The 144,179-nt window shown below is 34.2% G+C and overlaps 1 protein-coding gene and 1 pseudogene across 3 annotated transcripts; both read right to left on the reverse strand.

Annotated features, from left to right (window-relative positions):
• Positions 1–45,229: 45,229 nt before the first annotated feature.
• Positions 45,230–56,881, reverse strand: LOC139850655 (DExH-box ATP-dependent RNA helicase DExH15 chloroplastic). Of its 3 annotated transcripts, none has more exons than XM_071840206.1 (18): positions 56,320–56,881; positions 55,918–56,093; positions 55,736–55,849; positions 55,547–55,655; positions 55,379–55,465; positions 55,158–55,276; positions 54,864–55,011; positions 53,421–54,020; positions 50,122–50,400; positions 49,532–49,738; positions 49,072–49,437; positions 47,952–48,188; positions 47,185–47,405; positions 46,996–47,095; positions 46,452–46,598; positions 45,919–46,022; positions 45,611–45,671; positions 45,230–45,460 (listed from the first exon to the last, which is right to left on the reverse strand). In XM_071840206.1, the coding sequence occupies exons 1-16, from the start codon at positions 56,797–56,799 to the stop codon at positions 45,924–45,926; spliced, it is 3,489 nt and encodes a 1,162-aa protein (XP_071696307.1). In that variant the 5' UTR covers positions 56,800–56,881; the 3' UTR covers positions 45,230–45,460; positions 45,611–45,671; positions 45,919–45,923. The 3 variants fall into 3 exon arrangements, with proteins under 3 accessions (XP_071696307.1, XP_071696306.1, XP_071696305.1); XM_071840205.1 differs by having other exon boundaries at positions 45,611–45,742; XM_071840204.1 differs by having other exon boundaries at positions 45,611–45,758.
• Positions 56,882–80,513: 23,632 nt separating this feature from the next.
• Positions 80,514–93,338, reverse strand: LOC139850590 (paired amphipathic helix protein Sin3-like 4; annotated as a pseudogene).
• Between the last annotated feature and the right edge of the window lie 50,841 nt (positions 93,339–144,179).

A 144,179-nucleotide genomic window follows, 5' to 3' on the forward strand; every position in this document is an offset into this window, starting at 1 on the left:
TAGCTCGTTGCTTAGTGATCATACGGTATGCTTAGACTAGCTTGCCTTTATGCTTGGATGGTCCGGTATGTGGTATTTGATTATTGTTGTGGCGTGGCCATCTTATGCATATATATGTATGTAGTATATTTTCACTCACTAAGCGTTAGCTTACCCTCTCGTTGTTTACATTTTTATAGGTTCGCATGCTTGGCGGCTCGGGTGAGCTTGGGGGATTAGAGATCTTGGCTAGGTTGCTTTAGAAGATCTTGCTTTTGGACTCGATTAGGATTTGGGTAGCGTAGTCCCAAATCACCATGCTCGGTTTTGTGTAAACGTAACTAGTCGGGTCATAATGATTATAACCGGTTTACGATTTAATTAATGAACCATTGCATTAGGGAGTTTAAACTATTAATGTATGTTTTAAGTTCTTTGAACTTACTTTGGTAACAAATATGTTTTGTAAATTATGTAATGGGACCTAAAGTATTATTTAACGCGTATTAAAAGGAAAAAAATTTATGGGCCGGTTTTAATACGGGTTGGGTTGTTTCCAGTGGTATCAGAGCATGGTCTAAGGGATTTAGGCGACTTGAGATAGGTGCCTAGACTTAGACTTTTGTGTGTGCTTATTTGTTGCGGGACTTGTAGGTGAACGGGTCGGAACGGGTTATAGTTAGTGCCTTGTTTGTAGGTGGACTAACTAGGATTTTTGGCTTGTGTTGTGATGCTATTCCCTTACGTGTGTTTATATCGCGTGGAATTGTCGTTGTGTTGGTTATATCATCGAGCGAGGCGGTCGTTGTACTAACGAGTTGAGATGACGTGTGTGCGTAATAAGGACTTGCAAACCTTATTACGGGTGCAAATCGTGTCTAACAAGTGATGTACGACGAGTGTTGAGCAAGATGGGGCGGTGTTATGCGTGTTGTTTTATACGTTCGTGGACTAATCATTTTGCATTCTTTAGAATGACGACGCGAAAAGAGATCAAGACGAATGACGAGGAGTTTAATCTGGAGTTGCGGCCGCCGTTGCGGAGTAAATGAGTGCGTTTCGAGAAGAAATGGATAGGAAGTATTCCGAATTTCAAAGTAGGGGTGAAATGGAGCGTTGTCTTAAGAGCTTCATGAGGAATAGACCCCCGATGTATGACGGGAAACCGGATCCTTTGGTAAGCACAACGTGGATCTCGAATGTCGAAGGGTGTTTTCGTACTATTGAATGCCCTCCCGAGAAAAAGACGAGACTTGCTACTAGTTTATTGCGGGGTAGGGCGAAGGATTGGTTGGATGGTAAGATTGATCTTGTCGGTGGTGAAACGTTTATGGCATTATCGTGGGACGAATTTAAGGAGGAATTCTTCAAGGAGTTCCGGACTTCAGCCGATTTGTGGGAGTTGCGTAATGAGTTACGAAATTTGCGATAAGGATCTATGGATTTGAATACTCTCAAGACGACCTTTATCGCGAAGGCTCGTTTTTGCTCGGAGTATTTGGGGAATGATCGTTTATTGATGGGGGATTTCTATCGGACCTTGAATGATGACTTGAAGAGTAAAATTAGCCGGGGTCAAGCAAAATCGTTTGCGGAATTATTCGACTTGGCTAGAGGTTTCGAGTAGTACTCGCCATTCAAGAAGAGTGAACCTTCGTGTGAGAGAAGGGTCGTTTCGTATGGTGCTCCGAGTAAGAGGACTAAGGGTCCAAGTGTGAGCACGGGTGGTACACGGACGGGTATACCAGATTCTAGTGCGTCTAGATGTTACAATTGTGGCATGATGGGTCACAAGTCTTGGGAATGTTCGGTACCAAAGGGTGATGGCATGGTGTGCTTCAATTGCCAAGAAGAAGGACATCGTAAGTCGGAATGTCCCAAGTTAGCGGGGACGGGTGAGGCAAGGAGACGTTAAGGTACGCTTCATTTTAATAAATATGTCCTTGATTATTTATTATGTGCCATTGAGTTTGATTTGGTTAAATGCATTGTGTTGTGCGTGTTATTGATATGGGTGACGTTCCTAATGGAAGTACCCTAAGGTGACATTTTGATTGATGGGCGAAGGGCGTAAGACTTGGTGCAACCAAGCATTCCTTAGTATTGGGAAATGTTTCTACTAAGCCATGTGTGTGGGCTTTGGTGTTCGGATGTTAGAGCGTGTTCGCTCTCATGTTAAAGTTGATGAACCATGAGGTTCGTCGGGTGGATTGAAACCCTTAAAATCGAGTGTTTTGGATCTCGATGTATGTTGGTGAAGTAGTCTATGTGACGCGACATTAGGTGCCTCTTTTATACCTACTAGCGTGATGTTCGACTCCGATTGTGTTGCGGTTACATTGTACTTGGGGTACCGAAGTGAAACCCCTAGGTACATGAGTGAACGGGTGGAATTTGACAAACTATAGCAATTGGATGATTACGAGAGTAAAGTTTGCGTAGTGGTGATGAACTCTTCGTTCGAAGTGTTTAGGGATTGGTTGAAATCCTTTGTGTGCTCAAGGTTGGAGCAAGATGTGGTGATGGGTCGTGTGAGCCCAATTGTTGGTAAAGTCTGCCTTTGGTAGCGTTGTACGGTTGTACGAGTTGTGGATATGGAGCGTAGTTCCAAGTGGGGGAGTTACACTCCAGCACGAGGAGACCTTAGGGTGAGAATTCGGATAACGCTTATGGTAGATCCGAAGCTTGTGTTGGGACCTAGTTTTGGTCGATTTGTGGTAAAGTACAATTTCGGTTAAATTGTACTTATGGTTTTGGATGTAAATTGTCACCGAGGTGATAATGTGGTAATCTCGTTGAGAGATAATGGACGTGGTTGACGAGCAAGGTGAAATCCCTCGGTTCAGGGATGTGCGTGGTAGATTCTCTTTTAGAGAATTATTGTTTTGTGCCTATGTTTGATATAGGTGGTTCTTGCTCGATTGTGTGGATGGTTAGTGGTATCCGTTAAGGTTCACTATAGTGTAGCAGAGCGCGATGTTGCACTACTCGTTGTTTGAGGCCAAAAGTGCGTATGTGATTGGTGAAGCATGACCTTCGGGGTCCGCTGACTTCATCATGGGATTATTGATTGGTGAAGAATGACATTCGGGGTCCGCTGACTTCATCATGGGAGTGGTGTAATATCGGTGAAGCATGACCTTCGGGGTCCGCTTTCATCCGGTGTTGAGATTGGGAAGTGGATCGCGTGTGTTTGCGGATTCACGATGACGCGTGTGGTTTCGGTCATCTTATTGCGGAAGTGAGTCGCGTGTAGTTCGGATTCACAAATGACTCGTGTGGTTTCGGTCATTGTATTAAGGAGTGAGTCTCGTGTAGTTCGGATTCACAAGTGACGCGTGTGGTTACGGTCATTCTTTTGGGATAGTGACTCTCGTGTAGTTCGGATTCACTAAGGCGTGTGTAGTTCGGCCAATCCCGATTGTTGTTGCGAGGAAGGTAGTGAGTCGCGTGTAGTTCGGATTCACTAAGGCGCGTGTGGTTTTCGGCCAGCCTTCGTGTTGTGTGATCTATCGGTTGTTTTATACACCAATGGTGGGGTCGTAAGGACCGTGTGGTGTGATCTATCGGTTGTTTTATACACCGATGGTGGGGTCGTGAGGATCATGTTGTATGATTAGTGATGCGATAGCCGTGTTTCGCTCACATGTTGTTACGGGTGTGACGATAGTCGATTTTGTTCACCTTTGGATTAGCGTTGCCATAGTCATTTTGGGCACTATCGGTTCTAGCCGTTTGTTTATGATGGTGCGGTAGTTGCGTATTGGTCGTATTGCGCACTACAAGGGATGTTAAGTGGTAAGTGTTATCCGTAAGGATTCGCTTTTATTCGGTCTTCTTCGGTTTGATGGTTGACTTTATTTTGGCTTGTGGTTGTTACTAGTGATGTACTTGGCATAGTACGCTAGAAGTTGATATCTCGGTACGAGATTGGTTGAGTTTTTCCCAATGTGAGGGATTGAGTTAGTGTTAGTGCTCGGAATTGTGGACTTGATAAATCGCGGGTGACGATTTAGTCGTTAAGGGTAACTCTTTGAGAAGGATTACCTAGAGGAGTTAGAAGTATACATGGTGATTCCTTGTATTCTAAGTGATTGTTGTAAACTTCGGTTGTTGCGTGTATTGCACGGCTCAGAATGCGTGCAAGTGTGTGTCTTAGTTAATGGATTAGTCCTTGGGTTAATGAGTAATGTGATGAAAGTCAGATTAAAACGTTTTTTGAGAACCGTAGTGTGTCGGTTTGGATTGATTAAGTGATTAGGATCACGAGGACGTGATCGAATCTAAGTGGGGGAGAGTTGTAACACCCCGTTTTTCTAAACATGACTCTCGGGGCGTCATTTGAAGTCCAAGAGTGATTATTTAATAGTTTGGATGTAATGCATTGACCACGATTGACTTTGGGATGTTTTAAAAGTGAAATTGGAGTACATCAGGTAAACTGTCGAGTTTGAGTGCAGTTTGTCGCGTTTTGGTGCGTCGCGTTCCGTGACAAACATGCTTGAAACGAGACAACTTCTGATGGTGATTTCTGTCCACTTTGTCGCGTTTGAGTGTTGTGTGTCGCGTATTGGTGTCGCGAAACGCGATAAATGTCGCTGTAATAACATTATTAACCCATTTTAATGGAATCTTTTGAGGGTGTTTTGGTAAATTCACTTATGGCCGGTTCTAGAGCCTTAAGACTGATCTAAGGCTCAATTTATCTTCATTTCCACTCAAAAACACTTTCACCTTCAAACCCTAGAGAGAGAGGAGAGTTTTAGAGAGAGAGAACTCCATTTGGAGAAGAAGGAGGTTGTTTCGGGTTAAACCTCAAGTGTTAAAGTTGTTCCACTCGTCAACGGCATCACTTTGGTGGTATTGGTAAGTTCTAACTCCGAATTTCATCTTGGTGATTTGATATTCAAGTTTAAGGTTTTGAGCTAGTTTGTTGTAAAACCCATTTAGGAGGTGAAATGGGTAATTGTAACTAGTTATTGTTGATGTTGGTGGTTTTGGGTTGGTTAATGATTTAACCATGTTTAAGGCTTGAAAGTAGTGTGTAATCACTAGTGTTAGTGATTATAGAAGTGTTGGAACTACTTTGGGTGTATTTTGATTAACTAATTTTGAAATGGGTCAAAATTAGGGTTAAGGTGTCATATTGGGCAAGATTGGTGTTTAACGCTTATGCTTGGGTTTAATTGGCATATTAGGACCATTTTCATTTGTGTTAGTGATTGTTGGTTAGTTTTGGCATGCTTTGAGCTTGGAAGTGCAATTTGGGTCGAATTTGCACTAGTTGACAATTTGGGTCGATTTGTAAATCCACCCTAATTGTGTTGTTGTATTTGTGTTAATGGAATAGGTACTTTCCATTGACGAGTTGCAGATTACTTGGAAGCATTCATCAAGGCGACAAGGTGAGTGTTAATATCCTATGTGCATATGTATGTATAGGATGGGTGCGGGTCGGGTGAAGTGATTCTCGGTTATAGAGCTCACTTTACATATAGATGGTTTTGATGGACTTGTGTATAGGTCCAATTGGCACGGTTGTGCGTTTTGGTTGATCACCTTTGGCGAAGTACACATTTGGTGTGTACGTTATCACACGTGGTTGTGATGTGGATGATATAACCCCAATGGCGAAGGGTTTTGATGTTGAGAAGTGAGTCGCGTGTAGTTCGGATTCACGATGACGCGTGTAGTTCGGTCATCTTATTGAGGTAGTGATCTCGTGTGGTTTCGGATTACTAAGGCTCGTGTAGTTCGGCCAACCTCGATGTTGTGTTGTTGAAGATAGTAGTCTCGTGTGTAGGCGGATCTACTAAGGCTCGTGTAGTTCGGCCAATCTTCATTGTGGAAATTGGGTTTCGGTATTGGGTTAAGGGGTTAACCTTGGACGTTTATATATTGTTATATATATATATATATATATATATATATATATATATATATATATATATATATATATATATATATATATATATATATATATATATATATATATATATATATATATATATATATATATATATATATTGTTGTATTGTCGTGATATAGCTAACCCTCCGGGTGTAGCTCATTGGCGTTGTTCACATCGTCATTGGTGAACTTATATTTTGTTGATGTATCTTTGGCTCGTTGCTTAGTGATCGTACGGTATGCTTAGACTAGCTTGCCTTTATGCTTGGATGCTCCGGTATGTGGTATTTGATTATTGTTGTGGCGTGGCCATCTTATGCATATATATGTATGTAGTATATTTTCACTCACTAAGCGTTAGCTTACCCTCTCGTTGTTTACATTTTTATAGGTTCGCATGCTTGGCGGCTCGGGTGAGCTTGGGGGATTAGAGATCTTGGCTAGGTTGCTTTAGAAGATCTTGCTTTTGGACTCGATTAGGATTTGGGTAGCGTAGTCCCAAATCACCATGCTCGGTTTTGTGTAAACGTAACTAGTCGGGTCATAATGATTATAACCGGTTTACGATTTAATTAATGAACCATTGCATTAGGGAGTTTAAACTATTAATGTATGTTTTAAGTTCGTTGAACTTACTTTGGTAACAAATATGTTTTGGAAATTGTGTAATGGGACCTAAAGTATTATTTAACGCATATTAAAAGGAAAAAAATTTATGGGCCGGTTTTAATACGGGTTGGGTTGTTTCACTTTGCGGAGTATTTCACTAATGTAATTAATACATCATTATTTTTCTTATTGATATTCCTTGATGAAGGATGTTGATGCTCATGAAATACTTGTGAATTCCGCAAAGTACGAATGATGTTTTCTGGAAAGTTTCGAGTATATCGAAAATGGGAGTGTAAAATCAAACCTGTAGTTGAATAATACACTTGGTTTATTATGAAATGAAATTCATTGGTTTGAAACAGAGATTGTAGTTAACGAAGGATGTACATCATAGCATATTAGTAATATGAATTAACCGAGTAGTATCTACCCTTTTTCAATTCATACTTAATAGCTTAGTACGAAAAAATATATTATGGTTTCCAAAATTCATATATATAATGTATAAATTCTTTGGAAATAATGAGTTAATACTTCATAACTCGTTATTCCAATATACTCCTCGGTGATTGTGGTGTCGATATCGTCGGTGGTTATGGAGTTGGTGGAGCTTATGGTGCTACAGGTGTTACTGGTGTTGGTGATACTAATGGTGATGCTGGTGGTACTTCTGGTGGCGCTTGTATAACCAGTCTAGCTTGTAGATCACACACCATTCTTGTCAGGGTTTCCTCTATCATCTCTATCCATCTACTCTTCTGGTTTATGGTTAGAACTAGAATAAGTAATCTCTAAAAAAATTTAGAAATTACATATTCTCTGCAGAATATTGCTTCAATAAAGTGATGAATCGATACTTCATCGTTTGTTGTTGTTGGTACTCCTTGGTACCTATGGTGCGTATGATGTTGATGCTTGAAGTACAGATTTTAGATGTGATATTGAGGTGTGGGATGCGGATGTGGTTGTTGGTGGTGGTAATGATACTGTTGATGTCGATGATGGTACTGTTGATGTCGGTGATGCTACTAGTGTTTGTGGTATTGAGGCTTCTGATGTGGATGTTGTTAGCGGTACTGGTGTTGTTGATGGTGCTTGTAATCCTTGCACCATATTCTCCAAATCCGTTACGCAAGCGCGAAGCTCGTTGACTTATTTTATTACACCGGGATAATTATCGGTTCGGACGAGCGGATGAATAAGATTCAGAATTTGGGATAGTATATAATCGTGACTAGATACTCTGGAAATGAGAGAGAAAATGGTGTTTCGAACAGGTTCGCCGGTAAGTGCTTCAGGTTCTTCGCCAAGAGGTGAATGTGGTGGATGGAAGGGATCGCCTTCTTCTTGTCTCCAATGGTTAAGTAGATTACGAACCCATCCCCAATTCATCCAGAATAGATGATGGCTAATAGGTTGAATCATTCCAGTTACGCTGCTTTCGGAGCTCAGGTCGAATTCGATATCGGAATAGCTGTCGGAATTCGAGGAATTTGAACTAGATGTGGGATCCATCTTGTATAATCAGGGAAAGAATTTTTGGTATGAAATAGATTATAGGACTTAGATTTGGTATTCTTCAATAAATAATTTACATATGTATATATAATATCAAAATCCCATAAATTACGGAGGAATCTTTGGAAGATGTCAGGCAAAGTTTACAATAACAGATATGCTAAGATAGGAATTCGTCTATACACTATTTATGCAATAAATGCAGGAAAACGCTTCTAGACTTAAGAACGATAAGCAGGTAATTTCCGACAAGAAATGATAAGCAAAATTTATAATATGCAGATACGGTCGAAGTACAGACTCACTAATGCATCCTAACAACTACTGGTTAGACACACTAATGCAAATTCTGGTTCGCTAAGACCAACGCTCTGATGCCAACTGTGATGGCCCGCCAAAATCCTTATTGACGTAGCACATCATTCATCGGTCCCATTGCGAGGTTTGCCCTCTATATGATACGTTTTACAAACATTGCATTCATTTCAAAAGACGCGCTTTCTATATAAGAAAGTTTTAAAATCTGTATACATTTTTAAAGTATGTATATAAATGTTTTCAACTTGTGGTGATTTCTACATATAGACAATCCCAATAAATGATAGTTCGTAATAATACATCAGTTGACTAAATAGTCAAAATATAATACATATTAATGTTTGAATGCAAAGTTTCCTTGAAAAATATACCATGTAAGACTCCATGCACATAGCAGTTAAACAGCGGAAGCTTCTATATACCTGAGAATAAACATGCTTAAAAGTGTCAACCAAAAAGGTTGGTGAGTTCATAGTTTATCATAATCAATCATTTCCGTAATAGTAATAGACCACAAGATTTCAGTTTCCATAAATATCCATACACTCGCAAGTGTATAAAAGTATTCTATAAGTTGTTGAGCGCTTCGGTAATCATACTTAACAATTAATGTGGCATATTCCCTTTATTATGAAATCTCCCTACACTGTACCAAGTGTAATAAAAATGAAGTACTATGCAACCGTTTACGATACTAGAGCGACTAGCCCGGTTGGGGTTGTCAAACCCGATAGATCTATCAATAGGATTCGCGCTTACATGCTCTTACAACATGTAAATATTAGTTACCAAGCTATTAGGGAAAAATATGCAAAGTGGTACAACTTAACGTAGAATATGTTTTTAGTACTTGTGTCCATTTCGTAAAACAGTTATAAAATAAGCATGTATTCTCAGCCCAAAAATATATATTGCAAAAGCATTTAAAAAGGGAGCAAATGAAACTCACGTATCAATATTGTGGTTCAATATTGTAGGAAAAATATGTAGACGCAACGGAAATGATAAATGCAAGGTTGGTCTTTGATTCACGAACAATACCCCCGATCAATACCCATAACCTCCTTATTTAATACCCATGAATTCCTTAGTTTTAAACCATTTAAAAACCCCATTTTGAAATCACTTGAACATAATCTCGTCGTAGTATTTTATGTATATTTTGTAACCATAATACTAATACTACTAATTAATAATAAGATTAAGAATAATAATATTAAGAATAATAATTATAATAATAATAACAATAATATAGTTAATTACGGAGTAACATATGATCTATATGTGATATGTGTGATTTCAACTAGAACATGAACGTAGTATATATAAGTAAATATAATAATATTGAAATAGAATATAACAATATAATATTATAATAAAGTAATAATATAATAATATAATAATATAATAATATGAAAATAAAAACGTGTGAATTACAATTCAATAATATCTGCCTACAGTTTTCACGGACCGGCATTTCGTACTCTGTAGCTAATAATTGACGGGTAAAAATATGAATTAAAATTCCACTTATATATATATATATATATATATATATATATATATATATATATATATATATATATATATATATATATATATATATATATATATATATATATATATATATATATATATATATCTGTTTTGGTCTTAAGCTTTATAAATTTAGTTGTAAAAAGGTTCTTTTATAAAGTTTATAAGCGTAATATGTGTTTTCCTAGTTTTTGACTGGACAAAGATATATAATATAATATAATATTAATTTAAATATAATAATATAATAAATATAATAATATAATAATATTGAAATAAAATATAATAATATAATAATAAATTTAGAATCTAATATGTATCATAAATTTTTAGAAAGTCGTATTTTTATAATACTCCAAAGGTATTTTATGTAACTTATAATTAATAATTTCAATTTCATGTGAATTGTAAATGAATTAATTTCGTTTCATTTACTATTCAATGAATAGTAAATGAATTAATTTAAATTCAACTATTTAAGCTACACGTTGTTGTACGTTGTGCTTTACAAATTGTACATTTTTAATTTAACTTCGTTTCTTAAAAAAATTTACAAAAATTATATCATAAAAATAAAATGACTAAATACGTAAAATTTTTAATTTGAAATAGCATCGTTTCATAGTAAATTTTTATCATTTCATATATAAATATTATAAAATTCAGTTTTCTAGAACTAATTATATTCAAAATCATTTTATTAAGAGGTTATAATAATAGAAATTATTATATCATAAAACGTTTTCATTTAAGAAAGTAAAATCATATATAAATCATGACGGGTTCGAGTTTTAAATTATAGGTTGTTCGTGAATCGTAGGGTAAAGTCCAATGGTTAATTAAATGTATGAAAAAATATTTTAATGCAACACATCAATTTGCTTATTGTAACGACCCGACTTCATAAACTCAAAAACGCGTACCAAAAAAGAAATTTCTATGGCAGTGCATCTGGACGGCGTCCAGAATCCTGGACGGCGTCCAGCTCAGAAATGTGGGACGGCGTCCAAAGTTTGGGACGGCGTCCAGCTCAACACAACTGGAACGGCGTCCAATCAATTGGGACGGCGTCCCAATGGCCTTCCAGCTACTGATCACGGGTCCAACTCACACGAGCGGAAAACCCGCTTTCCGACATTTTCAAACGAAAACCTTTTTTACCACAAGTCAATATAAGTGGAACTAAGAGATTTTCATCATCAAATCAAGTTTTACATCAACGGGCCCACATCGCCCATTTTACGAGTTTCGTTCAAAAATAAAAGTTTCGACCAAATATAAGTTTAAGTTCCAAACGACACTAGAGCATGGTGTTTGGGTTTAAACTACCCAATCTCGGTCGAACTCCAAAAGCTAACACCCAAAAGCATCCCCTAACAAGACAAGAGGGAGATCACTAATCCAATTGAACGCTCTTACCCTTGTCAACGCCCGAGCCTATAAAAAAGGTAAACAACGAGAGGGTAAGCAAAGCTTAGTGAATGCAATAATTATACGAATACACATATAATTATACCTACTTGCATACACTTACACAACCGCAAACATGCTAGCATACATCATTAGCTTATCGTCGCCATAACAAGCTATAATTCACCAATACCCCCAAGCTAGCATAACAACCGCATATAAATATAACTCGAATAATATAATATGCTTACAACACAAATAACCATGGTTAACCAATAGTACAAGGGAACGGCGCTCGCGAAAACGCCATCGGTGTTCATAACATCCGTTAGGGCACTTAACACCTCGCACCACTAACCCCTAGGGTGGCACCTTAACACCTCGGCACATCACCCCGAGTGGCATCTTAACACCTCGATGCAACACTCATTATTTTACGGAGTGGTGTCTTAACACCTCGACACTACACTCCTAGGTGGCATCTTAACACCTCGATGCTACACCCGAGTGACATCTTAACACCTCGATGCTACACTCTTCACGTGAAACATGGTGTCTTAGCACCTCGACACTACACATTTCACGCTACAACAAATAGATACATTATATACCTACACATATAATTATTCCACTCACCTCAAAGTCTTCGTGTAAGATAACCGAACTTGCAACGTCAATGTAACGTACCTATTACATTTTAGCACATAATCAATTCACAACTCAAGTCGGTCAAGCAACTCACTCAACAATCTAGAGTCTTTTGACCCTAAGTGCAATCCCGACCCATTTTGCACCTTTAACCCTAATAATGGGTTAACTTCACCAAAAACCCTAATTCTAGCCATTTAAGGTCTTAACACGCATTTAAACATCAAGTTGACTCATTTTCACGCATGCAAGACAACCTAGGTCATCAAAGACCCATTTGACCCATTTCAAGGTCAACATACCCATTTGGGTCACCCACAACCCAAATGACTCCCACTAACACTAACTATAGGTGTACTAGTGATCTATTAGGCCTTTAAGACCCATTTACACATTTCAACATTTCAAAACCCTAAGTTAGTCACCATTTGGGTCTTCATGACCCAAACTTACCCAAAACTCCCAAATCACTCATACATGGGTTTTATGTACAACATTAACCCAAACCCTAACCCTTAAACATATTAACTAGAGAAATCAAGTTTAGGGCTTACCACCACAATCAAAACGAAGCTAACGAGGAGATGAACAACTTCAATGCTCGAGCTAGAACCCGAAACAAGCTTCTTCCTCTCCTATTTGAGCTTTCTCACACTTAAGAGCACTCTCTCTCTAGAATTAAAGTAGATGATGTTTGGTGGTTGTGAATGGAGTAATGAGACTCCCAAAACTGATCTAGGGCTTTAAAATTCGTCCAAGAAGTAAAATTACGAAAATACCCATCTAAAATAATTAATAGCAAAAAGACATGCCTGCCAGCCATTCTGGACGGCGTCCAAAATGTTGGACGGCGTCCAGGTCTTCAAACTGGGACGGCGTCCCAAATGTTTGGACGGCGTCCAAACCCAAAAAGAAAACAGGATCTTACACTTATCTTGTCGGAGTTATCAGAGTTTAAATTTGACCGAAATTTTCGGGTCATGACATAAACTACCGGGTCCATATTTGTTTTATAAACCCAAAAATTAGGGTAAACCTTGGTTAAAACATAAAGACGAATATGCCCCTAGTGTGCCAATCACATGAATGAGGTAACAATGGAGAAACTAACGATGTTAACTGCTGGGATCAAACATGATTAAATTGGAAAAACTTGGGACCAAACGTGATGAAATGAAAGTTTAGGTCCTATCATGATTTATGGTACAAAGTTTGGGGACCAACGGTGATATTTTTTTCTAAATTATTTGATTCGATATTTTGTATTGTGTATTTGTATTTATATTTATGTAATTTAATATTTTAATATGTTATTTTTAAGTTTAAGTTAATTTTATTTTTAATTTTAATTTCCTTTTTAATTTTAATTTTAATTTTGATTTTAATATTATTTTCATATATCTGAACAATTTGCTTTGTTGTTCTAAGATATACTTTTGGCCTTAACTTTAATTATAATTTATAAATCTATAATTTATAGCCAATGAGGTCTTGCTTCATTGGTATCCATGTTTCATGGATTCGAGAGTGACCCAGGTTCGAGTCTAACAACTAACCTTGCCTTTCAAAAAAAAAAAAAAATCTATAATTTATAATTTTATAATTAATATTTATAAGTAATGATATTGTAGTTAAGTTAACGAGGGTCCCATATGGTCAATTTTGGAGCACTAGTGGCTTTAACTATAATTATAATATAATTATAATTATAAGTAATGATATTATTATTAAATAAATCTAATCAAATATGAAGGGGGTCCATGATATGGTCAAATATGAATTAATGGGTTCGTCTTTAGAGTTTGTTATTTTTTTTTATTATTTTTTTTACCATTTTTATTCGTAACATAGATTTTCATTAATCATATCGTTTTCAATCTTTTCTCACCATCATAAAATATTCGTCCTAAACACATTTCGAACATGAGACCTTTTAAAAAACACTAAAAGCCTCAATCAGTGGCGGAAGCAGACCTGGGGCGAAATTTTTTTAAAAAACGTAACATTTTTTTTTTTTTTTTTTGCAAAATATGGAGTTTGGGCAAAACTTGAAGGTTTTTGGGGAAAATCTGAAAAGTTTTGAGACAAGATCTAGAGGCTTTGGAGGCAAAATATGAAGATTTTTTTGGCAAAAAAAATCCACTCTGAATAAAATGAAAAAATTCAAATTCTTTTGCACTAAAAAATAAAAATTCACTGGACGAGCACCCCACCTTGCCCCTACATATTTCCGCCTCTGACCTCAATCAATAAGTTATCTTGTAATGATTAAAATATTTCAATCAAAGTCATAATCTTCTTTCTACCTCTCTCACCAAACAACTTCTTCATCATTAAGCCAAACATTCTTCCAACATTTTTAACCCGGTGTTTCTAAAATACAATTTAGAAAAGAGTAGCAAAAGAGTACCTATGCACACAAACGCTCATCTTGAAATATGCTATAAAATCACGAAATGGATGGCGTCATTAATGGCGAGCGAGAGATTGCCATCGGTTTTCATAGATGGTGAGTGGCGTGACGTTGGAAATGCTCTTATAATACCTGTATCAAACTCAGATACAACGAAATACCTGACGAGGCTCGAACCTAGAGAATGAAACAAGACATCACAAACTAACAAAGTAAAACAAACACTCTAAAGTCATCTAACCACGAGCCTCGTCAATAAAAAATAAAAAAAAAAATGACCTTGTGCGAACAACACACTACACCAAACAAAGCCGGGCACCAACATACTACACTAAAACAAACGAACCAATAATAATAAATAAATAAAAAAAAAAAAAATGAAAAGACAGCCAATCAACTCATCCCAAGTTCTCCATGGTTTTACAAAGTTGGCGTGCCATTTTTATACTTTGATTTATTGCCATTTGGGACTCCACGGAGTTAGAAAAATGTCTTTTTTCCACCCTATCATGGTTTAATAATATTATTATTTTCTGGTGCTCTTATTTCAGGTCCGTAATATAATTTTCGATTGTTCCAGTTTGATATCTATTTTATATTTTAACCAATCAAAAGAGGCAATATGAAGAGGAGAGATATTTTAAAATTGGTGAAAAATAAAGTTAGTTTTATGCAATTTTGTAGTACACTTATATTGAAACGGAGTATTATTTTGCGCACAGATTTACCCAAATGCACTCTAGCTCATTTGGTTAATTGAAGATTGTTAACCATTTGTGCAAGGTCAGCGTGACATTTCATCCTTAATTTATGGTAATTCACCACATCTTTTTATTGGTATTGTTCAATAGGGTTACCGGTTAATATGCTCAATTCGGTCGTGTTAAAAAAAAAAAAAAAGTTAAGCGTTTGATTTTTAGCCTTACGGATTAGGATATCAGCACCAGCTAGGGGGAGAGTTCCACAAAGTACTTAACTGTTTGTTAGAACCAGTCATGGTCAAGTACTCGAGTACAATCCTCTTTGCATGGTCCAGCTATACACAATAATCTCTATTAACTATTGCCAGATGAAGCCCCGTACAAATAAAAGTTGAAGCCCTATAGTGTAGATAAATCGTAAAAGCTGGTCTTTTTGAAGGCCGATAAAGTAAATCACTTGTTCCCGTCTAGTAATAACTGACCCTTATATTGTATCGATTGATAAATAGAATGGCATGCAAAGAGTAAATTATAACTCAACAGCATTTCATCCACAAATTTGATGTGTAGTTACCTCTATGGAAACCTGGTCAGATACAAATAATAAACCTTACATCCGACTCATCAAGTTTTGTGTTTCTCGTTTGATAATATATTGGTAGGGAGTAGGGACCCATGATCATATACATAGAATTGTATATGTATATTTTATTGGATAAAGGTCAAAAGCAGAAGTTACGCGAACTACAATAAAAAGGTGTGGAATATCCGCTGAAAATAAGTATAGCGGTTATGTTTCCGCCTTAATAAAAGACCGCGGTTTAATCCGCTAAGTTTCCGCGGATAGTTAAGCAATCCGCAGACCGCGGATATTTCGAATACTATAAATAGAGAGCATGGCCTCTCATTTATAGGTTGTTGATTCTCTGCCATTTGCTCTAGCCTTTGTGATTTTCACTTGTGATTTGGCCCAAGGGATTTCTACATTGCGTTAAGGTGAATCATGCTAATTGACAATCAAGACCGGGTCGGGGTTGTTGATCACTTGATTGTTAAAGTGAAAGACGATCACCGGGGCCCAGAGTATTCATCAAACATCCCATCCTCCATCTTATTATTGCACTCGATCCTAAATTAAGTGATAACTTGATTTAGGATTGATCAATTGGCGCCATCCGTGGTTTACGAATTAAACTTGAAATTTTTTGTTTTGTGCTGTCAAACAATCAATTGCTTGGTTTAATTTAAATCGTGTATTGTTACGATGATTTACAGGAAGTCGCTGAAGCGTATTAGCTGATTTAATCGTTGAATATGGCAGCTAACACGAAACAAACAGGAAGTTCCATCAATGCTGATGCGTTAGTTAATGATTCGCAAAATGCCTTGTCAAGTAGTACGCAGGCAAACGTTAATATTATCGCGGGTAGTTCAGGGAAAGAATCGCTAGCTAAAGCCCCTAGTGGCAATCCTGTTAACGCTGATTCGCAACTAAAGGTTGCTGCTGAAAAATGGTCGCGCGCAGGAATTTGCAGCAACATCGTGAAGAAACCGTCGCTGATGGCAAGTTATTAAGGATTTTGGCTGGAAAAGTAGACAAAGTACTTGGCACGGCTATTGAACAAGCTAGAAAAGATTGTCGCGAATCTCGCGTACCGCGAACTTACTTATGGCCGTTGAATGATTCTGGATCACAGGCTGATCGCTTAGTGATTGATCATCGCGATAGTGATAGCGATGGTGCGGATGAACGTGTTATTCTAAATTATGTTTATAATTCGAAGACTGCGAAAGCGCCAAGAGAAGAAAGTGAGTTTTCTGATGATTCGGACAATGCATAGGAATTTGTAAAAATTCCACATGTTAAACGAAGGCGACCACCAACACCTTTCCCTCGTCATGAGGATGAGGGTGAAGCAACTGATGCTGTTCGCAGAGAAAGTGTTCAACATTTTTTAGCGGATGCTTTTAGAAGCATTGCGCCTAAGTCAATGCAACATAAGTTTGAACAACCGAATTTTTTGCAAGATATAATCGCCAAGTTTTGCCCGGACAATACTGATACTCGCACAAAAAAGGTGACTGAAATTACCATTGCTGCAGACAAGTTTGTCCAGCATATTTCTGATTATCCAATTGTTACACCGCCTATTGTGCTAGCGACGTTGGGAGTTTATTCAGGGTTAACTGACCCCTTGGACTTTTTCCAGCGATTTGAAGGTGTGGTAAGCACCTATAATTGGGATGAACCGGTTGCGTGTAGGGTATTTCCTATGGTCTTGCAAGGATCCGCTAGGGAGTGGTTCCATAGCCTGCAAGCTCGCAGTATCATTGGCTTCATTGATCTTCGCGATAAATTTTTGTTGCATTTTCAGAATCTTTTACCGCAGAAGAAGACACATATAGAATGTCATGATATTAAGCAGGGTAATAAGGAAACTTTGAACGCATTACTTACGAGATACATTTACGAGTGCCAGAAGATACCAAGTCTGAATGAAGATCAAAAAATTTTTGGATTCTTGCATGCTATTAATCCACAATGACATCCAACGCTTGTGCGAAGACTGCGAAGAGATGTCCCGCCAACTTTTGCTAAAGTCCAACAAGAGACATATGATTATCTTCGAGGTGGAGAAGATAGTACTATAACCCCTGCATGTGGATGGGGTAAGGACAAAAGTTGGCGGGATGACAATGATTCTTATCGCGATGGCAACGGCGATAATTACCGCGGTTCTGGTTATCCGCGGCGAAATGGCGGCGGTGGTTACCCGCGCAATGATAGATTTCAAGGCCAAAATGATAACCATAGTTATAACCGTCGAGATCGTTATTCTTCGCGAAAATGGAATAATGAGTCTTTCAATATCATTCAAATGCTAACAAAAACGCCTAAGGAAATTTTGCTACAGGAAAGAGTTGCTAAGTCTTTTCCTGATCCGCAACCTATAGGGGAGAATAGCAGGCGAGATAGGTCTAAATTTTGTGTTTTCCATGATGATTATGGTCATGACACCAATCGTTGCAGAGATTTGGCGGAACTGATCGCGGAGGCGTATGAGCAAGGCAAGTTGGATCATTTGATTGCGCAGGGTGTTGCAAGTACTGCGAACTCGATTATATTGCCTGCAGAAACCAATGCTCCGCAAGTGCCAAATGTAGCTGAGCGAAAAGCTCCCGCGGTAAAAAATCTTGGAGTGAAAATGGTAAGTAAGAAAGAAAATCAGCGCGGAATTCAGGTCATTAATGTGACAACCCGGAAATTTCCAACCAAATTTAAACTTAATCTTTATATGATGTCGACACGATAAGCGAAGTCTACAATGTTGAGTCTCAAAAATTTTGAACTATTTATATGAAACCATTTGACCTTTGACTATTCCCAACGATTCACGAACAATTATTTGTAAATAATATATATATATATATATATATATATATATATATATATATATATATATATATATATATATATATATATATATATATATATATATATATATATATATATGTTATTATAAGTCTATATAAGATTTCTATTAGATAAATAAATAAAATATATAAATATTGATTAATGAGTAAATGGCATCACATGATATAATATTACATAAATAATAAATGGTATTATATTAAATTACAAGTTTGAATATAATTGTCATTACTTTCATTATTATTATTGTTGTTAATATTAATGTTAATATTTGTAATATATTTACTTCTTATATAATATACATATATATATATATATATATATATATATATATATATATATATATATATATATAAAATTTGATATGTTTAAGTTATATTATTATTATTATTATTATTATTATTATTGTAGAGATTATTATTACCATTATCATTAAAAAATCATTATTTTATAGTTATCATTATTATTATTATGATTATTATTATAAATCTTGTTAAAATTATCATTTTTATGATTATTGGTATTCATATTATTTATTATTATTAATATACTTATTATTATTAGAAATATTAATAATATTATCATTATTATTAATTCTATTATTATTACTATTAGTATTTGTATTATTATTAATAAAATTATCAATATTAATAATATAATTATTAATACAATTTATATATAAAAGAATCAAGATCAGATCCATTACATAATCAACTATTTTCGGTTTTTGTAACTATCTCCAATTTTGTTAGAATTCTATATCAGATTTCAATACAATACAAAAACCAGTACAAATCATTATTTTTTTTTATTTTCTTTTCATGTACGAACGATTCTCTTGTCAATGGATTTTACTTTAAAGTTCGATTAATTTCAGTGTTAATTAATACAAAAGCAATCTTACACTATCAATTATAGATTCCTAATATCTTTTACAATATTAAACCGTATGAATTTTAACCAGAAAAAAATGAAGAACACAGTCAGGTACCTCCGTTCTTCAACTTTTTGACCAAAACTCAATTTCGAATCAATTTCTAAAATGTAAAAATGTAGTTATGATTGGAATCGCCTACTCAAACTTTCTTCAAAATCTCAAGTTCCAATTCTTTCAAACGAGTTCTAATTTCGAAGTCAAACAATTTGAAATAAAAAGTCAACCGATTATGTTTTGATCAAATTCGAGTTACTTGTTATAATTCAAGTTAAATTAATGATTTGGAATGTTTTCAAGGATGTTTTCAAACCTATTTCGTGTTATAATTGTTATCTAAATCGTTACCACTTGCAAAATCAATTTTTTTTTCTTTTTTTAAGTAAACAGCGACGAGCAGGTTTGTGTTTTTTTTTTTTTGTTTTTTCAATACAATTAATCTCATTTAATCATTTACATGTTGGAGATTAAATCCTAAAGTTAAGTTGTAATTATTATTAAGATTAAAATGTGTGACGACCCGGAAATTTTCGACCAAATTTAAACCTAATCTTATTATGATTTCGACAGGATAAACAAAGTCTATTAGATTGAGTCTTGAAATTTGTGAACTGTTTAAATGGATTCATTTGACCTTTGACTATTCTCGACGATTCACGGACAATTAATTGTAAATGGTTATGTGTATGTATGTATGTATGTATGTATGTATGTATGTATGTATGTATGTATGTATATATATATATATATATATATAAATAATAGTTGGAAGAATATAATTTTAAGTATTATATGTTGTTTATTTTAATTATGTAAAATAAAATAAAAATAAGATATTATAATAATTATTATTTAAAATATATCTAAATAATGTATATTAAAAAAATAAAAAATATTAAATGATTGTAATACTCATTTGATGTTCTGATTGATATTAAGCAAGTTAAATTCGAACTTATGTAATTTTAAAATAAACGGTGATACGAAAATGTATTATATAAGTCATAGGCCTATTAAAAGTATATTTAGGATATAATTATTTAATTTTAACACTTTTTATATTTTACCCATAAAGGAGAGGGACAGTTGATGTAATTTTTATTTAATAGTTAATGACTGAAATTTATACCATAATGACCAAAATAAATAAAGCTATTTAATTTAAAAATTCGGGATTTTTCTGAGAACTTTTATCCGCCACTAATTTTAAATAGTACACAACACACAGTCCATGAAAACTGTCGGTAGAATAGTTGAGGGCAGCTTCAATATCTGCACGTTATAGTTCATGAGAATGTAAAGTATTATTATTATATTATAATTATTATTATTATTTCAATTAACTGTTTTTGATTGATTACTTTTGAAACTTTAATCATCTTATTTTCTAGTTATAATATACACATATGTGTACTGAGATAATGCAATCAAAATTCAAACATTCATTATCTATCTTCTGTCTCAAATTAAACCAAACACCATCATCACATATTTTGCTCTCTGTTTCTCTTCTTGATCGTCCACAAGCCATTAATCACTACCAAATTATTATTTCATCTTAAGTATATTTCTGTGAACTACCTCTCCTATTTTGTGATAAACGACACCATCATCGAAGACCCATAACAAAACCATCACCCACCATTGACCAAACATATGAACACCTTAACACTCATCAATCACCACCATTTCATCTCTAATAAACCATCAAACTAGTTACTCGATCAAACCACAAGCATATACAATTACATACATACGATCATAGAAACAACTACCAGCTACGTTTCCTTATGTTTTATTTTTTTTCTTTTTTGTTTCTTTCATACATGTAACCAAACCCATTTGGGTTGTAATGTTCGATCACCTCCCACCATTTGTTAATCGCCACCCTACAACCAACACCCATGATCATCTTCATCCTTAAAAGAGTTAACAAACCCCATCACTACCCAACTGTTACAGCTGCAATCTCCTTTGTCTTCTGTTTTGCTGTCCGAGTAAGATTAATCTACAATAAACCACCTTTTGAAACCCACAAATACCACGAACCATAAACCATCTATTTTATAGTTTTTCTGTTCCAATTTACTGCGCAAAAAAGCAGCTTTTGCTGATGTAATACTTTTCAATTGGTGGCCGACAAAATAAAATACTTTAAAGAGATGTGGTGATTGAAATTTGATACGTGACACAAGGAGGTAGTTACTGCATTTTTTTTATTAATCCATCGGGCTTCATGCGAACAACCAAACAGCCCATTTATTATTTTTTTGGCTTGTTAACTTATTGATATGTTGGGCCACTACTTGCAAGCCCAGTATGCTATAATCTGGTTCGATGACAAAACTAGTTTCGAAACTATGTTGATGATAAAAACTAAGTGATGAAAATCATGATGATGTTATGATAGGATTAAGATTATGATGAACGATTTTTAAGATGATGTAGGTTCGATGATGAAGTTAATAGTTAATGCTGATCGTGAAATTTTTATAATAATAAGATCAGATGTCTAGATGATGAATGATTACAATATGGACCATAAACATGATAAATGAAAATGATAAGATATATGGTGTCGCGATGATGAACATATAAAGATGATGATTTTATATGAATCATTAGATGATGATGATAAAGATGGTGTTGATAAAATGAAAACGAGACGATTATGTGATGGTAACCGAGATTAAGAAGATGAGATCGTGATACTTGATGATAAGTAGTTAGTTGATGATTTTGGATGATGAGGAAGAATCAATTACACAGTTCTGTACATGTTACATATTTTAAACGCGAGTAATAACCAGAAAAGTAATCAGCAGCTTAGTGGTTAAGGGTGTTGGGTTTAATCGAGAGGTCGCGGGTTCAATCCCGGACTTGGGCATTTTTTTTTAGGAATACTTCTTTGAGGTAGTTATCTAATTTATTTACTTATCATTATTATCATTATTATCATTATAGTTATTAAAATAAATGTTAGTATTATTATTATTAGTAAAATCATTATTTTTATATAGTTATTATTATTAGTAGTATTATTATCATTATCATTATCATTATCATTAATATTATTATTACTTTTATTATTATTATTATTATTATTATTATTATTATTATTATTATTATTATTATTATTATTATTATTATTATTACTTTTATATTTATTATTATTTTTATTATTATTATTATCATTATTATGATTACTACTTTTATATTAACAATATTATTATAACAAATAAATATTTTCTATAAAAGAGTATATATATTACAACTACCATAATATTATATAATTACATATATTAAGATCATTTATATAAAAATTTACATATAACGAATTATTGATTTTTAAATATAATAGTAAACTATATAAATATTACCTACTTTAAATATATACAAATTAAATATATAAGATATATAAGTTATGATATAATATATGAATTTATTTGATTACAATTATATGTGTTAATATATATATATATATATATATATATATATATATATATATATATATATATATATATATAGTGAATCCGAGGCCAACCTTGCATTGTTCAGTTCCGTCGTATGAATATTTTTACTACAAAATATTGGATTGTGAGTTTCATTTGCTCCCTTTTTAAATGCTTTTGCAATATATATTTTTGGGACTGAGAATACATGCGCTATTTTTATAACTGTTTTACGAAATAGACACAAGTAATTGAAACTACATTATATGGTTGAATGATCGAAGCCGAATATGCCCCATTTAGCTTGGTAGCCTAAGTATTAGGGAACAGACCCCCTAATTGACGCGAATCCTAAAGATAGATCTATCGGGCCCAACAAGCCCCATTCTGGAATTTAGAATGCTTTAGTACTTCGAAATTATCATGTCCGATGGGTGTCCCGGAATGATGGGGATATTCTATATGCATCTTGTTAAGGTCGGTTACCAGGTGTTCAATCCATATGAATTATTTTTGTCTCTATGCATGGGACATATATTTATGAGAAATGGAAATGAAAATCTTGTGGTCTATTAAAATGATGAAAATGATCAATTATGATAAACTAATGAACTCACTAACCTTTTGGTTGACACTTGAAAGCATGTTTATTCTCAGGTTTGAAAGAAATCTTCCGCTGTGCATTTGCTCACTTTAGAGATATTACTTGGAGTCATTCACGACATATTTCAAAAGAGGTTGCATTCGAGTCGTTGAGTTCATCAAGATTATTATTAAATCAATTATAGTTGGATATACTATGAAATGGTATGCATGCCGTCAACTTTCGATGTAATGAAAGATTGTCTTTTCAAAAATGAATGCAATGTTTGTAAAATGTACCATATAGAGGTCAAGTATCTCGCGATGTAACCAAATGTAATGTATTCGTCCTTATGGATTAGGACGGGTCATTAAAAAGGAATTGGATTCGGTGTTGATTTTGATTTGAAGAAGATGAAGAAGATAAAACAAAGAATCGATTTAAGTAAATTGGAATGGGGTGTAATTAATAAAAACGAGGGACAGAGTAGTGGTTCAGTGTGCTGGTGAGGGAACGGGAGGTCACGGGTTCGAGTCCTGCAAATCTTTTTAGAAAAACATTTTTTAGAAGGGTATACACTTTTACTTTCATCATCATCATCATCATCATCATCATCATCATCATCATCATCATCATTATTATTATTATTATTATTATTATTATTATTATTATTATTATTTTTATTGTTATTGTTATTAATAAGTATTAGTATTATTAGTATTGTCATTTCTAAGTATTATGAATATTATGATTACTATTATTATTATCATTATTATATTTATTATTATTACTGTTATTAGTATTATAATTATTAAGATTAGTATTATTACAAATATATGTATTATGATGGAAATCCATTTATAGATACAAATATGAATATCATCGTTATTAATGTATTTATTAATATCATTTAAAATATAACTTTAACATTTTTCTACTAGTATAATTATTATTATTATTATTAATATGATTAGAATTAATATTATTATCAACAAAAGTATTATGGATATTATCATTTCTACAAAAATTATTATTTTGTTATCATTAAAACTATTATTATTATTATTATTATTATTATTATTATTATTATTATTATTATTATTATTATTATTATTATTATTATTATCATTATTATCATTATTATCAAGTATTATCTATATCATTAGTATTAAGACAATATTGTTTATGAAAATAAAAGTTTTAAACGACGTTGTTAAGATTATAAGTATCAAAATAAAGATTATAGATATAAAAATATAGTTATATTATATAACTTAACTAAATTAATAATTCTATATATAAAATGAAAATATATAAATAATTAATAAAACTTATAAATTATTAAATATAACAAGTACATCACTAATAATAATATATAAATTTACTTGATTACAATTATGTGTGTTAATATATATACAAATGATATAGGTTCGTGAATCCGAGGCCAACCCTGCATTGTTCAATATAGTCATATGTATTTTTACTACAAAATACATTTGGTGAGTTTCATTTGCTCCCTTTTTAAATGCTTTTGCAATATATATTTTTGGGACTGAGAATACATGCGCTATTTTTATAACTGTTTTACTAAATAGACACAAGTAATTGAAACTACATTATATGGTTGAATGGATCGAAGCCGAATATGCCCTTTTTAGCTTGGTAGCCTAAGAATTTGGGAACAGACCCCCAAATTGACGCGAATCCTAAAGATAAATCTACCGGGCCCAACAAGCCCCATTCTGGAATTTAGAATGCTTTAGTACTTCGATTTTATCATGTCCGATGGGTGTCCCGGAATGATGGGGATATTCTATATGCATCTTGTTAATGTCGGTTACCAGGTGTTCACCATATGAATGATTTTTATCTCTATGCAGTTTGCGAAATGCCTGATATGAGATGTATATTTATGGAAAAATGAAATCTTGTGGTGTATTAAAATGATGAAAATGATTGTTTATGATAAACTAATGAACTCACCAACCTTTTGGTTGGCACTTTAAAGCATGTTTATTCTCAGGTATTAAGGAATTCTTCCGCTGTGCATTTGCTCATTTTAGAGATATTATTTGGAGTCATTCATGACATATTTCAAAAGACGTTGCATTCGAGTCGTCGAGTTCATCAAGATTATTATTAAGTCAATTATAGTTGGATATATTATGAAATGGTATGCATGTTGTCAACTTTCGATGAAATGAAAGTTTGTCTTTTAAAAACGACTGTAATGTTTGTAAAATGTATCATATAGAGGTCAAGTACCTCGCGATGTAACCAAATGTAATGTATTCGTCCAGATGGATTAGGACGGGTCATGAAAATTAATGTGGTGGAAGTGCAAGGCGAAATGTCGGTACTTCAAATATCTGAACAAATTGTAAGCTGGAAATGTCCTTCTATTACTTTTCCTCCTGCAAGTCTGACTGCGGATGTTGACAAACCAGTAGTAGTTTCATGCCGCATTGCGAATACCGACATTGTAATTATGAAAGTACATGTTGACACTGGTAGCAGTGTAGATGTTATGTATGAACAGTGTTTTAGCAAATTGCCTGCAAATATTCAAGCTTTGATGAAACCTACTACGGTTTCACTTGCTGGATTTTCAGGAGAGTCAACTTGGCCTATAGGTCAGTTGGAATTGCAAATTGAGCTGGTTGATGATTGTGATGAGTCGCTAAGGCGCCAAGCTTCATTGAATCTTTACATAATGCAAAATCAGTCGCGATCCAATATGATTCTTGGGCGCACTGCTTTACGCATGTTTGGCGCAATTCCTTCTACTATACATGGCATGGTTAAATTTTCTGCTAATAAGGGAGTTGGCACACTAATTTCTGCGGAAGAAGAGTTATTCTGTGCTATGATTATGGCAAGCGTAAGTATGGGTGTTGAGGGGCATTTAGTACATTCTGAATAGTGCAAATCTTTGTAATAGAAAGTTTGAATGCTTAGTCAAGTTTGATCAATGATTGATCTGCTATTTTTGTTTTCTGAAATTTGTATTGTGAAAAACTGCTGAATAAAACAATATTAGTTTCAGTGTTAGTGGTTGTTTCTATACAAAGAGAAAACACTGCGTGTGGCCACGCGTAGTGATTATTTTGCAGAGGGTTAAGGCTACTCAAGGTCCATATACTTTTCATTTTGTCCCGATGTAGTCCATATACCCAAAAAAATACTATTATAGTCCATAAACTTTTAAAAAGTGTATCGATGTAGTCCATAGATAACCTGTTACCGGTTAAACAGGTCACATTTTGTTTACATCGATACACTTTTAAAAGTTTATGGCCTACATCGATACACTTTTTGAAAGTATGTGGACTACATCGAGACACTTTTTGAAAGTATATGGACTACATCGGGACAAAAAAATGTATACTTTTTTGAAGATCAACGGTTTAAAATCGATCAACCTATTTATCAGGTCAATGGACTACATCGATACACTTTTTAAAAGTTTATGGACTATAATAGTATTTTTTTGGGTATATGGACTACATCGGGACAAAATGAAAAGTATATGGACCTTGAGTAGCCTTAACCCTTTTGCAGAATACAATTGCTTAATTTTCATGACACTAAATTAATGTTTGTGTAAATACAATTAAAGATCCGCAGATATTTTTAATAAAATGGCATGATCTTCGCTAAAACATGGCCTGCACAATGTTATAATAATACGAATTTTCATTGCGAAATTGTATGTTTAAAACCAAGTGATGAAATTGCCCACTTGTGTTAAGTAGCAAATGTTGCGAAAGGATAAAATTTTCTAAGTGTTTGATCTTGCCAACATTTAGATGCTTCGCAATGCTAAAAATTGCCTAAGGATCGATTTGTCGGACTTAGAAGATTCATAATGAATAGAAGATTGTTTCGCATAAGTACGCGTTTGTTATGTGCACAATAGCGAATGTGAAAATTGCAAAGGGCAAGTCTGAATTATGAATATATGATAAAGTAAAGCGCTATATAAGTAAGACAAGTTGCAATTGCGAAATATAATCATTTCATTAATAAACATGCTGTGCAAGTGCGTGGATTTACAAAAAATGCAATCTATACATTGAGGGATTACAATTTACAATCTATTTAAGATGTTTTAAAGCTCGAGCGCTTTAATATCTTCAAACGTAACGCCCTCACGTTGGCTAAGCTCTACTAAAGCTGGTATGGTGACTTTCTCAACCTCCTTCTTCCCTGCGGCTAGTGCTTCGCGGGCATCATCGGTTGCACATATCTCACTGGCCATGTCCGAGGGAAGTGGTTGGGAAAGATCGCCAAGTTTGCAAAGCAGATCATACCACTCGCAACGAGTAACGAGTTTGGATGCTTGGGCGTATGTTCGAAACTTCTCAGTTACTGGTTTTGAATCCATGATTTTGTCGCCGAGTTCGGGAAGGTATTTGATGAGTTGAGCGAATTGTTCCTCAGCATTTTCCGCTCTCTTTTTGAGCTTCGCGTTTTCCTCCGCAGCTTTTTTAAGTTGGGCCTCAAGTTTCTACGCTTTCCTTTGTTGCGCATTGGCAATTTTAACCTGCTTTTCATATTCATCGGATATCTCGTTGAAGCGCTCAACGTTGTCGATGGCTAGGCAAATCGCGTTATAGCAATTGTGGAGTCGCTGTCTCTCGGCTTGAGGAAAAGTCAGTTTGCGGTATTCATCTTGTGTGTTTTTGGGGATGAATTTGCAGAGTTTGCGGTATAACCGGTTGGATTGTTCTGCTTCTGCGGCTTCATCAGCATCTTCTTCTTCTTCTTGATGGGATGTTTCAGCTTCAGAAGGAAGGCTTAAGTCTTCATTACCGGGCTCTTCCAAAATGTCCTCGGGGATATTCCCGGTGATGTTGTATAGCTGTCTGGGCTCACCTGGGGAGTCTGAAAGCACAACTAAAAAGAGATAAGCGAATATAAAAAATTAGTGCGGTTAATGTAGTGACCCAAACTTTTTCATGATTATATATTAAATGAAAACTATATTTGCATGATTAAATATTTCCAACATGTTAAGCAATCAAACTTGTTAAGACTTGATTTATTGAAATGAGTTTCATGTAGACAATTGACCACCCAAGTTGACCGGCGATTCACGAACGTTAAAACTTGTAAAAACAACATGATATATATATATATATATATATATATATATATATATATATATATATATATATATATATATATATAACATGATATTATGATGAGTAAGTATCTCACCAAGTACATTAACAATGAGTTATATACATAAAATGAAAGTAGTGAATTAAGAAACGCGAAACGATATATATAACGGCTATCGTTACAACAACGTCTTACTAAATACATATGTATCATGTTAAGATATTAATACACTATGTTTAACATCATGAAATGATAATTACATATATCATTAAGCGTATTAACAATGAACTACACGAGTAAGATGAGACTACTAACTTAAGGTTTTCGAAACAATACATATATGTAACGATTATCGTTGTAATAGTATTTTACACATATTTATATGATATTAAGATATATTAATACACCTTGTTAACATATTAACATAACAATTTAACATCTCATTTAAGTGTAATAACAATGGATCAATTACATTTAACAAGATCGTCACTTAAAGGTTCCAAAACAACACTTACATATAACGACTAACGATGACTTAACGACTCAGTTAAATGTATATACATGTAGTGTATTAAGATGTATTAATACACTTTTGGAAGACTTCATGACATATATCAAAGTACTTCTACCTAACAAAAATGCTTACAATTACATCCTCATTCATTTTCATCAACAATTCTACTCGTATGCACCCGTATTCGTACTCGTACAATACACAGCTTCTAAGATGTCTATACTATTGGTATATACACTCAATCATCAGCTCCTTAGCAGCCCATGTGAGTCATTAAATATGTGGGAACCATCATTTGGCAACTAGCATGAAATATCTCACAAAATTACAAAAAATATTATAAATCATTCATGAATTATTTACATGAAAACAAACTTACATATCCTTTATATCTAATCCATATACCAACGACCAAAAACACCTAGAAACACTTTCATTCTTCAATTTTCTTCATCTAATTGATTTCTCTCAAGTTCTATCTTCAAGTTCTAAGTGTTCTTCATAAATTCTATAAGTTCTAGTTTCATAAAATCAAGAATACTATCATGTTTGCAAGATTACTTCCAAGCTTTATAATCCAATCCAAGTAATCATCTAAGCTCAAGAAATCTTTCTTATTTACAGTAAGATATCTTTCTAATACAAGTTAATACTCATATTCAAACTTTGATTCAATTTCTATAACTATAACTATCTTATTTCGAGTGGAAATCTTACTCGAACTTGTTTTCGTGTCATGATTCTACTTCAAGAACTTTCTAGCCATCCAAGAATCCTTTGAAGCTAGATCCATTTTTGTCACTTCCAGTAGGTTTACCTACTAAACTTGAGGTAGTAATGATGTTCATAACATCATTCGATTCATATATATAACTATCTTATTCGAAGATTTGAACATGTAATCACTAGAACATAGTTTAGTTAATTCAAAACTTGTTCGCAAACAAAAGTTAATCCTTCTAACTTGTCTTTTAAAATCAACTAGACACATGTTCTATATCTATATGATATGCTAACTTAATGATTTAAAACTTAGAAACACGAAAAACACGTTAAAACCGGATATACGCCGTCGTAGTAAAACCGGGGGCTGTTTTGGTTTGGATAATTAAAAACTATGATAAACTTTGATTTAAAAGCTATTCTTCTGGAAAAATAATTTTTCTTATGAACATGAAACTATATCCAAAAATCATGGTTAAACTCAAAGTGGAAGTATGTTTTCCAAAATGGTCATCTAGACGTCGTTTTTTCGACTGAAATGACTACCCTTACAAAAACGACTTGTAACCTGTATTTCCGACTATAAAATTATACTTTTTATGTTTAGATTCATAAACTTAAGTTCAATATGAAACCATAGCAACTTGAATCACTCGAAACGGATTTAAAACGAAGAAGTTATGGGTAAAACAAAATTGGATAATTTTGCTTGTTGTAGCTACGTGAAATTTGTAACAAATTTATACAAATCATAACTTAACTAACTTATATTGTATTATACATGTATTCTAACATATATTATGTAATCTTGAGATACCATAAACACGAATACAATATTTTGACATATCATATCGACCCATATATATATATATATATATATATATATATATATATATATATATATATATATATATATATATATATATATATATATATATATATATATATATATATCAGAACAACCATAGACACTCTATATGCAGTAATGTTGGAGTTAGCTATACAGGGTTGATGTTGATTCCAAAATATTATATATACTTTGAGTTGTGATCTAGCCTGAGACTTGTATACACGAGGTCGTGGATTGATTCGAGATAATATATATTACTTTATTTCTGTACATCTAACTAGTTGTAGGTTACTAACGAGGACTGCTGACTTAACAAACTCAAATCATTAAAACGTAATAAAAATGTTGTAATTATATTTTGATCATACTTTGATACATATGTACATATTTGTTATAGGTTCGTGAATCGACCAGTGGCCAAGTCTTACTTCCCGACGAAGTAAAAATCTGTGAAAGTGAGTTATAGTCCCACTTTTAAATCTAATATTTTTGGGATGAGAATACATGCAGTTTTATAAATGTTTTACAAAATAGACACAAGTACTCGAAATTACATTCTATGTTGGATTATGAATACCGAATATCACCATTTTAGCTTGTTAACCTAAGAATTAGGGAACAGACACCCTAATTGACGCGAATCCTAAAGGTAGATCTACGGGCCCTAACTCCCCCCCATACTGGAAAATGGTATGCTTTAGTACTTCGAGTTATTAATACAGATGGATTTCTGTTTTGGGGATATTCTATATGCATTTTGTTAATGTCGGTTACCAGGTGTTCAACAAATGATTAATTTTTATACAGATTGTATGTTATTGAAAGATGAAATCTTGTGGTCTATTATTACGATTTGATATATATAGGTTAAACCTATAACTCACCAACATTTTTGTTGACGTTTAAAGCATGTTTATTCTCAGGTGATTATTAAGAGCTTCCGCTGTTGCATGCTAATTTATGGACAAGAGTTGGAGTCAGCATGCTTGTATAATAATGTTTAAAAACTGCATTCGAAGATTTAAATTGATGTGTAATATTATTGTAAACCATTATGTAATAATCGTGTGAAAACGCTATATTTTGGATTATCATTATTTGATAATCGTCGTAATATTTTTAAACCTTTATTGATAAAATAAAGGTTATGGTTTGTTTAAAATTCGAATGCAGTCTTTGAAAAACGTCTCATATAGAGGTCAAAACCTCGCAACAAAATCAACTAATATGGAACGTTTATAATCGATATGAACGGGACATTTCAGTTGGTATCAGAGCGTTGGTGTTAGAGAACCAGAATTTTGCATTAGTGTGTCTTACCGAGTTGTTAGGATGCATTAGTGAGTCTGGACTTCGACCGTGTTTTCTTCAAAAACGATTGCTTAACACTTTTTGTTGGAAACTAAATATTATTAACATGTAAATATTATGTGATATATTAATCTCTTAACGTGTTTGATATTGTGTGATAGATGTCTACTTCTAGTACAAATCTCATCGACTCACCTAATAATAATGAAGAGTCGAATATATTTTGGAAAGATTCACAAAATCCCGAGGAGGAACCGGAAGAGGAGGAACCGGAAGAGGAGGAACCGGAAGAAGAGGAACCGAAAGAAGAAGAAGTTTCGGAGGAAGAAATATTAATACCTACAGTTAAACGATTAAATAAAAGAAAATCCTCAACCAACCGACCAAATTAATAATGGTCAATGGTGTTTCCGCCGAGGAAACAAAATATTGGAAAAATTACCAATTTTCTGATGAATCGGATCCCGACGAGGATTCCGATGCTGTTATAGAAATTACCTCGACCCAATTTGAAAAAGCAAAAGAAAACAATAAGGGAAAAGGTATCAAAATAAAGAAACCTGATTACAACCCCGATGAACTTTATATATATCGTAAACACCCATACTTCTTAAATTTTAACAATAACCCTGGAACCTCTAAGCCACCAGATTTTTCTAAACCATTTGTGAAAATGACGGCTCGTATTAGGGGAGCACCATATATCCCTAGGAAATTAGCGAAACAAACCAAGTCCGAAGAAGAAGAAACAAGTGAGTTGGAATAAAGAGTTGTAATCATGTGATGTAATATATGTAATATAGTGTTCTTGTGCTTTTATGATAAATGTAAAAATAGCTTGTATTATTTGTTAAGTATCTTTTATGAATCTAACCCTCGTCTATTTTTACAGTATAAAAACACAAAATGGATGTTAAGGATAGACAACCAAAAATTTTAGAAGACCTACCCGGGGACATGATTGATGAAATCTTGTCTAGAGTCGGTCAGAATTCGTCGGCACAATTGTTTACGGCAAAATTAGTTTGTAGAACATTTGAAGAACGTTCCAGGCATGCCTTAGTTTATAAAAGGCTTTCTTTTGAAAGATGAGGTATATCACATTGGGGAGACCCTAAGTTACGCCGTGTTTTCTTTAAAGCGTTAAATGCGGGAAACCCAATTGCAATTTTACGCTACGGGTTGAGAACCTATTTTGACTCAACATATCCTAACATAGGACTTCGTGCTTTAGAAAGAGCTTCTAACATGCAACAAAAAGAAGCATGTTATGCTTACGGGTTAGTGATGTTCGCTTCTCACCAAAGTGAGAAAAAGAACATCGGATTACAACTTTTAAATAAAACCTTCCCACAAGTGACGGATTCGGTAGTTGGGGTGAGAAACAAGGTTTTTAGATTGTTACGGGCTGTTGGGTATTACGCAACCCTCGTCCTTTTGACGACGTTACAACATGCTGCCTAGCTAACGGTCATAATGGTTATTTGCTACATAACCAAGGATGGGAAATAATATTAGTACAACTAGAATGCATGACTTGTTTCTGGACCTATGAATTACGTGTTTTTATTGCATTTGCTGAACGACTTGCGTATTAACTAGGATTGTTGTCAAAACTGTTTTGTATCAAAATTATTGTGTGCTATATTTTATGCTATATGTAAAATAGCAGTATTGTATATTTGTAAAATATTGTATAAAAGTTTGAACGTGAAATTTATTGTAATTAGTTTTTCATATAGAATTGTAGTAGTTAAATTGTATGTTAACTACTAAGTATGAACTTAACGGGTAGGTACTACCCGAATTAAAACTTATAAAACGCTAATATAAAGAAAAAACTTTTATAAATAAGTTCATATTATGCTACGAAATACTATTGACTACTCTTAATATTCTATATGATTAACTTAATTCTTTTGGCTATTTTTGAAGGAAATGACACCGACTACTTGTCAGAACTTGAACATGAGCGAGGAAGACTTCCGTGTTTTCCTTGCTGCGAACATAGCCGCCGTGCAGGCCGCAATGCAAAATAACAACAATAACTCTGGTTCTAGCAGTGGAACTAATTCCACAAGAAATCGTGTAGGATGCTCCTACAAAGAATTCACTGCCTGCAAACCTTTGGAATTTGATGGAACCGAGGGTCCAATCGGATTGAAACGGTGGACCGAGAAGGTTGAATTGGTGTTTGCCATAAGTAAATGTACTGAAGAAGACAAAGTAAAGTACGCTACGCATACCTTCACATGTACTGCGTTAACATGGTGGAATACCTATCTCGAGCAGGTGGGAAAAGATACTGCATACGCGTTACCGTGGTCAGCATTCAAGCACTTGATGAACGAGCAGTATCGTCCCAGAAACGAGGTCAATAAGCTCAAGGTAGAGCTTAGAGAGTTACGAACACAAGGGTTCGACATTACCACGTATGAACGACGATTCACAGAGTTGTGCCTATTGTGTCCGGGAGCGTTCGAAGATGATGAAGAAAAGATCGACGCGTTTGTAAAAGGGTTACCAAAAAGGATTCAAGAAGATGTGAGTTCACACGAGCTCACTTCCATACAAAAGGCAAGTCGAATGGCTCATAAAATCATAAATCAGATTGAGGGAAGAATTAAAGAGCAGGCGGCCGAAGAAGCCAACACGAAACAACTCAAGAGGAAGTGGGAGAAAAATGGTGACAAGAGTCACCAGTACAACAACAACCACAATTACAACCACAATCGCAATAACTATCCCAACAATCGCAACAACAATCGCAACAATAACCGCAATCCTAACAATAACTACAACAAACGTCCCAACAACAACAACAACCACAACATCAACCATCCCAACAATAATAACAAAAGGCAAAAACCATGTCAGAGGTGTGAAGGATACCATCCGACTGGGTTCTGCACGACAACGTGTACTAAGTGTAAGAGAGGTGGTCATAGCGTGACGAAGTGTGAAATCTACGGACCGGTGATTAACAAAAATAATGTAACGAATAATGTCGGGACAAGTAATGCCGCCTTTATTTGTTATGGATGTGGAAAACCGGGCCACGTCAAGAGTAAATGCCCAAACCAAGAAAATATAAATGGGCAAAGCCGTGGAAGAGTCTTCAACATTAATTCGGCAGAAGCGCAGGAAGACCCGGAGCTTGTTACAGGTACGTTTCTCATTGACAATAAATCTGCTTATGTTTTATTTGATTCGGGTGCGGATAGAAGCTATATGAGTAGAGATTTTTGTGCTAAATTAAGTTGTCCACTGACGCCTTTGGATAATAAATTTTTACTCGAATTAGCAAACGGTAAATTAATTACAGCAGATAATACATGTCGGAATCGAGAAATTAAGCTGGTTAGTGAAACATTTAAGATTGATTTGATACCAATAGAGTTAGGAAGTTTTGATGTGATAATTGGCATGTACTGGTTGAAAAAGGAGAGAGCGGAGATCGTATGTTACAAAAATGCAATTCGCATTGTAAGGGGAAAAGGAAAACCCTTAACGGTGTACGGAGAAAAGAGCAACGCGAAGCTAAATCTTATTAGTAATTTGAAGGCGCAAAAACTAATAAGAAAAGGTTGCTATGCTGTTTTAGCACATGTCGAGAAAGTACAAACCGAAGAAAAGAACATCAATGATGTTCTCGTCGCAAAAGAATTTTCCGATGTATTTTCGAAAGAATTACCTGGACTACCTCCACACCGATCCGTTGAATTTCAAATAGATCTTGTACCAGGAGCTGCACCAATAGCTCGTGCTCCATACAGACTCGCACCCAGCGAAATGAAGGAACTCCAAAGCCAATTACAAGAACTTTTAGAGCGTGGTTTCATTCGACCAAGCACATCACCATGGGGAGCTCCTGTTTTGTTTGTCAAAAAGAAGGATGGTACATTCAGGTTGTGTATCGACTACCGAGAGTTGAACAAACTTACCATCAAGAACCGTTATCCACTACCGAGAATCGACGACTTATTTGATCAACTACAAGGCTCGTCGGTTTATTCGAAGATCGATTTACGTTCTGGATATCATCAAATGCGGGTGAAGGAGGATAATATTCCGAAAACAGCTTTTAGGACGCGTTACGGTCATTACGAGTTTATGGTTATGCCATTTGGTTTGACTAATGCACCAGCTGTGTTCATGGACCTTATGAACCGAGCGTGTGAACCATATCTTGACAAGTTTGTCATTGTTTTCATCGATGACATACTTATCTACTCAAAGAATGATCAAGAGCACGAAGAACATTTGAGAAAAGTGCTAGAGTTGTTGAGGAAAGAAAAACTGTACGCTAAGTTTTCAAAGTGTGCATTTTGGTTGGAAGAAGTTCAATTCCTCGGTCACATAGTGAAAAAAGAAGGTATTCAGGTGGATCCGGCAAAGATTGAACCCGTTGAAAAATGGGAAACCCCGAAAACTCCGAAACACATACGCCAATTTTTAGGACTAGCTGGTTACTACAGAAGATTCATCCAAGATTTTTCCAAAATAGCAAAACCCTTAACTGCATTAACGCATAAAGGGAAGAAATTTGAATGGAAGGATGAACAAGTAAAAGCATTTCAATTGTTGAAGAAAAAGTTAACTACGGCACCTATATTGTCATTGCCTGAAGGGAATGATGATTTTGTGATATATTGTGACGTCTCAAAGAAAGGTCTCGGTTGTGTATTAATGCAACGAACGAAGGTAATTGCCTATGCGTCTAGACAATTGAAGATTCACGAGCAAAATTATACGACACACGATTTGGAACTAGGCGCTGTTGTTTTTGCATTAAAGACTTGGAGGCACTACTTATATGAGGTCAAAAGTATTATATATACCGACCACAAAAGTCTCCAACACATATTTAATCAGAAACAACTGAACATGAGGCAGCGTAGGTGGATTGAGTTATTGAATGATTACGATTTCGAGATTCGTTACCACCCGGGGAAAGCGAATGTGGTAGCCGATGCCTTGAGTAGAAAGGACAGCGAACCTATACGGGTAAAAGCTATGAATATAATTATTCGTACTAACCTTACTACTCAAATAAAGGAGGCGCAACAGGGAGTTGTAAAAGAAGGGAATTTGAATAATGAAATACCTAAAGGATCGGAGAAACACCTTAATATTCGAGAAGACGGAACCCGGTATAGAGCTGAAAGAATTTGGGTACCAAAGTTTGGAGATGTGAGAGAAATGGTACTTGGGGAAGCACATAAAACCAGATACTCAATACATCCCAGAGCGGGAAAGATGTACAAGGACCTCAAGAAATATTTTTGGTGGCCGGGTATGAAAGCCGATATTGCTAGATATGTGGGAGAATGTTTGACGTGTTCTAAGGTCAAAGCTGAACATCAAAAACCATCAGGTCTACTTCAACAACCTGAAATCCCGGAATGGAAATGGAAAAACATTACCATGGATTTCATTACTAAATTACCAAGGACTGCAAGTGGTTATGATACTATTTGGGTAATAGTCGATCGTCTCACCAAATCAGCACATTTTCTGCCAATGGGAGAAGATGACAAAATGGAGAAGTTGGCGCGATTATACTTGAGAATTTGTCTCCAGACATGGAATACCAATCTCTATTATCTCGGATAGGGATGACAGATTCGTTTCAAGATTTTGGCAGACATTACAGCAAGCATTGGGAACTCGTCTAGACATGAGTACTGCCTATCATCCACAAACTGATGGGCAGAGCGAAAGGACGATACAAACGCTTGAAGACATGCTACGAGCATGTGTTATTGATTTTGGAAACATTTGGGATCGACATCTACCATTAGCAGAATTTTCCTACAACAACAGTTACCACTCAAGTATCAAAATGGCACCGTTCGAAGCACTTTATGGTAGAAAGTGCAGATCCCCGATTTGTTGGAATGAATTGGGGGATAGACAGATTACGGGTCCAGAGATAATCCAAGAAACTACCGAGAAAATCATCCAAATTCAACAACGTTTGAAAATCGCTCAGAGTCGACAAAAGAGCTACGCGGACCTTAAAAGGAAAGATATAGAATTTGAAATTGGAGAGATGGTCATGCTTAAGGTTTTGCCTTGGAAAGGCGTTGTTCGATTTGGTAAACGGGGAAAACTAAATCCAAGATACATTGGACCATTCAAGATTTTAGATTGTGTCGGACCAGTAGCCTACCGACTTGAATTACCTCAACAACTCGCCAATGTACATAATACCTTTCACGTCTCGAATCTGAAGATGTGCTTAGCTAAAGAAGATCTCACTATTCCTTTAGACGAAATTAAAATCAACGAAAAACTACAATTCGTTGAAGAACCCGTCGAGATAATGGATCGTGAGGTTAAAAGGCTCAAGCAAAATAAGATACCGATCTTCAAGGTTCGATGGAATGCTAGTATGGGACCCGAGTTCACCTGTGAGCGTGAAGATCAAATGAAGCTGAAATACACGTACCTATTTTCAGAAGATTCGTCAACACCTTCAACAGCTTAAAATTTCGGGATGAAATTTATTTAACGGGTAGGCACTGTAGTGACCCGAACTTTTCCATGATTATATATTAAATGAAAACTATATTTGCATGATTAAATGTTTCCAACATGTTAAGCAATCAAACTTGTTAAGACTTGATTTATTGAAATGAGTTTCATGTAGACAATTGATCACCCAAGTTGACCGGCGATTCACAAACGTTAAAACTTGTAAAAACAACATGATATATATATATATATATATATATATATATATATATATATATATATATATATATATATATATATATATATATATATATATATAACATGATATTATGATGAGTAAGTATCTCACCAAGTACATTAACAATGAGTTATATACATAAAATGAAAGTAGTGAATTAAGAAACGCGAAACTATATATATAACGGCTATCGTTACAACAACGTCTTACTAAATACATATGTATCATGTTAAGATATTAATACACTATGTTTAACATAGTGAAATGATAATTACATATATCATTAAGCGTATTAACAATGAACTACAAGAGTAAGATGAGACTACTAACTTAAGGATTTCGAAACAATACATATATGTAACGATTATCGTTGTAATAGTATTTTACACATATTTATATGATATTAAGATATATTAATACACCTTGTTAACATATTAACATAACAATTTAACATCTCATTTAAGTGTAATAACAATGGATCAATTACATTTAACAAGATCGTTAACTTAAAGGTTCCAAAACAACACTTACATATAATGACTAACGATGACTTAACGACTCAGTTAAATGTATATACATGTAGTGTATTAAGATGTATTAATACACTTTTGGAAGACTTCATGACATATATCAAAGTACTTCTACTTAACAAAAATTCTTACAATTACATCCTCATTCATTTTCATCAACAATTCTACTCGTATGCACCCGTATTCGTACTCGTACAATACACAGCTTCTAAGATGTATATACTATTGGTATATACACTCAATCATCAGCTCCTTAGCAGCCCATGTGAGTCATTAAACATGTGGGAACCATCATTTGGCAACTAGCATGAAATATCTCACAAAATTACAAAAAATATTATAAATCATTCATGAATTATTTACATGAAAACAAACTTACACATCCTTTATATCTAATCCATATACCAACGACCAAAAACACCTACAAACACTTTCATTCTTCAATTTTCTTCATCTAATTGATCTCTCTCAAGTTCTATCTTCAAGTTCTAAGTGTTCTTCATAAATTCTATAAGTTCTAGTTTCATAAAATCAAGAATACTATCATGTTTGCAAGATTACTTCCAAGCTTTCTAATCCAATTCAAGTAATCATATAAGCTCAAGAAATATTTCTTATTTACAGTAAGATATCTTTCTAATACAAGGTACTACTCATATTCAAACTTTGATTCAATTTCTATAACTATAACTATCTTATTTTGAGTGGAAATCTTACTTGAACTTGTTTTCGTGTCATGATTCTACTTCAAGAACTTTCAAGCCATCCAAGAATCCTTTGAAGCTAGATCAATTTTTGTCACTTCAAGTAGGTTTACCTACTAAACTTGAGGTAATAATGATGTTCATAACATCATTCGATTCATATATATAACTATCTTATTCGAAGATTTGAACATGTAATCACTAGAACATAGTTTAGTTAATTCTAAACTTGTTCGCAAACAAAAGTTAATCCTTCTAACTTGTCTTTTAAAATCAACTAGACACATGTTCTACATCTGTATGATATGCTAACTTAATGATTTAAAACTTAGAAACACGAAAAACACGCTAAAACCGGATATACGCCGTCGTAGTAAAACCGGGGGCTGTTTTGGTTTGGATAATTAAAAACTATGATAAACAATAATTTAAAAGCTATTCTTCTGAAAAAATAATTTTTCTTATGAACATGAAACTATATCCAAAAATCATGGTTAAACTCAAAGTGGAAGTATGTTTTCCAAAATGGTCATCTAGACGTCGTTTTTTCGACTGAAATGACTACCCTTACAAAAACGACTTGTAACCTGTATTTCCGACTACAAACTTATATTTTTTCTGTTTAGATTCATAAACTTAAGTTCAATATGAAACCATAGCAACTTGAATCACTCGAAACGGATTTAAAACGAAGAAGTTATGGGTAAAACAAGATTGGATAATTTTGCTTGTTGTAGCTACGTGAAATTTGTAACAAATTTATACAAATCATAACTTAACTAACTTATATTGTATTATACATGTATTCTAACATATATTATGTAATCTTGGGATACCATAGACACGAATACAATGTTTTAACATATCATATCGACCCATCTATATATATATATATATTTCGGAACAACCATAGACACTCTATATGCAGTAATGTTGGAGTTAGCTATACAGGGTTGATGTTGATTCCAAAATATTATATATACTTTGAGTTGTGATCTAGCCTGAGACTTGTATACACGAGGCCGTGGATTGATTCGAGATAATATATATTACTTTATTTCTGTACATCTAACTAGTTGTAGGTTACTAACGAGGACTGCTGACTTAACAAACTCAAATCATTAAAACGTAATAAAAAATGTTGTAATTATATATTGATCATACTTTGATACATATGTACATATTTGTTATAGGTTCGTGAATCGACCAGTGGCCAAGTCTTACTTCCCGACGAAGTAAAAATCTGTGAAAGTGAGTTATAGTCCCACTTTTAAATCTAATATTTTTGGGATGAGAATACATGCAGTTTTATAAATGTTTTACAAAATAGACACAAGTACTCGAAATTACATTCTATGTTGGATTATGAATACCGAATATCACCATTTTAGCTTGGTAACCTAAGAATTAGGGAACAGACACCCTAATTGACGCGAATCTTAAAGGTAGATCTACGGGCCCTAACTCCCCCCATACTGGAAAATGGTACGCTTTAGTACTTCGAGTTATTAATACAGATGGATTTCTGTTTTGGGGATATTCTATATGCATTTTGTTAATGTCGGTTACCAGGTGTTCAACATATGATTGATTTTTATACAGATTGTATGTTATTGAAAGATGAAATCTTGTGGTCTATTATTACGATTTGATATATATAGGTTAAACCTATAACTCACCAACATTTTTGTTGACGTTTAAAGCATGTTTATTCTCAGGTGATTATTAAGAGCTTCCGCTGTTGCATGCTAATTTATGGACAAGAGTTGGAGTCAGCATGCTTGTATAATAATGTTTAAAAACTGCATTCGAAGATTTAAATTGATGTGTAATATTATTGTAAACCATTATGTAATAATCGTGTGAAAACGCTATATTTTAGATTATCATTATTTGATAATCGTCGTAATATTTTTAAACCTTTATTGATAAAATAAAGGTTATGGTTTATTTAAAAATCGAATGCAGTCTTTGAAAAACGTCTCATATAGAGGTCAAAACCTCGCAACGAAATCAACTAATATGGAACGTTTATAATCGATATGAACGGGACATTTCAGTTGGTATCAGAGCGTTGGTCTTAGAGAACCAGAATTTTGCATTAGTGTGTCTTACCGAGTTGTTAGGATGCATTAGTGAGTCTGGACTTCGACCGTGTTTTCTTCAAAAACGATTGCTTAACACTTTTTGTTGGAAACTATATATTATTAACATATAAATATTATGTGATATATTAATCTCTTAACGTGTTTGATATTGTGTGATAGATGTCTACTTCTAGTACAAATCCCATCGACTCACCTAATAATAATGAAGAGTCGAATATATTTTGGGAAGATTCACAAAATTCCGAGGAGGAACCGGAAGAAGAGGAACCGGAAGAGGAGGAACCGAAAGAAGAAGAAGTTTCGGAGGAAGAAATATTAATACCTACAGTTAAACGATTAAATAAAAGAAAATCCTCAACCAACCGACCAAATTAATAATGGTCAATGGTGTTTCCGCCGAGGAAACAAAATATTGGAAAAATTACCAATTTTCTGATGAATCGGATCCCGACGAGGATTCCGATGATGTTATAGAAATTACCTCGACCCAATTTGAAAAAGCAAAAGAAAACAATAAGGGAAAAGGTATCAAAATAGAGAAACCTGATTACAACCCCGATGAACTTTATATATATCGTAAACACCCGTACTTCTTAAATTTTAACAATAACCCGGAAACCTCTAAGCCACCAGGTTTTTCTAAACCATTTGTGAAAATGACGGCTCGTATTAGGGGAGCACCATATATCCTTAGGAAATTAGCGAAACAAACCAAGTCCGAAGAAGAAGAAACAAGTGAGTCGGAATAAAGAGTTGTAATCGTGTGATGTAATATATGTAATATAGTGTGCTTGTGCTTTTATGATAAATGTAAAAATTGCTTGTATTATTTGTTAAGTATCTTTTATGAATCTAACCCTCGTCTATTTTTACAGTATAAAAACACAAAATGGATGTTAAGGATAGACAACCAAAAATTTTAGAAGACCTGCCCGGGGACATGATTGATGAAATCTTGTCTAGAGTCGGTCAGAATTCTTCGGCACAATTGTTTACGGCAAAATTAGTTTGTAGAACATTTGAAGAACGTTCCAGGCATGCCTTAGTTTATAAAAGGCTTTCTTTTGAAAGATGGGGTATATCACATCGGGGAGACCTTAAGTTACGCCGTGTTTTCTTTAAAGCGTTAAATGCGGGAAACCCAAGTGCAATTTTACGCTACGGGTTGAGAACCTATTTTGACTCAACATATCCCAACATAGGACTTCGTGCTTTAGAAAGAGCTTCTAACATGCAACATAAAGAAGCATGTTATGTTTACGGGTTAGTGATGTTCGCTTCTCACCAAAGTGAGAAAAAGAACATCGGATTACAACTTTTAAATAAAACCTTCCCACAAGTGACGGATTCGGTAGTTGGGGTGAGAAACAAGGTTTTTAGATTGTTACGGGACTGTTGGGCATTACGAAACCCTCGTCCTTTTGACGACGTTACAACATGCTGCCTAGCTAACGGTCATAATGGTATTTGTATAAAAGGGTAATATGTAATGTGTATTTGTATAAAAGTATAAGCAATATACCGTTGTTGGCGGCGTCGACTGAAAGCGCGTTGCAGTCGCCCCATAGCCAGTACACGGATACTCCGCCAATATAAAGCGGCACGTTGGAGTAGGCCCGCATAATCAAGCCCGCGTTCTTGATTGTTTTCAGTAAATCTTGTTCAAGGTCATCCGGGGTGACCCTGTCATTTACCGTTGCGTCCATTTCAGTGCACCATGCTTTGGGTATGTTGCTATCAACGTGAGCAGTGTTATTAATAAAAAAGAAGGAACTGCGCCAGTTTTCAATAGAATCCTTGGGGGAAGTCATCACGCCATGACGACTGCTGAAGGAATACCACCCCTTATCGTAAGGTGTAAGGCTATTAAAAGAGCGAAAGGTGTTAAGTAGTGGCTGCTCATTCAGTGCTTTGCAATACATCTCGAATAACACAATTTTATTAATCGCGTTCGGATGCAGTTGTGCCACTGCAACCTTGTAGTATTCGCATACGCTGCGAAAGAAGGGAGTAAGAGGAAGGCGTAGGTTGCCATGTGAAATGGCAGCCTCATATATAGTAATCATTCCCTTGGCGGAGCATTCGCCCTATCCTCCGCTGATGGGGCGGTGGGTGAAAATTGTGCAAGCAGTGGATAATACTGCTGCAGGGTTTGGATTTTTGCCTCCGTCATATATGACACGAAGGCACCGGGAGTGTTAGTAGTAGATGAGGATGCCATTTGCAATGATATAATTAAATCGGCTGTTGAATTGAAAAGTTATTGGGGTAGAATCGATTAATTGCAATAAACGCGTATGAATAGGAGCGTTCGATTGAATAAGCAATTAAAGAAGAAAGCGTAAAGTTTTTTATGAGAGTTTACCAGCTATTTATAATTGAAATTACGGCGAGGAAGTCGAAAGGGTAATGATTACTCTTAAACGGCTAAAATTACCGCAACGTGTAAACGGTAATTTTCTAGCCGTTACAGCGTTTCTGATTTGACAGCTTTGCAAAGTTACCGTTGTAATTGCGAGTTCTAATTGCTACAATAAACGGTAATAATTAGGTGGTAAAAAATATTATTAAAAAACCACTTGCGAATATATTTTAAGGTAGCACGGTTTTATTTATAAAGTTTATCATGATACATCTGCTTCGCGAAATGTATCATAATAAACTGGGGGACTTGATCATATACATAGCATTGTATATGTATATTTTATTGGCTAAAGGTCAAAAGCAGAAGTTACGCGAACTATAATAAAAAGGTGTGGAATATCCGCTGAAAATAAGTATAGCGGTTATGTTTCCGCCTTAATAAAAGACTGCGGTTTAATCCGCTAAGTTTCCGCGGATAGTTAAGCAATCCGCAGACCGCGGATATTTCGAATACTATAAATAGAGAGCATGGCCTCTCATTTATAGGTTGTTGATTCTCTGCCATTTGCTCTAGCCTTTGTGATTTTCACTTGTGATTTGGCCCAAGGGATTTCTACATTGCGCTAAGGTGAATCATGCTAATTGACAATCAAGACCGGGTCAGGGTGGTTGATCACTTGATTGTTAAAGTGAAAGACGATCATCGGGGCCCAAAATAATCATCAAACATCACATCCTCCATCTTGTTATTGCACTCAATCCTTAATTAAGTGATAACTTGATTTAGGATTGATCAACCCACACATACAAAGATGTTAACTGAAGAAAACGGGTTGAAAATTTATACTTGAGCATAAATGAAAATTTAGAATATACAGAGAACACTGTCGGGAGATATGAAGAACTCGATTTTTGATAGGTTCTACAATGCAATGAATTATGGGCTACAATAAGTCTATATCAAACACAAATATAATTACAGAAATATAATCACCTGCTGTTTTTGAATGTCTTGGGTTGTATTTCGTCTTTCGGTTACTCCTAAGTATTCTCATTTGCTTCTTCTGAAACAGAGTTGCAGCCAGATTAATAATGATTACCAGAGGATATTTGGTTTGTCGTGTTAATATGGTTAAAGATGGGATGAAAGATTATAAACTCAATAAATCTATTATAATTTAATTACAGTAATGAAAAACATTAAAGAAAATTACCGGTAGTGCTACTAGAAGTATTTGGTTTGCTTATTAATGCAGAATCACTTAACCACCAATCCTGGTATATATATATACATATATATTATAAGCTGTAATAGTCTGACGAGTCCTTGGATTGTAGTAGTAGAACTGCGTTAACATGGACCTACGTTGTCAATAAAACTTATTAAAGATGACAACACATTGTAATTAGATTGTAGACAAAAATTATGGATAATGATATAGACTTCATGAACTTATTAACCTCCTCTGGATATTATATGATCAAATAGTAAACAAGAAATAATAGATCAAGTCCGACTTACAAAATTTATCCTGCAAGTTCACTTATTGGTGGACGGTCCATCACATTATGTGCAGCTGTTGCATTTCTTTGTAGTTGAGGGTCAATGTCTGGCAATTTTGGAATCTGAATTCAGAAAAGAAAAAGAAAAAGAAAAAAATAAATAAGCAGAGGAATATAATATATAATATTATTTATAACTACAGTACCCAAACCCAATCCAACTGATGAAAGTTAAGGAAAAGGATATTGTGAAGCAGGAAGCTTATAAGGAAACGCGGTCAAACTGGTTAAAAGTCAAAAGTAGCCCAGAATATAATTTGAATGCTAAACCTTCTAAATCATTTTTATTCAAAAACTTGCATTATGTTATTGATATTATATAGTTTCGTTAACCATATCTAAAACACTAGTTTTATTGTCCAAACTTCCTACAGTGTTTTAGGACGTCCCCGCTTATAATAACAGATTACTGGTTTTGACCCCTTACCCAAGTACCCAACCCGCCCATTTTGCCACTTTCAAGAGTCTTTATGTATACATATATATACGCACCTGAGCTAAGATATCAATTGTTCTGCGTAACAAGCGTGCTAGATCTCCTTCATCCATTGCACAATCCATCATCATTTCCCTCCAAGTCAGACCCGAAGCCCAGGCTTCAACCATACCAGAAAATTGGCTATCCAAACAGCAAGGTATCTAAATACCACATCATACAAACAAGCTGAAAGCATGAATAGGTGATCTGAATAGCATGTTATAATTTATGGAATCTAGCTAGAGTGTCAATTTCGGCACGTATACTTATTAACGTGATTACCCGATTAGGCCACGTACATCTAAGTAAATTTTTTCAACCTCCCACCGTAACCTAAGCAAGAAAACCCCATCCCAACCGTTTGAAATACTTATTAATGGGTCAATTCAAGGTATGTTTTATCTTTAATGGAATAAGTAGATAAATGGAAGTTAATTTATAAGATAACTGGTAGAATGGGCCTAATCTCTAAAGAGTATTTCTAAAACACAAAAACCTACTTATGTAATATTTTATAATTTTAAATTATTATGGACACACTAATCTATAATAACTAACCTTTACATCGTGCTTTTCTTGAAGTTGTAAGAGCGAGCTTCTTTGTTCATCCAAAAAGTTGATGACCTCTAAAACAGAACTAGAAGGCTCATAAATATAACTGCAAAAAGAAACTTATATCATTTCATGCCCCAAAGTCACAATTATATTATATTATATTATATATAATAATAATAATATGTAACGCACTTATTATTTTTTGAGGGCCTGACTTTTATTCCTTCAGAAACAATACTTCCACAAACAGCAGCCAGCTGAGGCGGTTTAAGATTCAGTAAAATTTTATTTCGAAGAACCATCGCAATCCAGAGCTCGTTTTCGCCTCTAAGTGCAGCAGCAGTTTCACCAAGAGGAAATATCACGTGTGTATTTATATCTAAAGCTCTTATTTCATGTATCACACTGCTCACCTGTCATAAATATATACCATGATTGTCAAAATACCAACAAAATTAATAGAGTAAATTATAACAATAGTCCTTGTGGTTTATAGGAAATTACACCCGCAGTCCCTAACTTTTGAAAATCACACCGATAGTCCCTGTGGTTTTATTGGATTACACCAATTGTCCTTATTTATTGAAAATTACATTGAGAGTCCATGACTTGCATAAAAGTGTACGTTGAAGGTCTCTGAATTACTTAAAATGTGTGTTGATCATCTCACCCGTTATTGCACATTTAAAGTAAGTCAGGGACCATCAACGCACATTTTATGTAAGTTAGGGACTATCAGTGTGATTTTAAAAAGATAAAGAGGATCAGTGTAATTTCATGAAAACCACAAGGACTATCGATGTAATTTTCAAAAGATAAGGACTGTTGGTGTAATTTCATATAAACTACAAGGACTATCGGTATAATTTACTCAAAATAATTATATATTAATATTAATAATACAAACTAAAGAAAAGCAAAAAAGACTAGTAGATCGAGAAAGATTATGTTGTGATTACCTGCAAAAACTCCTTCCAGCCGGATGGTTCAATCTGCTCTAAACGGGTCATTAAACGGGTTGATCTAGCTTTCAGGCGGCGGATCTTTTCTTCAGTGAATCTAGCCACATCCACTATCTTTTTATATTCTTTAAACCCTTCTGTTCTGGCTATTCTTTTTTTCAAATGAGAAACTTTATTCCTTTGATTCTTATAAGATTCTACAGCATCGTAGTATGCTTGTGAATATTGAACAACCTAATGAATAACAAAATAAATCATTCACGTGTGGATGCAGCTACCATATGCATTAATGGTCCAAGATCATGGTTCAAGTGGTTCACAAAAGGTGTTTGGACTTAAGACATGCTTTCTAAGACTGATTTATCTAAATGAAAACGAGTTGTCAGCTTTAATGTTTGAATAAGCAAATGTTCTTCTGATTATCTGATTATTTAGGGGTCAAATAAACCAGTTCCACATTGGCCACAAGAATACTAATTATCTAAAATTTGACTAAAACTTACCTATTTACCATGCGTCTAAGTTCTAACCTAGTTTAGATCCTATTTTAAAAAAACCTCTTTTTTTCTTCCTTCACAAACTGTCCTTTTTAATCATTTATCTACTTATTCATATAACAATCAGATATTTCATACATTCAAACATTTGCTTATCTTAATATTACAACTATCTTCCAAGGAGCCTCATATTACAGTTGATTATTCTAATGTTGAGTATTCAATATCACATACTCCCTCCGTCCCATTTCTATTGTCTGATATTTCCTTTTTGGGATGTCCCAAATTAATTGACCATTTCCAAAAATAGACATAAATAAAGAGATAAAGTTTATTTGTACCCTTAATGTATGCATGTAAGACAAAAATCTATGTAAAAAGCAAGGAGGAATACAGTAAAGTAAACAAAAAGTGAAATGTAATAATGACATTTCTTAAACTGTGTGTTTTTTTGTATGGGGACAACTGAATGGAAACGGAGGGAGTAATTGTTTTCAAATGGCACATACAGACATCCCCTTTGACTCATATAACTAACTCAAGATCACATTGTTACTAATATCTTTTATTTTTAATCAAAATGCAAAATTGGACATAAGATTTTTGTAAATGCTTATTACCTCATCATCATCAGGAAGACTGCTTAAAACTGGCACATTCAAACTCCATGACCATGTCTCAAGCGATCCTTCCATGCTCCATATACCTCCAAGTTCAGATTGACTAAGTTTCTGCCACGTCATCTCCTCTTTATCAAGATGAACGCTCATTATTTCTCGAGGTAACGCGTCACCGTTTGCCAACGCAACATTCGGAAAACCTGTTCTATATACTGTCTTAATACACCTCTCGGTGAAAAGATACCATGTGTTATCCGAACCAAGAGCCACATAATAACATGGTTTTGTATTGAGTTGCCTTGCCATGTCACCATCATCATCACCTTCGTATGGTACTTTTAGAGCAAAAGAATCATTTTCAGTAACCTGTATGTAGCAAACCAATATGAGAATTTAATTGTGATCTTATGACTAGAAACCATAAAAAATTGTACATGTAAACAAAGGGACTATATAATACCATGTTTTTAAGTTTTGAACCGTTCATTGAATTGACATCACCCAAATAAACGGCGGGGACCAAATGTTTGACTCCAGCTGTATCATGATACTGCAAGCACAAAAATGGTAGATGTTCGTCTTCTAAACCTTGCAGTAATGGTCTTAAAGATGACATTCTTTCCATTTCCATTCTTCTACGCAGATCTGTCCGAACACGCTTTTCAGCCTGGAAAACAGAGAATACGATTGTCCACAACAAATTATTATAGATTGAAAAAAATTATGTCATCTTTTGTCAAAAGATTGAATATTGACCTTTGGATGAGTCATAACTACGATTTCCAATCATTGATTTAGATGTTGATGATGATGTCATATTTTCTCTCTTCAAATAAACCATTGATTTGAAACTTTAACAATTAATTTGTTTTTCTATCATTGATTTGCAACAAACTTAATAATTATCTGTCTTATATATAAAAACATAATAAAATCAATTATCTTTATTCACTACTGTATATAACAAAGAAAACTCATTTTTTATTATTATATTATTCCGTATTATTTTATTATTATTATTATAACAGATAGAATTAGATGTAGACGTACTCTGAGTTCTTCCTGCAAATCTGCCATCTCTGTGTATGCTGATTTTGATAATATTTTCTTACTCTTCATATCAATAGCTTCATCACTAATTTCAGAGTTCAAAATCTGGATCTCATTTTGTATTTTATCAAGCTCATCTTGTGCAGCAATCATCACATTACTCCCTACATAATTTCCAAAACTTTGTTCAACCAATTTCCTTGCTTCTTCTAGGGTTCGTCCAGCTCTAGAAACTTCTGTCCCATCTGCTTCGTTTTGTCTCTGAGTAACTTTTGCCCCCTGCATCACAACTCTTGATCAGTGATACGCATCACTAAAGGTGGCTATTTTGACCCAATTACTTACAAAAGGGTCAATTCACTTGTGTTTAGTTTCAAACTACTCAGATGAGGCTATAGCATACTGAAAACTAGTTTCGAACTGGTCAAATGGGTCAAGAGTCGCCCAAAGTTTTTTTTATTCATATAACCTTCCAAGTCATGTTAATCAATGATACAAATTGTAGAGTAATTATTATACTACATTAATATTAAGAAAGAAACTGGTCAAAAAGAGTTGCAGGTCAACCCAACCCAATCTAATCCGGCCCATTTGACCTAAACCTTTATCAAATCTGACCAACCAGCCAAGAAAATAACAAACAAGGTTGCAAAAATCGCTACTCGAAGAGTACTCGGTCAATTTTCAGGGAGTACTAGGCAACTCGGGGAGTACTCTGATGTTGACTAAGTTTGACTTTAAACGAGTTTTGACCAAATTTTGACTAATTTTCCGAGTAATCCCTAGTTTTGGCTGTATTTGACTGATTTTGACCAATTTTGGCTGAGTTTGACCAAGTTTGACCGGGTGTGACCGAGAACTTGCCAAGTACTCCTCAAGCTGCAAAAACCGAGTACTTACCGAGTGATTTTGAGTTCTACAACACTAATAACAAAAAAAAAATAACATTATATATATATATATATATATATATATATATATATATATATATATATATATATATATATATACAGGGGCAGGATCAATGGGGAAGTAACCAATCGGGGGGAAGCGGGGGGAGCAAAAAAAAAATTTTTTCGTTTTTTTGGAATTTTTTTTCCCGGCATCAAGATCACACAAAAATATGAACATTTAGAAAAGACACTTCGTGATGAATGTTATTATTTAGGCGGGAAAACGATCGACAAAAATAACATTCAAGATAATATTGTTCGAAAAGAATATGAACTTTTTTTTTCATGTTTTGTGAAGTAAAATTTAGCCCGATTTAGAGTTTAGGGTTTAGGGTTTGGTGTTTTGGGTTTATTCCATAAACCCTAAACCCTAAACTTTAAACCGTTCGTGTTAAAAACTCAATCTAAATCCTAAATCTAAACCCTAAATCTGAACCCTAAACCCTAAATTTCTAAACCTTAATATCTAAACCCTATAAACCCTAATATGTAAACCCTAATATCTAAACCCTAATAGCTAAAACCTCAAAATACGCTCGAAAAACACGATAATTGTTATATATTACTTCTTCGAGCGTTTTTCCGCCAAAATAAAAACATTTATCACAAAGTGTCTTTATTAAATGTTCATATTTTCATCCCATCTATAGTGTTCGTGAACAAAGTTTTTTCAAAAAACGAAAAGAAAAAAAAAGTTTTTGCTTCCCCCGCTTCCCCCCGATTGGTTACTTCCCTCTTGATCCTACCACTATATATATATATATATATATATATATATATATATATATATATATATATATATATAGGGGGAGATCAAGGGATAAGTGGTATTTTTGGGATAAGGGGATAAGTAAAATGAGATTTTTATATCTTTTACATTAGAGCTCCAATTTAAAAAAAAAAAAATTCCGTAATCTACTGACATTGTGTAGATTCATAAAAAAAATTTTTTTTTTTTTTTTTTTCAAAAGGAGCTTAAAATGCACCTGATACATGTTAACGTTTTTTGAGTTTTTTTTTAAATTTAGCCCGATTTAGAGTTTAGGGTTTAGGGTTTTCGGGTTTACTCCGTAAACCCTCAACCCTCAACCCTAAACCCTAAACTCTAAACCGTTCGTTTAAAAACTCGTTCTAAAACCCTAATTTCTAAACCCTAATTACTAAACCCTAAACACTGTTTTTTTTTAATCAAAAGTCATTTTTTCTTTGTTTTTTGTTAAGATGCATCTGCTGCATGAAAGGCAGTTAACATGCATCAAAACAGCGGATAACATGCATCAGATGCATCTTAACGCTCCAGTTGAAGGAAAAAGAAAAAAAAATCTGTATCTACACAATGTCAGTAGATCACGGAATTTTTTTTTTTTTTAAATCGGAGCTGAAGAACTCAAGATATAAAAATCACAAAATCACTTATCCCACCAACACCCACTTAGCGCTGGATCTTCACCCTATATATATGTGTGTATGTGTATGTGTATATATATGTGTGTATATATATATGTGTGTGTATATATATATGTGTGTGTGTATATATATATATATATATATATATATATATATATATATATATATATATATATAGGAGCAGGATCAATGGGGAAGTAACCAATCGGGGGGAAGCAAATTTTTATTTTTTTCGTTTTTTGAAAAAACTTTGTTCACGAACATTATAGATTGGATGAAAATAAGAACATTTAGAAAAGACACTTCGTGATGAATGTTATTATTTTGGCGGGAAAGCGATCGACAAAAATAACATTCAAGATAATATTGTTCGTGAAGAATGTTAACGTTTTTTTTTCATGTTTTGTGAAGTAAAATTTAACCCGATTTAGCGTTTAGGGTTTAGGGTTAAGGGTTTGGTGTTTTGGGTTTATTCCATAAACCCAAAACACCAAACCCTAAACCCTAAACTCTAAACCGTTCGTGTTAAAAACTCAATCTAAATCCTAAATCTAAACCCTAAACCCTAAATTTCTAAACCCTAATATCTAAACCCTATAAACCCTAATATCTAAACCCTAATATCTAAACCCTAATGTCTAAAACCTGAACATACGCTCGAAAAACACGATAATTGTTATATTTTACTTTACGAGCGTTTTTCCGCCAAAATAATAACATTCATCACGAAGTGTCTTTTCTAAATGTTATTATTTTCATCCAATCTATAATGTTCGTGAACAAAGTTTTTTCGAAAAAAAAAAATAAAAAATAAAAAATTTGCTTCCCCCCGATTGGTTACTTCCCTCTTGATCCTACCACTATATATATATATATATATATATATATATATATATATATATATATATATATATATATATATATATATGAAATACATACCGCAAGAAGATTCAGAACCATCCCATACGATGCAGTAAACTGTGAAACAAGAGGTTGTAACCCATCAAACAGAATCTTACAACATTCTTCAGCTCCTTCATAAGGATTTTGAACAACAACAGCATGACCTTTACTATCTATACCTCTACGTCCAGCCCGACCCGCCATTTGCAACAACTCATTCGGGCTCAAATTAACCCGCCCACTTTCACCCCTCTTACTAAGTGACGAAATAACAGCCGTTCGTGCAGGCATATTAATACCCGCAGCAAGCGTTTCAGTAGCAAAAACAACTTTAACTAATCCTTTTTGAAATAACTCTTCGATAAACGCTTTCCAAAGTGGTAAACAGCCTGCGTGATGAGCTGCAACACCTTTAAGTATCCCTTTTACTGCTGATTCGCGAACGGCGTCGGGGTATTTGATTCGGAAACGTTTTAAGGCCAGATCGACTTCGCTTGTTTCACACTCGTCTAATAGTTTGCAGTCTTCGAGATATTGAACTGCCACGTCACACCCTTTTCGGCTGAAGATGAACCAAACTGCAGGTAGCATGTCCCTTGTCTGAAGTTGCCATAATGTATCTATAACTTGAGGAACCTAAAATCGTATAATCGTATAACATTATTAATAAGAAGCAGATAATAAAGTTAAATTTAAGGTTGTAGAAGTCGTGATTCGAGTACTCGGTCGGAACTTTTTGGGGAGTACTCAGCAACTCAAGGAGTACTCGGATGTTGACCAAGTTTGACTTTGAGCGATTTTGACCGAGTTTTGACTGATTTTCCGAGTAATCCCAAGTTTTGGCCGAGTTTGATCAATTTTTACCCGAGTAATCCCGAATTTGACCAAAGTTTACCGGAGTTGAACTAGTAATTGAGCCGAGTACTAGGACTAAGGTTGAAAAGGAAACGGGGTCGAGACGGTCGTGACCTTGGAACGTCGCAACAGTCAAGATGGGGTCGCGACGGGTGTTGACCAATGTTGACTTTTTATAAACATTTCAAACATGAATATTTCAACTTAAAGGCATATACATTGCACATAATATCTCAAACATTACATTCGAAACATAAAAAACTAAAACAATATCTCAAACAAGTTCAATATTTTTAGCATAGATATTTTCCTTTAATTTGACATATTTATGTATGAAATGTTTATGTTTGAAATATATATAAAAAGCCAACGTTGGTCAACATCCATCTCGACCCCGTATCATCCGTTTTTTAGGGTTTTGACCGTTTTTATCGTTTTGTTGACCGTTGACCTTTTTTTACCCATTGTTAGATCCGTTGTGACGATACACTAGTAAATCCATTGCCACGGCAGTCTCGACCATTTTTTGCAAACCAATCTTAAAACCGAGAACTCGGCAAGTACTCGCTGAGTTTTACCGAGTTCTACAACCCTGATTCAAATACTATGATAAATAGTTTTTACTTGTGAGCGTTTAATGTTGTTTCTTTCATTCTTAGAAGGAGACGATGCATCGTTATCAAACTTTCTTGAGTTCCTTCTTCTAGGTCTCTCGTCCTCATATGACTTGCCTCCCAAGGAATTAAGTTGCAAATAGTTGGTTGATAGCTTCCTGTTCCAGATCATCAAAAAGTTCTCGAGCATCATATATACAATAAATTAGTAATGCAACATGCTTAATCTTCGTTATTTTGTTTCCTAAATGCAAAGAATAAAAAAGAAAACAAGAAAAAGAGGTTTAATGGGTTGCAGAGTAACCTATTCATGCTGGTTCCTGTCTCATTGAGAAGGGGGAGCAAAGCTGATCTGGTCGAAAAGTGCCATGTCAAAGGAACTGGACGTTTTGTCGATGTTACCAACTCTGTTTTTCCATGAATCTACAACACACAAATTCAATGATTCAATAGACAAATTACATTCTAACTACATGTTCATAATACTTACACACATTGGATGTTATAAAATATAAAACCATATACCTGATTGATCCAACCACATAACTCATCTGGATTAGCTACTGTTGCTGAAAGGCATATTAATTGAACTTCTTTTGGGCAATAAATGACCTATAAACAAATGTACAAACAGTTATACTACATGCAACAATTAGTTGCTATTACAATATCTATGAAGGAGAATTTACGCACAATCTCTTCCCAGACTGTACCCCGAGATATGTCACTTAGATAGTGTACTTCATCCAAAACAATCACGTCAACATGAAAAAGCCCGCTTTCTGATGACATAATTCCAACACTGAATCCAAAAGATATAACATATGAAACATAATATGAAAAATAATAATAGTAATAATATGAAACATATGAATAACCTACCTCTGATATAACATGTTTCGAAGGATCTCAGTGGTCATAATAAGAACCTGAGCATCCCTGTTGATCGCAGAATCTCCAGTGAGAAGACCAACATTGTCTTCGCCAAATGCATCACTGCAATAGCAAGAGCCAAAATTGAGAAAAATGTTACATTTGCTTAAATATGTACAAAGTGTTAATACCAAAACTCGCGAAATTTCTGATTGGATAAAGCCTTGAGAGGAGTAGTATAGAATAATCTCCTTCCTCTAGCTACTGTAGCAACAGCTGCAGCTTCAGCAATCAAGGTTTTACCTGCACTTGTCGGTGCAGAAACTACAACTGAAGAACCTCTAAGAAAAGCTTGAATTGCTAACCGCTACACAAAATTAGCATCAACAACAAAAAACAAGATTAAATCTTCACTGCATTGAGGTTGCTTTATACACACCTTCTATTACTTTAACTTAACCACATATATATTTTAACAAACTAGTCATCATCAATTTTTAATCTCAGCTTAATCATTAAAATGAAAGTGTATATATATAATATAAAATAATAATTAAATAAAATTAAAATTAAAATAAGCATATAAAAACAACCTGAAATTTATCAATTCTGAAGTTATAAACAGAAGCAAGTTCATCAACATCAATAATTCCATCACCATACTCTCTCACATCATTCCTAAGCCTTTCAATTCGTTGCCATTTAAACTCTTCAAACTTCGAATTCGTATCATCACTTTGCAAAACGACATTTTCATCACTCTCAATCTCATCCTCACTATCTCCATCACTCAATTCACCAACCGCTTCGTATTCTTCAGCTGCTTCCTCGTCGTCTTCATCATCTTCGTCCGTATCCGATACCTGAGACGACTCGCCGACTGAGAAATCGGATTTCGGAAACTTGTAATTTAGTCGAAATTGATGTGGTTTTTGGAAGTGGAAACGAAAAGGTAAGGTGAATTTTGGAGAGTGAGTTGTGAATTTGAAGTGATTGTAAGAGATTTTGAAATTAGGGTTTTGAAATGAAACTGGGGAGAGGATAAAGGAAGAAGAAGATGAGAGTATGTTCATGGCGGGATAGATTAGGTTGTGGTGTACCGTTGTGTACAACCATAACAGGTAGGGTCAACGGTGGTCAATCGTATATTTTATGATGTCGTTTTGATATTTTGAGAATTGAGCCCGCACGTAATGTTTTCTTAATCGAGATACGTTATCGTTGATACAGATATTTGAATTAACAACCTACACTTATAATCGCAGACTTGTTCATACTTTTGGATTAAATGTGGATATGTGATACACGTTACTTTTTAATCTATGTAAACCTAATTTATTTTTATACTCTTAATTATACTTATATTAATAATATAAGTTCAACTTTCTAGATTAATTTAAAGATATAATGGCGAGTTTATGAGACAAAAGTGTACCATGTTCAAAAAATTATTGTCAAAATGCTCTTACAAGTCGTAAGGTGACCCTGCGACTCGTTATTTTTGAGACATTTGTCGAGACTAGTTCAAGAGACATGGACTCCAGACCGGGACAACACGAGTCACACAATCGCACGGTCATCTTATTACTTGCAAATGCACATGTTTAATGAATCATACGTTGTTGATGAACTAGTCGCAATGCTCGCAAGGGTCAACTTGGGACTAAACACATAATAAACGATGAACTAGTTGCAACCACTTATATCATATTTGTGAGCATAAACATACATGACATAAACACTAACACAAACACACACATAATAGTAGTTCAGATTATCGTTAACATTGAATTGAAATTGATACATGATATCATTGTTACATATACAATGGTAAAACAAACAAAATATCTAACTAAATTTATTTGTAACAACCCTAACAACTTGGTTTATAACAACACCAACGCCTTGTTGGAGCATTGACTTTGTTGACTTTGCTGGTTATGCCATTAGAACTGCATGATACACATATATGTGTTGCAAGATCTTAAAACAAAGCATCAACTTCAATCAACTACTTTAGTTTTAAGGGTAAATGATCTTGTTGAACGCCTCTTTAAGATCCCGAGATCCACCATTTGTTGCAAAATCTAATCAATTTAGCTTTTTCCTTAGTACCCTAGCCGCTTCGGTATATGAAAAAAATAACAACTCGGACAACCACCCTTTCTCCACTTGTCTATCATATTTTTCCTCTTTAATGATTCTAGTTTCATCAAATTGAAAGTATACACTCGATAATTCCAAGTATTTATTACTTAAAGTTTTATGTGACGACCCGGAAATTTCTGACCAAATTTAAACTTTATCTTTAAATAATTTAATGTTTTCGACAAGATAAGCAAAGTCTGTAATGTTGAGTCTCAAAGTTTTGGAACTATATTCATGTAATCAATTATTCTTTGACTGTTCTCGAAGATTCACGAACAATATATATATATATAACTTAATGTGCATATATATATATATATATATATATATATATATATATATATATATATATATATATATATATATATATATATATATATATATATATGATTTCAAGTTATTTAGTAAACGATAGTAACATTCGAATATTGATTCGATTGATATTTAGATAAGTTAACTAAAACGTTTAAGATGAACCAGTAAAACACTAATTTGCTACAGTATTTTCGAATTGCTACAGTACCCGAAAAGCTACAGTGTTTTCGAAAATCACTATTTACTACAGCAAAAAAATTGCGGCAAATAACCAAAACACTTAATTGATTAAAGCTACACTTCGAGTGTCATAGTTTATCAATGATTAAGTTTAATTTTTGATAAAGGTACACGTCGCGTAACGAAAAGTACTAGTTTTCTAAGCGTACGAAAATGCATTCGAGAAACCGGAACCGGGACATAAGTCGAGTGACAACGTACGAGTCATCGGACCAAAAATTACAAGTCAACTATGCACGTGAATTTAATATAATATATAATTAATTATATAAATTAAATATATTATATATATTATATAATAATATGTCGACAAGCTAAACAACAAACGATCATGAGCTGGAAATAGGGGCCATGCGATCGCATGGTTTCCCCTCACATTTCCCATGCGATCGCATGGTGTGAGTTGGTGGCTCAAGTCTATAAAATTCGACGTTTTGGTTCTTTTGTTGCACACTTCCTCTGATCTTATATTACACCGTAATTATTTATTTATTTTATTATTAATTATTATTATTAATCCTAATATTATTAGTAGTATTAGTATTAATATTATTAGTATTATACATAAAATACTACGACGAAGTCATGAGCGTGTCACTTTCAAAATGGGTTTTCAAGCGGGATAGAGCTAAGGAAACTATGGATTATAATTATGGAGGTTATGGGTAATGTTCGCGGGTATTATTTGCAAGTCAAACCTAGTGTTTATCATCTATGTTGCGTCTACGTACTTTCCTGCTATATTGAATCACAATATTGATATGTGAACATTCATATCTTATCTTTTATATATTAATAGTGGATCTATGGCTAGTGCTCGAGTATATATGTTTATGCATGCTTGTATGCTAAATTTCGTCATTAAACAGTTTATGATGAATCAAGAATTAAATACATATATTACTGATAAAAGGTTTATGATATGCATGTTTTTGAAAAGCTGGCGAAAAATCAATAACTTTTCATTTAGAAATCGCGTAATTTCGATGAACAAATTTAAAGATATGGTCGACTGAATTATGATTAACATTAATTGAAATTGCTTTTGAATCTGCAATTGATATTTAAACAACTTGTTTATAAGATTGATAAATTGAATTTTCAAATATTACTAATCGAGTAAGTGAATTTTTATATAAGTCACGTCTCGTCTTGTTGAGCAATTGTCAAAACTGATTGTTTTATCATATTTTAAAACCTTATAAAAACTATAGTTTAATTTTACAAGAATTGGAAAACTATGTGAAATGTTAAAATGTTTCGATTAACATGATCATTCAACTATAGTATTGAGTCAAATTGACTTTTTGAAATGACTTTTGATAACTTTTGTATGTCGATCTCGAGTATTAGGATTGTGATACACTATGACCAGACCTAGCTTGATAGACATTTATTGACCAACATATGTTCTCTAGGTTGAGATCTACGGTTATTTGGTATTCCAAGTTTCGGTCACATTTCGGTGAACGACTTTATGTGCTGCTAAGTTGAGTTTATAGATCCCTTTTTAAATACTTTAAATATTTTTGGGCTGAGAATACATGCAATTTATTTTAAACGCAATAAGACACAAGTACATACTAAATTCTACACTGAGTTAAACCGAAAATCCCTTAGCTTTGGTAACTAGTAGCTGCCAGTACATAGGATATGGACTGGTGAGCGCGAATAATTGTATATGGATCCATAGGGCTTAACATCCCCATCTGTTCCAGGTATAGAAACCCTAGCCTGAATTATAAAACAGACATATGCTATTTGAGTTTAGTACACGTTGGTTTGCGTGTATTGTACATGTTGGTTGCATGTATGTTAAAACAGGGGTACTTATTTGATAGTGCTCCAAATGAACATATATTTAGTAGCAATATCCTCCCAATATGTAAATTATTTAGTTGTAATTGCCCTATTTTAAGTTGTAATCGTTTATATTAAATAAGTGCGAAGACAAAAGGCGAAAACGACTATTTGAAGACGCAAATGACCAAAAAGCTCAAATGTACAAGATACAATCCAAGTGGTTCAATTTATTGATGAGAAACGTCTAAAAATGACAAAAGTACAAGTTGCGGAACGCAAAGTACAAGATATTAAATTATACGAAAGGACGTTCAAAAATCCGAAACCGGGACCTAAGCCAACTATCAACGCCCGACGCAACGGACCAAAAATTATGAGTCTACTATGCACAAGAATATAATATAATATATATATATAATTATATAAAATTATATATATTATATTATATAATTAAATATAACGTCGACAAGCTAGAAAACAAAGCAATTGGGCATGGCCAGACTGGTCATGCGATCGCATGAGATTAACACTGAGAACCCATGCGATCACATGGGCCTCAGGATCAGACCACATCTATAAAAGGCAACGAGTTTTGGCCATAAGGAGAATAATAATAATACTCTGTAATAATATATATATATATATATATATATATATATATATATATATATATATATATATATATATATATATATATATATATATATATATATATAGTATAGGGTAGTTTTATATTAGATTAGTTCGGGTTATGTAAAGATTATTTTACGGGTTTTAAAGTCGGAGCTCTGTCCGTGTAACACTACGCGATAAATAATCAATGTAAGCTATGTTCTCCTTTTTAAATTAATGTCTCGTACTTAAGTTATTATTATGCTTATTTGAGCCAAAGTAATCATGATGTTGGACTAAATATTAAAGACGGGGTAATTGGGCTTTGTACCTTAATTGGGGTTTGGACAAAAGAACGACACTTGTAGAAATTAGACTATGGGCTATTAATGGGCTTTATATTTGTTTAACTAAATGATAGTTTGTTAATTTTAATATAAAGATTTACAATTGGGCGTCCCTATAAATAACCATATACACTCGATCGGACACGATGGGCGAGATATTTATACGTACGAATAATCGTTCATTTAACCGGACACGGGAATGGATTAATAGTCTATGGAATTATTAAAACAGGGGTGAAATTATGTACAAGGTGAAGGATTTTCTTGTGCCCGAGAGACATAATAAATTAATGTGGCTTACATGTTGTGATCCAAGTCGGGTCATACCCAATAACAAGCTATCAACACTTTATGTATTTGTTTTGACAATCGGATCATTAAAGCAAATACACGACACTTGAATTTTAGAAATTGGTTTTCTAAAATAAATGCTAGATATAATTATTTGGATAATTATAAGTTACTACATGTTGTATATTATTTATATAGGTTATAAATAATATAAAGTGTATGTAACATATGTGTGTTGCATTTTATTTTATAAAAGGCTTATAAAATAAAATACTTACAACTAAATGCATGTATGTTTTATAAATATGTAATAAAATATAAAATAAATGGAAGGGGTGGGGGGCCATTTTTTTGAAGGCTCCTAGGTGCCAACCACCCTTCCTTGATTACTCCATATAATTATGACTAATACACATGCATTGGTGCAACTTTTAACACACTCTTTGACTCTAGCATTTTGAAAATAATACTTGCAATTTCCTCTCCTTTCTCCTCCCCTTTTTGGCCGAAATTTTGGAGCTTCTTCAAGGGATTCTTGGTTGATTTTTTGCAAGTAATTAAGTGTCTAAAATCCTAACCAAGTCTTGGGTGTTGATTATTGCTTGTGGGTATCAAAGATTTGAGGCTTCAAGTTAGAAGTTTTCTTCATCTACATCATCTTCTTCATCCTAGTTCTTCACCTCCATTTTGGAGTAGGTATAAACATCTAACTAGCTCTATTTACATTTAAGTGTATTTTCAAGACTAGATCTTTAATGGATTTCAAATTCAAAAGGGTTAAACTTTACATGCATAAACTTGAAATTGCTTCCGCTTTATATATACATATACACACGAATTTATATGTAACAAAATGGGTTTGTGACTTTGTTTATGTATTGAAATCCATCAATGGTATCAGAGCCAAAGTCTTGTTAATATGCTTCTTGTTTTTGGCTAGTAAACTCACTTTCTTTACAATCTACCAACATGCATGAAAGTAGAATGTAAAAATATTGAGTTTTGGTGGGTGTATGGTGATGGCCGAAATATTTGGTCCCAAAAATGGGTTTGGGATTTCAAGTTTTGGCCATGTTTGATGTTATGTTGTTGTTCACAATCGAGCCTAGGCCATGTGTTTGTTTGGTTGATTGATTTGGTGATTATTCATGGGTGTAATATTCATTCATATGGCTTGTAATTATTTTGTAATTTTGGTTTGTAAAAGTTGTAATTAATCTTGTATTTTGTATGTAATTTGTTCTATTTTGGTTTGTAAAATAGAATAGGTTGTTATTTCATTTTCTAGAAAAATTGTATTAGGATATGATTTTGTAAAATGAAAGTGAAGATTCATGAAGAAGATTACAAGATGAAGTTTTGAAGATTACAAGATTAAGTGGGAGATTTTGGTAAAATCTCTTACTTTGGTTTAACCCCTTAGGTGACATTTGTTTATTGGCTAAACAAATGTCTACCAAAATGGCTCTTGATTGTGAACACTTTGCTATGCATGTTTGTGTATGTTTGTATGTTTGGTTGCTACAAGATCATCACATGATTACACTTGCATAATACATTATAAAATGGTTATAATAAAACATAACAAAATGACACTAATAATTGGTTATTAGACTTGAATAAAATGGTTTATTTAAAAAGGTAATGAAATGGTTAAAACTAGTAATTGGTTACTAAAAGGCACATGAAAATGGGTTTTTCATAAACATACTACACACCAAATGCATGTTGGTGTATAGCACTTTGTTTTCTAAACTAGAATGTAGAAAACCTAAAATCCCTTTACTAATACAAGATAAACAAGTTAAACGCCATCCTTTTGTGGAAACACTTAGACATATTAGGAATCTCATGATGGGATAAAGGTCACCTAACCGTCATGAGTGAACTAATATGAATAAAGTACACTTTGCATGCTTGTGGGATAAAGGTCACCTAACCACTTGTATGTTAAGTCTACATGTCTACACAAGTAGGACGACTTGATTTGGGAATCATGAACTTAGGGTCACCGAAGCATGAGGAACAAATAGGCGTTGATGGGATTAATATGCCATGCAAAAGGATTGCATGATCCCATAACTTAGAAGTTGCAAAAGGATTGCAATTGTCATTATGACTACCTAGCTAAATCAAATGACGGGATAAAGGTCACCTAACCGAAATTTGATTTACCGTTGGATTCTAATATTTAATAAAACAAATTAAAAGGGTATTGTTTATTAAATCCAAATCGATACTTAAAAGAACTTTGTTGAATTTTGTAGATGGCTGCTAATAACAACAACAACATGGACAACGCACCACTTAACTTTAACAACCTATCGTTACGGTCTCTCCTCGAGAAAGACAAACTCAACCATACAAATTTTATGGATTGGTTCCGCAATCTTCGGATTGTCCTCAAACAAGAGGATAAAATGTATGTGCTTGAGGACCCCATTCCCGACCAACCGGATGAGAGTGATGTGGAGGCAATGGCCTCTTACGATAAGTATTGCCACGACTCCCTTCAAGTCTCATGCTTAATGCTTGGGACTATGATACCCGAACTCCAAAAGGATTTCGAGCATCATAGCGCTTACGACATGATAACACAATTGAAGGAGATGTTTCTCCAACAAGCACGTGTTGAGCGTTTCGAAACGGTTCGGGCGCTTCATGCTTGTCGTATGGACGAATCCCAATCGGTTTCATCTTATGTACTTAAGATGAAAAGCCTTATCGATCGTGCTAACCGTCTCAACCTTAACATATCTAATGAGTTAGCCACCGATCTTATCCTTAACTCCCTATCAAAGAGGTTTGATCAATTTGTAATTAATTACAACATGAATGGGATGGATAAGAGCATAGGTGAGCTTCATGGTATGCTTAGGACGGCGGAAACAAGCATGGGTAAAAGAGCTTTACCCGTGTTAGCAATCGATCAAGGTGGGTCTAAAGGTAACACCTCTAAGCCAAAGGTGGCTAAGAGAAAAGGACCCGTCCATCAAGGCAAAGGGAAGGGGAAGATGGTTACCCCAACCATCAACAAGGCCAAGAAGCAAAAGGTAGCCGAGAAGGCAAACCCCAAGGAAGACCCATGTTTCGGTTGCGGTGAGATGGGTCATTGGAAACGAAACTGTCCGGTCTATCTTAAAGAGTTGAAGGACAAGAGGGATGCAGGGCAAACCTCAGGTAATATATATATGGTATATATAGAGCTTAGTATTACTTCTTCTAATACATGGGTATTAGACACGGGATGTGGAACTCATATTTGCAATTCTTTGCAGGGGTTCAAAAGAAGTGATCATAAAGCGGGAACATCAAGTCTCTATATGGGCAATGGTGCAAAGGTGCATGTTAAAGCTCAAGGAGAATTTGTTTTGAAGCTTCCAAGTGGATTGGAGCTTATTTTAGAAAATGTTTTGTATGCACCGAATTTATGTCGAAACATTATTTCTATTTCTCGCTTAAGACAATGTGGTTTCAATGTTAATTTTATTAATAATGATATCCATTTTTCTAAAGATGATATATTCTATTTCAAGGCTACGCCTTCAAATGGAATTTATGAATTGGTTCATGATGATGCATCATCTAATAGCTCAATATACCATACTAGCACCAAGAAACTCAAAAGGGATTTGAGTGATTCCTATCTATGGCATTGTCGCCTTGGACATATAAACAAGAACCGAATGCATACACTTCAAAGGAATGGACTTTTGAAATCAAATGAAATGGATTCGTTTGATGTATGTGAATCTTGTTTACAAGGCAAGATGACTAAAGCACATTTCAAAGGCACTCATGAAAGGGCTAAAGATTTATTGGGTTTAATACATTCGGATGTATGTGGACCCTTTAAACCCATAACTAGGAATGGTGAAAGATACTTTGTTACTTTCATTGATGACTTTAGTCGTTTCGGATATGTCTATTTACTAAGACACAAGGACGAAACGTTTAAAGCATTCAAAGAATATCAAAACGAAGTACAAAATCAACTCAATAGGACAATCAAGGTACTTCGTACCGATAGAGGAGGTGAATACCTAAGCGATGCCTTCCAAGATCATCTTAGGAGTTGTGGGATCATCTCACAACTTACTCCACCCGGAACACCCCAACTTAATGGAGTATCCGAAAGGAGGAACCGAACCCTAATGGATATGGTTCGATCTATGATGGCTAGAAGCTCGTTACCTCTATCATTTTGGGGTTATTGTCTAAGCTCCGCGGCTCGTATTTTAAATATGGCCCCAACCAAGAAAGTGGAACGAACTCCTCATGAGATGTGGTTTGGAAAACCTCCTTCTCTTTCATACTTGAAAGTATGGGGATGTGAAGCTTATCCTAAGCGTTATGTAGCAAATAAGCTACATGCTCGATCCACAAAGTGTATCTTCATAGGATATCCCAAAGATGACATGGGATATTACTTCTATGATCCATCCGAGCAAACGGTATTTGTAGCTCGGAAAGCGGAATTCCTTGAAACCAAGTTCCTTATGGAAGGTGATGGTGAAAGAAAAATAGATCTTGTAGAGGTACAAGATCAAGCCGATGATACACAATTGGTTGACACTAGCACTCAACATGAGGATGCTGAAAATGATCAAGTGGATGATCAAGGTACACAAGACGTTCGAAGATCTAGTAGGATTAGTAATCCTCCCGAGAGATATGGGTTTCTCGTGGATGGTTGCTATACGGTTGATTTGGATGAACCGACAAACTACAAAGATGCTTTATCAAGGATAGATAAAGATAAATGGCAGGAAGCCATGAACGCCGAGATGCAATCCATGTATGAAAACCAAGTTTGGGAACTTGTTGAGCAACCTCCTAGCTCTAAGCTAGTTGATTGCAAGTGGATTTTCAAGATGAAAACCGACATACATGGAAACTTGGATACATACAAAGCTAGACTTGTAGCAAAGGGTTTCACTCAAACTCAAGGGGTTGACTATGATGAGACCTTCTCGCCTGTGGCAATGCTAAAGTCTATTAGGATATTATTTGCCATCGCTGCTCATTATGATTACGAAATTTGGCAAATGGATGTCAAAACCGCTTTCCTAAATGGATATCTTGAGGAAGATGTCTATATGGCACAGCCCGAAGGTTTTGTCGATCCGAAAAATCCTAAAAAAGTATGCAAGTTAAAGAAATCAATCTATGGGTTGAAACAAGCATCGAGAATGTGGAATCATCGTTTTAATGAAGAGGCAAAGAAATTTGGCTTTATTAAAAATGGTGATGAAGCTTGTGTATACAAGAAGGCTAGTGGGAGCTCCATAATGTTCCTTGTGCTATATGTGGATGACGTATTATTATTTGGGAATGATATAACCACAATGCAAGAGGTCAAAACTTGGTTAAAAAGTTGCTTCTCCATTAAGGATCTTGGAGAAGCACAATATATATTGGGGATTGGAATCTATAGGAATAGATCCAAGAGATTGATAGGCTTAAGTCAAAGTACATACATTGATAAGGTCTTGAAAAGGTTCAAGATGGAAAACTCTAAGAAAGGTTTGGTACCTATTCAAAGAGGAACCGTTCTCAGTTCATCTCAGTGTCCTATCACGAAAGATGAACAAGAGAGAATGAAGAAAGTCCCATACGCATCTGCTATTGGGTCTATCATGTATGCAATGATATGTACTAGACCGGATGTGTCATGCGCTCTAAGCTTGACAAGTAGATACCAGAATAACCCAGGAAATAGTCATTGGACTGCGGTTAAATGTATATTGAAATACCTTAGAAGGACTAAGGATATGTTTCTAATATATGGGTCTGGTGAGGAGGAACTCGTTGTAAAAGGTTACGTGGACGCGAGTTTCCAAACTGATCGAGATGACTCTCGGTCACAATCCGGTTATGTATTCATGTTAAATGGTGGTGCGGTCTCTTGGAAGAGTGCGAAACAGGAAGTTGTTGCGTTATCCACTACAGAGTCGGAGTACATTGCCGCCTCATTGGCAGCTCAGGAAGCTGCATGGATGAAGAAATTCATCGACGACTTAGGAGTGGTCCCTTCCATTCAGGACCCTCTTGAGATCTTTTGTGACAACGAGGGTGCGATTGCTCAAATCAAGGAACCTCGTGCTCATCAAAAGACTCGTCACATTGAGCGGAGATTCAACTACATTAGGGATGAGGTTGAAAAGGGAAAGATATGTATTCACAAAGTTCACACAGATCAAAATGTTGCGGATCCACTCACGAAGCTTTTACATGGGCCAAAACATGAGGGACATGTTTGTGCATTAGGGCTTCGACATTCTAGTGATTGGAATTGATCTACTTTATGTATTGTAACGGAACGAATTAGTTCAAACTCATTAATATAATTATGGTATTAATTTAAATTATGAGTCATGTTCCAATTTAGCATATTTTATCCATGAATAAATTATTATTCTAAATTCCGTAGTTGATCACATTTGTGGGAACAAGTGTGAGGTCTAGACTATTATGAACTTGGATTGGTTAACATTCAAATGGTGAATGTAGGGCAAGGTTGCAACCAAGGTTCATAGATATTTGTGGGACACAAATATTGGAAGACCCGCTCTCAAGATTACTATATGGAACCTTTGTGGTTGATCACATGTAATCTTGAGTAAAGGAGAATATCATTATATCCTCTGACCTGAGACACATATTGGGTTCAGATATTCACCGAATATTGTGCCTTGATTCTTTCCTTCGCTATTCTGAAACATGGTAGTACATAAGGGAGGTTTCAGGTATGGTACGAAGTGTAATGTCTAGGACGTATGTAGTCAAGATGGAATTTGTCCCTCTTATTCGTTGAGAGTCAGATGTCTAAGGCCTGACAAAGTTAAATCTATAAGAGAGTGATCATTCTATGTCTCTTGGATTTAACATGACATCTAGGGCAAAAGGATATATTGAAAGATTCACCTAAATCATATTCGAAATGGAAACTCGAAAGGGATGATGTTATTGAATGGCACTAAGTCATAACATGTTGGGGGTGATGGACGGTCGTTAGGTGGTATCTGTCACTTGCATTAATTCCTTATGTTTCTCGTGCAAGTGGGAGATTGAAGGATTTTCTTGTGCCCGAGAGACATAATAAATTAATGTGGCTTACATGTTGTGATCCAAGTCGGGTCATACCCAATAACAAGCTATCAACACTTTATGTATTTGTTTTGACAATCGGATCATTAAAGCAAATACACGACACTTGAATTTTAGAAATTGGTTTTCTAAAATAAATGCTAGATATAATTATTTGGATAATTATAAGTTACTACATGTTGTATATTATTTATATAGGTTATAAATAATATAAAGTGTATGTAACATATGTGTGTTGCATTTTATTTTATAAAAGGCTTATAAAATAAAATACTTACAACTAAATGCATGTATGTTTTATAAATATGTAATAAAATATAAAATAAATGGAAGGGGTGGGGGGCCATTTTTTTGAAGGCTCCTAGGTGCCAACCACCCTTCCTTGATTACTCCATATAATTATGACTAATACACATGCATTGGTGCAACTTTTAACACACTCTTTGACTCTAGCATTTTGAAAATAATACTTGCAATTTCCTCTCCTTTCTCCTCCCCTTTTTGGCCGAAATTTTGGAGCTTCTTCAAGGGATTCTTGGTTGATTTTTTGCAAGTAATTAAGTGTCTAAAATCCTAACCAAGTCTTGGGTGTTGATTATTGCTTGTGGGTATCAAAGATTTGAGGCTTCAAGTTAGAAGTTTTCTTCATCTACATCATCTTCTTCATCCTAGTTCTTCACCTCCATTTTGGAGTAGGTATAAACATCTAACTAGCTCTATTTACATTTAAGTGTATTTTCAAGACTAGATCTTTAATGGATTTCAAATTCAAAAGGGTTAAACTTTACATGCATAAACTTGAAATTGCTTCCGCTTTATATATACATATACACACGAATTTATATGTAACAAAATGGGTTTGTGACTTTGTTTATGTATTGAAATCCATCACAAGGACACTTGGCATAATTGATAACAAAGTATTAAAACCTTGGGTTACACGCAGTCGATATCCTGGTGTAATTATTAAAAAAAGTATTAAAACCTTGTTACAGTTTAAGTCCCCAATTAGTTGGAATATTTGACTTCGGGTATAAGAATAATTTGACGAGGACACTCGCACTTTAAATTTATGACCGATGGACTGTTATGGACAAAAACCAGACGGACATATTAACCCATGGGCATAAAATTAAAATCAACACGTCAACCATCATGGTTACGGAAGTTTAAATAAGCATAATATATTTTATTTCATATTTCATCGTACTTTTATTTACTCGCTATTTTATTTAACGTCATTTATTTATTGTCATTTATTTTTCGCTACTTTAATTATCGTCATTTATATTTTGCATTAGGTTTTAATTGTAACTTAAAATATAAAATCGACAAACCAGTCATTAAACGGTAAACCCCCTTTTATATATTATCAATATAATATATTTTGTACAAATATAATTGTTTAAAAATATAGTGTGCAATAAGCCCGCTCCCTGTGGAACGAACCGGACTTACTAAAAACTATACTACTCTACGATTAGGTACACTGCCTATAGTGTTGTAGCAAGGTTTAGGTATATCCATTTTGTAAATAAATAATTAAAACTTGTGTAATATTTCGTCGTATTTTGTAGTAAAATATAATAGTATTTCGTACCCTACTCGCATTTCGTATTTAAATTAATACTATTTCGTACACCCCGCTGCACACATCATTATTATAACGTTAAAGCTTAGTTACCAGGGTGCTCAATCTTGTAGAATATTTTGATAAACGTTTCTGGATGAAACAACTGAAATCTTGTGATCCACCTTTATGTACAGATTATGCAAAACATTAAAACTATGAACTCACCAACCTTTGTGTTGACACTTGTTAGCATGTTTATTCTCAGGTTCCCTAGAAGTCTTCCGTTGTTTGCTTATATGTTAGACAAGCTATGTGCATGGAGTCTTACATGACATATTTTTCAAGGAAACGTTGCATTCACCAAATCATCACCATGTATCTTATTTTGACTGCATTGTCAACAGAAGTACTAATGTAAACTATTATATTACGGTGATTGTCTATATGTAGAAATCATCAGATGTCGAAAACCTTTGATTTAAATATTAATTTATGGTGTGCCTTTTCAAAAGAATGCAATATTTACAAAACGTATCATATAGAGGTCAAATACCTCGCAATGAAATCGATGAATGACGTGTTTGTCCATATGGATTTGGAGCGATCGTCACATTTTACTAAAAAGATTATATACATGCACTGTTGGTGGAGGTGATGGTAATAAGTACGGCGCAACGATGGGATGTTTTGAATACCTTAATAGATTCTTATGGGTGTCTCATATATCACAAAGCCATCAAGTCACCATGTGACTCTTAACCAATGGAGAGGGGGGTAACATCAACCCAGTGCATATCTATAGAATTCTCTGCCAACTGCTTCAATACGAGGAACCGTAAAAGTGGCTAATTGCTTTTATACAAATCTTCATCTGGTTGCTCGTTTATCATTTACGTACCAATGATAAGGATACTTTTTTCACAATTTCAATCATAATGTTAACTACTCTTCGTCATATAGACTGCTGGTGTTGACGGTGGTATAGACTGTTGGTAGTGATGATGCGGTTGGTGTTGACGAACGTTGGTGGTGATGTTGGTGTTAATGAACGATGGTGGTGATGAGTGTATATATGCAGGATGAACATTGAAACCCGTGAAGGTGTAAGGTGGTAAGTGATTGGTGATTTTGAAGAATGAAGATGTCCACTCAAGGAAGGCATTAAGTGATTGGTGATGTTGAAGGTAGTACTCGTGTTGGTATATATGCAGGTTACACAATGAATCCCGTGAAGCAATTGGACCCCTAGTGCAAGCTTTAAAATCTAAAATATGTCATATAATCTTATCGGAAGTCTTATCATGATAAGATTTTTTATAGTCGCAAAGTGACCTTTGCGAACCTTGCGACTCGTTCATCAACATCGTATGACTCATAAAACATGATCATACGCAACTCGCAAGAACAACGTGCGACCGTGCGACTTGTGTTGTCTCGGTATCAGTCTAAGTCTCATTTAGCGATTTGAATTTTATCGGTCTTCACCGAGTAAATGGCGAGTCGCAGGGCCGCATGGTTACTTCGCGATTTGCAAGGGCATTTTGGCAATTATTTTTTTAAGGCGAATCTTTATAGTTCGTTGTGAAAATGGGTGTTTTAGACCTTAAATTAGTACGTACCATCTTTAAATATAGTATTCATTAATATCTTCTATTGATTTTTATTAGTATTAATTACTTATAACAACCCTCACTTTTCGACTTCCGATTTTAATAAAATACCTAGAGTTATTATATACGAATAAATTTAACATTGATCGAATAAACGTACGCTTAAAATAAATAATATAATTATAAATATTATAAATAAGGTTATGTTATATAATATAACATAATTACATCAATGAATATATATAATATTTATATTACTTTTATTATTTAGTTAATAGAATATATAATTAACTAAATAATAAATAATATTATAACACTTATAAAATTAATAAAAACTATAAAGTAATAATCATAAATTTTAATTTTAATTATAAAAACCGAATATAATAATAATTTTTTTATATAAAATTCGTATTTAATAATTAAACAAAAATAGAAATAAAATGTTAAATGTTCTTAGAAATGTATTAAACGATCTTTAGAATTAAAAAAAAATAAAATCAAAACTAGATCTACTTTTAATAAATAAGATACAAAGATACAAACTTTTAGATCTACTTTTAATAAATAAAAAAAATAAAAATTACTTTTCTTCATTTTAATTAGTAACATGCCAAAAATGACTAGACATGTATACTTTTTATTTTTTTAAAACCCATTTGCAAATTAACTAGGAATTTTTTTATTTTTTTTATTATTTCTTTATCAATTTTTTCAGCTATAAATACTACACTCAATCTTCACAAATTTTGCCACAAAAAATTGGAGAACCTTCAAAATCCTCTGGAGAAATATTGTAAGTTCTCTACATTTGTTTTTTTTATTTTATACGTTTTATTTATTTATTTATTTTATTGTACTAGTCGATATTAATTATAGAAAATATGAAACAATTATAACAAAATCAAGTAAACACTTGATAATTAGTATTAACTATTATGTTAGATATAAAAATTATTTTCATGAATTATATGTACGGATTTAATATTTTTTTATTTAAAAATGAATTTAAGAATATATATATCATATACGGATTATATATATATAACAAAATAAATCAATAGAAAATATTTTATATACTTAAAATGTGTAAAGATAATTTTCGCAGGTCATACATAACATAAAAGTAATTGTAGAATCGAAATTTTAATTTATTTACTATTTTATATATTTATTCTCTAATTTTTATTGGTAACTATTATATATGTATATAAAAATAGAATTAATTGGTGTAAACTATTTAGAACTGTAATAATGAATAGAAAATAGTTAGGAACTGTTAAGAAAGTTATAAAAACGATTTTTAGAATTTGTGGATTATTATTTATAATTAATTTCGATTATATATTAAAAGATATATAAAATTCGTAATAAATATGTTTATCAGCAATAAAAATACATAAATAATTTTTTTGAGTTTATTAAACATATAGAAGCCTGAGAAAATTATAAACTAATTTACTTAAGTCGATTTGGTATTTATTACATAATTAATTTTGATTTAATGCAAACTAAGAACAATATTAGAAATAAATACTAAAACGTGATAAAAATATTTTATAAAATTTTTGTATGTTTATTGAGATTAGTAGATACTGAAAAAAATAAAAAATATAATTTTAAACTCATTTACCTATTTTTTTTGTATTTTAAGTATTAAACGATTATTGAAAATAATAATTAATACATAAAAACTAGTAATATTGTATAGATTATTTTATAAAATTTTGTAAAAATTATCTACTGATTTGAAGTCAATAAAATACTAATTAGAATTATTAGATAATTTATTGATATATAAATTTGAATTTAGATAATTTATGCATATAAATTTTGATATATATAATAAATATAAGATTTATATTAATCAAATAATAGTATATAAATTTAAGATCTGTAATAAATATGTAAGACATAATTATTATATATTTAACCTATCTACATAATTAAACTTATAATACTTTGTTATAAGATTAATTTTAAAATAAATTAATAATGATAATACATTAATAATATTAAATATATTCAAACTTAATATAATATATATTTACTATATAAGTAAATTATATCAATGTGTCGTATTTCTATACGCACATAACGTGAAGGTTATACTCTAAAGATAACGTGCACTACATACAAAATTCATCGCTACTTATAGTCATAAGTGAATGATGTCTAGGTTGCCATTTATGGGTAAGCTTGTGGATCTCGAATGCCATGACTTAGATTCTGGTCAAGAGTCCTGGGCCCCCGGTTACATCTGGTCATTCCTGACTTATTTGATAGCAACGAAGTTTGAGTAAAGTTGTACAACGTCTTATTAATGAATATAACATGAACTTATAAACTTTCCATAAGTTGAAATCTTTCTATTTTGGACTGTCTCTATTAATATAATTCATTATATTAATAAACATACACTTGGTCTATTAGACATTTACTGATCGAACGTTATACCTCTAGGTTGATATCCCGCCCACTTACTTGTTTTAATTTCATTTCTTGCGTGGAATACTTCAACAGCTATTTAAGGTGATTTTCATAGCCCCACTTTTACTGTTTACTTAACTGTTTATAACTTTTGGGGTGAGACACATGCTTGCTTTATAACTATTTTACGTTTAGATACAAGTACTCAAATGTTATTATGCTGTCTTGCTTTGTCATGCAAATTCTCACCGTAATATCGTTAATTGCTTGGTATAACACAAACTTAATTATTATGAGTAGGCCTATTGAGAGTAATGTCTCTAACCATTTGACCTCTGGTCTTTGGTTACATAATAATGATTCAACGACACTGACAGCACAAGGTGTCAAGGGGTAACTTTTGTTTAGTCGCGATATTACAAACTGCAGCAACACTTTTAGATTGATATATTTGGTATCAATCAACTTTAAACTAAATCTTGTGGTCTAATGCATATTATATAAACCTATGAATTTCACTCAACCTTTTTTGGTTGACACTTTAAGCATGTTTTGTCTCAGGTGACGAATAAGATGATTGCTATGACTGCTACTTGATGAATTGAATGCTGCTGCATGGAGTCTTCATTTCATTACATTTACTTTGCATTTTAAAACTATTACTATTTCAGTTTGGATTTGATGTAAACACTCTTAATGCTTCCGCTGTTTTATTAATAAAGGTTTATTTCAAAACGTCTCATATAGAGTCGTTCTCGTTATAGAACTGTTATGATATGAATGGTCACAAATACCCCTGGCCCTATTTGGGGGTGTGACATTACTTAAATATAATGGTCTATATTACTAATACATCTCGTACAAAATAAGATCAGAGTTATTTTGTTTTTTTGAAAAGCTGTTATATTATTAAAGAAAGGCAGAGAGCCTTTAAATACAATAAGATTATAATTATGGTTTGAAATAATCACTTATTCTTGTGATTATATACATAATCGTTGCATTTTCTTTCCGGTATTATTGTACTATTTAAGAGTGAATAAGATGGTACTTTTTTACATATATGAAAATTATGAGCAGAAATGTTATTTTAAAGAGTAAGTTGTGAGTTGTGAACTTGTGCTTATCTACATAGAATTATGTTTTTTAGTTATATATAGTTATCTTTATGAAATTGGAGTATAAAAACAACATTGATTTACTTTTATTCTTGAGTTAGAAGAAATATGAGTCAAAAGACATACTCTTATATTTAAATATTTTTATATGTAAATGTTGATTTTCATAATATTAGGCACAATCTGATGAAACGACTTATCTGAAAGAAGGCTTTGCAATCAACGAATTCTTTGATTTGAAAAGCTCATTTTCTGATCGACCTTCCACCTTCATATAACTAAGGGAGCCATTGAAAGGTGACTAAAACACCAGAAACGGGGACTACACGAGCTAATGATATAGGCAAGAACACTTTCCGAACTACATGGTTGGACGCCCGGCTCTAGACGAAGCTTCTGTTCATAGTTAAACAAATTGATGATTTTTTGTTCATAGTTAAACAATTTGATGATTTTTTTGTTCATAGTTAATTAACTTATTTAACCGAATTAACTAAACCGTTTTTTTAACTAAACCGAAAGGTTTTAAAAAATTAATTAACCGAAGTGTTTGTTATAAGAGCAGTTTTGGCACATAACCGCCCCATACTCAACCCTACATTTAACATAATCGAAACTTAAATTCACATACATACATATATACATATATACACTTCAATGGAGCGAATACTTACTAAAATAATTTGAATTAGAAAATAGACATAAACATCTTCAAAAGTTAGTAATGAATAGTGATATTATATTATAATTATATCAACAGAACCCACATTATTACTGTTCACACTATTATATTATTGCAGTAAGGATATTTTCGTCTTTTCACCAGTGCCTAGAACCTTCTTCTGCTCTCCAACACCATTTTTTAATAATTGAAATATTATATACATACTTGATGTAATAATACTGTAATTAATTTTTTTTTTTTAAGAACTGACTGTTCACACCATTATTTTATTGAAAAAGGGTATTTTCATCTTTTACTAGCGCCTAGAACCTTCTTCTACTCTTCAACACCATATTTTAATCATTGAAATACGATATACATACTTGATGTAATAATAATGTAATTAAAATAATTTTTTTTTTTTAAGAATTGTCATCATATAATCTATATACATGCGAGTAGAGGTGCACAAATCGGATAAAAAACCGGATTCAGAAAAAAAAAAACCGGATTTTTTTGTCCGGATTTTCAAGATCCGGTTCCGGTTCTCGGCGTCGGATTTTTTTCGGATTTTTTTCGGAATCGAATTTTTTTCGGTTCTCGAACGGATTTTTTTGGATTTTTTTTCGGACTAGGATTCGATTTTGCCGGTTATATTTTAAAATTTCAATGATTCAATTTTTTTTTCAACGTTTGAAATTTGAACAACAATAATATAATAAATATAAACAAAAGTTATAACGCTTAACACAATAAATAATATAAATAACAAAATTTTTATTTATAACGATAACCACTATAAATAATATAAATAACAACACTTTTATTCGAACGATAAAATTATAATTTATACAAAAGCTAATACATTTCGAGCTTCGGCATGGCCATCACCCGATAATGTATTAAGGCTAAAGTATACCGAGCTTCGGCATTGCCATCACCCGTTATACTTTAATCGTCAAATGAGTCAAATAAGTTTTGTTGTTGTCGACGAGCGTTCCTTCGTTCGTATTCTTGAAATTCGGGGTCATCAATTAGAGCCATTAAAACTCGTTGGTTATTTGCTTCATGATCTTCCTCCAACACAATCGTTTCATACTCACCTTCATCCAATTCGTTGTCGGTATTCTCTTCGGTTGATGTAGGTGATAATCCCTCTTGATTTTCTTCCATCTCTATAACTTCTTCAATGTCATTCTCTAATGGACCTTCTAATGACGTTTGATCTTGTATCCTATCTACCCCGTCCAAATAATCCTTCAAACATACACATACTTTCACGGCTTCGGGGGTAAGTCTTGACCTTCTATCCGATATAATTCGACCACTTAAAGAAAAGGCCGATTCGGAAGCTACGGTTGAAGCTTGAACGGTAAATAAGTCACGAGCCATAATGGATAATATTGGATATGTGTCTTCTTTTGATTGCCACCATTTCAAAACGTCAAGGTTGTGAAATTCATGTTCATCACGAAAGAGTAGTGCAAAGTTTGCCATCTTATAATTTCCCAATTCGCTTGTGGGTGTCGATGTTCGTGCACGCTTGGTAGTGTCTTCACGTACTAAGTTAAAAAGACTTATATTGAGGTCTCGGGCCCTTCGAGAAGATGATGAGGCCGCCCTTTGATCAACAATTGGGTTTGCTTGTCGACCATATTTTGTTGCATAAATACCAAACATTCTCTCAAAAACGTCATTAAATTCGTGTACTTGGTTATTTAGATAGCTTGGTTGGTTTTCTTCGGGACCATATGTACAATCAAAGTTGCTATATATTGTTGTCATCAATCGTTCCACCCCATTAAAATTTAACCGTGGGTCAAGTGCGGCCGCACATAAAAATACCTTAGGTATCGCTCCAAAATATTTTTTTAGTTTTTTTCTTATATGAAAAATGGCTTGTCTAAAAAGAATATTATTTGAGTTTGCAAATTCGCATATTTTTTCCGTCATTATATAAAATTGTTGTAAAACTAGTACGCTAGTTGGGTAATAAACACCCGATAATTTTGTCGTCGCTTCTTTAAAAACTTATAAAAAACTTGTTAATGATTCCAAGTCATCCCATTCTTGGGGTGATATTGGTTCCAAAAATCCATTTCTAAGTAGTCTATTATTAAAACCGATTAACGTATCTTTTTGACGTAAAATATTTTCGAACATTAAACAAGTAGAATTCCATCTAGTATTATTATCAAAATAAGGACCTAACCAAGTGCCATTACAATTTTTAACGAACTTTTTATAGTTATGATGTCGTTGGTTGCTCGTACGATAAATCGTTATTAATAATCTTCTAAATTTGCTTTTTAAATCGCTACAAAAAGCTAAACAATCTTGAATTCCCAAGTTTATGATATGAGCAACACAACGTGTATGAATAAATGCACCATCTAAAATCGGTTTAATTGCTATTTTTAACATATCAATGGCCGCATCATTATTAGACGCATTATCTAGCGAAATTGCAAAAACTTTATCCATTAAATTATATTCTTCTAAAGTGTCTTGTACGGCTTTTCTTATATTAGTACCGTTATGCGGATAAGCAAATATTTTAAAATCGATAACCCGTTTCATTAAAAGCCACGAATCGGGATGAAACCAATGAGCGGTAACGGCTAAATAAGAATTTGCCGTTCCATGTGGTGCGCTCCAAACATCGCAAGTTATAGAAACACTATATTTATATGTTCGAAAACCTTCAATTATATCATTTTTAGCTTTTTTTCATAATTTAAAGGCGTCACGTCTTAAGGTAGTACGACTTACATTGTTATATTGCGGTTGTAGTCGATCCCGAATTAGCGCCGTAAGCCTTGGATTGTCGAAGTGGTTGAAAGGAAGCCCTTGTTGAATGACGAACCTTGACAAATCTTGCCTAAGAGCTTCGGCATCGTATACAAAAAGCGTACCATCCGGACGAATTGTTTGTTGTGTCGGGTCTCCGTTTCCTTAACAACTTTTTTCAAGATGTTTTCTTAATGTAGTATTACCCGTAATACCGAGGAACTTCAAACATTGTATACAACGAGCTCTTTCTTGACCATCTTTCATTTCACACAATTCAAATCTTGACCAAACGTCACCTTTTCGACTAGTACTTTTAATGCTTTTAACATCGTCGATGGTGTAACCTTTTGAAGAGGTTCCAACCGAAGCGGAACCGGTAGCGGAAGCTTGTGAATTATCCATTATAGAGAATAATTAAGTAAAGTTTAGAGCGTAATTAGAGAATAGAGAGTAATTGTTTGTTGGTGTCTTTTCAACCTCAACACCTAACATATATTTATACTACAAAAACAATTCAAATGAATACAACAAAAAAAAAAAAGGTGATACAAGTACAAACGGGCAACGGCTAGAATGTGTAACATAAAGTAAATCAGTAGTAAAAATGGCTTCAAATTAAAAAAAAAAAAAAAAAGTGATACAACTACAAACGGATAATATGCAAGAGTGGCCCCACACTCCAAGTCTCCAAAGTCCAACAATAATAATATATCCGGATATATAAGAGTGATACAAAGTTCAAAAGTTACTTTTCATGATATTTGAAAATATCCGGATAAATCCGGTTCCAAAAATATCCGGATAAAATCCGGGTTTTATCCGGTTTCCTTTTTGATCCATGTCCGGTTCTGTCCGGTTCAGATCCCACCGGATCGGATCGGATTTTTTAGATCAGGTTTTTCTTGTATCCGGTTCCGGATCGGTTTTCGGATTTCGGATCGGATTTTTTGCGCACCTCTACATGCGAGTATTCCTTCCCAAGAAATATGAACCAAAGAAAATCAAATGGTCATTGCGAGTATCGAGGTAACCCTACAACCTTTGATATTAGGTTCAAGTCTACGGATAATATGTAATATCTTTGTAAATTAATTGTGTTAGTTATGTGAGTTCGCTTTAAAAATTTGAATATGAAAAACCTTTGTTTCATCATAGAATTTTTGTCTTATTCGTGCAAATTTACCCCAGTAGAATCAATGTATCATTTTAATGGAGTGAACACTCTTATCATTTACTCATCAATAACTCGAATTCAATGTATCATTTTAGTGAACACTATCAGTTACTCATCAATAACTCGGAGGGACTTATGATTATTTTGCAGCCAATCGAACACGTGTCATATCGTAACATGTCATTATAAAAGTCCTAAACGTTCAGAATGATAATATATCATAACATTGCTAATTCCAATGTAGACTATGTAGTGTACATGCTTAAGTGCATTATATGAACTATGAAGTTGCATGGTGACTTGTTTGCAAGACCATTTGAAGTCTAACTAGTCTAAACAATTCATGCCAACACACAGATTTTTCGGATTAACACTACAAGAATAAGTTTATTAATAGTACTTGGGAAGACTCGTTAAACCTTGAAATATAAAGCAAAGGGCGCAGTTCATTAACATGCAACACTTACTTTATTACTTCTACCACATAATATCGTTAAAAGGTTAACTGAAAAAAAAAAAAAAAAAAAAAAAAAAAAAAAAAAAAAAATTCATATTATGGTTCACTGATGTCTTCTTTCTAATTGCATAGTTAAGTTATATAATTTTGATAGTCTCTAAACCTGAATTATGAAGAAACCATCAGCTGTTGGAAATAACTGTGATCCATTCATGAGGTGTTAATTGCCACATCAACATGTCTGATTCAAAATCAAACTTGAAGAATTAAAATCGGCAATGGAACAAGGACGCAATTTGATTTTGATATGGTACTTGTCTAGACTTCCTTTTGAACACATTTGTCGCATACCTATATAAATTCAAAAAAGGGAAATTAAAGATAAAGATTTATACAAATGCGTAATGTGAGATAACTTTGATTATAAGTAGGAATAATGAAAGAACATTCAATATATTTAGTGAGGTTTGAGCCTGAGACCTCTTGTGAGGGTATCCTACGCCAACCACATCTTGTGATTAAATTAACTAACAAAGATGAAAATGTAATAAACCTTGGTAGGTGTTGGTGTTTTTACGGATACTTCAAAACTTGAAAAAGATGAACAGGTTATGCTGTATAGATTGAAGATCAAATCATCTAATTCCTAATCTAACATTATCATAAGGTAATCATAAACCCTAAAAACTTAGAAAGTAAGCACCAATAAATAACGTAGTGATCACATTTCCCAGTTAGTGCCACAATAGTTTCACCTTAAAAGGACGTAGTAATTTTTATAAATAAAGTGAAAGATTGTGAGATTGTCTGCATTTGTTGTAGTAATATGTACTTGTTCCAACATTGATTGTAATTTACATAGAAAAATGTTATAAATCTTATGGAATGAAATCATTTTATTCTTAAAACACAAACTGAGTGGCTACTTATAGCAACAGATATATTTGTTAGGATGCGCTTACCTCATCCAATTACATGTCTTGTTTCCATGGACTGAAGCCTAGAGAGTAGCATCTTACGGAACTTCAATGCCTTGCGAGAATTATCGTTAGAATGATGAGCATGTTCACGAGACGACATACGATTGGTGAATCGTTTTCTGCCGATTCGTACCATAGAATCTGATGTACCCATAACATAGTATACCTGCCAGACACCATGCCCAAAGAACAAAAGAGTCACAAGTTAATTAACAACGGAAAATTGAGACAAGTGACGGTCCATTGTTTAAGTAACATGTTTAATTAATTCAAATATTGTTTTGTAAACCATCTCAAGATAATCAAGTAGTAGGGGTTGGTCTTAATATCTTCAAATGTCTCAACTTTAAACCTCAGTAGCAACATATCTTAGGATGGTCAGGGAAAGGGTAATAACAGTCGCAGATAACCCGATTAGGCCGTGTACATGTGAGAGTAAAAATACCCCCATGCACGGGTAGCCTGAACAAGAAAAACCGTATTCGTTTATTTATTCTTATTTTATTTTAGTTAAGATTATAAGAGCGAGCTAACAAACTAAAAATTGGGGTCTATAAAAAAAAAAATTTGCCAAGTCGAGACGGTTCAGGCCTGAAACACTTTATGTCCAACAACTAGTCTATCAACTCTCTCTCTCTCTCTCTATCTCTCTCTCTCTCTCTCTCTCTCTCTCTCTCAATATTTTATACTATTAAAAGTAATTATGTAATGATTACTAAAAAAAATTCTAGATAGCATCATTTGAATCCTTGAATGCCTTTCAATCTTTTAATCTCATCTATTGATTTATTTGATTGGCTAATATTACTATCTCTCCTCAAAACTTGAAAATAAATTGACAGAAATAATCTTATTTTTAATTATACAACTAAATCTTCTATTATGTAACCTCATCTCGGTGAAAATTTTCCACCTCTACTATCTCTAAATCGTACTTCTATCTTTGCGTTTACCAGCTTTAGTAGTACATCATTTTGTGTTGACTTTTATTATTTGAAGAACATTACATCATTCTTTCTTCAAGCAATTTCACTGATCCGTTACCAAGTAATGTTATACAGCGTTGCTTTTAATTTATTACAAGAACGGTCTGATTTAGAAAGAAATGTCTCTCTAAAGCTCATCTGAGGTATGTAATCAACCATTTATTTTTGGTGATTTGCAGGTCTGTTATGAAACAGATAGGAATTAATTTGGAAGAAATTAATCCCCTTCGTTATTGAATCTTCTTGCAAGGGCGTTGGTGACATTTTCTTACTCGATGAATGAAATTCAGATAGTTCAGTAGCTGAATGGGCTTATGAACGAGTTGACCCGTTTGACCTTTTGTACTGTTTGACCCATCAGATCCATTTGATCCATTTTCTTCTATGTATGTATGCAGAACATGGAAGCAAGTACTGTGTTTTGTGGAATCATGCAGCTAAATTAATTAAGTAAAAGCGGTAAAATCATTGTCAAAAATGTTCCAGCTTTGGGCAAACATGTTAAAAAGATTTTAGTTCAGTATTGTGAATTTTACAATCAATTTTGAAATATGTGTAGTCAAAGGTTCTTCTGTATTGTGCTGTTTCAGGTGGACTCTTTTATATAACTTGGAATCCCTTTAAAGCTTATTATTGATCATAGAATTGAATATGACAATTATATTTGTGTTATTTAGTATTATTTCATGTTTCAATGCTGCAAATTTACGGGTTTTAATCTAGTAGGATTAAAAATAAAGTATAATATCAATAACAATCTTATATTTTGAATACAATAATTTAGGAGGTTTTATGCATTATTATTAACTTCAGATTTCACATGATTTCTTTTAAGCTATTTATATTTATTTATTATTATATTACCTGTCATATATTAAACGTAACTTAAATCAACCCATTCATAAGTAAGTGGATCGGCTTGTCACCTCGAACATACCTTAAGGAATCTTGTCTATCAAACTGATGCTGTTATTTCTTTTATAATTAGACAGTTAACCATGTTATTCTCACTTTAAACCTTTTCAAAAATAAAATATTGCGATTTTCATTGTTATGAAAAGTTTAGAATTTTTATGCCACGACGGAGTAAAATTTACCTTATATGTAAAGGCAGCTATCTTGAACTCCAGCCCATTTAAGATATGAAATCCTTCCATGGCCTTTGCCATTGCAAAGTCATCATCTTCATATGTATATTTTCTCTTGTTCCTGTGGATGAAATAACTTAGAACATGATTTAGATATAAGTTATTTTACTATTGAAAAGAAAGGGGATAATGTTAAATGTGCTACAACATGATTCTCCCTGATTTTTAAAAATCCTGTCAGAGACACAGATGTTGATAACTATTGGTCAATCTTATTGAATCATCGACACGTTGCGCAATACATCTAGTACTAACAGTTTTTTTTTTTTTTAAACAGTCACAGGTTTATATACATGCATTTTTATTTGCAATATCTGTTTGTGAGTTTGATAGATATAAACAAACTCTTGGAAGAGCATGGAATCATATGAGTTCTGAACATGACTTCTTTTCTGGACATTTTCAAAGAACCAAATGTAGAACTGTTTGACAGACAAGGTTGTGAAATTTGTGAGTCAGGGACGAGTCTGTCAGGACCATGGAGGGGAAAGTTGGTCGAGTTGGTGACAAGTCGGGCGTTGACAACGTTGACTTTTAGTAATAAATAAATTAAACATATATATAAAACATAAACGTATCAAGCATGATACATAAACATATCAAAGCATAAAACATAAATATATGGCACAAAATGTAATTTTAAAAATATAAAATTTTGACCCAACTTTGACTTTGACCTACTCAGACCCGACTCGGCCCGACTTTAACCCGACTTTTTAGCATTTGACTGAATTTTAGGGCATTTTTGGGCGGGTTGAGAGGGGCTAGTCCCCAAAAAAAACTCGCCGGCCGACTTTTACAACAGTGGTGATAGAGGGAGTAGAATGGGATGCATCTAAAGATCATCACTTATTTTTCTAATGCATATCATGCATGATATGTTTCTGTTGATTCTATAACTAAAGGTTATGTGGGCTATTTGGATTTCTTATACCAAGACAAACCCTTACCAATATTCTTAAATCAAGTTCGTATAGATATAATAAAATCAATTAAAAAAAGACCACATTTTATCCTACAAGTTGGCATGAAGTACATCAAGAGTATTGAGGAAGAACAAATATGGACAGTTCCATAGTGGGTCTAAGATAAATCTACTACATAAAACTCACAACGGCCACGTACCTCATCAAGAAGATCCTGTGTCTCTTTCTCCCAGATGTAACTGCAAGGAGTCGAGTTCTAAGATATACTGCAAAATTCGGGTCCATCAAAGAAGCCGGTGGTTCAGATTTTTCATACGCAAAGTTTATTAGCTGTATTGTTAATCGAGTTTGTCTATGTGTTTCCGGGATCGAAGACTGCAGCAACAGAATATAGGTTAAAACAATGCTACATAGTAGTGTAAGTTAGAGGTGGCAATGTATACCCATATACTTTTGAAAGTCAATCAAGTTTGAGTGTTCTCAACAGATCAAAAGGGTAAAATCAAAATGATTATCTTAAGGAAATGGAACACACGGGTAACGTAACAAATATGAAAAATCTTAAAGGAAACGAGTCAAACGGGTCGAAGGTGTATTTTATGCATAAAACCTCCAATAAACCAATTTACTCATTAATTCTGATAATCATTGACAATTATATAGCTCTGAAATCACATTTGGCACACTGACTTAAACAAAAGTGTTTGGTGGCAACATGCCATACCCATTTTTACCGGTGACCCAGTCACCCAACCCACCCAAACTGCCTACTTTGCCACCTCTACTGTAAGATACTATACTGGAAACAACAGACAGAGAGATACATCACTACTTACACACTCGAATCGAAAGATCTTCGAGTCATTAACAATCACGCTGGCATTTGCATTATAAAGTTCGTCTACGAATCTTTCACCCTTTCTCTGACATTCATATGCAAAGAGGTCTAGAAGCTTGTTATTAACATCATCAATTGTGATGGCTAGTAACTGCAAATGAAAAATTAGTGTCAAATTTGACGGCGGGTGTATTTGAAAAACTCAACTAAGACAAAGAAATGGGCATGTCACCAATTTAATGAGCTTATCGATCAGTTTGTCTAATGTGAATACAGGAAATGACCAAGTTCCAAGAACAGTCCTACATTCATCCTCATATTTCGCACTATCAATAGCACCATCAAGAAAACTATAGAGTAGATCTAAGAACCTGTTTTTACCAAAAAAATAAAAATAAACAAAAAAAAAAGTTTAAGAAAGATAGGTGAGTAGTTTACAGATATTAACAAGGTTACCATTGCAAAAATCACTACTCCCGAGTACTCGATCGAGACTTTTTAGGGAGTACTAAGTCGAGACTTTTTAGGGAGTACTCGGATGTTGACCAAGTTTGACGTTGACTGATTTTGACCAATTTTTGACCGAGTAATCCCGAGTTGGCTGAGTTTTGACCAAATTTTGACTGGATTTTTACCAATTTTTTGAGTAATTCAGAGTTCTGCAACACTGGATATAAAAGAGAAATTTAATACAATACTAGTATATAACACCTTGCATATGAATCATTAGTTGTCATATCATTTGAACCTCTCCATTTCTCAACTAGAGACTTTTCCTTTGCCTCTACCAGTCTTGTATACAATATCTGTTCATTAAGAACATCGATCAGACTAACGAAAATAATTGTAATCTGCAGCATAGGACAGTAATTTTTACCTGATGAAGCCTGAAGAAAACATAGAAATCATCATTTCCATAAAAGACACGAGATTTTTTCTCTTTATAACGCAACGTTGCAGGTAAATGCAACATAAGTGGCTTCACTCTATTTAAAAAATGTTCTGAAGTTAAACAGTTTTCGTCACTTATTCCATCCGTTACACCTTCACTCCCATCTTTATTATCAACGTCTTCGGGAGATAAATCCTCTGCATCAGCAGAATCACTTACTGAATCATCACTTTGCTGATGTTTGTATTGATAACTATTTCTGTATGTTGCTGCAAAATTATCCCTTTTGAAATTTCCATTCGATGATAACTCTCTTGTTGTCTCTCTTTCTATCTTATTATCAGTAGAAATTGATGCATTTGGAATCAAAATATTGGAAAAACCATTATTATCTTTATTATCATTTTGTCTAACTGCGGTGCCACTTGTAGCACCATGATTGGTTGTTTTTGCAGTATCAAGGTCAACTATGGATGACGACTGAGAAGAAACACCGAGCATAGGTTCGACAAAAGTAGTCCAGATCTTCATAGCTTTATCAGTTTGTTCAGGGGACCCACTTTGTGCAACCGAGAATTTCATGAGTTGATATAAGTCTTTATGAATATCTAAAGCAGAGTATTTAAATTCTTGATGTGGAATAGTTGTTTGTTTTTCTCCTGGAGCAATACACTGGCGAATGTTATCCTCTATAGACTTCTCTTCGCTGATTTCCTTGATTTCAGCCAACAAAGCTGCAACATACAAAAAGGAATTCTTTTATTAATGATACATATACATTATACATATACATATACATATATACATATTATATTAAAAGAAGTAACAATTATGCTTATAAATGCCTATTGTGGATACACAATTGACAACACTATAAGAAGTCAATAAAAGATATAAGCGCAATGACCATTACTCACATGTAGACAAGTAATATGTAGCAGTTTTGCGTGTGACAACTAAGAAATGACTAAAGATACTAATTTCTGATGAAGATGGTGGCCGACAGATATTAAGACAAATGTGGTATAAAAAGGGCTACAATAAAAACATATGATTGTATTCCCTCGATGTTCGAGACTTCTAATTTAGGAATTTTATGTCTTAAATAGTGTAGCTTACCTTAACAGGTTTTGCAATTTAAAGTGATCGCTTATGCGGATGCTTTACCTATTTTTTTCTTAAATATATATTTCAGCTATGAATATTTACTTTTGTCGTTTTTATCTTTAAATAGAATAAATGCATGTCTATATATTTTTCTAAACAAACTCTATAACTACTCAACTAAAAATTAGTTTTGTATGTATTATTATATTATATTCACAACTTCATGGTGTATTATTACAAATGTAGCTTTTACTCACACTTAATCTAACCATCCCATGTGTATGCACGTTTTTAATCCCGTGTATATACACAACTCAAATAAACAAAAAGCATTAGTCAATCATAACTATGAATAAGATATAACTACTATGTATTGTTAATATAACATAACATGAATACATTCTCAACATCTATATAATAATCATTATCTTACTAGTCATCATACTCGATTTACTGGAAAATTAATTCTCTTAAGGTGCGTTTGTTTGCCTCTTAATTGAATGGTTAACCATTCAGCATTCAGTGCGTTTGCTGTTGACATCTCAATGGCAAATGATGTTGAACCGTTCAACAATTTATGTTGAACCATCCAGAGTTGAAATGCTCTCTTTATCATTCAGCACCCTCATTTCCTTTTAATATACTCCTTAATAAACAATTATATTCTTTAACTAAATATTATTGTATTAGAAAATACACCAAAATGGCGTTTTAGAGTGTTTGTCACCTAAACTTATATGTTTGACAACACCATGTTCACTTTTTCCCTGGTATATATAGTTATTCTAAGAGGAGAGGATAAATTTTTTAACTGGGAAGAGGGTATTTTTTGAGTTCATATCTTTTCCTTAACGTGAAAGATAGTTTTCTTCGGTACATTTAGAACCTTACTACTCTACAAACACAATTAAATACATATTTGAATGACATAATTGTAATTCGTGTATATTGGAGTCCCTAAATGTACTTTTTTTTTTACCACAAAATTTCCTATATTACTGTATGAATGAGCCAGATAATTTAAGGGTTTTAACGGGTAAAATTTATACGCATTAAACTAAATACCTATATATTTACTTGTGATAATTAAAATATTTAAACATAAAACAAATTATAGTGATAACCTATAAACAATTATCATACAATATCCTACTAGTTATATATCTAGCAAATATTAAGTTTGAGATTATCTATATTTTTTATTTTTGAGAATTATATTTAGGTATAACTTTTAAAGAATTATTGGTTGATGAAGTGTTGGAGTAAAATAAGAAGATTAGATTGGTTGATAAAAGACTTCAAAAAGGAAATAAAATAACCAAAGTAACAGAGGGTTATATAGTAAATACGGAGATACTTTGAAAAAGTCTACAATATAAATCCATAAAATTTATTAACTGATGCATATAAAATATCACATGATACCTTTAGCACTCAAGCTTTTTGAATCCTGCTGCTTGAAATAGAAGCTGCGATGATCAAGTGACTTATGATAGTTTTTGGCGTAAATTTCTGCCCAGGCTTTTTTAGTATCAAAACGACACCTCAGCCACTCTTCTTGTTTTTGTTTCAGACGGGTCAGTATAACTGGCAGAGCTAGAGATGCATTTGTCCTTAATACCTCCATAACATCATTCGCATGATCTCCATATAGACGTAAGATGCATCTTAAATGTATAGCTGAACCATAAAGAAGAAATCAGTGAACAAGAATGCAAAAAATGGTGTATTATGAGTTTATTTTGGTCAATATAAGGTGGCAAATTCGATCCGTGTACAAGGATGGATCTGTTCAGGTTATGTTTTATGTCTAATGGGTCAATATGGTACAAAAAATAATGGACCAAGTCAGCTGAGTAGGCCAAAGAGATCAAATACTACTACTAAGTGTTGTTTGATCTTCCATTTAGTATTTTGAAAGTAATTATGTGATAAAGAATAATCAGAATCGAAAAAACAAAAAAGATATAGGAGATGTCTTTAGGATGTGCGTCTGCTACTTAGGGTTGTAATAATCAACTGATCACTTGTTTGAGTGTTTGGGAATCTTTAATCACTTATAGGAATTAGATGTAAAAGTCTCCCCAAATAAACAAAATTGGTTTTTTGTAACTACTCTTGAAACTTATTATTTGATCTCAAAATAGTCAGACAATCAGAATCAGTAATTCATTTTCAGTATACCCAAACAAGAGCAACTGACTACATAACACTTGTAAAAACACAATAATCACATAATTACTTTCAAAACACAATGCCACTCTCCTATGTTGTTTGTAATCATCATATTTGACTCAATAATGATTTATAACAAATTCAAAACTTTTTAGACAAAATAACCAAAGTTACCCATTTTCACCCTTGCCCAATATGTTGACTAGCCCATTTGACCAACCTATAGAGATCACCGAACAGCTTCTTACCTGTGAAGTCTTCAATACGGACCACATTGTCTGATTTACAGGAGTTATCATTCACCTTGTTCAGCAATTCTTCCACACGTTTGGTAGTTACATTCACCGATTCTATCAACATGTCCAACTCAAATCTGAAATATATGAACCAACAACCAATCAAGAATCTGAGTAATATATCTCATGTGAAGCATTTATAGGTAAATAATAATAAGTACAACAATCATTGGTGGACTAAAGTGTTATTTTAATATATCGAAGTGTTAAAAATAAATTTCAAACCTGTCATCTTCACATCTAAATAAACTCTCTTCATACTGGTTTTTACGCATGTGCTTGAAAGAATAATCCTCACTCCCAGAAGTAACAGACACCCAATGATCATTCAAAACCTCGAAACCAATCTTTGTTCTTTGACTTGCTGACTGAATTGGGTACTGTATCAAGCAACACCCAACTTTTAAATAATGATATAAATTTAAATTTAAGTAAGAAAAGAAAATTATTGATATAATATTCTATACATTCTTTGGCAGAAGACGGTAACTTGGAGTGCAACATTCACAGTCAGAAAGATCAAGTTCTTGAATTGACTTTGAAAGATACTTCTCCCTGATGGAAACTGACGATCCTGTTAAAAGCAATATGTGGCATACAACATTGTTACATTTTTTGTGAAGATAATTCACATTATGCACAATTACTCATGTGAAAAATGTCATCCACATATATACATAATGAGAAGAGATAACATCTTATTAACAATTACTTGAATTTTCACTGCGATCTATGAACTCGTTGACTTCTTCCACAAGATCCGGATATGATCCAAGCAAATCATTTACCTGACAAAAATAAAATTTCTTTGAGGTCACCAAACTTATCCGAATAATCTTAAACCTAACATGCCACACAAAAAGATATATTCATGTGAATGGAAGACAAATATGAAAGAATGATGTAGGAAATGTTTTGTAATAAACACAAAGAGATATAATGTATATATCATGACAAAAATGACAAGTTTTGTAATAAACAAACAATAGAAGACAGGTAACAGGATCAATGAATAGAGAGTAAGTCAAGAATAATAACAAAAAATAGCTGATGCATACATAAGTTTACCTGCAATTGCAGTTGTGAACGAGAAATATTTTCTGTGCAGTACTGGGAAATGCACTTCAAAAAGGCCTGGTAATCTTCTGAGTTACTCAATCTGTCCTTCACCTTCTCGCGAAGACAAAGCATTTGTCCATGCATGTCTTCTCCACATATAAAAAAAAAGAAAAAAAAAACACTTTAATAAGAAGATAATGATTCCAAGTCCATTGTACTTTAATTTCTCTTTTGAATATACCTTGATGAAACAGTTCAGCTACAGAGTCCTCAAGAGTACGGACAGGCGAATTATCGAGATGATGTTCTTTCAATTCTGTGTTTTCCGGTGTCTCTTTTTCTTTCTCAACATGGCGCCTACACTCTTTTTCCACCACTTTACATCCTTTTTCATGATCTGGATCGGGTCGGTCAACGCTGACTTTGCATTCAGGATGAGACGAAATGGATGGCTGCCAATGAATACGAATTAGCTTGGAAACCAAAAATATTACTCCCTAATTATTAATGATAATTAGTATAGATGTTGTCCTCACACGAAATATTTCATTCAAACATCAATACTAGTAGAGCATATTTGCAAATAAATGGAGGCGTCTGACTTGCTACAAACACCAATACTAGATTGATCACAAAGAAATTTAGAGCTACCTTTTCAGAGTTATAGTTGCTACTGGAGTGACCAGAATAATTAGACCCTGCTGCTGAAGTATCATTAAAAAAATTGGTGAACTCCTTAAGCAGATCTTGCTGATCATTAAGAAGGGACGAAACCTGGAAGACGATTAACAATGGAATGTACAAATCAAGAACCAGCACATGTAAACGTGAAAAGATACAACACGGTCTTAATGACAAACCTCTTGGCGGACTTCCATCATTGATTTGTTTTCTTTCTTAAACTTACTCAAAGTTTCTAGAATATATTTGTACACATGGTCTTGACCTTGAAATCTCATCTGCAACAAAGCTAGTGTTATAAGAAAAGGTTCAACATAATTTAAGGTTACCATTTTGAACGAAATTTAATGTTTTTATTACCTTTATTTTGTTTACAAACAGAGCAGCTTCTTCGAACTCTATAGGTTTCTTAACAGTATATTGATCACCCTCTTCTGCGAGTCTAATCTCATATCCCTTTGGCAGAAAGGGATTGAAACCCAAAATTAGTTCCTGATGCCCTTCAAACAATTCCTTCACCCTTGCTATCACACCTTTGGTGTTTATTCTAAAATAAAAATATAACAAGTAATAATTATAATCACTTACAGTTTTATATAGCATGATAACTGTTAAAGTAAACACATTAGCCAAACCTTTGCGCCTTGAAATCTTTCATGACTTTTAGAAACTCGTTGTATTTTTCCTTTTTATCTTGAAATATATCTTTAACTTTAGCAAGATATGTATGAGCATCATTAGTTGTCAGCTTTCGGGAGCTTCCTTTATCCGTCATTTGGGGGTGCCCGGAACTTCATGGCAGAAAATAAATCAGACAAATGAAAACATTCAATTAAATGACTGCAAGGTATAAAATATTGGAAGATCACAATAAACATCTAACATTTAACCCTTGACAAATGAAACTAAGAGTCCTAAACATATATCTAATAATAATAAGCATCATTATCAGTCATCACTGTTTGCTCTAGCTAAGTCATTGTTTACCTTGAACACACAAACACACAAAATGAGTACTCAAATAATAGTAAGCCTTAAATATTATATCAATATAACAAGCATTATTATCAATCATCACATTTGATCCATATAAATCGTCAGTACATTAAACACACAAAGTTAATGAGTACACAAAGAATGCATAATTCAAACACCTACTGTATACTCGTTGAACTATTGACAGGGATGCTACATATTTGTTTAACCCCACTCAATTGAAAACTGATATCAATTTTCAGAGTTTATAAAAATAAAAATATATATAATATTAATAACAATTAACAATTTAACAATTACTCGTAATAAAAAACCCTAAACCTCATAATCACACATTTCTGTACACACAAAATACAGATACTTACTGTTCAGGAACAAATGTTTGCTTAATTTGAGGACTGCTGTAAGCATCATCATCATCTCTAGACCGTTTCATTCCTTCAAATTCAAACAATTCAACACTTAAAACCTAGAATTAACAATTTAAACAGAATTAAGAACATCATAATACCTAAATTCAATAATTAACAAATTCTAATTCACACAGTACAAACCTGTAAACGGTTCACCGTCAACCATTTATCTAGCAATTGAGCTTGAACATGAATTGAACTGATTAACAATCAGATAATGCAACACGCGAAATTAAAGATCGCGTTCTTCAATTTTGCTTCAGCTCACAAAATTCGAACTGTTCACAAATTCGAATAATACGCATATATCACTGTTTGTATATGTATACATCAATTCATAGCATGTGTGTTTTAATGCTCACAGTTTCTATTATTTGAGAGACGATGTATAGATACAAATTGCTGTGTGTATATAGGGTATGTACTCTGTACAAATTATTTCTGTATGAAGGAAAAATCGGTGTATGTACGTATATGTGAAAGAAATAAGAAAGGAAAAGTAGAGAGGCCTGAGGGGTAGTGTGGTGACCGGTAACCGTTGCAGTCGGTAACTTTAAGGAAATGATATAGATGTGATATAAGGGAGATGATATATCCACCTTTCTTTTTATTTCTTTCACCCAAAATTCCTAAAATGCCATTAATGATAAAATTACATAATCTTTTTAAAATTTTTTATTATAATTTGTAGAGGGGTATTTTAAGAAAAAGTGATGAAATATTGTTGGAAGAAGTAAAAAGAGAGGGGGATATATCATCTCCCCTCAAGTTTTTGATACATTTTTATACACGATAATACCTCTTCAATAAATTGTAGAAAAAAAAAATGGTGTAACATGTTATTAAGGACAGTTTAATAAATCTTTGTGAATTTATCAAAAACTTGTTTAAAAATATCAACCCCTAAATGACATACCACAAATTTTTAACAAAAATAGTTTTACCAAAATGGGCATCTTACAATTTGAGGTGTCACGAGAACAATGCTCCACAAACACTTAAAGTGCTCCCAATAGTGATAACAATTCCTTACCAAGACTATGCGTCACCTCAGCGTCACATTATCATTTCCTTTTTAAAATTAAACTGACGACTAAACACTATCAATAATGACATACTTCTTCACAATAATTGTGACTCATATTTAATTATTTTAACTAAATTAAATATAATTATTAATTATTAAATTACATTTAATTTAAAAGTACTTTTGTTGTTAAAAAGTAATTTGATTAAATATTAAAAAGATAAAATAAAATAGTGGGACACTAAACTATTTTATAACTACATTTTCATTTAATAATGAGACCCACACTATCTTTTTCAACTATCATCTTCAATTTTTTTTTTTTCAAATATCATCTTCAACTTTCATTTTACACAGAATTATTTCAACATCTAATTTCATTGTAATTTCACAAACCCATTTTTTATTTTCACAACTAAAATATAAAATAGAAAAAGAAAATAAAATGCATATAATATTCCCTCATTCTGTAGTGACCCGAACTTTTCCGAACCTTTCTATGATTATATGTTTAATGAAAACTATATTTACATGATTAAATATTTCCAACATGTTAAGCAATCAAACTTGTTAAGACTTGTTTAATTGAAACGGAAATTTTGTAAACGTCTGATTACCCAGTTTGACCAATGATTCACGAACGCTATAAGTTGTATATGACATGATGATACCTAAATGAATAAATATATATATTTAACATGATATAATGATCATCAAGTATCTCATTAAAAATAGTAACAATAAGTTATATACTTAAAAAGGAGACTATTGACGTATGAAACTCGAAACGATACATATAACGATTATCGTTATAACCACGTCTTACTAAATATATATGAAGCATATTAATACATTGTTATATTATATATAACATGATAATATGATAATTAAATATATCATTAAGTGTATTAACAATGAACTACATAAGTAAAAACAAGACTACTAACTTAAGGATTTCGAAACGAGACATATATGTAACTATTATCGTTGTAACGACATTTAAATGTATATATCATATTAAGATATATTAATATATCATAATATCATGATAATATAATAATTTAAAATCTCATTTGATATTATAAACTTTGGGTTAACAATATTTAACAAGATCGTTAACCTAAAGGTCTCAAAACAATACTTACATGTAACGACTAACGATGACTTAACGACTCAGTTAAAATGTATATACATGTAGTGTTTTAATATGTATTCATACACTTTTGAAAGACTTCAGGACACTTATCAAAATACTTCTACTTAACAAAAATGCTTACAATTACATCCTCGTTCAGTTTCATCAACAATTCTACTCGAATGCACCCGTATTCGTACTCGTACAATACACAGCTTTTAGATGTATGTACTATTGATATATACACTCCAATGATCAGCTCTTAGCAGCCCATGTGAGTCACCTAACACATGTGGGAACCATCATTTGGCAACTAGCATGAAATATCTCATAAAATTACAAATATATGAGTAATCATTTGTAACAGACTGAAACCCGGGCTAGTTGTAAGTTGCCTATTTTGCCCTTAGGGTTTGTGCTTAGTCTTAAGTGCTTTTATTTTAATTATTTTATTAGTATTGTGTTGTGACCAGTTTGTGACAAGGGTCCCAGAACAGGTTGGTTTATTTAATTTGGACTCCGTTAGGACCGCCTAAGGAGATACGAAAGGTTATCAGATAAGATAACTAGTAAATACCTGTGTGATATGGGGTATGAGTTTATAACTCATTTAACTGTATGTATCTCGATAGTTCTATCCATTTCTCATTTCATCAAACACATACACGAACACATACACAAACACACACATAAACCCTAATTTGATTTTGTGAGCCTTTGGATTAATTGAAGCTAGAGATATATTCCTTGTGATTTCGTGATCAATATAAGGTATGCATATCATAGATTCATGTATTAATTCTTGTTCAAAATGGGTTTTGTGTTCTTGAATAAAAAGTGTGATTTTAAGCTTGAATCTTCATTTTTGGTGTTTGTTATGCTTAATTGATGTTAGAAATAGATTGTATATATGTTTAGTAGCTTCCATGTGCTTAAAAACGGATCAAAAACACTCAAAAATCGAGTTTTGGGCGAAAAAATCGCAAAAACAGCGAACTGCTTCGAAACCCAGTTGCTACAGTATTTGCTACAGTATTTTGCTACAGTATCTTGCTACAGTATTTTGCTGCAGTACCCGAACTGCTACAGTGTCACTATTTGCTACAGTGCCACTATTTGCTACAGTGTCACTATTTGCTACAGTACCGAGTTGCTACAGTACCCCCGAGTTGCTACAGTATCACTATTTACTACAGTACCGAGTTGCTACAGTGTCACTATTTGCTACAGTACTTTATGAAATTGAAACGGGCGTAACTTTCAAAACGTAACTCCGTTTTTGATGAATAAACTATTGTTAGAATCGTAATAAAGAATACTTTTTAATGGTGAACTTTTGAGAAACTAGATCAAACTATTTTTGGGCCAGAAAAGGAGTTTTAGTGTGTATGTCGTGTTTTGCACGCACCTGTATGCCATTATTGAGTGGAGTCATGATGTAGACTCATAAAATTATGAATATATGGTGTTATGACCTAGTTAATCGTATGAAATGATTATATTATTTATTGGATATGTATATTAACTTTGTTTGTGTTGTTCTCAGGTTATAAGGACAAGGAGGAAGCTCAGAAATAATAACTGAGCAGTTGGTGGTAATTGGTGAGTGGGTCTATCTCCGGATAGAGTTTAAGTAGCATATCATGCTACTGTGGTTGACTCTTTTACCATGCATAGTGTAGAAATTGCCATGTTAGAATAATATAGTATGCCTGATGTTGTATGTGATTTATGTGTACACTGTGTAAATGGCACCAGTCGGGCTTAGGGAGACTGGGGACTCGAGACCGTGCCTAGGAGAGGTTAGAGTCCGTATGAGGTCAACCGTGCCTAGGGGAGGTTGGGTCCATAGGCTACTGATTGTGGAGTATAGTGTGAATGATGCATCCCCTGCATCTGGATAACTATACTGTGAATTGAGTAGCAGGGACTATCGGTAGACTCAAGTCCGATCAGCTAGGAGTCGTGTGCTCGTACAAGCCGCCGATCCTCGTATTGTCTTATTGTATGCTAGTTGATAGTTAGCATGTGTTGTTGTTAGTATATAGCTTGTGTGTGACTTAAGCTATATCTGTTAGATAGATTCCATTCACTTAGCGGTGCGCTAATCCCCCACATCTTCTCCCCTTGCAGGTTTAGGTACTGCTAGTCGGGAAGGGTGCTATTGCAGAAGACATGTTTGAAAACCCAACTCTGATGTGAACTTTTGTATAAATAATGTTTTGTGATAACGTAACACCGTTGTGTAAACTTAAACGTAATGACGTGACTTATATTGTGTTTGTTAATAAAGTCTTCTGCTGTGTATTTAAAAAAAAATGGCCGGTGTTACAAGTTGGTATCAGAGCTGGGGCCCGCATCGATGTGCACTGCGGGGACGCAGTGTCCCGTAGGGGGGGAGAGTTGTAACAGACTCGTCCCACATCGGTGGGAGAGGAAAACAAAGCACTCCTTATAAGGGTGTGGATACCTCTTCTGGTATGACGCGTTTTGAGGGTGTTTACCCGAGAAGCAAATCCGTGAGGTAGAAGTGCGATCCGGGGTTGTACTCGTGCGCGGGTAGCCCGTCGGTGATCGGCTTGTGTCCAAAGCGGACAATATCATACTACGGGCTGATGGTGATGTTACTTATGGTATCAGAGCCACTCATGTGCCATTGGGGATGGTGGGGCAAACCTCATCGAGGACGATGAGTCCCTAAGGGGGGGTGAATGTAACACCCTAGGCAAATCCCACATCGCCCATGGACATGAGTGATCATGGGATTATAAGGTAATACTCACGCTTAAATGACACAACGCGTTTTGGGATCACAGGCTGAGTAGAAGTGCGAGTACGTTGTGGTTAAGCGTGCTCGGGCGAGAGCACTACCAGGATGGGTGACCTCCTGGGAAAGTGCTTCTCGTGTGTGGTCGCCAAGAAAAAGCCGTGCGCCTGCGGGCAAAGCGGACAATATTGTGATCATGTTAAGCTGGGGTGTTACAGAATGGTATCAGAGCATGGTTTGGCAGCAAATACGTACGCGTATTTTGTTCCCAAACCCTGAGGCAAGTCAAACATGTCTGTGGGAGTGGGGGCTAAGTGAAAATAGGATATACGTGTGTTAGTTGTGATTGAACTAACTGTTATCCACTAAGCTTTTGTGTGAGCTGTTTTGTAGCACAGGTATGGCTGATAGAAACGCAACTGACCCATCTAACCCCGGAACATTCAGAGCACCAGAAGAGGGTGTTGAGTCGGATGATGATCAGAGTAGTTACATCATTCAGTTAGAAAGCAAGCTAAAAGAGGCTGAGGACAAAATTAATGAGCTTGAATTGGTGAGGCATTCTGGAAATGATGATACACCACCTGGATTCCCAACAGCGCAATCCCAAACGATACCTAATGTGCCCCAGAACCAGTTTCAGAATCAAATACCTAACCAATATTATATGCCACCACAAAACACCTTTATTTACCAAAATCCCATGATGATGAATCCATACCAAATGCAAATGTTCCATCAACCTTACATGCAACCACCCAAAAGATGTACTTATAAGAACTTCCGTGATTGCAAACTGTGACGATCGCTCCAAATCCATATGGACGAACACGTCATTCATCGATTTCATTGCGAGGTATTTGACCTCTATATGATACGTTTTGTAAACATTGCATTCTTTTGAAAAGGCACACCATAAATGAATATTTAAATAAAAGGTTTTCGACATCTGATGATTTCTACATATAGACAATCACCGTAAATAATAGTTTACAATAGTAATTCCGTTGACAATGCAGTCAAAATAAGATACATGGTGATGATTTGGTGAATGCAACGTTTCCTCGATAAATATGCCATGTAAGACTCCATGCACATAGCTTGTCTAACATATAAGCAAACAGCGGAAGACTTCTAGGGAACCTGAGAATAAACATGCTAACAAGTGTCAACACAAAGGTTGGTGAGTTCATAGTTTTAGTGTTTCGCATAATCTGTATATAAAGGTGGATCACAAGATTTTAGTTGTTTCATCCGAAACGTTTATCAAAATATTCTACGAAATTGAGCACCCTGGTAACTAAACTTAACGTATATATAATTTGTACCCTTTGTATAATCATCTTAATAATACACGCAAACCAACGTGTACGCTTTTCAAATAGTATACGTCCGTTAAAAGGCTAGTGCTCTAGCTCGGACGGGGATATCAAGCCCTATGGATCCATATACTACTACTCGCGCCCACCAGTTCTTATAACTGGCAGTTACTAGTTACCAAAGCTAAAGGATTTTCGGTTCAAACTCAGTGTAAAATTAAGTATGTACTTGTATCCATTGCGTTTAAAATAAAGTGCATGTATTCTCAGCCCAAAAATATATTGCAAAAGCAATTAAAAAGGGATCAATGAAACTCACCTTAGCAGCATATAAAGTCGTTCACCAAAATGTGACTGAAACTCGGATTACCAAATAACCGTAGATCTCAACCTAGAGAACATATGTTGGTCAATAAATGTCTATCAAGCTAGGTCTGGTCATAGTGTATCACAATCCTAATGCTCGAGATCGACATACAAATGTTATCCAAAGTCGTTTCAAAAAGTCAATTTTGACAATAGTTCAACAAAACGAGACGTACCTTATATAAGGATTTATTTACTCGGTTGATAATATTCAAAAAATCCAATTTATCAATCTTACAAACAAGTTGTTTAAATATTAATTGTAGATTCAAAAGCAATTCCAATTAACGTCAATTATAATTCAGTTGATCATATCTTTTAATCCGTTCATCGAAACTATTCGATATCTAAATGAAAAGTTATTGATTTTTCGCCAGCTTTTCAAAAACATGTATATCATATACCTTTTACCAGTAATATATGTATTTAATTCGTGATCTATTATAAAATGTTTAATGACGAAATTTAGCATACACGTATGTATAAATATATATACTCGAGCACTAGACATGGATACACAATTAATATATAAAAGATAAAATATGAGTGCTTACGTATCAATATTGAGATTCAATATTGTAGGAAAGTACGTAGACGTAACGGAGATGATAAATACTAGTTTGACTCACGAGCAAAACACTTGAACAATACCCAAAACCTCCTTAGTAATAACACATAGTTTCCTTAGCTCTATCCCGCTTGAAAACCCATTTTGAAAGTGACACGCTCATGACCTCGTCGTAGTATTTTAAGTGATATAATTAGTAATAATAATAATACTACTAATAATAATAAAATAAATAATAATAATAATCTTAATAATAATAATAATAATAATAATAATATTAATATAAATAATAAATAATAATAATATTACAAAGGGAGTAGTGTATGTGTAAATAAAACTCGAGCAGAAACTGAACTTTTATAGGCAACTTTTTGGAATCTGATGCCCATGCGATTGCATGGGTTTTATGCCTATTTGCCATGCGATCGCATGGCCGTCAGATCCAGCTCACATATTTTTTGTAATTTTGTTTGTCGACATAATTTAATATAATATATATAATATATTTAATTTAAATAATTAATTATATATTATATTAAATTCACATGCATATTTGACTTGTAATTTTTGTTCCGATAAGTCGTGCGTCATCACTCGACTTATGTCCCGGTTTCGGTTTTTCGAGTGTCTCTTCGTACGTTGAGAAAACTTGTACATTACGTTTCGTGACTCGTACCTTTGTTAAAATATAGTCTTAAATTATTCCTAAACTATACCACTCAAAGTATATCTTAAACTTTCGAGTATTTTGGTCATTTACTTCTATAAATCATCGTCTCGTTATTTGTTATTATATATATAATAACAGATTGTTTTATGACCAAGTTAATATTATATTTAAATATATATATATTCAATATTTAATAAACACGTTTTTAAAATACATAACACAGGTTATTCATATATCTAATTCCAACAGTTAATATTCCTTATTATTGTATGTGTCCAAGTTACGTTATTTAAACAAACACTTTATCATTTGTTCCGAATACCGTTAAAAATGAATGATTTCTCAAATCAACGTGGACCTCTCAATAGAGACCCGTAATGATATCATAATCCTTAAGAGACTCAGTAAATGTCTTTTACTTGAATCGTTTGGCATAATCTTTTAACTTCGTAGTTAAATATATCAATCAGTTAATCAATCAAATAAGATTAATGCACAGTATCATATACCCAACACTTAGTTACGTTTTCAAGTTATAGTATATGTATCTATTTACATATAATTATTCGTGCATCATCGTGAATAAACGAAAGGTAATTGAATAGTTCAAGAATTTTGAGATTCAGTTTAACAGACTTTGCTTATCGTATCGAAATCATATAAGATTAAGTTTAAATTTGGTCGAAAATTTTCGGGTCATCACAGTACCTACCCGTTAAAGAAATTTCGTCCCGAAATTTGAGTGAGGTCATCATGGCTAACAATAAAAATGTTTTCATGACGTATATGAGTTGATAATTAGAGTTTTATCACCGTTGAATAATATGGATAACACAATCCAATTACTCGAAGCGTATGAGGGAAGTTATCGTAAAAGAGTGAAATGAAGAATATAGATTCGTCTTAACTCTTGACATATTAACGATTGATTTTCGTAATTTAAGGAATAGAAAATCTTCATTATCTAAATAAGATTTGATTCTTCGGAATTTAAGGAAATTGGGATTTCCTTTGATTAAATGCGTAATCTGCCTCGATTGCTATGTCTGATATTTTGCTATAAATTAACCTCTTCCGTTTCATTTATTTTCACCACTCCTATAATCTTCTTTCTTATTTCATACTTACAAAAGATTTGTGAAAATGCTTCATCCAGTTCTGATTCTTGATATTTTCTTGGCTATCATATCATTCATTCTTCTTTTTCATCTGCCACCAGAGGAGGTTATTTTCTTCTACTATTACCTTGGGGTTATATTGTTTTTCATTCTCCCGTGTCTTTATATTGCTATACGCATTGATATACACGGTTTGTAATTTCGGGGTTGTTTTCGGGCTTTATATTTTCCATTATATTTCGGAGCTTCATGCTTTCGTTTTCTCTTCCCGACTTTAAGTCAAGCGAATAATTGTTCAAAATTCGTAGATATGGATTTTTGGATGAACATAGTTAATGTTATAAGAAGGTATTCGTAATGGCACGATCTTGATTTGTCAAATTACTAGAATATCCGGAAAGATAGAATCATCAAGAAATATTTTCTTGATATTTTAGAGATTAACTAGAATACAAGAGTCGTATGACATAGCACATGATGACGTTATGATCCGTGAATCATCACGTTCCATTTAGAAACTCAGCATGACTTACTGTAATATAATCACGTTGATCAAGTGTCATTATATTATACTAACTCATGCTTCAGCTCCCAACACCACTTCAAAAATATTCATATTTTAAACTCGAAGGTTTCAGAATTTAGAAACTAAAATAGTTTCTTTTATAATGTAACACAGATATCATAAGGGGAAAATTGATTTCCGATAAGAATGATTATGGAATTATCTCCAGAAATATGGAGGATATTTATAATGAAAGATACGATGATATCTTAGAATTTCTAATATCAGAGGATGATGAAGAATATTGTCCGCAAGGGTTTAAATTCGGAAGCAAGGTATTCATTAATGGCTTCAGCAGATACTGAATCATTTGAATTCTTTGAAGGCAGGTTCAGTCTTTGTGATTTATCCACAGCCTCTTTCATACTTTACTCAATCCATTTTTCAGTTCCAAACCTTCTCTTTTTCTCAGCTTTACCACCATACTATTCTTTATCATCAAACTTTTGACTGTTAAGGTCGTTTACAGTTTTTTGCTGCTTCATCAGCATTGTTCCAATTTCAGAGAACTAGTTCATAGTTTGGGATGTTTTTCAGAAACTTCACATTCGAAGTATGTAAGTCTAGAAGATAGGCATTATATGTATATATATAACTGTTGGCGTAGACGTGCTACAAGATTTCAAAATACTGATTGCTAATTCCTGATAGTTGGTATGGCAATTGCCGTTACAAGATGTGGATGAGTACATGATACGGTTTCAATGAGTATAAGGATTTTTTGGAAGGTCAAAGATTAATGAAGTTGTTGATAAATTTACTGCTAATGTGGTGGAACATGAAAGGTTCCCCAGTAACAAAAATGTATATGCCAAAGTTACAAGTCTGAAAGGTCGTCGTTGACTGGTTGAACGGTTGATAATACTGGATACTTTTGGAAAGGAATTGCAAGGTTATTTTCAGTAATAACAATGCTAAAGGATCTTTCACATTTTTGAAGTCAAAGTATAGCTTTGAAAGATGTAGAGATCTAAGAATGATGTAACCCGTTAAATCTTGACTTGGATTCTGATCCGTCAATATCAGAATATGTAATTGAATTTGTATGAAAACGATTGTATATCGTTGTGAGTATTGTTAATATTTTTTTTTTTCAAAGTTGAAGAATGTACAGTATAACATATTAATTGTGAACTTATATATTTCCCGAGTATTACCTACCCGTTAAAGATTTCACAATTAATATTTTGTACAAAAGAATTTTTATTACCGTCTTTATGAAAATATATGTATGTATATTTTCTTCAGATGTAATACAGATTTAATGAGTTAATATCATATTAAGCTCATTTGATTTTCGGCTTGACTTAGAAATGATTAATCTTTAAAATATTAAAGATTACATAATCTTTGCGGAGTATTTCACTAATGAAATCAATACTTCATTATTTATTCTTATTGATATTCCTTGGTGAAGGATGTTGGTACTCGTGGAATTTTTTTGTGAACCTTACAAGGCACAGATGATGTTTTCTGGAAAGTTTTGAGTATATCGAAATTGAAAATGTAAAATCAATTATGTAATTGATTAATACACTTGGTTTATTATGAAATGGAATTCATTGGGTTGAATCAGAGATTGTAGTTAACAATGGTTAAGTTGTTAAGGAAGGATGTACATCATTGCATATTAGTAATATGAACTAACCGAGTAGTACCTACCAATTAAGATTCACATGTAATAGCTTAGTACGAAAAGATTTATTTTGATTTCAAAATTCATATATATTAAATATACATAAAATTTCTTCAGGGGAAATGAGTTAATACTTCATCGGTTATTGTTGCTGGTATTTCTTGATATCTACGGTGCGTATGACGTTGATGCTCGTGGAACAGATTGTGAAGTTGAGGTTTGCGATGCGGATGTTGTTGGTGGTGGTAATGGTACTGTTGGTGTTGTTGTCGGTGGTACTGTTGATGCCGGTGATGCTGCTGGTGCTTGTAACCTTTGCACCATATTCTCTAAAGCCACTACCCGAGCGCGAAGCTCGTTGACTTCTTCTACTACACCGGGATGATTGGCGGTTCGGGCGAGCGGATGAATAAGATCCAGAATTTGAGATAGTATATTATCGTGACGAGATACTCTGGAAATGAGAGAGAAAATGGTGTCTCGAACAGGTTCGCCGGTAAGTGCTTCAGGTTCTACGCCAAGAGGGCAATGTGGTGGATGGAAGGGATCACCTTCTTCTTGTCTCCAATGATTAAGTAGACTACGAACCCATCCCCAGTTCATCCAGAATAGATGATGGCTAATTGGTTGATCCATTCCGGTTACACTGTCTTCGGAATTCAGGTGAATATCCATATCGGAATAGCTGTCGGAGTTTAAGGAATTTGAACTAGATACGGGATCCATCTTGTATAATTAGGGAGATGGTTTTTGATATGAATTAGATTATAGAATTTAGTTTGGTATTCTTCAATACATAATTTACATATGTATATATAATACCAAATTCCATAAATCACGGAGAAATTTTCGGAAGATGGCAGTCAAAGTTTACTGTAATAGATATGCCAAGATATGAATTTTGTCTATACACTATCAATGCAATCAATACAATAAGACGCGTTTAGACTTAAGATGATAGACAGGTAATTTCTGACAAGAAATGATAAGTAAAACTTTTGACATGCAGACACAGTCGAAGCCCAGACTTACTAATGCATCCTAACAACTATCAGTTAGACACACTTATGCAAGACCTGGTTCACTAGGACCAATGCTCTGATACCAACTGTGACGATCGCTCCAAATCTATATGGACGAACACGTCATTCATCGATTTCATTGCGAGGTATTTGACCTCTATATGATACGTTTTGTAAACATTGCATTCTTTTGAAAAGGCACACCATAAATGAATATTTAAATAAAAGGTTTTCGACATCTGATGATTTCTACATATAGACAATCACCGTAAATAATAGTTTACAATAGTAATTCCGTTGACAATGCAGTCAAAATAAGATACATGGTGATGATTTGGTGAATGCAACGTTTCCTCGATAAATATGCCATGTAAGACTCCATGCACATAGCTTGTCTAACATATAAGCAAACAGCGGAAGACTTCTAGGGAACCTAAGAATAAACATGCTAACAAGTATCAACACAAAGGTTGGTGAGTTCATAGTTTTAGTGTTTCGCATAATCTGTATATAAAGGTGGATCACAAGATTTCAGTTGTTTCATCCGAAACGTTTATCAAAATATTCTACGAAATTGAGCACCCTGGTAACTAAACTTAACGTATATATAATTTGTACCCTTTGTATAATCATCTTAATAATACACGCAAACCAACGTGTACGCTTCTCAAATAGTATACGTCCGTTAAAAGGCTAGTGCTCTAGCTCGGACGGGGATATCAAGCCCTATGGATCCATATACTACTACTCGCGCCCACCAGTTCTTATAACTGGCAGTTACTAGTTACCAAAGCTAAGGGATTTTCGGTTTAAACTCAGTGTAAAATTAAGTATGTACTTGTATCCATTACGTTTAAAATAAAGTGCATGTATTCTCAGCCCAAAAATATATTGCAAAAGCAATTAAAAAGGGATAAGTGAAACTCACCTTAGCAGCATATAAAGTCGTTCACCAAAATGTGACTGAAACTCGGATTACCAAATAACCGTAGATCTCAACCTAGAGAACATATGTTGGTCAATAAATGTCTATCAAGCTAGGTCTGGTCATAGTGTATCACAATCCTAATGCTCGAGATCGACATACAAATGTTATCCAAAGTCGTTTCAAAAAGTCAATTTTGACAATAGTTCAACAAAACGAGACGTACCTTATATAAGAATTTATTTACTCGGTTGATAATATTTAAAAAATCCAATTTATCAATCTTACAAACAAGTTGTTTAAATATTAATTGCAGATTCAAAAGCAATTCTAATTAACGTCAATTATAATTCAGTTGATCATATCTTTTAATCCGTTCATCGAAACTATTCGATATCTAAATGAAAAGTTATTGATTTTTCGCCAGCTTTTCAAAAACATGTATATCATATACCTTTTACCAGTAATATATGTATTTAATTCGTGATCTATTATAAAATGTTTAACGACGAAATTTAGCATACACGTATGTATAAATATATATACTCGAGCACTAGACATGGATACACAATTAATATATAAAAGATAAAATATGAGTGCTTACGTATCAATATTGAGATTCAATATTGTAGGAAAGTACGTAGACGTAACGGAGATGATAAATACTAGTTTGACTCACGAGCAAAACACTTGAACAATACCCAAAACCTCCTTAGTAATAACACATAGTTTCCTTAGCTCTATCCCGCTTGAAAACCCATTTTGAAAGTGACACGCTCATGACCTCGTCGTAGTATTTTAAGTGATATAATTAGTAATAATAATAATACTACTAATAATAATAAAATAAATAATAATAATAATCTTAATAATAATAATAATAATAATAATAATAATAATAATAATAATATTAATATAAATAATAAATAATAAATAATAATAATATTACAAAGGGAGTAGTGTATGTGTAAATAAAACTCTAGCAGAAACTGAACTTTTATAGGCAACTTTTTGGAATCTGATGCCCATGCGATTGCATGGGTTTTATGCCTATTTGCCATGCGATCGCATGGCCGTCAGATCCAGCTCACATATTTTTTGTAATTTTGTTTGTCGACATAATTTAATATAATATATATAATATATTTAATTTAAATAATTAATTATATATTATATTAAATTCACATGCATAGTTGACTTGTAATTTTTGTTCCGATAAGTCGTGCGTCATCACTCGACTTATGTCCCGATTTCGATTTTTCGAGTGTCTCTTCGTACGTTGAGAAAACTTGTACATTACGTTTCGCGACTCGTACCTTTGTCAAAATATAGTCTTAAATTATTCCTAAACTATACCACTCAAAGTATATCTTAAACTTTCGAGTATTTTGGTCATTTACTTCTATAAATCATCGTCTCGTTATTTGTTATTATATATATATATAATAACAGATTGTTTTATGACCAAGTTAATATTATATTTAAATATATATATTCAATATTTAATAAACACGTTTTTAAAATACATAACACAGGTTATTCATATATCTAATTCCAACAGTTAATATTCCTTATTATTGTATGTGTCCAAGTTACGTTATTTAAACAAACACTTTATCATTTGTTCCGAATACCGTTAAAAATGAATGATTTCTCAAATCAACGTGGACCTCTCAATAGAGACCCGTAATGATATCATAATCCTTAAGAGACTCAGTAAATGTCTTTTACTTGAATCGTTTGGCATAATCTTTTAACTTCGTAGTTAAATATATCAATCAGGTAATCAATCAAATAAGATTAATGCACAGTATCATATACCCAACACTTAGTTACGTTTTCAAGTTATAGTATATGTATCTATTTACATATAATTATTCGTGCATCATCGTGAATAAACGAAAGGTAATTGAATAGTTCAAGAATTTTGAGATTCAGTTTAACAGACTTTGCTTATCGTATCGAAATCATATAAGATTAAGTTTAAATTTGGTCGAAAATTTTCGGGTCATCACAGTACCTACCCGTTAAAGAAATTTCGTCCCGAAATTTGAGTGAGGTCGTCATGGCTAACAATAAAAATGTTTTCATGACGTATATGAGTTGATAATTAGAGTTTTATCACCGTTGAATAATATGGATAACACAATCCAATTACTCGAAGCGTATGAGGGAAGTTATCGTAAAAGAGTGAAATGAAGAATATAGATTCGTCTTAACTCTTGACATATTAACGATTGATTTTCGTAATTTAAGGAATAGAAAATCTTCATTATCTAAATAAGATTTGATTCTTCGGAATTTAAGGAAATTGGGATTTCCTTTGATTAAATGCGTAATCTGCCTCGATTGCTATGTCTAATATTTTGCTATAAATTAACCTCTTCCGTTTCATTTATTTTCACCACTCCTATAATCTTCTTTCTTATTTCATACTTACAAAAGATTTGTGAAAATGCTTCATCCAGTTCTGATTCTTGATATTTTCTTGGCTATCATATCATTCATTCTTCTTTTTCATCTGCCACCAGAGGAGGTTATTTTCTTCTACTATTACCTTGGGGTTATATTGTTTTTCATTCTCCCGTGTCTTTATATTGCTATACGCATTGATATACACGGTTTGTAATTTCGGGGTTGTTTTCGGGCTTTATATTTTCCATTATATTTCGGAGCTTCATGCTTTCGTTTTCTCTTCCCGACTTTAAGTCAAGCGAATAATTGTTCAAAATTCGTAGATATGGATTTTTGGATGAACATAGTTAATGTTATAAGAAGGTATTCGTAATGGCACGATCTTGATTTGTCAAATTACTAGAATATCCGGAAAGATAGAATCATCAAGAAATATTTTCTTGATATTTTAGAGATTAACTAGAATACAAGAGTCGTATGACATAGCACATGATGATGTTATGATCCGTGAATCATCACGTTCCATTTAGAAACTCAGCATGACTTACTGTAATATAATCACGTTGATCAAGTGTCATTATATTATACTAACTCATGCTTCAGCTCCCAACACCACTTCAAAAATATTCATATTTTAAACTCGAAGGTTTCAGAATTTAGAAACTAAAATAGTTTCTTTTATAATGTAACACAGATATCATAAGGAGAAAATTGATTTCCGATAAGAATGATTATGGAATTATCTCCAGAAATATGGAGGATATTTATAATGAAAGATACGATGATATCTTAGAATTTCTAATATCAGAGGATGATGAAGAATATTGTCTGCAAGGGTTTAAATTCGGAAGCAAGGTATTCATTAATGGCTTCAGCAGATACTGAATCATTTGAATTCTTTGAATCATTTGAATTCTTTGTTGGAGTTGTCACAAACCAGGGCATCGTGCAATTAGTTGTTCGTCGAAGAGTGGTAGTTCCGGGGCAGGGTCAGGGGCGCGTTCAGCATCAGCTGGAGGGTCAACTGCCTCGAGTAGGCAGAAGAGGAAGAACCCTTCAACAGCAGGGGCTAGAGCTTTTCAGATGTCGGTTGAGAATGCCGTGGCAACCGACGAAGTGATCACCGGTATGTTTCTAATCAACTCAATACCTGCTCACGTATTGTTTGATTGTGGTGCCAATAGGTGTTTTATGTCCCTAGATTTCTGTGCTAAGTTGAATTTACCAGCTACTGTGTTACCCAAGCCAGTTAGTGTAGAAGTAGCTGATGGTAAGACCACACCCGTCACAACCTATGTGACTGGGGTTTGTATAGAGATCGAAGGGAAGTCTTTCCCGGTGACTTGTTTAGTGTTACCTATTCCTAGCTTTGATGTAGTACTAGGAATGGATTGGTTGAGCTCGCTTAGGGCTAATATTAAGTGTTATAGGAAAATGATTACCTTTCGTTCGACCGATGGAACCCGTGTTGTGGCCCGAGGGGAGCGGGGAGGGTATAATTTTCTGTTGATAAACATGATAAAAGCGAAAAAGTCGATGGCAAAGGGTTGTGAATCATTTCTTGCATATGTGATTGATGCGAAGAAAGAAAAGAAAACAGTGGCCGATATTCCGATAGTATCAGAATTTCCCGAAGTGTTTCCAGATGAGTTACCAGGCCTGCCACCGGTAAGGGAAGTTGAATATAAGATTGAATTGGTTCCTGGAACAACTCCAGTTGCAAAAGCTCCATACCAATTAGCGCCTTCTGAAATCCGTGAAATGATGTCACAGATTCAAGAACTATTAGATCGTGGGTTTATCCGACCGAGTTCTTCACCGTGGGGTGCTCCGGTATTGTTTGTTAAAAAGAAAGATGGGTTAATGCGTATGTGTATTGATTATCGTGAATTGAACAAAAGAACAGTGAAGAATAAGTATCCGTTACCTCGAATAGACGATTTGTTCGATCAGTTACAGGGTGCTTCATTCTTTTCTAAGATAGACTTACGATCCGGATATCATCAGGTTCGTGTTGCTGAATCAGATATACCGAAAACAGTGTTCAGAACAAGGTATGGTCATTATGAATTTCTTGTCATGCCGTTTGGGTTGACGAATGCGCCAGCAATCTTCATGGATCTAATGAATAGAGTATGTCGCCCGTTCTTAGATAAGTTTGTGATTGTGTTTATAGATGATATACTAGTGTATTCAAAGACCGAAAGTGAACATGCTGAACATCTGAGACATGTTTTGAACATGTTGAAACGTGAACAACTATTTGCAAAATTTTCAAAGTGTGAATTTTGGTTACGTGAAGTGCAGTTTTTGGGTCATGTGATTTGTGCCGAAGGTATAAAAGTTGATCCGACAAAGATAGAAGCGGTAATGAATTGGAATTCTCCGAAGACTCCCACTGAGATTAAGAGTTTTCTGGTATTAGCCGGTTATTATCGCAGATTTATCAAGGATTTCTCGAAAATAGCGGGTCCGTTGACTAAGTTGACTCGTAAAGATGTAGCCTTTCGATGGACTGATGAACAGGAAAAGGCTTTTCAGATTTTGAAACAGCTACTGTGACAGGCACCAGTGTTAGCTTTACCAGAAGGTTCAGACAACTTCGTGGTATACTGTGATGCATCATATGCTGGGTTGGGTTGTGTATTAATGCAAAGATATAAAGTAATCGCCTACGCCTCGTGACAGTTGAAAGTTCATGAGAAGAATTATCCAGTGCATGATCTTGAAATGGCTGCAGTAGTGTTTGCTTTGAAACTGTGGAGACACTATTTGTATGGAACCCATTGTGTTATATGTACAGATCACAAGAGTTTGCAGTATATCTTCTCACAGAAAGAATTGAATATGCGTCAGAGACGATGGCAAGAGTTGATCAAAGATTACGATTGTGAAATTAAATACCATCCGGGTAAGGCAAATGTGGTTGCAGATGCGCTAAGTCGTAAAAAGTCAAGTGAAAATGTGAAATTTCTTCGTTTGAATATAACTTCAGATTTGATTAACAGCTTAAAAACCATTCAGGCCTGTGCTTTAGAGGACGAACATATTAAATCTGAACAAATGACCAAACGAAAAGTGGACTTAATTGATGACTCACGTGGACTAAAGATCTTAAACAATCGTGTTTGGGTGCCTAAGCTTGGAGATTTGAGGGGTTTAATCATGACGGAAGCTCACAAATCCAGATTTACAGTACATCCGAGTAGTAATAAGATGTATCATGATTTGAAAACAGTGTATTGGTGGCCAACAATGAAATCAGATATCGCCCGTTATGTCGAAAAGTGTCATATATGTGCTCAAGTGAAGGCGAAACATCAGAAACCTTATGGTTCGTTACGTCAGTTACAGATTCCAGAGTGGAAATGGGAACATATAACGATGGATTTTGTGACCAAATTACCTCGAACTCAGAAAAGACATGATATGATTTGGGTAATAGTGGATCGCCTAACTAAAAGTGCTCATTTTCTTGCTACTCGTGAAACAACTTCGTTAAGTGAGTTAGCCGAATTGTATATAAACGAGATAGTTAGTCGACATGGTGTGCCATTATCGATCGTTTCAGACAGAGATTCTAGATTTGTGTCAAATTTTTGGAATAGTCTTCAACAGAATTTGGGTACACGTGTGAATTTAAGTACAACTTATCATCCTCAGACAGATGGTCAGAGTGAAAGAACGATACAGACTTTGGAGGATATGTTAAGGGCTTGTGTGTTAGAATACGGTGGTTCGTGGGATACACATTTGCCGTTGGTCGAATTTGCGTATAATAATTCATATCATTCGAGTATAGGGATGCCGCCATATGAAATGTTATACGGTCGTCGTTGCAGAACTCCGAATTGTTGGTTAGAAGCCGGGGAGAAACAGTTTGCAGGTCCCGAAATTGTTCAAATGACAGCCGAAAAAGTTGCAATTACCAGAGAAAAGTTGAAAGCCGCTAGAGATAGGCAGAAAATGTATGCTGATCCGCGTAGACATCCAGTAACCTTTAATGTGGGTGAACGAGTGTATCTGAAAGTTTCGCCGTGGAAAGGGGTTATCAGATTCGGTAAACGTGGTAAGTTAGCACCGAGATTTATTGGTCCGTTTCCGATCAGTGAAGTGTTGAATGATCAAACTGTGGTGTTAGATCTTCCGCCAAAGTTAACTGGTATTCATAATACATTCAACGTATGTTATCTTTGTAAGTGTAAAGTCGACGATGAAACACAACTTCTTCCTTTAGAAGATTTAAGGGTCGATTTGAATAAGAAATTGGTGGAAGAGCCGGTCCGTGTGGTTGACTAAAAGGTGACTAAGCTGAGAAAGAAAGAGATTCCGATGGTGTTGATTGAGTGGAAACACAGTTTGAGTTCTAATCTTACGTGGGAAACGGAAGAGTTGATGAGAAAACGTTACCCTCATTTGTTTGACCAAGACCAGATTCCGAGGACGGAATCTTCTTAAGGGGGGTGAATTTGTAACAGACTGAAACCCGGGCTAGTTGTAAGTTGCCTATTTTGCCCTTAGGGTTTGTGCTTAGTCTTAAGTGCTTTTATTTTAATTATATTATTAGTATTTTATTATAATTGTGTTGTGACCAGTTTGTGACAAGGGTCCCAGAACAGGTTGGTTTATTTAATTTGGACTCCGTTAGGACCGCCTAAGGAGATACGAAAGGTTATCAGATAAGATAACTAGTAAATACCTGTGTGATATGGGGTATGAGTTTATAACTCATTTAACTGTATGTATCTCGATAGTTCTATCCATTTCTCATTTCATCAAACACATACACGAACACATACACAAACACACACATAAACCCTAATTTGATTTTGTGAGCCTTTGGATTAATTGAAGCTAGAGATATATTCCTTGTGATTTCGTGATCAATATAAGGTATGCATATCATAGATTCATGTATTAATTTTTGTTCAAAATGGGTTTTGTGTTCTTGAATAAAAAGTGTGATTTTAAGCTTGAATCTTCATTTTTGGTGTTTGTTATGCTTAATTGATGTTAGAAATAGGTTGTATATATGTTTAGTAGCTTCCATGTGCTTAAAAACGGATCAAAAACACTCAAAAATCGAATTTTGGGCGAAAAAATCGCAAAAACAGCGAACTGCTTCGAAACCCAGTTGCTACAGTATTTGCTACAGTATTTTGCTACAGTATCTTGCTGCAGTATTTTGCTGCAGTACCCGAACTGCTACAGTGTCACTATTTGCTACAGTGTCACTATTTGCTACAGTACCCCCGAGTTGCTACAGTGTCACTATTTGCTACAGCACCGAGTTGCTACAGTGTCACTATTTGCTACAGTGCTTTTATGAAATTGAAACGGGCGTAACTTTCAAAACGTAACTCCGTTTTTGATGAATAAACTATCGTTAGAATCGTAATAAAGAATACTTTTTAATGGTGAACTTTTGAGAAACTAGATCAAACTATTTTTGGGCCAAAAAAGGAGTTTTAGTGTGTATGTCGTGTTTTGCACGCACCTGTATGCCATTATTGAGTGGAGTCATGATGTAGACTTATAAAATTATGAATATATGGTGTTATGACCTAGTTAATCGTATGAAATGATTATATTATTTATTGGATATGTATATTAACTTTGTTTGTGTTGTTCTCAGGTTATAAGGACAAGGAGGAAGCTCAGAAATAATAACTGAGCAGTTGGTGGTAATTGGTGAGTGGGTCTATCTCCGGATAGAGTTTAAGTAGCATATCATGCTACTGTGGTTGACTCTTTTACCATGCATAGTGTAGAAATTGCCATGTTAGAATAATATAGTATGCATGATGTTGTATGTGATTTATGTGTACACTGTGTGAATGGCACCAGTCGGGCTTAGGGAGACTGGGGACTCGAGACCGTGCCTAGGAGAGGTTAGAGTCCGTATGAGGTTAACCGTGCCTAGGGGAGGTTGGGTCCATAGGCTACTGATTGTGGAGTATAGTGTGAATGATGCATCCCCTGCATCTGGATAACTATACTGTGAATTGAGTAGCAGGGACTATCGGTAGACTCAAGTCCGATCAGCTAGGAGTCGTGTGCTCGTACAAGCCGCCGATCCTCGTATTGTCTTATTGTATGCTAGTTGATAGTTAGCATGTGTTGTTGTTAGTATATAGCTTGTGTGTGACTTAAGCTATATCTGTTAGATAGATTCCATTCACTTAGCGGTGCGCTAATCCCCCACATCTTCTCCCCTTGAGGTTTAGGTACTGCTAGTCGGGAAGGGTGCTATTGCAGAAGACATGTTTGAAATGTAGTGACCCGAACTTTTCCATGTTTATATATATTAATTGAGATTGATATTTACATGATTAAATGTTTCCAACATGTTAAGCAATCAAACTTGTTAAGACTTGATTAATTGAAATATGTTTCATATAGACAATTGACCACCCAAGTTGACCGGTGATTCACGAACGTTAAAACTTGTAAAAACTAAATGATGACATATATATGGATATATATATAGTTAACATGATACTATGATAAGTAAACATATCATTAAGTATATTAACAATGAACTACATATGTAAAAACAAGACTACTAACTTAATGATTTTTAAACGAGACATATATGTAACGATTATCGTTGTAAAGACATTTAATGTATATCATATTAAGAGATATTCATACATGATAATATCATGATAATATAATAATTTAAAATCTCATTTCATATTATAAACATTGGGTTAACAACATTTAACAAGATCGTTAACCTAAAGGTTTCAAAACAACACTTACATGTAACTACTAACGATGACTTAACGACTCGGTTAAAATGTATATACATGTAGTGTTTTAATATGTATTTATACACTTTTGAAAGACTTCAATACACTTATCAAAATACTTCTACTTAACAAAAATGCTTACAATTACATCCTCGTTCAGTTTCATCAACAATTCTACTCGTATGCACCCGTATTCGTACTCGTACAATACACAGCTTTTAGATGTATGTACTATTGGTATATACACTCCAATGATCAGCTCTTAGCAGCCCATGTGAGTCACCTAACACATGTGGGAACCATCATTTGGCAACTAGCATGAAATATCTCATAAAATTACAAAAATATGAGTAATCATTCATGACTTATTTACATGAAAACAAAATTACATATCCTTTATATCTAATCCATACACCAACGACCAAAAACACCTACAAACACTTTCATTCTTCAATTTTCTTCATCTAATTGATCTCTCTCAAGTTCTATCTTCAAGTTCTAAGTGTTCTTCATAAATTCCAAAAGTTCTAGTTTCATAAAATCAAGAATACTTTCAAGTTTGCTAGCTCACTTCCAATCTTGTAAGGTGATCATCCAACCTCAAGAAATCTTTGTTTCTTACAGTAGGTTATCATTCTAATACAAGGTAATAATCATATTCAAACTTTGGTTCAATTTCTATAACTATAACAATCTTATTTCAAGTGATGATCTTACTTGAACTTGTTTTCGTGTCATGATTCTGCTTCAAGAACTTCGAGCCATCCAAGGATCCATTGAAGCTAGATCCAATTTTCTCTTTTCCAGTAGGTTTATCCAAGGAACTTAAGGTAGTAATGATGTTCATAACATCATTCAATTCATACATATAAAGCTATCTTATTCGAAGGTTTAAACTTGTAATCACTAGAACATAGTTTAGTTAATTCTAAACTTGTTCGCAAACAAAAGTTAATCCTTCTAACTTGACTTTTAAAATCAACTAAACACATGTTATATATCTATATGATATGCTAACTTAATGATTTAAAACCTGGAAACACGAAAAACACCGTAAAACCGGATTTACGCCGTCGTAGTAACACCGCGGGCTGTTTTGGGTTAGTTAATTAAAAACTATGATAAACTTTGATTTAAAAGTTTTTATTCTGGGAAAATGATTTTTATTATGAACATGAAACTATATCCAAAAATTATGGTTAAACTCAAAGTGGAAGTATGTTTTCTAAAATGGTCATCTAGACGTCGTTCTTTCGACTGAAATGACTACCTTTACAAAAACGACTTGTAACTTATTTTTCCGACTATAAACCTATACTTTTTCTGTTTAGATTCATAAAATAGAGTTCAATATGAAACCATAGCAATTTGATTCACTCAAAACGGATTTAAAATGAAGAAGTTATGGGTAAAACAAGATTGGATAATTTTTCTCATTTTAGCTACGTGAAAATTGGTAACAAATCTATTCCAACCATAACTTAATCAACTTGTATTGTATATTATGTAATCTTGAGATACCATAGACACGTATACAATGTTTCGACCTATCATGTCGACACATCTATATATATTTCGGAACAACCATAGACACTCTATATGTGAATGTTGGAGTTAGCTATACAGGGTTGAGGTTGATTCCAAAATATATATAGTTTGAGTTGTGATCAATACTGAGATACGTATACACTGGGTCGTGGATTGATTCAAGATAATATTTATCGATTTATTTCTGTACATCTAACTGTGGACAACTAGTTGTAGGTTACTAACGAGGACAGCTGACTTAATAAACTTAAAACATCAAAATATATTAAAAGTGTTGTAAATATATTTTGAACATACTTTGATATACATGTATATATTGTTATAGGTTCGTGAATCAACCAGTGGCCAAGTCTTACTTCCCGACGAAGTAAAAATCTGTGAAAGTGAGTTATAGTCCCACTTTTAAAATCTAATATTTTTGGGATGAGAATACATGCAGGTTTTATAAATGATTTACAAAATAGACACAAGTACGTGAAACTACATTCTATGGTTGAACTATCGAAATCGAATATGCCCCTTTTTATTAAGTCTGGTAATCTAAGGATTAGGGAACAGACACCCTAATTGACGCGAATCCTAAAGATAGATCTATTGGGCCTAACAAACCCCATCCAAAGTACCGGATGCTTTAGTACTTCGAAATTTATATCATATCCGAAGGGTGTCCCGGAATGATGGGGATATTCTTATATATGCATCTTGTTAATGTCGGTTACCAGGTGTTCACCATATGAATGATTTTTATCTCTATGTATGGGATGTGTATTGAAATATGAAATCTTGTGGTCTATTATTATGATTTGATATATATAGGTTAAACCTATAACTCACCAACATTTTTGTTGACGTTTTAAGCATGTTTATTCTCAGGTGATTATTAAGAGCTTCCGCTGTCGCATACTTAAATAAGGACGAGATTTGGAGTCCATGCTTGTATAATATTGTGTAAAAACTGCATTCAAGAAACTTATTTTGTTGTAACATATTTGTATTGTAAACCATTATGTAATGGTCGTGTGTAAAAAGGATATTTTAGATTATCATTATTTGATAATCTACGTAAAGCTTTTTAAAACCTTTATCTATGAAATAAAGATTATGGTTTGTTTTAAAAATGAATGCAGTCTTTGAAAAACGTCTCATATAGAGGTCAAAACCTCGCAACGAAATCAATTAATATGGAACGTTTTTAATCAATAAGAACGGGACATTTCAGTTGGTATCCGAGCGTTGGTCTTAGAGAACCAGAATTTTTCATTAGTGTGTCTTATATAGTTTGTTAGGATGCATTAGTGAGTCTGGACTTCGACCGTGTTTACTTGAAAAATGATTGCTTACCAAATTTTGTTGGAAACTATATATTTTTAACATGTGAATATTATGTGATATATTAATCTCTTAACGCGTTTGATATTATGTGATAGATGTCTACCTCTAGAACAAGTCCCATTGACTCACCTAATAATAATGAAGAGTCAAATGTAAATTGGAATGATTCGTGGACTGATTCACAAGTTCCCGAAGAGGAACCGGAAGAAGAGTCGGAACCGGAAGAAGAATCGGAACCGGAAGAAGAATCGGAACCGGATGAAGAAATAGAACCGGTGGGGGAAATAATAAAACGGTTAAGTAAAAGAAAATCCTCAACCAACCGACCAAGGTTAATTATGGTCAATGGTGTTTCCGCCAAGGAAGCAAAATATTGGGAGGATTACCAATTCTCCGATGAATCGGATTCCGACGAGAATTCCGATGATGTTATAGAAATTACCCCAACTGAATTTAAAAAGGCAAAAGAAAATAATAAGGGAAAGGGCATAAAAATAGAGAAATCTAATTCCAACCCCGATGAACTTTATATGTATCGTCAACCCCCGAAGTCCTTAAGTTGTAACAATGACCCGGGAACCTCTAAACCACCAGGTTTTTCTAAACCAATGTGGATCACGACGGCTCGTATTAGGGGAACATCATATATCCCTAGAAACTTGGCAAAACGAACCAAAACCGAAGAAGAAGAAACAAGCGAGTCGGAATAAGATAGTTGTATTCGTGTGGTGTAATATATGTAATATAGTGTGCTTATGCTTTATGATATATGTAAAAATTGCTTGTATTAATAAGTATTTTTTTTTATGAATCTAACTCTTGTCTATTTTACAGTATAAAAACACAAAATGGATAGACAACCCAATATTTTAAGAGACCTACCCGGAGACATGATTGATGAAATCTTGTCTAGAGTCGGTCAGAATTCTTCGGCACAACTATTTAAGGCGAGATCAGTTTGTAAGACATTCGAAGAACGTTCCAAGAATGCCTTGGTTTATAAAAGGCTTTCGTTCGAAAGATGGGGGATATCACATTGGGAAATCCATAAGTTACGATGTGTTTACTTTGACGCATATATTGCGGGGAACCCAAATGCTATTTTACGCAATGGGTTAAGAAATTATTTTGACTCAATATATCCAAATATTGGACTTCGTGATTTAGAAAAAGCGGCTAACATGCAACATAAAGAAGCATGTTATGCTTACGGATTAGTAATGTTCGCTTCTCACCAAAGTGAGAATAAGAACATCGGGATACAACTATTAAACAAAACGTTCCCACAAGTGACGGAGTCGGTAATTGGGGTAAGAAATGAGGTTTTTAGATTGTTACGGGACTGTTGGACATTACGTAACCCTCGTCCCTTTGACGACGTTACAACACGCTGTCTTATCAACGGCCATAACGGTTATGTTCCACAAGACCAAGGATGGGAAGTAATCCTAGTAAAACCAGAATGCATGACTTGTTTCTGGACGTATGAATTACGTGTCTTTATTGCCTTTGTTGAACGACTTGTGTACTAGCTAGAATTATCTTCACAACCATCTTGTATCAAATTTATTGTGTGCTATATTTCATGCTATATGTAAAATAAGCGGTATTGTAAGTTTGTAAAATATTGTGTAAAAGTTTGAACGCGAAATATTATTATAATCAGTTTTTCATATAGAATTGTAGTAGTTGAATTGTATATTAGCTACTAAGTATGAACTTAACGGGTAGGTACTACCCGAATTTAAACTTATAAAACGCTAATATGAAGAAAAAGCTTTTATAAATGAGTTCATATTATGCTACGAAATACTATTAACTACTCTTAATATTCTGTATGATTAACTTGTTCCATTTAACTATTTTGAAGGAAATGGCACCGACTACTCGACACACCGTGAATATGAATGAAGAGGAATTCCGTACTTTTCTAGCTTCAAACATAGCCGCAGTACAGGCTGCGCTACATACCAACAATAACCTTGGATCTAGCAGTACAGGAAATTGTGTAGGATGCACCTACAAAGAATTCACTGCCTGCAAACCTTTGGAATTTGATGGAACCGAAGGACCGATCGGATTGAAACGGTGGACCGAGAAGGTCGAATCGGTGTTTGCCATAACTAAGTGTACTGAAGAGGACAAAGTAAAGTACGCTACGCATACCTTCACAGGTTCTGCGTTAACATGGTGGAATACCTATCTAGAGCAAGTGGGACAAGGCGATGCGTACGCACTACCGTGGTCAGCATTCAAGCACTTGATGAACGAGAAGTACCGTCCCAGAACCGAGGTCAATAAGCTCAAGACAGAACTTAGAGGGTTACGAACCCAAGGATTTGATATTACCACGTACGAAAGACGATTCACAGAATTGTGCCTATTGTGTCCGGGAGCATTCGAAGATGAGGAAGAGAAGATCGACGCGTTTGTGAAAGGATTACCGGAAAGAATCGAAGAAGATATAAGTTCACACGAGCCCGCCTCCATACAACAGGCATGTAGAATGGCTCACAAACTCGTGAACCAGATTGAAGAAAGAATTAAAGAACAGACTGCTGAAGAGGCCAATGTGAAGCAAGTCAAAAGAAAGTGGGAGGAAAACGGTGATAAGAATCACCAATACAACAACAACAGCAATTACAACAATAATCGCAACAATTATCCCAACAATCGCAACATCAATCGCAACTACAACAAACGGCCCAACAACAACAACAACAACAACAACAGCAACTACAACAATCATCCCAACAACAATAATAACCGCAACAACAACAACAATCAGAAGCAGCTATGCCAAAGGTGTGAAAAGAATCACTCGGGGTTCTGCACCAAATTTTGCAACAAGTGTAAAAGAAATGGTCATAGCGCGGCGAAGTGTGAGGTCTACGGACCAGGGGTTAATAGAACGAAAGGAACAAATGGTGTCGGAACGAGTAATGGCGGAGCAAGTAGTGTCAGAGCAAGTTATGCCAATGTAGTTTGTTATAAATGTGGAAAACCGGGCCACATTATTAGAAATTGCCCGAACCAGGAGAACACGAATGGACAAGGCCGTGGAAGAGTTTTCAATATTAATGCGGCAGAGGCACAGGAAGACCCGGAGCTTGTTACGGGTACGTTTCTTATTGACAATAAATCTGCTTACGTTTTATTTGATTCGGGTGCGGATAGAAGCTATATGAGTAGAGATTTTTGTGCTAAATTAAGTTGTCCATTGACGCCTTTGGATAGTAAATTTTTACTCGAATTAGCAAATGGTAAATTAATTTCAGCAGATAATATATGTCGGAATCGAGAAATTAAACTGGTTAGCGAAACATTTAAGATTGATTTGATACCAGTAGAGTTAGGGAGTTTTGATGTGATAATCGGTATGGACTGGTTGAAAGAAGTGAAAGCGGAGATCGTTTGTTACAAAAATGCAATTCGCATTATACGAGAAAAAGGAAAACCCTTAATGGTGTACGGAGAAAAGGGCAACACGAAGCTACATCTTATTAGTAATTTGAAGGCACAAAAACTAATAAGAAAAGGTTGCTATGCTGTTCTAGCACACGTCGAGAAAGTACAAACTGAAGAAAAGAGCATCAATGATGTTCCCGTCGCAAAAGAATTTCCTGATGTATTTCCGAAAGAATTACCGGGATTACCCCCACATCGATCCGTTGAATTTCAAATAGATCTTGTACCAGGAGCTGCACCAATAGCTCGTGCTCCTTACAGACTCGCACCCAGCGAGATGAAAGAACTACAAAGCCAATTACAAGAACTTTTAGAGCGTGGTTTCATTCGACCAAGCACATCACCGTGGGGAGCTCCTGTTTTGTTTGTCAAGAAGAAAGATGGTACATTCAGGTTGTGTATCGACTACCGAGAGTTGAACAAACTTACCATCAAGAACCGCTACCCACTACCGAGAATCGATGACTTATTTGATCAACTACAAGGCTCGTCTGTTTATTCAAAGATTGACTTACGTTCCGGGTATCATCAAATGCGGGTGAAAGAAGATGATATTCCAAAGACTGCTTTCAGAACACGTTACGGTCATTACGAGTTTATGGTCATGCCGTTTGGTTTAACTAATGCACCAGCTGTTTTCATGGACCTTATGAACCGAGTGTGTGGACCATACCTTAACAAGTTTGTCATTGTTTTCATTGATGACATACTTATTTACTCAAAGAATGACCAAGAACACGGTGAACATTTGAGAAAGGTGTTAGAAGTATTGAGGAAGGAAGAATTGTACGCTAAGTTTTCAAAGTGTGCATTTTGGTTGGAAGAAGTTCAATTCCTCGGTCACATAGTGAACAAAGAAGGTATTAAGGTGGATCCGGCAATGATAGAAACTGTTGAAAAGTGGGAAACCCCGAAAACTCCAAAACACATACGCCAGTTTTTAGGACTAGCTGGTTACTACAGAAGGTTCATCCAAGACTTTTCCAGAATAGCAAAACCCTTGACTGTATTAACGCATAAAGGGAAGAAATTTGAATGGAATGATGAACAAGAGAAAGCATTTCAGTTATTAAAGAAAAAGCTAACTACGGCACCTATATTGTCATTGCCTGAAGGGAATGATGATTTTGTGATTTATTGTGATGCATCAAAGCAAGGTCTCGGTTGTGTATTAATGCAACGAACGAAGGTGATTGCTTATGCGTCTAGACAATTGAAGATTCACGAACAAAATTATACGACGCATGATTTGGAATTAGGCGCGGTTGTTTTTGCATTAAAGACTTGGAGGCACTACTTATATGGGGTCAAAAGTATTATATATACTGACCACAAAAGTCTTCAACACATATTTAATCAGAAACAACTGAATATGAGGCAGCGTAGGTGGATTGAATTATTGAATGATTACGACTTTGAGATTCGTTACCACCCGGGGAAGGCAAATGTGGTAGCCGATGCCTTGAGCAGGAAGGACAGAGAACCCATTCGAGTAAAATCTATGAATATAATGATTCATAATAACATTACTACTCAAATAAAGGAGGCGCAACAAGGAGTTTTAAAAGAGGGAAATTTAAAGGATGAAATACCCAAAGGATCGGAGAAGCATCTTAATATTCGGGAAGACGGAACCCGGTATAGGGCTGAAAGGATTTGGGTACCAAAATTTAGAGATATGAGAGAAATGGTACTTAGAGAAGCTCATAAAACCAGATACTCAATACATCCTGGAACGGGGAAGATGTACAAGGATCTCAAGAAACATTTTTGGTGGCCGGGTATGAAAGCCGATGTTGCTAAATACGTAGGAGAATGTTTGACGTGTTCTAAGGTCAAAGCTGAGCATCAGAAACCATCAGGTCTACTTCAACAACCCGAAATCCCGGAATGGAAATGGGAAAACATTACCATGGATTTCATCACTAAATTGCCAAGGACTGCAAGTGGTTTTGATACTATTTGGGTAATAGTTGATCGTCTCACCAAATCAGCACATTTCCTGCCAATAAGAGAAGATGATAAGATGGAGAAGTTAGCACGACTGTATTTGAAGGAAGTCGTCTCCAGACATGGAATACCAATCTCTATTATCTCTGATAGGGATGGCAGATTTATTTCAAGATTCTGGCAGATATTACAGCAAGCATTAGGAACTCATCTAGACATGAGTACTGCCTATCATCCACAAACAGATGGGCAGAGCGAAAGGACGATACAAACGCTTGAAGACATGCTACGAGCATGTGTTATTGATTTCGGAAACAGTTGGGATCGACATCTACCGTTAGCAGAATTTTCCTACAACAACAGCTACCATTCAAGCATTGAGATGGCGCCGTTTGAAGCACTTTATGGTAGAAAGTGCAGGTCTCCGATTTGTTGGAGTGAAGTGGGGGATAGACAGATTACGGGTCCGGAGATTATACAAGAAACTACCGAGAAGATCATCCAAATTCAACAACGGTTGAAAACCGCCCAAAGTTGACAAAAGAGCTACGCTGACATTAAAAGAAAAGATATAGAATTTGAAATTGGAGAGATGGTCATGCTTAAAGTTGCACCTTGGAAAGGCGTTGTTCGATTTGGTAAACGAGGGAAATTAAATCCAAGGTATATTGGACCATTCAAGATTATTGATCGTGTCGGACCAGTAGCTTACCGACTAGAGTTACCTCAACAACTCGCGGCTGTACATAACACTTTCCATGTCTCGAATTTGAAGAAATGTTTTGCTAAAGAAGATCTCACTATTCCGTTAGATGAAATCCAAATCAACGAAAAACTTCAATTCATCGAAGAACCCGTCGAAATAATGGATCGTGAGGTTAAAAGACTTAAGCAAAACAAGATACCAATTGTTAAGGTTCGATGGAATGCTCGTAGAGGACCCGAGTTCACCTGGGAGCGTGAAGATCAGATGAAGAAGAAATACCCGCATCTATTTCCAGAAGATTCGTCAACACCTTCAACAGCTTAAAATTTCAGGACGAAATTTATTTAACGGGTAGGTACTGTAGTGACCCGAACTTTTCCATGTTTATATATATTAATTGAGATTGATATTTACATGATTAAATGTTTCCAACATGTTAAGCAATCAAACTTGTTAAGACTTGATTAATTGAAATATGTTTCATATAGACAATTGACCACCCAAGTTGACCGGTGATTCACGAACGTTAAAACTTGTAAAAACTATATGATGACATATATATGGATATATATATATAGTTAACATGATACTATGATAAGTAAACATATCATTAAGTATATTAACAATGAACTACATATGTAAAAACAAGACTACTAACTTAATGATTTTTAAACGAGACATATATGTAACGATTATCGTTGTAAAGACATTTAATGTATATATATCATATTAAGAGATATTCATACATGATAATATCATGATAATATAATAATTTAAAATCTCATTTCATATTATAAACATTGGGTTAACAACATTTAACAAGATCGTTAACCTAAAGGTTTCAAAACAACATTTACATGTAACGACTAACGATGACTTAACGACTCGGTTAAAATGTATATACATGTAGTGTTTTAATATGTATTTATACACTTTTGAAAGACTTCAATACACTTATCAAAATACTTCTACTTAACAAAAATGCTTACAATTACATCCTCGTTCAGTTTCATCAACAATTCTACTCGTATGCACCCGTATTCGTACTCGTACAATACACAGCTTTTAGATGTATGTACTATTGGTATATACACTCCAATGATCAGCTCTTAGCAGCCCATGTGAGTCACCTAACACATGTGGGAACCATCATTTGGCAACTAGCATGAAATATCTCATAAAATTACAAAAATATGAGTAATCATTCATGATTTATTTACATGAAAACAAAATTACATATCCTTTATATCTAATCCATACACCAACGACCAAAAACACCTACAAACACTTTCATTCTTCAATTTTCTTCATCTAATTGATCTCTCTCAAGTTCTATCTTCAAGTTCTAAGTGTTCTTCATAAATTCCAAAAGTTCTAGTTTCATAAAATCAAGAATACTTTCAAGTTTGCTAGCTCACTTCCAATCTTGTAAGGTGATCATCCAACCTCAAGAAATCTTTGTTTCTTACAGTAGGTTATCATTCTAATACAAGGTAATAATCATATTCAAACTTTGGTTCAATTTCTATAACTATAACAATCTTATTTCAAGTGATGATCTTACTTGAACTTGTTTTCGTGTCATGATTCTGCTTCAAGAACTTCGAGCCATCCAAGGATCCATTGAAGCTAGATCCAATTTTCTCTTTTACAGTAGGTTTATCCAAGGAACTTAAGGTAGTAATGATGTTCATAACATCATTCAATTCATACATATAAAGCTATCTTATTCGAAGGTTTAAACTTGTAATCACTAGAACATAGTTTAGTTAATTCTAAACTTGTTCGCAAACAAAAGTTAATCCTTCTAACTTGACTTTTAAAATCAACTAAACACATGTTCTATATCTATATGATATGCTAACTTAATGATTTAAAACCTGGAAACACGAAAAACACCGTAAAACCGGATTTACGCCGTCGTAGTAACACCGCGGGCTGTTTTGGGTTAGTTAATTAAAAACTATGATAAACTTTGATTTAAAAGTTGTTATTCTGGGAAAATGATTTTTATTATGAACATGAAACTATATCCAAAAATTATGGTTAAACTCAAAGTGGAAGTATGTTTTCTAAAATGGTCATCTAGACGTCGTTCTTTCGACTGAAATGACTACCTTTACAAAAACGACTTGTAACTTATTTTTCCGACTATAAACCTATACTTTTTCTGTTTAGATTCATAAAATAGAGTTCAATATGAAACCATAGCAATTTGATTCACTCAAAACGGATTTAAAATGAAGAAGTTATGGGTAAAACAAGATTGGATAATTTTTCTCATTTTAGCTACGTGAAAATTGGTAACAAATCTATTCCAACCATAACTTAATCAACTTGTATTGTATATTATGTAATCTTGAGATACCATAGACACGTATACAATGTTTCGACCTATCATGTCGACACATCTATATATATTTCGGAACAACCATAGACACTCTATATGTGAATGTTGGAGTTAGCTATACAGGGTTGAGGTTGATTCCAAAATATATATAGTTTGAGTTGTGATCAATACTGAGATACGTATACACTGGGTCGTGGATTGATTCAAGATAATATTTATCGATTTATTTCTGTACATCTAACTGTGGACAACTAGTTGTAGGTTACTAACGAGGACAGCTGACTTAATAAACTTAAAACATCAAAATATATTAAAAGTGTTGTAAATATATTTTGAACATACTTTGATATACATGTATATATTGTTATAGGTTCGTGAATCAACCAGTGGCCAAGTCTTACTTCCCGACGAAGTAAAAATCTGTGAAAGTGAGTTATAGTCCCACTTTTAAAATCTAATATTTTTGGGATGAGAATACATGCAGGTTTTATAAATGATTTACAAAATAGACACAAGTACGTGAAACTACATTCTATGGTTGAACTATCGAAATCGAATATGCCCCTTTTTATTAAGTCTGGTAATCTAAGGATTAGGGAACAGACACCCTAATTGACGCGAATCCTAAAGATAGATCTATTAGGCCTAACAAACCCCATCCAAAGTACCGGATGCTTTAGTACTTCGAAATTTATATCATATCCGAAGGGTGTCCCGGAATGATGGGGATATTCTTATATATGCATCTTGTTAATGTCGGTTACCAGGTGTTCACCATATGAATGATTTTTATCTCTATGTATGGGATGTGTATTGAAATATGAAATCTTGTGGTCTATTATTATGATTTGATATATATAGGTTAAACCTATAACTCACCAACATTTTTGTTGACGTTTTAAGCATGTTTATTCTCAGGTGATTATTAAGAGCTTCCGCTGTCGCATACTTAAATAAGGACGAGATTTGGAGTCCATGCTTGTATAATATTGTGTAAAAACTGCATTCAAGAAACTTATTTTGTTGTAACATATTTGTATTGTAAACCATTATGTAATGGTCGTGTGTAAAAAGGATATTTTAGATTATCATTATTTGATAATCTACGTAAAGCTTTTTAAAACCTTTATCTATGAAATAAAGGTTATGGTTTGTTTTAAAAATGAATGCAGTCTTTGAAAAACGTCTCATATAGAGGTTAAAACCTCGCAACGAAATCAATTAATATGGAACGTTTTTAATCAATAAGAACGGGACATTTCAGTTGGTATCCGAGCGTTGGTCTTAGAGAACCAGAATTTTGCATTAGTGTGTCTTATCTAGTTTGTTAGGATGCATTAGTGAGACTGGACTTCGACCGTGTTTACTTGAAAAATGATTGCTTACCAAATTTTGTTGGAAACTATATATTTTTAACATGTGAATATTATGTGATATATTAATCTCTTAACGCGTTTGATATTATGTGATAGATGTCTACCTCTAGAACAAGTCCCATTGACTCACCTAATAATAATGAAGAGTCAAATGTAAATTGGAATGATTCGTGGACTGATTCACAAGTTCCCGAAGAGGAACCGGAAGAAGAGTCAGAACCGGAAGAAGAATCGGAACCGGAAGAAGAATCGGAACCGGATGAAGAAATAGAACCGGTGGGGGAAATAATAAAACGGTTAAGTAAAAGAAAATCCTCAACCAACCGACCAAGGTTAATTATGGTCAATGGTGTTTCCGCCAAGGAAGCAAAATATTGGGAGGATTACCAATTCTCCGATGAATCAGATTCCGACGAGAATTCCGATGATGTTATAGAAATTACCCCAACTGAATTTAAAAAGGCAAAAGAAAATAATAAGGGAAAGGGCATAAAAATAGAGAAATCTAATTCCAACCCCGATGAAATTTATATGTATCGTCAACCCCCGAAGTCCTTAAGTTGTAACAATGACCCGGGAACCTCTAAACCACCAGGTTTTTCTAAACCAATGTGGATCACGACGGCTCGTATTAGGGGAACATCATATATCTCTAGAAACTTGGCAAAACGAACCAAAACCGAAGAAGAAGAAACAAGCGAGTCGGAATAAGATAGTTGTATTCGTGTGGTGTAATATATGTAATATAGTGTGCTTATGCTTTATGATATATGTAAAAATTGCTTGTATTAATAAGTATTTTTTTTTATGAATCTAACTCTTGTCTATTTTACAGTATAAATACACAAAATGGATAGACAACCCAATATTTTAAGAGACCTACCCGGAGACATGATTGATGAAATCTTGTCTAGATTCGGTCAGAATTCTTCGGCATAACTATTTAAGGCGAGATCAGTTTGTAAGACATTCGAAGAACGTTCCAAGAATGCCTTGGTTTATAAAAGGCTTTCGTTCGAAAGATGGGGGATATCACATTGGGAAATCCATAAGTTACGATGTGTTTACTTTGACGCATATATTGCGGGGAACCCAAATGCTATTTTACGCAATGGGTTAAGAAATTATTTTGACTCAATATATCCAAATATTGGACTTCGTGATTTAGAAAAAGCGGCTAACATGCAACATAAAGAAGCATGTTATGCTTACGGATTAGTAATGTTCGCTTCTCACCAAAGTGAGAATAAGAACATCGGGATACAACTATTAAACAAAACGTTCCCACAAGTGACGGAGTCGGTAATTGGGGTAAGAAATGAGGTTTTTAGATTGTTACGGGACTGTTGGACATTACGTAACCCTCGTCCCTTTGACGACGTTACAACACGCTGTCTTATCAACGGCCATAACAGTTATGTTCCACAAGACCAAGGATGGGAAGTAATCCTAGTAAAACCAGAATGCATGACTTGTTTCTGGACGTATGAATTACGTGTCTTTATTGCCTTTGTTGAACGACTTGTGTACTAGCTAGAATTATCTTCACAACCATCTTGTATCAAATTTATTGTGTGCTATATTTCATGCTATATGTAAAATAAGCGGTATTGTAAGTTTGTAAAATATTGTGTAAAAGTTTGAACGTGAAATATTATTATAATCAGTTTTTCATATAGAATTGTAGTAGTTGAATTGTATATTAGCTACTAAGTATGAACTTAACGGGTAGGTACTACCCAAATTTAAACTTATAAAACGCTAATATGAAGAAAAAGCTTTTATAAATGAGTTCATATTATGCTACAAAATACTATTAACTACTCTTAGTATTCTGTATGATTAACTTGTTCCATTTAACTATTTTGAAGGAAATGGCACCAACTACTCGACACACCGTGAATATGAATGAAGAGGAATTCCGTACTTTTCTAGCTTCAAACATAGCCGCAGTACAGGCTGCGCTACATACCAACAATAACCTTGGATCTAGCAGTACAAGAAATCGTGTAGGATGCACCTACAAAGAATTCACTGCCTGCAAACCTTTGGAATTTGATGGAACCGAAGGACCGATCGGATTGAAACGGTAGACCGAGAAGGTCGAATCGGTGTTTGCCATAAGTAAGTGTACTGAAGAGGACAAAGTAAAGTACGCTACGCATACCTTCACAGGTTCTGCGTTAACATGGTGGAATACCTATCTAGAGCAAGTGGGACAAGGCGATGCGTACGCACTACCGTGGTCAGCATTCAAGCACTTGATGAACGAGAAGTACCGTCCCAGAACCGAGGTCAATAAGCTCAAGACAGAACTTAGAGGGTTACGAACCCAAGGATTTGATATTACCACGTACGAAAGACGATTCACAGAATTGTGCCTATTGTGTCCGGGAGCATTCGAAGATGAGGAAGAGAAGATCGACGCATTTGTGAAAGGATTACCGGAAAGAATCCAAGAAGATATAAGTTCACACGAGCCCGCCTCCATACAACAGGCATGTAGAATGGCTCACAAACTCGTGAACCAGATTGAAGAAAGAATTAAAGAACAGACTGCTGAAGAGGCCAATGTGAAGCAAGTCAAAAGAAAGTGGGAGGAAAACGGTGATAAGAATCACCAATACAACAACAACAGCAATTACAACAATAATCGCAACAATTATCCCAACAATCGCAACATCAATCGCAACTACAACAAACGGCCCAACAACAACAACAACAACAACAACAGCAACTACAACAATCATCCCAACAACAATAATAACCGCAACAACAACAACAATCAGAAGCAGCTATGCCAAAGGTGTGAAAAGAATCACTCGGGGTTCTGCACCAAATTTTGCAACAAGTGTAAAAGAAATGGTCATAGCGCGGCGAAGTGTGAGGTCTACGGACCAGGGGTTAATAGAACGAAAGGAACAAATGGTGTCGGAACGAGTAATGGCGGAGCAAGTAGTGTCAGAGCAAGTTATGCCAATGTAGTTTGTTATAAATGTGGAAAACCGGGCCACATTATTAGAAATTGCCCGAACCAGGAGAACACGAATGGACAAGGCCGTGGAAGAGTTTTCAATATTAATGCGGCAGAGGCACAGGAAGACCCGGAGCTTGTTACGGGTACGTTTCTTATTGACAATAAATCTGCTTACGTTTTATTTGATTCGGGTGCGGATAGAAGCTATATGAGTAGAGATTTTTGTGCTAAATTAAGTTGTCCATTGACGCCTTTGGATAGTAAATTTTTACTCGAATTAGCAAATGGTAAATTAATTTCAGCAGATAATATATGTCGGAATCGAGAAATTAAACTGGTTAGCGAAATATTTAAGATTGATTTGATACCAGTAGAGTTAGGGAGTTTTGATGTGATAATCGGTATGGACTGGTTGAAAGAAGTGAAAGCGGAGATCGTTTGTTACAAAAATGCAATTCGCATTATACGAGAAAAAGGAAAACCCTTAATGGTGTACGGAGAAAAGGGCAACACGAAGCTACATCTTATTAGTAATTTGAAGGCACAAAAACTAATAAGAAAAGGTTGCTATGCTGTTCTAGCACACGTCGAGAAAGTACAAACTGAAGAAAAGAGCATCAATGATGTTCCCGTCGCAAAAGAATTTCCTGATGTATTTCCGAAAGAATTACCGGGATTACCCCCACATCGATCCGTTGAATTTCAAATAGATCTTGTACCAGGAGCTGCACCAATAGCTCGTGCTCCTTACAGACTCGCACCCAGCGAGATGAAAGAACTACAAAGCCAATTACAAGAACTTTTAGAGCGTGGTTTCATTCGACCAAGCACATCACCGTGGGGAGCTCCTGTTTTGTTTGTCAAGAAGAAAGATGGTACATTCAGGTTGTGTATCAACTACCGAGAGTTGAACAAACTTACCATCAAGAACCGCTACCCACTACCGAGAATCGATGACTTATTTGATCAACTACAAGGCTCGTCTGTTTATTCAAAGATTGACTTACGTTCCGGGTATCATCAAATGCGGGTGAAAGAAGATGATATTCCAAAGACTGCTTTCAGAACACGTTACGGTCATTACGAGTTTATGGTCATGCCGTTTGGTTTAACTAATGCACCAGCTGTGTTCATGGACCTTATGAACCGAGTGTGTGGACCATACCTTGACAAGTTTGTCATTGTTTTCATTGATGACATACTTATTTACTCAAAGAATGACCAAGAACACGGTGAACATTTGAGAAAGGTGTTAGAAGTATTGAGGAAGGAAGAATTGTACGCTAAGTTTTCAAAGTGTGCATTTTGGTTGGAAGAAGTTCAATTCCTCGGTCACATAGTGAACAAAGAAGGTATTAAGGTGGATCCGGCAAAGATAGAAACTGTTGAAAAGTGGGAAACCCCGAAAACTCCAAAACACATACGCCAGTTTTTAGGACTAGCTGGTTACTACAGAAGGTTCATCCAAGACTTTTCCAGAATAGCAAAACCCTTGACTGTATTAACGCATAAAGGGAAGAAATTTGAATGGAATGATGAACAAGAGAAAGCATTTCAGTTATTGAAGAAAAAGCTAACTACGGCACCTATATTGTCATTGCCTGAAGGGAATGATGATTTTGTGATTTATTGTGATGCATCAAAGCAAGGTCTCGGTTGTGTATTAATGCAACGAACGAAGGTGATTGCTTATGCGTCTAGACAATTGAAGATTCACGAACCAAATTATACGACGCATGATTTGGAATTAGGCGCGGTTGTTTTTGCATTAAAGACTTGGAGGCACTACTTATATGGGGTCAAAAGTATTATATATACCGACCACAAAAGTCTTCAACACATATTTAATCAGAAACAACTGAATATGAGGCAGCGTAGGTGGATTGAATTATTGAATGATTACGACTTTGAGATTCGTTACCACCCGGGGAAGGCAAATGTGGTAGCCGATGCCTTGAGCAGGAAGGACAGAGAACCCATTCGAGTAAAATCTATGAATATAATGATTCATAATAACATTACTACTCAAATAAAGGAGGCACAACAAGGAGTTTTAAAAGAGGGAAATTTAAAGGATGAAATACCCAAAGGATCGGAGAAGCATCTTAATATTCGGGAAGACGGAACCCGGTATAGGGCTGAAAGGATTTGGGTACCAAAATTTGGAGATATGAGAGAAATGGTACTTAGAGAAGCTCATAAAACCAGATACTCAATACATCCTGGAACGGGGAAGATGTACAAGGATCTCAAGAAACATTTTTGGTGGCCGGGTATGAAAGCCGATGTTGCTAAATACGTAGGAGAATGTTTGACGTGTTCTAAGGTCAAAGCTGAGCATCAGAAACCATCAGGTCTACTTCAACAACCCGAAATCCCGGAATGGAAATGGGAAAACATTACCATGGATTTCATCACTAAATTGCCAAGGACTGCAAGTGATTTTGATACTATTTGGGTAATAGTTGATCGTCTCACCAAATCAGCACATTTCCTGCCAATAAGAGAAGATGATAAGATGGAGAAGTTAGCACGACTGTATTTGAAGGAAGTCGTCTCCAGACATGGAATACCAATCTCTATTATCTCTGATAGGGATGGCAGATTTATTTCAAGATTCTGGCAGATATTACGGCAAGCATTAGGAACTCGTCTAGACATGAGTACTGCCTATCATCCACAAACAGATGGGCAGAGCGAAAGGACGATACAAACGCTTGAAGACATGCTACGAGCATGTGTTATTGATTTCGGAAACAGTTGGGATCGACATCTACCGTTAGCAGAATTTTCCTACAACAACAGCTACCATTCAAGCATTGAGATGGCGCCGTTTGAAGCACTTTATGGTAGAAAGTGCAGGTCTCCGATTTGTTGGAGTGAAGTGGGGGATAGACAGATTACGGGTCCGGAGATTATACAAGAAACTACCGAGAAGATCATCCAAATTCAACAACGGTTGAAAATCGCCCAAAGTCGACAAAAGAGCTACGCTGACATTAAAAGAAAAGATATAGAATTTGAAATTGGAGAGATGGTCATGCTTAAAGTTGCACCTTGGAAAGGCGTTGTTCAATTTGGTAAACGAGGGAAATTAAATCCAAGGTATATTGGACCATTCAAGATTATTGATCGTGTCGGACCAGTAGCTTACCGACTAGAGTTACCTCAACAACTCGCGGCTGTATATAACACTTTCCACGTCTCGAATTTGAAGAAATGTTTTGCTAAAGAAGATCTCACTATTCCGTTAGATGAAATCCAAATCAACGAAAAACTTCAATTCATCGAAGAACCCGTCGAAATAATGGATCGTGAGGTTAAAAGACTTAAGCAAAACAAGATACCAATTGTTAAGGTTCGATGGAATGCTCGTAGAGGACCCGAGTTCACCTGGGAGCGTGAAGATCAGATGAAGAAGAAATACCCGCATCTATTTCCAGAAGATTCGTCAACACCTTCAACAGCTTAAAATTTCAGGACGAAATTTATTTAACGGGTAGGTACTGTAGTGACCCGAACTTTTCCATGTTTATATATATTAATTGAGATTGATATTTACATGATTAAATGTTTCCAACATGTTAAGCAATCAAACTTGTTAAGACTTGATTAATTGAAATATGTTTCATATAGACAATTGACCACCCAAGTTGACCGGTGATTCACGAACGTTAAAACTTGTAAAAACTATATGATGACATATATATGGATATATATATATAGTTAACATGATACTATGATAAGTAAACATATCATTAAGTATATTAACAATGAACTACATATGTAAAAACAAGACTACTAACTTAATGATTTTTAAACGAGACATATATGTAACGATTATCGTTGTAAAGACATTTAATGTATATATATCATATTAAGAGATATTCATACATGATAATATCATGATAATATAATAATTTAAAATCTCATTTCATATTATAAACATTGGGTTAACAACATTTAACAAGATCGTTAACCTAAAGGTTTCAAAACAACACTTACATGTAACGACTAACGATGACTTAACGACTCGGTTAAAATGTATATACATGTAGTGTTTTAATATGTATTTATACACTTTTGAAAGACTTCAATACACTTATCAAAATACTTCTACTTAACAAAAATGCTTACAATTACATCCTCGTTCAGTTTCATCAACAATTCTACTCGTATGCACCCGTATTCGTACTCGTACAATACACAGCTTTTAGATGTATGTACTATTGGTATATACACTCCAATGATCAGCTCTTAGCAGCCCATGTGAGTCACCTAACACATGTGAGAACCATCATTTGGCAACTAGCATGAAATATCTCATAAAATTACAAAAATATGAGTAATCATTCATGACTTATTTACATGATAACAAAATTACATATCCTTTATATCTAATCCATACACCAACGACCAAAAACACCTACAAACACTTTCATTCTTCAATTTTCTTCATCTAATTGATCTCTCTCAAGTTCTAACTTCAAGTTCTAAGTGTTCTTCATAAATTCTACAAGTTCTAGTTACATAAAATCAAGAATACTTTCAAGTTTGCTAGCTCACTTCCAATCTTGTAAGGTGATCATCCAACCTCAATAAATCTTTGTTTCTTACAGTAGGTTATCATTCTAATACAAGGTAATAATCATATTCAAACTTTGGTTCAATTTCTATAACTATAACAATCTTATTTCAAGTGATGATCTTAGTTGAACTTGTTTTCGTGTCATGATTCTGCTTCAAGAACTTCGAGCCATCCAAGGATCCGTTGAAGCTAGATCCATTTTTCCCTTTTCCAGTAGGTTTATCCAAGGAACTTAAGGTAGTAATGATGTTCATAACATCATTCGATTCATACATAAAAAGCTATCATATTCGAAGTGGTAAACTAGTAATCACTAGAACATAGTTTAGTTAATTCTAAACTTGTTCACAAATAAAGTTAATCCTTCTAACTACACTTTTAAAATCAATTATACACATGATATATATCTATATGATATGCTAACTTAATGATTTAAAACCCGGAAGCATGATAAACACCATAAAACCGGATTTACGCCGTCGTAGTTACAACCGGGGGCTGTTTTGGTTTGGATAATTAAAAACTATGAAAAACTTTGATTTAAAAGCTATACTTCTGGGAAAATGATTTTTATTATGAACATGAAACCATATCCAAAAATCATGGTTAAACTCAAAGTGAAAGTATGTTTTTCAAAACAGACATCAAGATATCGTTCTTTCGACGGAAATGACTACCTCTTTCAAAAATGACTTGTAACTTGTATTTCTGACTATAAACCTATACCTTTTCTGTTTAGTTTCATAAAGTCAAGTTCAATACGAAACCGTGGCAGCTTAAATCACTCAAAACGGATTAGAAACGAAGAAATGGCGAGCAAAACAAAATTTGTAAAAACTACTCATTTAAGCTACGTGAAAATTGGTAACAAATCTATTCCAACCATAACTTAATCAACTTGTATTGTATATTATGTAATCTTGAGATACCATAGACACGTATACAATGTTTCGACCTATCATGGCGACACATCTATATATATTTCGGAACAACCATAGACACTCTATATGTGAATGTTGGAGTTAGCTATACAGGGTTGAGGTTGATTCCAAAATATATATAGTTTGAGTTGTGATCAATACTGAGACATGTATACACTGGGTCGTGGATTGATTCAAGATAATATATATCGATTTATTTCTGTACATCTAACTGTGGACAACTAGTTGTAGGTTACTAACGAGGACAGCTGACTTAATAAACTTAAAACATTAAAATGTATTAAAAGTGTTGTAAATATATTTTGAACATACTTTGATATATATGTACATATTTGTTATAGGTTCGTGAATCGACCAGTGGCCAAGTCTTACTTCCAGACGAAGTAAAAAAATCTGTGAAAGTGAGTTATAGTCCCACTTTTAAAATCTAATATTTTTGGGATGAGAATACATGCAGGTTTTATAAATGATTTACAAAATAGACACAAGTACGTGAAACTACATTCTATGGTTGAATTATCGAAATCGAATATGCCCCTTTTTATTAAGTCTGGTAATCTAAGAATTAGGGAACAGACACCCTAATTGACGCGAATCCTAAAGATAGATCTATTAGGTCTAACAAACCCCATCCAAAGTACCGGATGCTTTAGTACTTCGAAATTTATATCATATCCGAAGGGTGTCCCGGAATGATGGGGATATTCTTAAATAAGCATCTTGTTAATGTCGGTTACCAGGTATTCACCATATGAATGATTTTTATCTCTATGTATGGGATGTGTATTGAAATATGAAATCTTGTGGTCTATTATTATGATTTGATAATATATAGGTTAAACCTATAACTCACCAACATTTTTGTTGACGTTTTAAGCATGTTTATTCTCAGGTGATTATTAAGAGCTTCCGCTGTCACATACTTAAATAAGGACGAGATTTGGAGTCCATGCTTGTATGATATTGTGTAAAAACTGCATTCAAGAAACTTATTTCGTTGTAACATATTTGTATTGTAAACCATTATGTAATGGTCGCGTGTAAACAGGATATTTTAGATTATCATTATTTGATAATCTACGTAAAGTTTTTTAAACCTTTATTGATGAAATAAAGGTTATGGTTTGTTTTAAAATGAATGCGGTCTTTGAAAAACGTCTCATATAGAGGTCAAAACCTCGCAACGAAATCAATTAATATGGAACGTTTTTAATCAATTAGAACGGGACATTTCAGTTGGTATCCGAGCGTTGGTCTTAGAGAACCAGAATTTTGCATTAGTGTGTCTTATCGTGTTTGTTAGGATGCATTAGTGAGTCTGGACTTCGACCGTGTTTACTTGAAAAATGATTGCTTAACAAATTTTGTTGGAAACTATATATTTTTAACATGTGAATATTATGTGATATATTAATCTCTTAACACGTTTGATATTATGTGATAGATGTCTACCTCTAGAACAAGTCCCACTGACTCACCTAATAATAATGAAGAGTCAAATGTAAATTGGAATGATTCGTGGACTGATTCACAAATTCCCGAAGAGGAACCGGAAGAAGAGTCGGAACCGGAAGAAGAATCGGAACTGGAAGAAGAATCTGAACCGGAAGAAGAAATAGAACCAGTGGGGGAAATAATAAAACGGTTAAGTAGAATAAAATCCTCAACCAACCGACCAAAGTTAATTATGGTCAATGGTGTTTCCGCCAAAGAAGCAAAGTATTGGGAGGATTACCAATTCTCCGATGAATCGGATCCCGACAAGGATTCCGATGATGTTATAGAAATTACCCCAACACAATTTAATAAGGCAAAAGAGAACAATAAGGGAAAGGGCATAAAAATAGAGAAATTTGATTCCAAACTCGATGAACTTTATATGTATCGTCAACACCCGTATTTCTTAAGTTGTGACAATAACCCGGGAACCTCTAAACCACCAGGTTTTTCTAAACCAATGTGGAAAACGACGGCTCGTATTAGGGGAACATCATATATCCCTAGAAACTTGGCAAAACGAACCAAAACCAAAGAAGAAGAAACGAGCAAGTCGAAATAAGATAGTTGTATTCGTGTGGTGTAATATATGTAATATAGTGTGCTTATGCTTTATGATATATGTAAAAATTGCTTGTATTAATAAGTATTTTTTTATGAATCTAACTCTTGTCTATTTTACAGTATAAAAACACAAAATGGATAGACAACCCAATATTTTAAGAGACCTACCCGGAGACATGATTGATGAAATCTTATCTAGAGTCGGTCAGAATTCCTCAGCACAACTATTTAAGGCGAGATCAGTTTGTAAGACATTCGAAGAACGTTCCAAGAATGCCTTGGTATATAAAAGGCTTTCGTTCGAAAGATGGGGGATATCACATTGGGAAATCCATAAGTTACGATGTGTTTACTTTGACGCATATATTGCGGGGAACCCAAATGCTATTTTACGCAACGGGTTAAGAAATTATTTTGACTCAATATATCCGAATATAGGACTTAGTGATTTAGAAAAAGTGGCTAACATGCAACATAAAGAAGCATGTTATGCTTACGGGTTAGTAATGTTCGCTTCTCACCAAAATGAGAACAAGAACATCGGGCTACAACTATTAAACAAAACGTTCCCACAAGTGACGGAGTCGGTAATTGGGGTAAGAAATGAGGTTTTTAGGTTATTACGAGACTGTTGGTCATTACGTAACCTTCATCCTTTTGACAAAGTTACAACACATTGTCTTACTATCGGTCACAACGGTTATGTTCCACAAAACCAAGGATGGGAAGTGGTATTAGTAAAACCAGAATGCATGACTTGTTTCTGGACGTATGAATTACGTGTCTTTATTGCCTTTGCTGAACGCCTTATTTATTAACTAGAATTATCTTCGCAACTACTTTGTATCAAAGTTTTATGTGCTATATTTCATGCTATATGTAAAATAGCGGTTTTGTAAGTTTGCAAGTTATTGTATAAAGGCTTGAATATGATATTTTTTGTTTTGTTTTTGTGATTAGTTTTTCATATAGAATTGTAGTAGTTGAAATGGTATGTTAGCTACTAAGTATGAACTTAACGGGTAGGTACTACCCGAATTAAAGAGTATAAAACGCTAATATGAAGAAAGAGCTTTTATAAATAAGTTCATATTACGCTACGAAATACTATTGACTACTCTTGATATTCTATATGATTAACTCATTTCATTTAACTATTTTGAAGGAAATGGCACCGACTACTCGACACACCTTGAATATGAGCGAAGAGGAATTTCGTGCCTTTCTTGCTTCAAACATAGCCGCAGTACAGGCTGCGCTACATACCAACAATAACCTTGGATCTAGCAGTACAGGAAATCGTGTAGGATGCACCTACAAAGAATTCACTGCCTGCAAACCTTTGGAATTTGATGGAACCGAAGGACCGATCGGATTGAAACAGTGGACCGAGAAGGTCGAATTGGTGTTTGCCATAAGTAAGTGTACTGAAGAGGACAAAGTGAAGTACGCTACGCATACCTTCACAGGTTCTGCGTTAACATGGTGGAATACCTATCTAGAGCAAGTGGAACAAGATGATGCTTACGCACTACCGTGGTCAGCATTCAAGCACTTGATGAACGAGAAGTACCGTCCTAGAACAGAGGTCAATAAGCTCAAGACAGAACTTAGAGGATTACGAACCCAAGGATTTGATATTACCACATACGAAAGACGATTCACAGAATTGTGCCTATTGTGTCCGAGAGCGTTCGAAGATGAGGAAGAGAAGATCGACGCGTTTGTGAAAGGATTACCGGAAAGAATCCAAGAAGATATAAGTTCACACGAGCCCGCCTCCATACAACAGGCATGTAGAATGGCTCACAAACTAGTGAACCAAATTGAAGAAAGAATTAAAGAACAGACTACTGAAGAGGCCAATGTGAAGCAAGTCAAAAGAAAGTGGGAGGAAAACGGTGATAAGAATCACCAATACAACAACAACAGCAATTACAACAATAATCGCAACAACTATCCCAACAATCGCAACATCAATCGCAACTACAATAAACGGCCCAACAACAACAACAACAACAACAACAACAACAACAACAACAACTACAACAATCATCCCAAGAACAATAATAACTGCAACAACAACAATCAGAAGCAGTTATGCCAAAGGTGTGAAAAGTATCACTCGGGGTTCTGTACCAAATTTTGCAACAAGTGTAAAAGAAATGGTCATAGCGCGGTGAAGTGTGAGGTCTATGGACCAGGGGTTAACAGAACGAAAGGAAAAAATGATGTCGGAACGAGTAATGGCGGAGCAAGTAGTTTCGGAGCAAGTTATGCCAATGTAGTTTGTTATAAATGTGGAAAACCGGGCCACATCATTAGAAATTGCCCGAACCAGGAGAACACGAATGGACAAGGCCGTGGAAGAGTTTTCAATATTAATGCGGCAGAGGCACAGGAAGACCCGGAGCTTGTTACGGGTACGTTTCTTATTGACAATAAATCTGCTTACGTTTTATTTGATTCGGGTGCGGATAGAAGCTATATGAGTAGAGATTTTTGTGCTAAATTAAGTTGTCCATTGACGCCTTTGGATAGTAAATTTTTACTCGAATTAGCAAATGGTAAATTAATTTCAGCAGATAATATATGTCGGAATCGAGAAATTAAACTGGTTAGCGAAACATTTAAGATTGACTTGATACCAGTAGAGTTAGGGAGTTTTGATGTGATAATCAGTATGGACTGGTTGAAAGAAGTGAAAGCAGAGATCGTTTGTTACAAAAATGCAATTCGCATTATACGAGAAAAAGGAAAACCCTTAATGGTGTACGGAGAAAAGGGCAACACGAAGCTACATGTTATTAGTAATTTGAAGGCACAAAAACTAATAAGAAAAGGTTGCTATGCTTTTATAGCACACGTCGAGAAAGTATAAACTGAAGAAAAGAGCATCAATGATGTTCCCGTCGCAAAAGAATTTCCCGATGTATTTATGATGTGTAATTTCGTCCTCTAAATTATTAGCTAAATACCTATCGATTATCACACAATACAGGCAACTATAACCAGTTCGTGTAGTAATTAAACAAGTATTTGACCAATTCGTTCTACAGAGAGCAGGTAATTGAAAACTTGAACTATTAATTATTCTAAGATTTAAAAGGGGGTTTTGTTGTAAAACTGATTAAATGCGAAAGTAAATTAAACCTAATTCAATAAGAAGCAAAGGTATCCTCTTAGCTACAATTCCCTAGGCTAGGATTGCTCGTTTAAACTCGTTAAGTAAACAATTACGATGATGTGACACTGTATTTATCTGTCGATTCCTACAGTTTAAGACTAATAACCTAAGTATAACTGTCGTTAACCTAGAGTTACTAACCAATTCACAATGATATTACTCAAGATTATAATCTAACTTAGGTTGGTTTGGTGTCCCTTACAACCTCACAATTATTGCAACTAATTTCAAGTTCAACCACTATACGATTAATTTTATTATCGGTGTCCCTCGTAAAATCTCACGTATTCCTAAATTATTCACTTTCAATAATCTAGTAAAAGCTATTAATCAATTTAACTGTCGTTAGTTAATTAATAACTTCCGTGATCTAACAATCAATAAGCTTTAATAACGGTGGATCTTAGCTAGACATAAACTTGTGTAATTTTAATTAATTGTTGTTAACCAAAAGATTGCAATCCATCACCTAGGTTCATGCATCTAAGTGAATACTAAATATTTAGCTACTCATGGTAAAGCAAAGAACAAATAAATAAAAAGAAAAATTAAACATAATCATTGAATTGAATGAAGAACAAATTAATAAAAGTAATAAAAGTTAATACAAAGAACTAACCAAGAATGATATTGTAGTTTAAACCCTTGTAAAACAATGAAGAAAGACAAAGAAATTCGTAACTAATGTTGCTGTGGAAGAAAATTCGTAAATAAAACTGCATACCTTAAATTGGGGTAAAATTCGTCTATTTATAGAATCTGGAAAAACAGCTGAAACCGACTCAGGTCGCGTTCCGCGACATACCATCGCGATCCGCGACAACATCATCGCGTAACGCGATAACCAGGACGCGACAGTAGTGATTTAAACGCGATAGAATGGTCAGAACACCCTTTTTCCATGTCGTGTTCTGATGCACTTTGTCACGTATCACGATGACCAAAACGCGATAAACATCATCCTGAAGCGATGAAAACTGACTTTTTCACCCGCGACGCGTTTATCTTCAACTCTAACTCCGTTTTGGCTATATCTTCAATAAAAATCATCGTTAATGAGCCAACGAACCAAATCTTGACAATTTCCTCATTTTAAACTCAAATAACTCGATATCTCCATCAAAGTCTTCAAAATACCAACAAATGGAACAAGATAACACCCAAAATATATGTATGAAAATGGCGTTATCAAAATCCCCCACACTTGAACCTTGCTTGTCCTCAAGCAAGTCAATCTCGAAACAATAAATGTACGTATAATCTTCAACAAAATTCCGCAAGATTCAAGCCTTCAAGTCAATCCTCCACAAGCTCTCGTACTCTTCATCTTTTCACAAATAAGCTTATTTCCTCACAAAATAATTCCTCACATTCCTGTCACTTACAAAACAACATACAAAATATCAAAAGCACCCCCCTTTATCCCCCCATTTTCATTCAAACACTTTTCAAAAACAATATCCTAAGTGGCCCTTATCGCAAACAAATTTTCATAAAACATTCTTTCTAAGTCATGAATTGAGATGTAAAGACAATTTGGGTTGATAACTCAAACTTCAAAAATTTCCACAACTTTACTTCTTAACACAAACCTTTCATCTCAAAGCCTAAACTCTTTTCACTTAACTTTCCCTAAAAATCACATTACTAGGCTTTCAATATCCTTCTTTTCTTTACATCAATCAACCCTTAAGACCTACTTTCCAACCTCAATAACTGATCACCAATAAACATTCAAATACAATTGGTGTAAAATGATTACAAATGATAAAAACAATCTTACGTTATAAGGTTTAGTATTTGTAACATGACCTTTATTCGCATCAAGATGGCCTACTAACAATATTTAAGGCGCTATTGCAAATACCAATACTTCACAATTTAATCAAAGATCCAATTATAAATAGATTCATACCTGTGTTTATGTAGGAAATTCGTTTAACTTTTTAACTCTCTTGATTCCATTTCATACTGATAATTTCTAAATATGCAAGCTATCCACATACTGGTCACATCTCTCTTATCCAAAGTACCCCGCAAAGGTAACTCTTCCCAAGGTCTAGTCTTACTAGGTATTTCCCACATCCTGAGCCAAAGATGATTACTGCTGCATAAGTATGCGACGAGTACCTAAAGATGATCACCTTGCCTTGAGATAGTAACGTCCTTGACCCGTGTAGCGAACCTTCAACCAACCGATCCCAAACTGGAAAAAGGTCTTAGGTGGTTAGGCGATCTAGCACCCCAAAGGATCTATCGGTTCAAGTCTTAGAAACTACTACTTACGCTCGGATCTCATAAGCATTTTTTATTTATTTATTTATTTATTTTTTTTGAATAGTACTCTCTTTGAATGTCTTCCTCGTCTTCAATTTGTGACTTTGTAGAACCCGCAATGTATGATGTAGCGGATGGATAATGATGTGATCGATGATGATGAATGATTTGTTGTAGGAAGTCTTTAACTCATGACATAAAGCAATACCATTCACACCATAG

Source organism: Rutidosis leptorrhynchoides, chromosome 5, assembly GCF_046630445.1.
Source record: "Rutidosis leptorrhynchoides isolate AG116_Rl617_1_P2 chromosome 5, CSIRO_AGI_Rlap_v1, whole genome shotgun sequence".
NCBI classification, from domain to species: domain Eukaryota; kingdom Viridiplantae; phylum Streptophyta; class Magnoliopsida; order Asterales; family Asteraceae; genus Rutidosis; species Rutidosis leptorrhynchoides.

Bases quoted from the DNA above. Each gene is read 5' to 3' on its own strand.
- LOC139850655 (XM_071840206.1), bottom strand. From the start codon at position 56,799: ATGAACATACTCTCATCTTCTTCTTCCTTTATCCTCTCCCCAGTTTCA. The intron at 55,656-55,735 runs GTAGGTTATTCA...TTTTGGATTCAG, and splicing joins CGAAACATGTTATATCAGAG to TGTTGGAATTATGTCATCAG. The intron at 49,438-49,531 runs GTATTATATAGT...TGCTACATACAG, and splicing joins GTTCAAAACTTAAAAACATG to GTTACTGAAAATGATTCTTT.